General features: G+C 37.0%; 1 pseudogene; it reads left to right on the top strand.

Annotated features, from left to right (window-relative positions):
- Nucleotides 1–49,339: 49,339 nt before the first annotated feature.
- Nucleotides 49,340–50,521, top strand: LOC140524037 (PCI domain-containing protein 2 pseudogene; annotated as a pseudogene).
- The last annotated feature ends 93,658 nt before the right edge of the window (nt 50,522–144,179 follow it).

Genomic DNA, 144,179 nt, shown 5'->3' with positions numbered 1-144,179 from the left:
TTATACAGGAATATATAACCATTAGTGAGTGGATTTACTTAGTTGCATAGGTATGGAATTGACAACAAATTCAGACTGAAATAATAAGATTTCTCATACTTGTATCTTATAGTAACTCAGAGATGTTTTAGTATTGCAATGAGAAAAATTCCACTGTTGACTTGCCCTGATTATAAAAAAAAATTGCTATGGAAGGAAAAGGAGGGATGTGGTTATAATGATATCAAGAATGTCCCCTCGATGCCCATCAGTTGGAGAATGGTTGAACAAGCTGTGATATATGAATATAATAGAGTACTATTGTGCAGTAAGAAATGATAAACAGGCAGATTTCAGAAGAACCTGGAAAGACTTGTGTGGACTGATTCAGAGTGAAATGAGCAAAACCAGGGGAACATTTTACATAGTATCAGCAACACTGTGTGATGATTACCTATGGAATGACTCAGCTCTTCTCAGCAACATAATGACAAGTATAAAGGACTCATGAAGGAAAATGCTATCCATATCCAGATAAAGAACTGATGGATTCTGAAGGCACATCAAAGCATATTGTTTCCCTTACTTTATTTTTTCTTGTGTTTTTTTCATCTTTCTTCTCTCATAACTGTGACTAATGCAGGAATATTTTTGTACAGTAGCATATGTGTAAACTGTATCAAACTGCCTACCATTTTCAAAAGAAGGAAGGGGAGGGAGAAAACTTTGGAATTCAAAACCTTGTAAAAATGAATCTAAAATTTTTCTTGACATGTAACTGGAGGAAAAATAAAATACTGTTAAAAAAATGTCCCCTTAAGGTCACAGATTGACCTGATATTAGCCATCCAAGGGAAAACTCCCTTAAGTCTATTTGGTTCTAGGTAAGAGTCATGGTTAACAGTTAATCATGTGGCAAAGATCCATATTACTCATAGGGCATCATAGCCAGCTCAGAATTAACTAGGTGGGACAATTTCTTGTTCATAAAGGAAATACCACAATGGGGAAACTGGGTCATCAACTTTTTCAAGGGACAGATATCCACCTGTAGCAGTTTTCATGCTGCACTTTCTTTGGCAACACATGGGCATTTTCCTTGAATGGTGAACTATTGGCTTCATGGCAATTCAGACAATCACACTTGAAATCAAAGTCAGAATAGTATCAAATTACAGTGCCAAGAAATGTTTACATCATATAGCAAAATTTCACAAATCACAGCTTAGGGCTAAGATGATATTATTTTTTCTCATGTTTCAACAACAGATAGTGGTGAACAATATGAGTGTATTTCATTTATCCTTCATTTATAAATTAAGAATAGCTACATTCTGGAATTTTTACACATGCAGTTCATAGTTGACTCAAAACTTCCAGAAAAATTGCTAGCTACTGTAAATCTTCAATATGTATTTCCTATTCACCCTTAAAGCAAGACTGGAATCTTTGAATCTAAAGTCTGTTATTCTAAGTTGACTTAAAAGATATACTTCAGAAATTTACCACATGTAGTTAATAGAAGTGATAAGATCTTATGACCTTGTCCAAGTAGAGTTAAAAGTCCCAAGGAAACTCTCAGATAAGGCTAACTTAAGAAATCTGTGCTACTTTTCTTCCAACAATAAGTTATTATTTTTATCTATTTTAAAGCAAAACATATACCATCAAATGTTTATCAGTTTTCAAACTTTTTTTACCACATTCTTTTAGCAGCTTAATTCATAATCTAACAGTATCTGAATTGAAAGAGAAGTTACTTTTATAACAGCATTTGTGATAAAATGGTTTCCCAAATTTCACAACATGAAAAATTAATTCACAAATACAATAATAGTATGTGTGATATCATGTGCTTAAAACATGAAACACAATTGTTTACTAGTCAATTGACATCAGTTCAGTTAAATGCATTTCCAAATTATCTTACATAGAAAATCATTCATTTCTGTTATTTTTGGCTTTTTATATTCATTGCATTCAAGATCAATGTAGAGGATTTACATCTATTAACATTAATATAGTGCTTTCTATGTGTCAGGCACTGTGCTGAACACTTCACAATCAAGTGCCCCTCATAGCAAACCTGGTTGGTGGTAGCTATTACCTATCCCTTTTATACATTAAGAAACTGATGTAAGGAGAGGTGGAGTAATTTTCTTAAAGTCACACAGCTCATTAATTTCTGAGACTAGATTTTAACTTTGGTTTTCCCAATCCATATAGTTTCCTGAGCATATCTCTTTTCTGCTAATATCAAATGCCTCTTCCATTAAGTCCTAAATTACTACAATTATCCTGGTAGGAAAACATTGTAAATGAGACTACATGATTTAGTTTTAGGACAAAATTTCAATTAGAAAAAAACCCTTGGATTTGAAATCTCAAATGAAAGTATTTTGAACCTCAATTTTCCCAAAGGCTATTTATTTCTAGCGCTTCAAATTACAGGGCCAGCTACTTTGGGTTAGTCTACTGCCAAAGATTTAAAGTGACAGTCTTGTATTATCACCCCTTTTTTAGGATTTATGAAGATTTTCTGAAACATAGAAATTGCATAAATAACCTCTGTTACATAGTAATGAAATTATAAATGTGTATTATTTATATAAGGACTAAAATATGTCTTTCAAGAACAGAATTTTGTTATGCTATCCCCAAATAATTCAATGCTGCAAAGATATTTCTGTTTCTCATATTATAGAAAATAACTAAAGTTTCTCATATCCTTTTTGTCTTCTTAAGATCAGAATCCTTCCTCAAACCTCTTGTTTCAATATCTCCAAATCCTTTACTTTTAAACCATCCATTTAGTATCAGTGTAAAGAGACTACAACTTTCTTAGATTTCTACCCATTTCCTTTTATCACTACTTGCTTAAAATTTCTTTTCTTTTATATTCTTCCAATGGATTTTGATTAAAGTGTTTCAAAACTGCATTTTTCTTTTTTCTTTCATATTCTGATCTGACACTTCCCTTGTTTTCTTCTACTTGCTTAATTCCTTTATTCTTTATTTCCTACCCATATCCCAGACTATCCATAGAACTAATATTCATGGCATTGAAATTTTACTTTATAGTTGTACCGCCAAGGCAATATTCACAGCACTGAGGGTGACTCTGCATATGCTGGTGTAATTCTTAATTGCAAAGTATAACACACTCTCCAAGACAGAAGAAAAACATTTATTCAGTCACCATAAAGCCAAATCCCAACACCAGAAAGCCAAATCTGTCATAGTAACTAAGAAATCAATATACATTAACACTGCAGGGGACAAAGCTGTTCCCAAGCCTTCTGCCTACCCCCCTTGGGCCTTCCCACAAACAAACACTTGTGAGAACCTGTGTTCTCTTTTCCCTCCACTCTAATTGCTCTCAGTGCCTTCCTCCCAGTTCTGCTCCACTCTTCCTGTTCCATCTGTTTAGCAAGCGCCTCCCACCACATGTGACTTAAGCTTCCATGTGATTTAAGCAGGTCACATGGGCCTACTAATGAATGGAAAAGATTTTCCCATTTAAATTATCATTACAGCAATTTAGCACAAGCTTTTGTTACATAAAACCAATTAATTGAAATACTGTTGCCTTTGGTGTTCTTAAAAGCTTTCAAATGCATGGTTTTTTTTTTTCCAATAACTTTTGGTGACCTTGCTTCTAGTTTACCTAAAATATTAATTTCTGTTTCACAGAAGAAATATGCTGGTAACACAAAACATTCTTCCAAATTAAACTTTACCTTTAAGTTGCTCCTTGATTTAAAATAATGTTTCTCTTTTCATGGTCAAGAAAGAAATTATAATAATAAAAATTTTCAATTTAAACTATAAACTGAAACCCCATCTTTTTTTTCCTTATCAGTGAAATTACTTTTCTTCCTTGTCAAGACAAAATCTGTCACTTTCCAGGGAAACAATGATAGGAGGTCTAAACACTATTTTCATGTAACTTTCACAGAAATTTACTATTTTTTTCCCCTTAAAACAAATTTTATAGAGTAGTACCCCCAAACTCACTAAAACATTTCAGCATTTATAGAAACATTCAAACTGCAATTTGAAAATTTGCACTAGAGAATTTCTATCTCAGTCACAAATTTACACTGCTATAAATTCCTGTAGACTTGGGGGAAAAGATTAACTTCCCCCTTATTTCTGTTGTCTCTTATTTGCCTTCTCTACTTGGCCAGAATTAAAAAGCAGAGAAAGGAAGAGATTTTCTTTCTGAAAACTCTGAAAAGTTTTTACTTTCATTGTTTTTCCTTTGGTTTATGAAAACACAGGAAAAAGTTAGTTTGATTTACCTAGATACCAAACACAGACAATATGACAAAATAGACACATAAAAGTACTCATTGACAGAGTTTTCCTTCTTATCTCCCACTGAAAGTTTTAATTAAAAAGTCCATGAGAGCAAGTTCTGAATTGATATTATCCATATCTAGGATAGCTCTTTTGAAAGTTCACCTTTTTAAAAAGTGCTTCTTATACTATGCCTATATTGAAGCATTCTTAGAGCTCTACACTTAGTCATCCCCTTCTGAATAGGAAACTTCCCTTGTTCTCAGGCTAATAAAAAGCTTCCCTAAGAGGCTATATGTCTCTTATCAGTGACCACTCACCTCTACAGAGGTACCATCTGGATATGGTTCCAGAGGACATGGAAGACTGGGAATGGGCAGACCTTTGCTGAGGAAGTTCGTTGGTGAACTGCCAGAAAGCCCTGGGATTTTCCTTCAGTGAAGGTCCAACCATCACTTGGAGATGCCTATTCTTAGACCCAAGGTCTCAGTCCTTTCATTGGTCACCATAAATGTCATGATGGAATAAAGATATTGATTAGTTACATCCAAATAGTGATTTATTTAGCAATACATGCAGTTACAAAACAAATCGAGTCCAACATTCTTGGTAGCGGACCAGAACCTTGACTTCTTCAAAATTAATATACAATTTGGATGGAGGAAAAACAGGACTATAGGGAATGAGACACCTGGTTTCTTAGGTGAGGAGAGAGGTAGTTTTTTAATATTCCATAAGTCAGGTGATCCTTGTGAGGGAGAATAATCTTGTGACTTCTCCAAAATCAAGTGATATATACAAACAGCTAAAACTTAGCTTCACAAAATGATGTATAAAGGCAAAACGGAGCCACTGGCGTTATTTTTAATGTAACGGTGTTTGTGTACAACTTCCTCAGCAAATTGTAAACACTCTGAAGCAAAAGTGCTGAATTCTATTGCTTTTCTATACTCCATCCTCCCCCTGCCACCACCAACATGACACTCTATATGTAGTGCTTTATAAGCACACACTTTTGAGTGTCTAGGAACTTTCTCATGCCCACATTTTGGCAACTTTGCTCTACCACTAAGCAGATAGAATCCTCCTGGCTCCCATTCAAAGCTGACACACAAAACACATGAGGACACTAAGGGAGCCATTTGAGTGCTTTGTGGAAGATTAGCACAGCAACTCCCATCACAGTTAATAAGATTTATAGAAGTAATCTGCCATGCATGGCATAGAGATTGTGCCATTAAAATAAAAAGGCCAACACCTTCAGAACTGAACAAAGTCAACTGTTTTTACTTTCCCAAGAATTACTGTGATAATATCTCTGCTCCTCTAAGATGTCTGATGTTATCCAAGAAGAAAAATTGACTTAATGTTAGCAAAGGAGTATTTAATTCTGTTGCATGAGGCAAATACAATTTTGTTCGTTCAGGCCTCTTCCCTTCTCTAACATACTGAGGTGAGGTGGAGAGAAGGTTGGATCTGGAGTCAGGAAAATGATTCAGAATCTTGAATCTGACTAGTTGGATGACCCTGGATAAGTACTTTACTTCTTTGAGCCTCAGTTTTTTCACCTGTGCTGTGTGGTTAATGAGACTTGCACTATTGATTTTGTAAGGATAGGAGAATTTTGTAAACTGTAAAGTTCTATAAAAATAGGTTTGTTTTTAGCCCTCTATCATGAACATAAGGATTGGGGTATAGTTTAGAATATCCCATTCCTCCACTGGATTTTTTATCAGGTAGCTTATTATCACATCCTCTACTCTCTGGAGTAATTAATCTGACAATCAATCAGCATCCATTTATTAAGTATTACACATTCTATGAGATAGACACTATGGTAGAATTGGGAAATTCAAAAGCAAAAAGTTTCCAATCTCAACATTCTAGTGGGGAGAGGGGTGTGTGTGTGTGTGTGTGTGTGTGTGTGTGTGTGTGTGTGTGTAGAAGGAAGAGAACTAGTGTGGCAGAATGCAAAAAGAGTGAAACAGCTGAGTAGTACAGTGGTTAGAGCAATGATCCTCGAGTAAATTAGATCTGTGTTCAAATTTGGCCTCAATTTTGTGTGATCGTGGGCAAGTCACTTAACCTCTTCTAGTCTCAGTTTTGTAATCTATAAAATGGGAATAAAAATAACACCTATATCACAAATAGATCACCTTAGGTTTGGCTTTCTGTACTTAACAATTGATCTGATCTGCCATACAAGTTTGGTCAGTATCGCTAAGATATCTTTTTTCAAAGTTAGGCACCAATATCCTTACATGCTGCCTGCCTCCTCTGGAAAATGGGGAGATCATTCTCCTCCAAATGCTAATGATTTTCTTAACAATTTTACAACTGCATTCCTGCTGAATCCTCTTGTGACAGCTATGAAGCTATTTTTTCAAGAATCAACTTGTCTCTCAGCCACATCCTCAGAGGTTTTTGGAGTTTCCCCGGAGAGAAAAGTTCTGTGACAACCAAGAGGCTCATGCTTTCAGATTTCCCATTTACTACCTTGCATTGTGAACTTAGATAGGATCTAGGTTCCCTTCCCTTGCTCTGGGGAGCACTCATACTCTTAAGGATGCCATATCAAGGTTTTGTGGAGTTCACTGCCCCTTACCATTCTGGAGGGAAGTATCCAAACTCAGATACCTAAAGGACTTGGTAGCAAGTCCCAGATTCCTTTATATATCCTATAGGGAACAGGATATTTAGGGATGCCAAGTTCCCAAAATAATCATGGGTATTTCCCCATGGTAAATATGGAATCCACCTTTAGGAATACATGTTCCTATAGTGCTTTAATAGTTATGAGGACCTTTTCTCACAGTTGTCCTTTACAATGGGTGATGAACATGCTGTTATCCCATTTACCCATTTTACAGATGGGGAAATTGAAGTTTAGGAACTTAATTGACTTGCCCATAATCATACAGTAAAACTAGCTGCTAAATCATTATTTGTCATTTTCAGAACCCTCTGAAAATGTAGATGTTGCTGTTGTCCATCTCTTTGAACTATGATAGAATTCAGCTTTATTTTTTCTATATAGAACTAAATTGGAAATTTCAGTTAAGATTTAGAATTCAGTTATACAAAATCTAATTATAACAATGTCAAAACAGTGGTACTTTGATTTTGGAGTCCTGATCAATATAATGTGCATTTAATTAATATTTCATAGAATCATAAAAGATAAACTCAATAAATTTATCTTGTATTGGAATGAAGCATCTTGTCTTACTCCCTTTTCTTATTTACAGAAAAGCAACCTAAATTAAGAGAGGGGAACTTACTTCCTGAAGGTCATACACTAATCAATACCAGATCAAAACAAGAACCTAGGAATCCTAATGACATCCAGCTATCTTTTCAGTTCTTTAAAGACTATCAGGACTTAAAAAAAAAAAAAAACTAGGAAAGTTCTATAGAAAATGTCAGAGGATGAATACCATTAAAAGAGACATATTTCAAACATTTCTTATATTTCTAGAGTACAGGTATAACTATCCTGGCAGTGGAGAACTTTTCAAAATGGAGGGGGGAGAGAGACAGACAGAGACAGGGGGAAGACAAGAGGAAGAAGAAAGAAGAAAAGAACCCTAGAGACACTGAAGTAATAAATATACTAACTCTACAAGAGAGAAATGATATAAAGTCAGTGGATCTCTGGGCACCAAAGATTGCAGCATATTGTAAATTGCACTTATATTTTGCTGCTTCTAAAATGACTGATCCAATGGGAGAAAATCTGTATCAAGTTCAGTACAAAGAGAAAGAATCAGTTCTCTATTCCATTTCTGAGTTCATAAATACTGGACTACACAAAGCACTTAAGAATTTATTGGGCAGCACAAGGTGGGGAGCAGGAATGAACTTCATAATTCTCTTTCAGCAATTCCTATTATTTATCACCAATTAAATTTATCAGAGATAGCTAAGATAAAAGTAGCCTTGCTAAAGAAAAAAATGTTATGTAGATTTTTGTTCAGAATATGATTAGGACACAATAAGACATCTAGGCAAAGATTTCATTTCAAAGAAGACATTATACCTTTCTTATTATCCACAATAACATTAATCAGTTGTCAAGAGTTGAGGATTATACAATGTCACTGAAATAAGGCATTGCTGCAGCAACTAATGACAAATTTTTAGTGTGACACATGTTCAAGGTCCTTGTGCACTTCGCACAGGGCATCCTAGGTGAAATTTAGGACAGTGTAGCAGGAATAGCAACTTGTAGCAATTCATGTCCTGCCTGCTACAAGCCTGAAGGGGAAGGAGGGATGGAGCCAACATGGTGGAGTAAAAGTAGGGACTTCCCTGAGCTCTCCCCCAAAGCCTTCCAAATACCTGTAAAAAATGATTTTAAACAAATTCTAGAGCTACAGAACCCACAAAACAACAGAGTAAAACAAATTCCAAGCCTCAGACAACCTGGAAAATTGATGGGAAGGGTCTTTTGCACTGGACAGGGAGATGAGCTCAGTCTGGTGTGGACAGCACTGGCACAGACAGGCGGGAAGAAGGCTCAGGGGACTGAATCATTGGCAGCTGTGGCAGATTTCAGCTTATTAAACCACACCTGCCAAAAGGTCAGTGGAAAAACTCTGTGGGATCAGGGTGAAAGAGCAGTGCAAAGTCTGGCTGGATCAGCCCAAGCCTCATGGTGGTGGGGGTGGTGGTGGTGGCAACCAGCACTGGCAGCAGCAGCAGCAGCTGCAGAGGCTCCTTATGGAGATCTGGGGCCACAGACAGTGGGGGATTGAGAGGCTGATATGAAATCCCTGAAGCCTGGAACAGTATACCCACCCCAAACCCTACTTCCACTGGGAACAGAGTCCTGCCTTAACAAAGAACTAGAAAGTCAAGTCTTTGGCTGGGAAGATGAGTAAACATTGTAAAAGAACTCAGACTATAGAATCTTAGTTTGACTACAAGGAAGATCAGGGCATAATGAATTGGTTGCAGGCCATGGAGGAGCTCAAAAAGAATTTTGACAATAAAGTAAGAGACATACAGCAAAAATTGGAAAAAGAAATGAGAGTGATGCAAGAAAATCATGAAAAATGAGTCAACAGCTTGCTAAAGGAGACCCCAAAATATACTGAAGAAAATAACACCTTAAAGAATAGACTAACCCCAATGGCAAAAAGAAGTCCAAAAAACTAATGAGGAGAAGAATACCTTAAAATGCAGAATTGGCCAAGTGGAAAAGAAGGTTCAAAAGCTCACTGAAGAAAATAATTCCTTTAAAATTGGAATAGAGCAAATGAAAGCTAATGGCTTTACGAGATATCAAGCAATTATAAAGCATAACCAAAAGAATGTAGAAGTAGAAGACAATGTAAAATGTCTCATTGGAAAAACCACTGACCAAGAAATAGATCCGGGAGACAGAATTTAAAAATTATTGGACTACTTGAAAGACATGATCAAAAAAAGAACCCAAACATCATCTTTCAAGAAATTATCAAGGAAGACTGCCCTCATATTGTAGAAACAGAGGATAAAATAGAAATTGAAAGAATCCACCAAATGCATCTGAAAAGAGATCCCCAAAGGAAAACTCCTTGGAATATTGTAGCCAAATTTCAAAGGATAACACAAGATCTAGCAAGTTTCTATATTAAGGGATTGAAGGATTTGGAATATGATATTCCAGAGGTCAGAGAAGCTAGGATTAAAACCAAGAATCATATACCCAGCAAAACTGAGTATAATCCTTCAGGGAAAAAAAATGAACATTCAGTGAAATGGAGGACTTTCAAGTATTTTTGATGAAAAGACCATAGCTGAGTAGAAAATTTGACTTTCAAATACAAGAATCAAGAGAAGCATGAAAAGGTAAACAGGATGGAGAAGTCATAAGAGACTTATTAAAGTTGAACTGCTTACAATCCTACATCAAAAGTTGATATTTGTAACTCATGAGACCTTTCTTAGTATTAGGGCAGTTGGGGGAAATGATAGACAGACAGACAGACAGACAAAGAAAGAAAGAAAAAGAAAAAGAAAGAAAGAAAGAAAGAAAGAAAGAAAGAAAGAAAGAAAGAAAGAAAGAAAGAAAGAAAGATAAAGGGCACAGGGTGAGTTGAATATGAAGGGATGATATCTAAAAACAAAATTAAGGGGTGAAAGAGGAATATATTGGGAGAAGGAAAAGGGAGAGATAGAATGAGTTAAATTATCTCACATAAAGAAGCAAGAAAAAGGTTTCACAAGGGAGGGGAAGAAAGAGGAGGTGAGAAGGAATGAGTGAACCTTACTCCCATAGAATTTGGCTTAAGGGGGGAATAATGTATACATTTAGTTGAGTATCTTACCTTATAGGAAAGTAGAGAGGAATTGGATGAGGGAGATGACAGAGGGGAGGGAAGACTGAGGGAGGGGATAGTCAGAAGCAAACACTTTAGGAAAGGGACAGGGTCAAAGGCAAAATAGAAGGGAGGGGTGGGATGGTATGGAGGAAAATATAGTTAGTCTTTTACAACATGACTATTATGGAGATATTTTACATAACCACACATATATAACCTATATTGAATTGCTTGCCTTTTCAATGGGAGTGCGTGGGGAGGGAAGAAGGGAGAGAATTTGGAACTCAAAGTTTCAAAAACAAATGTTAAAAAATTGTTTATACATGAAGCTGGAAAATAAGATATACTGACAATGGGGCATAAAAATCTATCTTGCCCTTCAAAAAAGTAAAGGAGAATGGGATAAGATAGGGGGATGATAAAAGGGAGGGCAGACTGGGGGAAGGGATAATTAGAATGCATGCCATCTGAAAATGGAGAGATGGGGAGAAAATTTGGAACTCAAAATCTTGTGGAAATGAATGTTGAACTAAAAATTAATAAATCAATTTAAATCTTAAAAAAAAGGAAGACTGCAGAGAGTGGGTGTCACTTTAACATTAAAACAAGACAAATGACCTTGTCTCTGTGCTCATTTTGTTTTTGAACTGACAACTTCAGAAATGTCTTTGACACCATTGATCACTTTCTAGTCCGTGATGCTCTCTTCTCTCTAGGTTTTTATGACAGTACTTTGTCCTGTTTTTCTTCCTATTGATCTCACTGCTCTTTCTCAGATTCCTTTGCTCAGTCTTCATTCAGGTTGTTCTCACTAATTGTGGATGTCCTCCAAAGTTTTCTTCTGGGCCCTCTTCTCTTCTTCTTCTGTAATATTTCACTTCATGATCTGGTATTGATTAGTGTATGACCTTCAGGAAGTCAGTTCCCGTCTCTTAATTTAGGTTGCCTTTCTATAAATAAGAAAAGGGAATAAGACAAAATGTTTCATTCCAATACAAGATAAATTTATTGAGTTTATCTTTTATGATTCTATGAAATATTAATTAAATGCGCATTATATTGAGCAAGATTCCAAAATCAAAGTCCTACTGTTTTGACATTGTTATAATTAGATTTTGTATAATTGAATCCTAAATCTTAACTAAAATTTCCAATTTAGTTCTATATAGAAAAAATAAAGCTGGATTCTATCATAGTTCAAAGAGATGGACAACAGCAACATCTACATGACAGAGGGCTTTGAAAATGACAAATGATGATTGAGCATGTCCCCATCTCCACAAGTTCTCCCCTCCTATATTTGAAGGAGTTAGGACTGTGCAAGGTCACCAACCTCACTTTCTTCTCCTGAGCCATCTGGGTCCAGTAGCCTGATATTTGTCTCACATTGTATCAATTTAGTAGTTGTTTGGAGGATATATTGGAGAATGGGAAGATCTGAGTAAGGGAGATCTATCAGAAGGTTATTGCATTTATCTAGGTGAGACATGATGATGACCTAATGCCTTCCCATTGAGTTGATTTTGTCAAAAGTGAAGAAATGGGGTGTATTTTATTTAATTTTTTTTCCTATAACTATAGCCTTTATTTTTTAAAAAATTTATTTATTTAACTTTTAACATTCATTTTCACAAAATTTTGGGTTCCAAATTTTCTCCCCATTTGTCCCCTCCCCCCACCCCAAAACACCAAGCATTCTAATTTCCCCTATCACCAATCTGCCCTCTCTTCTATCATCCCTCCCTTCCCTTGTCCCCATCTTTTCTTTTGACCTGTAGGGCCAGATAACTTTCTGTACCCCATTACCTGTATTTCTTATTTCCTAGTAGCAAGAACAGTACTGGACAGTTGTTCCTATAACTTTGAGTTCCAACTTCTCTTCATCCCTCCCTCCCTGCCCATTCTCTTTGGGAAGGCAAGCAATTCAATGTAGGCCATATCTGTGCAGTTTTGCAAATGACTTCCATAATAGTTGTGTTGTGTAAGACTAAGTATATTTCCCTCCATCCTATCCTGCCCCCCATTGCTTCTATTCCCTTTGATCCTGTCCCTCCCCAAGAGTGTTGACTTCGAATTGCCCCCTCCTCCCATTGCCCTCCCTTCCATCATCCCCCCCACCCTGCTTATCCCCTTCTCCCCCACTTTCCTGTATTGTAAGATAGGTTTTCATACCAAAATGAGTGTGCATTTTGTTCCTTCCTTGAGTCAGGTGTGATAAGAGTAAACTTCATATTTTTCTCTCACCTTCCCTCTTTTTCCCTCCACTAAAAAGTCTTTTGCCTGCCTCTTTTATGAGAGATAATTTGCCCCATTCCATTTCTACCTTTCTCCTCCCAATATATTTCTCTCTCACCGCTTAATTTCATTTTTTTAAAGATATGATCCCATCCTATTCCATTCACTCTGTGCTCTCTGTCTCTGTGTGTGCATGCACGCGCACATGTATGTGTGTGTGTGTGTGTGTGTGTGTGTGTGTGTGTGTGAATGTAATCCCAACCACCAGATACTGAAAAGTTTCAAGAGTTACAAATGGAATGTAGGAATGTAAGCAGTTCAACTTTAGTAAAGTCCCTTATGACTTCTCTTTGCTGTTTACCTTTTCATGCTTCTCTTCATTCTTGTGTTTGAAAGTCAGATTTTCTTTTCAGCTTTGGTCTTTTCATCAAGAATGCTTGAAAGTCCCCAATTCCATTGAAAGACCATTTTTTCCCCTGAAGTATTATACTCAGTTTTGCTGGGTAGGTGATTCTTGGTTTTAGTCCTAGTTCCTTTGACTTCTGGAATATCACATTCCATGCCCTTTGATCCCTTAATGTAGAAGCTGCTAGATCTTGTGTTATCCTGATTGTACTTCCACAATACTTGAATTGTTTTTTTCTAGCTGCCTGTAATATTTTCTCCTTGACCTGGGAACTCTGGAATTTGGCCACAATATTCCTAGGAGTTTCTCTTTTTGGATCTCTTTCAGGCGGTGATCAGTGGATTCCTTGGATACTTATTTTGCCCTCTGGTTCTAGAATCTCAGGGCAGTTTTCCTTGATAATTTCATGAAAGATGATGTCTAGGCTCTTTTTTTGATCATGGCTTTCAGGCAGTCCCATAATTTTTAAATTGTCTGGCCTGGATCTATTTTCCAGGTCAGTTGTTTTTCCAATGAGATATTTCACATTATCTTCCATTTTTTCATTCTTTTGGTTTTGTTTTGTGATTTCTTAGTTTCTCATAAAGTCATTAGCCTCCATCTGCTCCATTCTAATTTTGAAAGAACTATTTCCTTCAGTGAGCTTTTGAATCTCCTTTTCCATTTGGCTAATTCTGCTTTTGAAAGCATTCTTCTCCTCATTGGCTTTTTGACCCTCTTTTGCCAATTGAGTTAGCCTATTTTTCAAGGTGTTATTTTCTTCAGCATTTTTTTGGGTCTCCTTTAGCAAGGTGTTGACTTGCTTTTCATGCTTTTCTTGCATCTCTCTCATTTCTCTTCCCAGTTTTTCCTCCACCTCTCTAACTTGGTTTTCAAAATCTTTTTTGAGCTCTTCCATGGCCTGAGTCCATGGAATATTTATTCTGGATGTTTGAGATACAGAAGCCTTGACTTCTGTGTCTTTTCCTGAGGGTAAGCCTTGTTCTTCCTCATCAGAAAGGGAGGGAGGAGATACCTGTTCACCAAGAAAGTAGCCTTCTATGGTCTTATTTTTTTTCCCTTTCCTGGGCATTTTCCCAGCAAGTGACTTGACTTCTGAGTGTCCTGTCCACCCCTACTCCACCTCCAGATCCACCCAGCCCGTGCTTGGGGTCTGAGATTCAAATGCTACTTCCCAGCCTCAGGGCTTTGGGCAGGGGCAGGGCTGCTATTCTGTATGAGATTAAGTTCAGGTGCTCAGGTGGGGTCAGGGCTGCCTCATGGGGCTCAGTTCCCTCTAGGGGTTTATGCAGAGACCTTCAATAATGGATCCAAGCTCCTGCCTGCTTTGGGAGCCCCAGTCTACTACCACCTCCTCTGCTGCCTCCCAAGTGAGCCTGAGTTATGGGGTCACCCTACTCGCCTCTCGACCAGCCAAAGAGACCCTCTCACCAACCTTCGGCACCTGTGGGTGGAGGGACCTGCGCGGCCGCTGGAGATTCTGATTCCAAAGCCTGCTTGGATCTGCTCCTCTCGGTGCCGCATGGCCAAGGCAGGCCTGGGCTCCGCTCTTGGTCCAGTGCGCGATAGACCTTTGGTGTCTGTTTTCAGGCCTCTCTGGAACAGAAATCTCCTCCACTCTGTTGTTCTGTGGCTTCTGCTGCTCCAGAATTTGTTGGGAGTTCTTCTTTACAGATATTTTATGGGCTGTGGGTTCGGAGCTAGCATATGTGTGTCTTTTTATTCCGCCATCTTGGCTCCCCCCCCCCCCCTATGGGGTGTATTTTTAACAAGACCTTACATTTGATTGGACATGTGGAGTAAAGTAGAATGAGCAATTCAGCATGAATCTGAGCTTATGAGTCTGGATGACTATGAGGATGCTGACAACCTAGATATAAATAAAGATATTTTGCAGAGGGGTAGCTATTTGAGATTAAGTATAATGAGTATTGATTTCAACATGTTGAATTTGAGGTACTTATAGGACATGAATTTTGACATGTTCCATAAACAATTGATGATACATGGCAGCAGCTCAGAGAAGAGACTTGGGCTAGATATATAGATCTGACAGTCACCCCATAGAGATGGTAATTAAACACACAGAAGTTAAAAAAAAATTGAATGCAAAGGCAGAAAAGGATCAAGGATAGAGCCTTGGGGTATGCCTGTGAGAAGCAAATATTTTTCTTTTGTATTCAATAACTAATTATTTAATCAGAGCCAAAGATGTTACCCTTCTCTATATCCTCAACCAGAAACCAAAACTAGCTAGGTACAATGAATGGCCCTAGAGTCAAGGGGACCTGCATTCAAATTCAGCTTCAGGCACTTTACACTTACTAGCTGTGTGACCTTTGGTAAGTCACTTAACCTTATTGCCTCACCTGCCCCCTCAAAAAAAATCTAATCAGATAGTGAAAGAAATTTTGAATTTGGGCTAATGGGTGTATTCCTGCTCATTGTGTTTGCTTAGATAGGCCCTGGGAAGTATTGATTATCCCTTTTCTCAAGACAGTTCATATGGAAATTGATGTCTCTTTGACCAAGATTTGAGTGACCAGAGTCATATGCACCAAGTCTCTCATTTTAATATAGCCCATCTCCTATTGTGTTAAACAAAGTTGATTGGTACCTTTAAAGAATACCTACTCTTTGAAGGGCATATCCTGTGAGGATTTGAGGGTCCTTTGGTCAAAGAGACAGCCAAATGACCATCCTTTTATTAATAAACATGCTGACCTTATTAATAAAATTGTTAAATTACCCAGAAACTATGTCTCTTGGAATTTTTTAATTGTCACAATGCCAGTTAGGTGGTGAGATATGGATACAGGAAAGGAGGCCAAACAGGGACAGTAAAGCATGTAAAAAAGAGAAACAAGAAAAGAGTGTCTTGAAAGCCAAGAAAGGAGAGATTATCCAAGAGGAATGGTGCTTAAATGTCAGATATTGCAGAGAGGCTGAGTAGCATGAAGAATGATAAAGGGCCATCGATTTTGACAATTAAGAGATCATTCATAACTTTGGAGAACACAATTTCAGTCAAATTATGAGATTAAAAGACAAAAGGAAAGGGAATGATGATAAGTGAGTGAGAAAGAAGTGGAGTCAATGAGTGGAGGGATGTTTTTCGATGAATTTGACTGTGAAAGGGAAGAGAAATATAAGATGAAAGATTCAGGTAATTGTTGGGTCAAGGGAGAGTTTTTCAAGTAAACAGACCTCAGTGTGTTTCTTCTTCAGCAGACTGGGAAGGGACTAGTAGGTATTGATATTACTCAGAAAAACAACTTTTCTATGGCCGTATGAGTCTTGCTACAAGGCAAAATTGCAAAGACATATCTCCCTACTGGTGGGGCGCTTCACTTAGTCGTTCCCCAACCTCCTCCCATATCTCTGGGTTTAAAGTGAATCAGTGGAGAAAGGCCGGGGAAGGGATGTTGTCATTTAAGTCCCATATCCTTGTCCATCAAGAATGGAGAAAGCCAAGAAATTATTGCCTGGGTTCAGAAATGTCTTCTGGGAAAAAAAAAAGAGATAAGGAAAGAGAAACATGTCCTTCAGAACTCTGTTTATTTCTGCAGTTTCCCTATAGAGTTGCCATGTGCTCCCCTAGAAATCAGTGAAGTGGAGAGGCATTCATAATTGTCCTGATGATGGAAGAGGAGGTGAAATGTCAATCATTAGAAGCAATCCATTTCCAAACACTCAGGGGCAGACAATATTCCAAAAAAAGATGAGGATTGTCTGACTTGGTCATTCCTGTTTGCATTAGTAAGTCTTGTGAAGATTCAAATCATATATTTCTTCAGAGTAAATTGAAGTTATTTAGGCATCCAACTATCCTTGCCTTGAGCAAAACAGTATTATTTCTAGACTGCTTTATCTCCCTCATCTCTTCTTCTCTCCTTTATCTCTTCAATGCCTCAGAACTGACTTCTTGACTCTCTGCAAACCTATGTACACTTTCCACAACTAAACATGAGGTTTTGGCACTTGGGAAAGTACTTCAGAATAAATAAACCATTGCTTGCCTCTCCCCAATCCACAGTCTTTCCATAACTAAGCCTGAGATTTTGATGTTTAGAGAAGTCCTTCAGGAAAAATCCTTCTAGCCATTTAAAAACCAATTTCAAAGGCTTATTTAAATTGAGGCAATCTTAGAAAATGCCTTAATGATTGTAAGAAAACTTTTAAACCTGAACTTGACCTAAAGATGCATTTCTTCTCTGGAACCTATCAGATGGTCTAGATTCGTGGCACAGTACTAGTAAATGCTAGTCCAACTTTTTAGATTCTGAAGTGGTAGCCTCAGTGAAGAATTTAAAGATATATGTACCTTTAAAAAGTAAATGCAGGAGATAATCTCTTCTGAGAAAATTGGATCCTCAGCAAGGCTGCTATAATGCTGTCCTTTCTGTGATAATTTCAAAGAGCAGCATGAGTTCAATATGTGATAAAGTTTTTCCATTTTGCATCAATAAATATTTGAAAAGAAGAACAGTGGCCAAAATTACTCTAAGTGATCTATTTAGTAAGATGTAAGCTCCATAGAGGCATAACTCTGGGTATGCATGTGTGTGTGTGTGTGTGTGTGTGTGTGTGTGTGTGTGTGAATTTATCCTTCTTGATAATTCCCCATCATAGCAATTAATTAGTAAATGCTTTTTGGAGTAGATTAAATAGTATTGACTAGGCTAATATTACTTTCTGTCTATGGAATGAAGAAAAATCCTTCAGAGAGTAGACATCCTGGTACTCACTCTTCTCTCTCCTGTCTTTGAACCCATACCTAGACTGTATTATTTCTCTCTTTTCTTATAGCACGTTTCTTATTTTTGAAGCTTAGTTACAAGGTTTGTCTCATTTAGGAATCTTTCCTTGACTAACAAAAGAAGGCTTTGAACTCAAACTCTGATGAAGATTGGCCAGGATTCCCACAAACTTACATATAAAGCTCAAAACTGATGAGATGTTTAATGTAGTGGCAGATGGGAATGGTGGATGAGAAGCATTATATTGCAGGGGAAGATCAATGGATTTGGAGTCAGTATATCAGAGGTCAAATCCTGGCTCTCTTAGTTACTCCCTCTGTGTCCTTGCAAAAGTAAATTAAATTTTCTGGGACTAAGTTTCATCTTACATAGAATGTGATAGATCATCTCTAAGGTGCTTTCTGGGTCTAAATTTTGTGATCCTATGAGTCTTTCCAAGGTCATAACATCTTTTTGCTGAAGGGGAGTCTTGTTGTGAACTCAAATAACAAAGATTTAATGATTAATAAAGATGACAATACTTACCATGAGAATTGGACAAGGAAGATCATCGAGAGACAGTAGAGCACCACTCTCTTCCTTCTTGTTCCATTCTACAGAAAAGAATATTTTAGTTGTAAAATTTTGCCAAAGAATTTTGCTGACACTTCTTATCCACATAATCTACAACATAGCACACTTTTCCATTTTTTCTCTTTTTATTTACTACTCTAGGCTTTATCAAAAAAAAAAAATAAGAAAGAAAGTCAGTGATAGGCCAGGAGAGGTGGGCATATACCCATAATCCCTACTTTGAGTATTTGGGTAATATGGGTATTTACTAGCTGAGGCTAGTAAATCTCTTGAGCTTAGGAGTTCTGAGCTATGGTGGTCTAGGATGATAAGGCATCCGCAATAAATCTAGCAACAAAATGGTGAGCTCCCCGAAGAAAGTGAGGCACTAGGTTGCTTGGGGAGAGGTGAACCAGGATGGGTCAGAAGTAGCAAGTCAGAGGCTGTGATGGTGAGATAAGGCTGTGAGTTGCCCCTGAACTTTCAAATGGGGTGAGACAAGGAAATCTAACTCTAATTCCTCCCCACTCTACCTCAAAAAGCCAATATCAGAAACTGTCCATGTTCCTGTTCCCATACTCTTCTGTCGTATTTGTTTCCTCATTTGAATAACCTTTCAAAATATTAGCTTGTCTTTCCTGTCCAATTACAACTCAAGTCCTGGCCCTGACATATTAAACCAAGGAGTTCTGGATAGAAGACACTTGTATATATTTTATTCAGTGCTAGAATTGAGTTCAGATAGTAGGTAACACTAGACTAAAAGGTTGGGAGAGTGAGTACATGTGTTCAGAGCAGAAGAGTGGTAAATGTGGGTGATGTGAGCATAGAGCCATGTAGTTTCTAAAAGCAGTAAAGATGAGAAAGGAAACCAAGAAGAGAAAACAAGAGCAAGAAAAGAGAATGGTAAGGTGGAATGGGTGGGCTGGAATAATTTGCACTGTCATATAAGGAAGAAAAAGGAATTAAAAGAACTCCAGGAAGGGGAAGATTATTCTTCATTCCTTTATCTTTTTTTTTCCCACTCACAAATGATTTTTGTTGGCCAACAAATTTAATTCTTGCATCTAGATATATTCTTGAAAAATTTCCTTTTTTAAACATACTTCTAAATAGAGTGAACTCTGAATGAACCATCATTCTATCTCAGATGCATCTTCTTTCCTATATGGTAACTTCTCTCTCATTGTCTTATTTTTGACTAGACCTTTGATGGCATAATGGTAGACAGCTATCTTCAAAGCCTAAGAGCTCCAGTCCTCTGATACATACAGGCTGCATGATCGATCCTGTGTAAATAATCTCACCACTCAGCGTCCCACACACAAATGTGTGACTAGAAGTTGCTTGATGCTCATTTGCATTAATTGAAGGAATTTCTTCACTGGCAGTTTCCTACACCAATAAAAGAACAGGTTCACTTTTAAATATTTAAAAAAAATTAAACAGTGTCAAGTTGGAAATTTTGTATAGAAATGTGATGTGGGGGCACAGAGTGGAAGAAGATGTAGGTGGCAGTCTTGAACAGTGTGTGAATAGATTTCCCTGCAAATTCCCTCAGTGTAGGGGTTTTAGGTAATAGTTGAATGAAATGAAGGTATTTTTATTAGAGTATTTATGGGAGTCAAACAGTGGAGACAGGTAAAACATCAGTGATCCGATCTAGCTATAGCAAAATAGGGTAAGGAAATGTGTACAAGGGAAAAAAATCAATTGAGGCTATATGGAATGGGGCAGCAGTAATACCCATAGTGCCAGAGCCTAAATATTTCTTTTCTTTTGTTTATATTATGATGAATTACTGGATAGGTGCTAATACATGGTTATAGATTTCTCCTTTTATCCCAGGATAGTGCCTTATGCTGTTAGAAATCTTATACATGGCATGCACCAGAAGTTGAAGAGAAAATGACAATGAAATTATGGTCATATCCAGCCCAGAACTAGCTAACAAACTGAATTATCCTTCCTGGGTATATTTTCTATACACCATCCTTGGACACCCTTTCCTAGGGACCTTTGTGTGTCAAGACAGACATTGGGACATGTCATTTATGGCAGAATTTAGAATATTGTGGGGATCAAATTATCACTTTCCTCTCACTCCTCCTAGTAATTTTTTATACTTGACCTTTTTATAATTTTATAATTGACCAGACCGTTTTATAATTGACCAGATAAAATTATGTAGTGATTGATGTATATATGTATGCATGTATATGTATAAATATATACACATATGTGTATATACATACATTATATATACACTATATCTAGTTATAGTTATATGTGTATAATTATATATGTGTATATATATGTGTGTGTATGTATGTATATATATTATATGTTCTATAAGTTTCTATCCCTAATCATCAGAATAATGAAAGGATTCCTCTGTATTAACTGATAACAACAGAGATGATTGACGATGGTGACATCTAAAGCAAAGTTTTGAAAGTTCATCCAAATGAAATCTGCTTAGTTTATGCAAAGCAGGTGGGTTAATGTTTTCTGGAAAGAGTCATGTTGTTTCTGAGTTGTAGGTGAATCTTCCAGCTTGCTCATTTTATACCTCATGTTATTAAACAATTAAATAAACGTTGCCCATCTGTGCTACAGTCATTTAAATGACTTACTGTACAGTTAATCAGTAGTGCCTAATCAGCATGTCAGTGGTTATTCACTTGGCTTATGGCCCTGGCATTTTTTTGTGCTAGGTCTGCAGAAACAAAGTTGGCTAAAACTGTGGGAGAAAAGGAAGCTAGGATGACAAAGAGAAGGACTGAGGCACGTTGTTTGCTGCCGTTGAGCACATGGAGCAGGCTATCACCTTCAGTTTTACCTAAGATTCACCTCAACCTCTCCTGGGACATCAGAGGTGTGTAGTGCTACCAAGAACAGCAGCTGGCTTTTCACAAGGGTTTTATTAGATTCTGTTAGCCTCTTCTTCTCTATCTGCAAATATTTCTTATTTACATTACACCTTTCACCTAATGATTTCAAGAAAATAAAACTCATACTAATTATATCAACATAGCAAAGAATCTAAATTCTTAGGCACGTTTGCAATATTAAAAGGAACACTTCATTAATTTTGGCTAGGTGTCTGCAATTCATTTTTCATTGCCCTAATAACTTAAGGGATTTACTGACAGTAATAACATCTAGTAGCTGTGATCTTCTCAAAGATGCTGCTATATTGATGTTTAAGTAAGTGCTTTGATGGAGGATAGGGAGGTGAGCTATTCACCTCCTGACAACTCCAAGGTTGCCCAGAGAAATAACCTGCTAGGTATTTCTTTAATGTATGGTACACTATTCTGATTCTCAAAGATCTAAAGAACAAGATAGTACTCTTCACCACACATCAGACATTTTCTCCAAGAATGCATTTCTATTTTTGTGAAGCTTGACTTGGAAACTTTAACCACAGGATCTCAACCTTAGGAGAAATCAAAGCTTATCTAGTCCAAATTATGTCCAAACTAAAGTCTTCTCTGCTACTCAATTCCCTAAGAGGATGGGTTAAGAAAATACTTTAAAAAATTCATTTTAAATTTATCAACAACGAACAACAGTTATTAAGAAAGTATTATATGTCAACCATTGTGACAGGTGCCAAGGCTACAAAAACAAAAAGAAAATAGTGTCTAACCTCAGGAAACTTCATTCTAAAGGATCTTACATTGTACAACAATCAATAGATCACAGAATCATTTAATTTAGGATAAAGATGGGAACTAGACCTCTTATTTTGTTGGTGATAGTAGCTCCTAGTAAGAAACTTGCTCTAGTTATATAGGTGAAAATCTTCTCTGCAACTTCTCTTGTGTCTAGAGAGTTTAAATGACTTGTTCGGAGATATATAGGCATTATGTGGCAGCTAGATGGTTCAGTGGATAGAGTGCCAATCTAAGATTCATCTTCACGAGTTCAAATGTAATCATAGACCCTTACTATGTGACCCTGTTTGCCTTAGTTTCCTCAACTATAAAATGAGCTGGAGAAAGAAATGGTGAATCACTCCAGTGTCTTTTTCAAGAAAACCCATTTGGACATCACTAAAAATGAATGAACAACAACAAAACTAGAATGTGTCAGAATTAGAATTTGAACCCAGGTCTTCAGGCTTCTGAGACCTGTTTTATCTTGACTCTTCCATGCTGTCTCCCTATCATTTCTATTAACATGTCAAATGATGCATAGATGTGATACAAGAGAAGTGAAAGATGATCAACTGTAGAATCATAGATACAGATTTGATTAAATATGTTCGAGTTTCTTTTGCCCCCTGTCAGGATGATTGCCTTTGCATAATCCATGTTTCTAATTATCCCTTGGTATGCTTTGCATATAAATAGCTAATTAGATAGTGTCCCTGTCAGCTGTGAAGTATGTAATATCTGAAGACACACTCCTTTGGAAATTTAATTTAGGGTAACAGATTGTGCTACCCAATTGAAAAACTCAAGATTCAAGTTTAGTAAGTTGTCTGATCATTTAATTTCAAGTCAGATACGTGTTGCTTGTGAACGAAAATATCAGACCAGCTATTTTACTTATTATTCATCTAAATTCTCCTTTCCATGGAAACTACTTTTCTCTTAATGTCTTTTATGTAGTGGTGGTGGTGAGAATGAGAATCAGATTTGACTTGCCTTCTTAAGATAAAGAAATAGCAAGAGGAGGAAAAAGACAAAGAAGAAAAAAAAACATCCCTTCCATGTACACACAACAGTCCTATGCGGGAATAGTATTTAATGAATTCTATTATGTATGGAACCTTGCCACAGGTGTTAGTTGTCCACATACAAGATATCATCAAGGATTGATAGATTAGGTGGTGCCATGGATGATATTGGATTGGAGTCATGGGGATCTGAGATTAAATCCTGTTTCAGAATTTTGTGACCCTGGCAAGTCACTACCCTCTCTCTCAACCTTAGTTTCCTCATCCATAAAAATGGGCATAGAAAGAGCATCTACTTCCTGGGATTGTTATAAGGATCAAATAAGGCAAAACACTTTGCAAACCTTAACGGGTAATTTAAATGCTGGATACTATTGGCTGTCATTTTATGTATGGAAACAGCTTTGCAAGGACGTTGCACTTGACAAGGAGACTAAGGGACAAAGATTCTTTGCAAAAAGGAAAGTGTGAGAAGTAGCTTGGGACAGTGGGAAGAGCATTGGATTTGGAGTTGAATGTCTTTGGTCCAAGCTCAATTTTACCAGTTACTCTTTGTGTAACTTGGGCCCAGGCACTTAACTCCCCTTTGCTTCTGAAATGACTTTTATCTTGAAGTCTAGTGCCTTTTGACAGGAGATGCCAGTGAGGACTGCTTTGGTCACACCTTCTGCTCTGAGAACATAGTTAAATCTTTGAATTATTGTACTTGGCATAGGTGTAGTTTCTATTATCTATTTCTCAATTTTAGTTCTCAATCACTTATTCAAATAATTCAGTGAGCGCTAAGATATTTTATTTGCATGTCATATGTTTTCTCATTATTATCTTTCTTTTTCTATTTTCCTAACAATAAAACAAAATTAAAAGAATGAAAAATAGAAGAAAATGTGAAATATTTCATTGGAAAAGCAACTGACATGGAAAATAGATCAAAGAGAGATAATTTAAGAATTATTGGACTACCTGAAAGCCAAGATAAAAAAAAAAAAAGAGCCTGGATAGCATATTTCAAGAAATTATCAAGGAAAAATGCTCTGATCATCTTAGATACAAAGGGTAATATAGAATTTCATAGAATCCACTGATCACTCCCTCAAAGTGATCCCAAAATGAAAACTCTAAGGAATATTATAGCCCAATTCCAGAGCTCCCAGTCAAGAAGAAAATACTGTAAACAGCTTGCAAGAAAAAATTCAGTTATAGTGGAGATACAGTTGAGGTCACACAATATTTAGTATCTTTCATTTTAAAAGAGATAGGATTACACATACCCAGCAAAACTGAGTATTATTCTTCAGGGGAAAAATTTATATTTAATGTAATAGAGAACTTCCAAGCATTCCTGATGAAAAGACCAGAGCTGAATGGAAATTTTGATATTCAAACAGAAGACTCAAGAGAAACATAAAAAAGGTAAACATGAAAGAGTAATCATAGGATATTTAGAGGAGTTGAACTGTTTACATAATTAGATGAGAATATGATGCATGTAACTCCTAAGAATTTTATCTTTATTAGGGCATTTAAAAAGAGTCTGCATAGACAGAGAACATGGATATGAGTTGATTATATTGGGATGATCTCTAAGAAAGGAATATAGGAATGAGAAGTAGGGATACATAGAGAGAAGAAGAGGTAGATTAGGGTACATTTTTCTCACATAAAGGAAGCATACAAGGAAGAGCTTTTATAGTGGAGGGGGAAATGATGGGGAGATGGGCAATGTTTGAACCTCATTCTCATTAGAATTGATTCAAAGAGAGAAGAATATGTATACATACTCAGCTGATTATAGAAATCTATCTTACTCATTTGGGAGATGGAAGAGGAAAGGTATGAAAAACTTGAGAGTGGGAATAATAAGGGGTATGCTGGATTGGGGAAGAAATTGGTCAGAAGAAAGATAGACTTTAGAGGAGGGACAGGATAAAAAGAGGGAGAAAAGATAAACAGAAGATAGTGGTATGAAGGGAAATGCAGTTAGTGACCAGGTCATCATAGAGTTTCTTTAATGATTCTAAACTTCCACCAGAAACAGAGGGCTACTTTTAAAAAATGTATTAATAGTCAACCAAGGCACATACTCCAATAGGCTGATCACAGGTGGTGAAATTTTTCTCTATTGTAACTCATGAAACAAAAAAAGGCCTATACTGCTGCATAACCTCTTCTAGTTCTGCAGTAATAGTAGTAGAGTTATGGAAAAGGAATGAGAGAAAGCTAAGAATTACAAACTTCAATTCCACTTGCTAATATAAATATGAGATCTTTGTTTAATACCTAATAGTGAATGTATTGTCAGAGGAGTTGACTAATATCACTTTTTAACAAAACAACAACCAATCAACAAGAATGTGTTAAATATTTACTATATGCCAGGCACTATGCTAAATACTTCTTATACAAAGAAAAGCAAAAAAAAAAAAAAACAAAACTCCAACAAAACAATGCTCCTGACTTCAGGGAACTGACATATGAATGAGGGAGAAAACATGCAAACATGTATGTACATACATGATATATAAGGGTACATGGAAGGTAATCTCAGAGGGAAGGTAGCAGCAGTGGGGATCAGGAAAGGATTCCTGTAGAAGTTGGAATTTGAGCTAGATCTTGAAGGAAAGAAGGGATTCTAAGAGACAAAGAAGGAGGGAAAGAGTTGTAGACATAGGATACTGTCATTGAAAAGGTGTAAAGCTGAGAGATGGAATATGCATTTGAAGAAGAACAAGTAGCGTAGCTGGAGTGTAGAATGCATAGAAGTGGGGAATAAAGTATAATAAGACTAGAAAGGCTTTGAATGCCAAAAATAGGACTATGTATTTGATCTTGGAGGTAATAGGGAGCCCTTGGATTTTACTGGGTTGGGACAGAGGGCACTGATACAGCCACACCTTTGCTTTAGGAAAATCACCTAGGAAGCTAAATAAGATAGAGTGGGGAGAGACTTGTGGCAGGAAGACAAATTAGAAGACCATTGCAATAGACTAGGTAAGAGATAATGTGAGCCTCTTACTAGACTGGTGGTTGATGCATGAATGAATATTTTTGCTATAAATTAAACTAGAAAGAAGAAGATTTAGCAACTAAATGAAAAGATGCTACTCCTTAAACAAAGAAAGGAGTTTGTTGAGTGAGTTTTATTGTATTCCCAATGACAACACAGAACATTATTTCATGGAATATTTAGTCATCATGTATTGTAATGCTAATGGTAAGAATCTGCAGAAAAGACCATCATGAAAATAATTTCAGGTTATGTACCAATGCTGGTTGCCAAGGATAATTCAGTAGACAAATTCTGAGAAAAACTTAACAAAAACCTACAGATTATAACGATATACACTGTGATACTTGCCAAGATAGGGAAAGGTGATGATGAGGAAAAATGTGTGTCAAGGCAGGGTTCAGGAGGAAGGAATGAGAAAGGGTAAAGAGTAACAGATCACACAGAAGGTTCACCTCTCTATTTCATTAATACTTTCTGCAAGCAAAAAATTGATAGGTACTGGATATGGAGAATATCGAATTAAAACATAAAAATGAAATTGACTATATTCTAACAGATAGAAAAATACTTATTAATGTGAAAGATAATATCTGAATCTACTTTCTGTACAGTTAAACCAATGACTTATCAGAGTTAAAATCAGAATTTACAAAATAGAAAAAGAAAGAATAATAAAAAGACATGACATACAAATGAAACATCATAATGCTGAATTATTTAAATAAGTGATTAAGAACACAAATTGGGAAATAGATAATAGAAATTACATTGATATCAAGCACAATAATTTAATCCAAAGATTTAACCAATGTAAATTAATTATCATTAAAGGAAACCAAAAAAGGCCAGAAAACACCTTAGTAAACATCTAACATACAGACACATGCATACACACATACATATACGTGTATATACATGTATCTGTATGTGTGTGTATATATAATATGTGTATTTTTGTGTATATAGTATATGTATGTATATTTTAGGGAAAGCTAGGCAAGACCATCCCAAGATCATTCAAGGATGAAAATGGAAGGACAACTACAAATAGAAGAAAAATGAACAAGATTTGCAAAAATATCATTTTAACAAATTTCTTTGCCACGGGAATAGTGGAACCAAAACACTTGGACTCTAACATCATAGACCAAGATGTGCTTATAGAAAGGGTAAAAATAACACTTAAAGATAATTTAAAACAGGATAGATCTGTTTTAATATGCATGCATATAATTAGCATACAAAATATATATGCATATATGATATCTGTGATAATGTGATAATTTGGGGACTAATGTAAATCAGCATAAAAATAAATATAAATAATCAGTAGGAGAGGAGTATACTATGAGAATGGGGAAGAAACAAAATAAAATTCAGACTTTAGTACTTAAAAATAGTGACTGAGTGAACATCAGTAACTACTGACCTATACAACATATGTATGAACAATCTATTAAAGAACTGAAGGCATTCTCAGTGAAGGTTATAGTAGACAACACCTGGATTTTTCAAGCAGAATCCAACAATAGAAAAAATATTTGCAAGTTTACCATTTTTCTTACTATTTGTTGAACAAGAAAAAGCTTTTGACTCAGTAGAACAAAACTCCGCCTTATAGACTTTGAATTTAAAATATGTCTCCCATCCATGCATCAAGGTCATCTAAAATTTTAAAAAATATAACAGAAATAACCATGTTCCACTGTCCTCAGATGAGACATGAAGCAGGGAGACATATACATGTAGAGGTATTTATCATTGTGATGGATAAGATTCACAGAATAATCCAGTTTAAAGAGGAATTCCTTATGGATGGTGAGATCTTCCAGATATTCCTGTATGTGGACATATTGCCATTTGTATCAATATCCAACACAATGCAAAATCTCCTAGAAGAGATCTTTAGAAATTCAAAGAAATTTGGCCCATCTATTCACACAAGAGAGACTTAGTGAATGAAAAGTGTCTTTTGATCAAAGTTATGCATCCATTTGGATGTATAACTTATATACCTTATCCTTAAGAATGCATATCTGTGGCAGACTACAGATAGACAATGATCTGTGTCTAGGATTAAGCAAGAGGAGAAAAGCAGGCTGGATTTTCTGCTTTCAGGAAGTTGAAAAGCTCTTATTGATCCTAAGATTCCCATGATTTCAAAAATCTAATCTTTTATTTTCTTAATCATTATATTTCTATTTATTTTGTTGAATATTTCCCAATTACATGCTAAAAAATGTTCATTTTTTAAAAGTTTGAATTCCAATTTCTCACCCTCCTTACTGCTCCTCCCCCACCTTTTGGGAAGGCAAGAAATATAGTAGCAATCATACATATCAAATCTTGCAAAATGTATTTCCATATTAGCTGTGTTGCATAAGAAAACACATACACAGAAAAATAAATTTAAAAAGAAAGCATGTTTCCATAGGCACTTAGAGTTCATCAGTTCTCTCTGGAAGTGGATAGAATTATTGATCATAAGTCCTTTGGAATTGTCTTGAATCTATGTCTTGATCAGAGTAGAAAAGTCCATCTTTTCAGTAATAATATTTTACTACTATTGTTGCATGACAGTAAGATGTGCAACACCATTGTCTCTTTATGTGATAACTTTATTATATATTTAAAAGTTGTACATAACAGATTTGAAGTTTCATGTGCAGTCATCTTTTTGTTATGCTGTGTTATGGAAATGCTTGTTGTAGTCCATAAATTAAAAATAAAATAAATAAATGTGAAAAAAAGGATGAGTATCACACAAAAGGCAATGGTGTTGCTCACAGTGGGTGTGAGGAGGCTATAGCATATAACCAGTGAAGAAGATAAAAGAAGAAAGAAAAGAAAGGGCACCATCAAAGAATTATATGATTAGAAGAAAAGATGGCAAGAATGAGGGATAGCAAGCTGGCCAGCCTGTGTACTCCACTGATGCCTTGGTGGATATTAGGAGAAAGAATAAAAGGCCTCTATCATGTTGGATGTACCTTCTGTGGTAAACTTTTGGGAAACAGATAAGAGTCTCACAAGATGGGCTGCTATTAATGAGTTGTGATCTCCATTTGGGGAGAAATTCTTGAGTCGGTGAGAGTCATTTGAATAGGTGAGATTATCTATTAGTGTCATTGTTTAGTTACATGTCATGGAACTCATTCCATACAGGACAATGATGAGGTTTGAGGAGGGTATGAGTAGGTTGCAGCACATAACAAATAAGGACTCAAAATAAAAAGCAGAGTAACAGATAAAATCAGGCAAATATGCTTGAAATGAAGAGGGTTTGGTCACATGGCAGAAACCAAGTATCATAGGGAGATTACATAGCTGCACTCTTAAAATTCTTGTGATATGATAGCAGGAGGAAGTGAGGAAAAGCTCCAACTCATTAGGTAGACTCCTTGTGGTAAACTTATAGGATAACATGGATCAGTCTCAGAGGATGGGCAAGCCTGGATGGATTGAGTTCTGCATCTTTGGAGTGAAGACCTAAATCTGTGAGATCACAGATGCACTGGAGTATTTGAGTAAGTAAAAGATTGTAATGCGTTCCTCCCTAGGAATTCATCTGTCCCTTGGTAAATAGATTTTCCTGCTCACAATTCAGAACTCAGAGCAAACAACCTAAAAAAAAAATACAAGTGACAAGGTCTAAAGATATGCTTTACATGCTGTACTGATTCTATCAGTTTATGCATTTTCTGTCAAAACAGCTGAACTTAGCACAGACATAAAACATGCAGGTGTGAAGGCACCTGCTTAGGGACTCCTTAAGAGGCAGGTGAGGTCTTGATGTTTATCCCTCATTGGCTTTCAAGAATTTAATAGTATATTTTGATTGAAATTACCCACATGCTGCAGTGGCAATATTAAAATTCTTCCAGGACTATAGACAGAGACCAGAGGATATTCTAGCTTCAATTTTCTTGCCAATTTATCTGTTGTCAAATGTGTATCTTGTTGTGATAGATCCAATAAAACAAAGCAAAATCTACTAAGACTTTTCCCCTTGTGTATTGTCGCTTCTCATTTTAATACAGATGCCTCACCAAGTTGTTTTCATCTATTTCAAAAACAGAAAAATGTGTTCTATGTATTTGGAAACCAATTGGCATTTCTACCGAGCTTTGACAAAAAATAGGGTTTTATTCATATGGAAATCATATGTAGTACTTAGCACTGTCTTTATTTTGATTATAACTAGATTGTAATTAGTACAAATAATGAATGCTGTGATGGGATCACATGTGTTTGAATTTGCATGATTTGAAGTAATAATCATGTTAAAGATGACAATTGGATCAACTTCAATGAAAATATTTCGTGCAAATTTGAAAAACGGGACCATTTCATGGGATTCATTTTATTTACTCTATTTGAGACTTACCTATGCTTTTAGAGTCCTAATGGTAAAATGTAGAAAAATTGCTACATTTTTGCTTATGCAGGTTGAAGACAAGTTGTTTACCCCCTATATGAACAGAGGAAGGAGGGGTGATGGTGAGGATGTCTTGGAAGAGTAATGGCATCATTGAAAATGCCTTAGATCATTGGGGTAGGAGTCAACAGAATTCATTTCTAGTCTCCATATTCAATACACTTCCTATATGTGACCCAGGGTAAGTTTTATTTCTCTCCTGGGCCTCACTTTTTTCCTTGGTACAATTAGCGCATTGGACTAGAAAATCAGCAAGGTCCTTTTCATCTTGGCCATTTTATGATTCTGTGATGTTTGCCTACTCTTTATCTTACAGAAGCAAAGGATCTAAGTTGGAAGGGAATTCAGCTACTTCAGCCATTTCCACAAAAGGAATAACATGATAACAACCTAAAAAGTCATCTTCCAGGCTTTGCTTGAAGATTATTTCCCACTCTTGCTTATGACTGGTGTCCAAAGTGATTATTAGATTTTCTTATATCTTAATCTGTCTTCACAGAAGGAACCTAGAGAATTAGATTACTGAACCCTAATCAAATTCTTGTCTTTCTTTATAGGTAGCATGTTTGAATGTAAATTAAATAAAGAAAATAAATGAAATGATATTTTAAAAACATTTAGCATATCAAGTATTTAGCATATATGGCAAATCAAAGTAGGCATTTAATAAAGGCTTGCTCCCTTTCCCCTCAACATTCTCATCTTGGTTTGTATGAAACTTAATAGGCTACCTCTAATTTGGAGCTTCATTCTGGGCAATTAGGGAGAATGAATTCATGATAGGACAATAAGAGAGTCATAGAATCATGGAATATTAGGGCTAGAAAGAATTTTGAATATGGTCAAGTTTGTCTCCTTTCATTTTACAGAACATGAAATGGAAGCCCAGAGGAGGGCATTGTCTTATGTTTAAAGGTTGCATTTCAGACTTCGAAGAGGTGACCAATGAATGTCATGCCTTACTCCCCTACCATCCCCCACTCAAAAAGTTCCAGTGTTTCCCTAATACCTCCAGAATCAAATATAAAGTTTTCTGTCATTTGAAGTCTTTTACAACCTGGATCCTTGCAATGGCAAGCAAAGTAGGATCTTTTGCTGTTTTTGTTTTAGTATAATCAAGTGCCTCTGATTGAATCTTGCCTTTATCAAGAGTCTTTACTAGGAGTAAAGTACAGAAAGAAGAGTTTCTTTAACTAGAAACAGTATATGTATTTGTATTGTTAATTATTTTAATATGATCAAAGATCTTCCCCACCCATTAATGGGCCTGCCCATCTAAGGGAGTTTGATTAGGTAACATTTGTAGGAATGCCCACCCCTTTTGTTAAGTTTCTAATGAGGCAGTGGTTCTCAAGGGTTGTGATGCCCTCTGGCTCTAAAAGAAGTATAAATACTCTAAGGGTGAAGTTTTACTTTGGGACTTACCAACTGGAAGTGTTTTGTTTGGCCAGATGAGACTCTGGGAAGCTGCTAAGGACCTCCCCTGCCCCAGCTGGTGCTTCTGTCTCTGGTAACTATGTCAGACAGTTATCTGTTGTTCTGTGATATATGTCAGACAATTGGAAGCCTGTCTGTTGATCTTTGATTTCTCTGTATTTTCCCTGAAGTTCAGGGTGCTGACTTTTTCCCCTGAACTAAGTGAATGATACATGTGCTCAATTAAAGTGATTGTTGACCCCTCAAAAGTTGCCTTTCCTTTTAGAAAAGCACATCAAAGAACCTGTGATAGCAGGCCCACCTGTGTATGCTGGGGTACTTTCTGATATAATTCTCAACATTTAGCAGCAAATGCTCTCCAAAAGCATGATTATATGGTAAATATTTCCACCATTAGAGTGTGATATTAGAGTCCAACACAAATGTCCAGCTAGGATTTATTGATGATATAGTATGCATAGTCATGTCCCAAGCTGATAGAGAAAAGTGCTGGAACCTGACTGCCTTTGATATTCGTCCTTAGCTTTTGGGGAGCTTCATGTTTCTAAAGATCCAGCAAGCTTCCACATCTGTGAAGGACGGCCAGTACAATTGGAGGCTGGATTGTTCTTTTTTATGTTGAGAAAAAATAGTTTCACTTCTGCCATAGTTTGTCAGCAAAGAATTAGTTTTTTTCTGGCCAGGAAGCTTTTGGAAGCACTGATCTGCCAAGGTGCATACAAATGAGCCCATGTAAAGTCTTTCTGAACTCACAATTGTGGTCTTTGGGGCAGCTTAGCCTCAGCACGTAATCAACAAACTTGGGTTGTCTTTTATCACTAGATGGATATCTGAGTTAGTATAGATTGTCATAATTCTCCTGAAGACAACTTTGAAGAACCTATTATTATCTTAGAATGTAGGTGGATGTGAAGAGGGCTTATGCAAAGCCTGTGCAGTAAGGTTTCTCACAGCAGTTTCAAAGGGAGGAAAATTATTGTACTTTTAAGAGATAGGATCAGATTGATTTTAGAATTGACTTTACACTTCCAAGTACATTGTTAGCACTTTACATGAAAGCAGAAATAATAATAATAATAATATATTACATTTGTTACAAATATTTCTTATCTTTTGGAAGGGATTTTTTACAAGATGAGGGTCATATGAGAATTTTAGTATACAACAATTAATAAATGAATATTATTGCATGCTGGGTCTTGATCCATAACTCAACTTTGCTCCTTCATGTAGGAATTCATATATTGGTCATAATTTAATGCATATTAAATATGCCATTTTTATTAATAGCTATATTAATATTAAATATTATATATATGTATATATATACTATAAGATGGAGCACACCCTTGGGGATATATGATGGAGAGACACTTTCTCTCCCCACCCCAGCAAATTCATATTATCTGAATACTTTTTATAGGCACTTTATCTGGCTGCAAAACTTGAATTCAGTGGCGATACTAAGGGGGTAAGCTCTACCTCTGAGGTCTCTTCTGTCTGCTGTCTTGGAAATGCAAAGACAACTCTGAGCTCTTGAGATTTGTGAGGGGGTTGCCCTTCTAACCATCAGGCAGCAAACTCAGGGTTCACAATCTCCAAGGACATTGGGCTGTTTTTTGTTTCTATCTTTGTTCTTTTGGTCCAGGGCATTTTGAGATCCCCCAAAACAGCTGGTATTTTTGCCATTTCATGGACCTGAGCAGTAAGGTATTGGCTATCAGAGAAACTAAAATGGAAATGGTGGTTGAAGCAGACTAGCAAGAGACAGTCATCCCAGCACAAAGAATATGAGAAAGAAAAAGGTCATTTTAATCAGGCTGTACTCAGTAGAGGTGAAATATGTTGTTGTAGGTGGGGTTTTGTAGCAATTGTTATGTGTCCACAGATATTCAAGGGGTAGTCCTGCTTATTTAAAATACAACTTTTAGTACCACTAATAGTTCAATACTTAGGATTAACTTTTTCATTGTTGCTCTGGAAGCTGAAATCTAGCACCTAAATATTAGATAGATCACTGATCAGCTTTTTCTGAGGTTTTCCCAAGAAAAGTTGATGCAACTTTTTTACAGAATTCTTGCTTTTTCATTTTCCGTATTTCCCATAGTTTTGGGCAGCTTCTCTGTAGGGCTAATTTAAGCTCCTAAGTCATGAATAATTTTGCCATCTCTTCTCTATCCTACATATGTCATAACTAAAAAGAATCTTGTGGCAGAGAGCCTGGAGAATGACAGTACAAGGAGAATCCATGTATTGGATTTGAAACTTGAAGTTACACTCTTTTCTCTTATTACTTTTTTCTTACTGAAGCTTTATCACCAGAAGGACTGGTTGGAGGCTGTTTGGAGGAGAGATAAAGAAGTGGAAGGAAAGATAGATTTTATACCTTCTATACCCTGCAAGATACAAATGAAAAGAGAAACTTTGCTTTAAAGACATAGTAATGGGATTTGGTAAACATTTCCACTTTGACTTTAATTGCATTTCAGATATCTTACATATGTATTCATTTTTTTCTGATAAAATGCCACTGCTTTTCAGAAGACTAAACATTAATTTAGAAGATAATTAAATATTTATATTGGTCATCCACAAGAAAGTTCAGGGTTAGTAAGCAATGAAAGAAGCTGTTTCCACAGTATAATTTCAGGGTCATCAGGAAAGCTGCATGACCTCCATTATTCTTTTGTTTTCACACTATCCTGGAGTTGGAAGGGCCCTCAGAGGTGATCTAGTCTAAACCAGGGCTTAAACTCTTTGTACTTGCAGCACCTTCAGTGCCTTTTAAACTGTGGGTCACACAGTTTAAGAAGCACTCATCTAAACCATACCTGACCTGGAAATCTCTACAGTAAATGGTTTTTAAGATATCATTTGAAGACCTCTATTGTTGGGGAACTCACTACCCTATGGGGCAACCCATTCTATTTGTGGATAGGTTCAATGGAATAGGAAGTTTTCTGAAATCTGTACCTAATTCTGTCCTCTGGGGCCAAACAGAACAAATTAAATTGTTCTTCCAAATGATAACCCTTCTGGCACTTGAATGAAGCTATTACATCCCCTGTAAGTCTTCTCTTCTTTAGGTTCTTTCAAATGATCCTCCTATGCCACAGTCTAGAGGCCCATTTTCATCCTGGTCATCCTTCCTTGGGTGCTATCTAGTTTGTCAATATCCTTCCTAAAGCAAGGCAACCATAATGTAATATATTACCCCACAATGGGGGATGTGAACAGGATAGAGAAAACCTGTGTTTTCTATAAAATGCATCTCATTGCAGCTTGAGACAACATTATTTTTCATTTTTTTTTGCTATCATGTCACATTATTGGCTCTCATTGGCCTTGCACTCCACTTAAACTCTGAGATCTTTTCACAGATGAAATTCCATGCATTCATACTCCTCCAATTTTTACTTGTAAGGTTGATTTCTTTGAATCTGAATATGACCTTTCATGGATAGCTTAGTGGCACAGTGGATAGAGTGCAGGACCTGGGGTCAGAAAAATTAATGTTCCTGAATTCAAATCTGACCTTAGTTACTTACTAACTCTGTGACGTTAGGCAAGTCACTTAATCTTCTTTGCGTCAGTTTCCTCATCTGTAAAATGAGCTGGAAAAGGAAATGGAAAAACATAGTATCTTGCCAAGAAAATTCTAAATGGGGTCACAAAGTCAAACACAACAGCAAAAATACAACATTTATATTAGTCTCTCTTTTTTTAATGTTTATTTATTTATTTTTAGTTTTCAACATTTATTTCCACAAAATTTTGAGGTCCAAATTTTTTCCCCATCTCTCCCCTTCCCCCACCCCAAAATGCTGTGCATTCTAATTACCCTTTCCCCAATTCTGCCCTCCCTTCTATCACACCGCTCCCTTCCCTTATCCCCATCTTCTCTCTTTTCTTGTAGGGCAAGATAGATTTTTATACCCCATTACCTGTATTTCTTATCTCCCATTTGCATGCAAAAACAATTCTCAACATTTTTTCCCAAATCTTTGAGTTCCAACTTCTCTCCCTTCTTCCCTCCACACCTATCCCCTCTGAGAAGGCAGGCAATTCAATATAGGTTATATATGTATAGTTTTGCAAAAGACTTCCATAATAGTCATGTTGTGTAAGACTAACTATATTTCCCTACATTCCATCCTGACCCCCATTTATTCTATTCTCTCTTTTGACCTTGTTCATTCCTGAAAGTGTTTACTTCTAATTACTCCCTCATCCCATTGGCCCTCCCTTCCATCATCCCCCTACCCTACTTATTCTCTTCTCTCCTACTTTCCTGTAGTGTAAAATAGATTTTCATACCAAACTGAGTGTGCATGTTATTCCCTTTTTAAGACAAATGTGATGAGAGTAAGCTTCACTTTTGCCCTCTCACCTCCCCCCTTTTTCCCCTCCATTGAAAAAGCTTTTTCTTGCCTCTTTTATGAGATATCATTTGCCCCATTCCATTTCTCCCTTTCTCCTCCCAATATATTCCTCTCACACCCCTAAATTTTATTTTTTTAGATCTCATCCTTTTCTATTCAACTCACCTTGTCCTCTCTGTATGTATATGTGTATATATATATATATATATATATGTGTGTGTGTGTGTGTGTGTGTGTGTGTGTGTGTGTGTGTATGTGTATATATGTATATATATATACATACATATGCATGTATACGTGTATGTATATGATCCCTCCAACTGCCCAAATACTGAGAAAAGATTCAAGAGTTACAAAATACTATCTTTTAATGTAGGAATGTAAATAGTTCAACTCTAGTAAGTCTCTTATAATTTCTATTTCCTGTTTACCTTTTCATACTTCTCTGGATTCTTGTGTTTGAAAGTCAAATATTCTATTCAGTTCTGATCTTTTCATCAACAATGCTTGAAAGTCCTCTATTCCATTGAAAGACCATTTTTTCCCCTGAAATATTATACTCAGTTTTGCTGGGTAAGTGATTCTTGGTTTTAATCCTAGTTCCTTTGACTTCTGGAATATCATATGCCAAGCCCTTTGATCCCTTAATGTAGAAGCTGCTAGGTCTTGTGTTATCCTGATTGAACTTCCACAATACTTGAATTGTTTCATTCTAGTTTCTTGCAATATTTTCTCTTTGACCTGGGAACTCTGGAATTTGGCTACAATATTCCTAGGAGCTGTTCTTTTCTGATCTCTTTCAGGAGATGATTGGTGGATTCTTTTAATATTTATTTTACCCTCTGGTTCTAGTATATCAGGGCAGTTTTTCTTGTTAATTTCATGAAAGATAATGTCTAGGCTCTTTTTTTCATCATGGCTTTCAGGTAGTCCCATAATTTTAAAATGGTCTCCCCTGTATGTATTTTCCAGATCAGTGGTTTTTCCAATGACATAGTTCACATCGTCTTCTATTTTTTCTTTCTTTTGGTTTTGTTTTGTAATTTCTTGGTTTCTCATAAAGTCATTAGCTTCCATCTGCTCCATTCTAATTTTGAAAGAACTATTTTCTTCAATGAGCTTTTGAACCTCCTTTTCCATTTGGCTAATTGTTTTTTTATTCACCAAGAAAGTAACCTTCTGTGGTCTTATTTTTTTTCCCTTTTCTGGGCATTTTCCCAGTCAGTGACTTGACTTCTGAGTGTCCTCTCCACTCCCACATCGCTTCCAGATCCTCCCAGCCAGTGCTTGGGAGCTGAGATTCAAATGCTGCTTCCCAGCCTCAGGGTTTTCAGTGGGGACGGGGCTGCTATTCAGTGTGAAATTAAGTTCAGCTGCTCAGGTTGGGGCAGGGTCGCCACAGGGGGCTCAGTTCCCTCAGGGGGTTTATGCAGAGACCTTCAACAATGGATCCAAGCTTCTGCCTGCTTTGGGAGCCCCTATCTGCTGCTGCCTCCCAAGGGGGCCTGAGTTATGGAGACACCCCACTCCCCTCCCAGCGAGCCAAAAAGACCCTCTCACTGACCTTTGGTGCCTGTGGGTGGAGGGACCTGGGAGGGTGCTGGAAATTTTGTCCCTGAAGCCTGCTCAGATCTGCTCCTCTCGGTGCCTTGTGGCCAAGGCAGGGCTGGGCTCCACTCTGGGTCCAGTGCTCAACAGACCTTTCGGGTCAGTTTTTCAGGGCTCTCTGGAACAGAAATCTCCTCCACTCTGTTGTTCTGTGGCTTCTGCTACTCCAGAATTTGTTGGGAGTTCTTCTTTACAGATATTTTATAGGCTGTGGGTTCAGAGCTAGCATATGTGTATCTTTCTACTCCGCCATCTTGGCTCCTCCCCCGCTGGCTAATTGTTTTTTTAAAGCATTCTTCTCATTGACTCTTTGGACCTCTTTTTCCAGTTGAGTTAGCCTGTTTTTAAAGGTGTTATTTTCTTCATTATTTTTTTGGGTCTCCTTTAGCAAGCTGTTGACTCCCTTTTCATGATTTTCTTGCATTGCTCTCATTTCTCTTCCCAATTTTTCCTCCCTCTCTCTTACTTCTTTTTCAAAATCCTTTTTGAGCTCTTCCATGGTCTGAGACCATTGAATATTTATTTTGGAGGTTTTGGATGCAGAAATCTTGACTTTTAGGTGTTCCTTTGATGGTATGCAGTGTTCTTCCTCATCTGAAAGGGTGGAAGAAAATACTCGTTCACCAAAAAAGTAGCCTTCTATAGTCTTATTTATTTTCCCTTTTTTTGTGCATTTTCCTAGTAAGTTACTTGACTTTTGAGTCCTTTGTGGAGAGGAGGTTATACTCTGGGGACCTGAAAGTTCTCAGTCCTTCCAAGGTGGCACAATCAAGGGAGAAGAGTTCACTCCTCTCTTGGTCTATGCTCTGGTCTGGGAGCAACTGCAAGCACTCTTTTCTGCCCATTATCTGTGAGTAGAATTCCCTCCCAGAGCCTCTACCAGCTCCACCAGGCCAGCCAGCACTACTCCTCACCCCAGGGCTGCTGCTGAAGGCTGAGATCCGGATCAGCTGGGTGATTCCCCCAGGGGCTTTAGCCTGAGTATTCCTAAAATGGATGCTGTGCTGCAGCAGCAGCTGCCGCCCTGGGGTCACCAAGGTCAGACCCATTCCCTTCTCATTCAGGTGAAAGCACTTTCTCACTGACCTTTGAAGCTGACTTTGGCATTTGTGGGTCGAGGGATCTGGGAACTGCAGCTGCTGCTGGGGATTCTGCCCCCTGAGGCCTGCTCTAGTCCTGTCCCTGCTGTGCTCCACTCTGGGCCTGGTGTGATAGACCTTTCCTATTGGCCTTCCAGGCTGCCTTGGGTTGGAAATCTCTTTTACTCTGTCATTTTGTGGCTTCTCCTGCTCTAGAATTTGTTGAGTGTCATTTTTTACAGGTATTTTATAGGCTATGGAGGGGAACTTTTGTAGGTCTGTCCTTCTACTCTGCCATCTTGACTCCACCTCGCCTCCCCCACATATTAGTCTCCTTGAAATGGTATCATGATAGATTTGACTCAGCATTCTAGCCTATGAATATTTTTTTTTTTTTGGAGTGTTCACTCTTGACTAGTTTGTTAGTTGATGTCTGCTAGTGTTGTGCCATTGTTGTGCCTTTCTTAATCCCTTCTAATTCTAGTGCCTAGCTGTTAGTTATTTCCTATTTATCTTATGTATAACTTATGTGTAGATATGTGTTTGCTTGTTGCTCTACCCTATTAGATCCTGAGCTTCTTAGAGGAAGGGATTGTCCATTGCTTTTCTTTGTATACCTACCACTTAGCACAGTGCCTGGAACATAAGAAGTGCTAAATAAATGCTTATTGACTTGACTGTAAATTTGACAAAGATGCCATCAAAATATTTATTCAAAGCATTTTTTAATATGCCAAATGGCAAAGGGCCAAGGGCAGACCACTGCAGTTTCATCCTACTCCCATACCACTCCAGGTTATCAGAGAACTATCAGTTATTACTCTTTGAATCTGTTATTCAAACGGAAGAATAACAACACCTACAAAAGCAACAGCTACAATAATTGCTGACATTTATTTAGTGGTAGGCCCACTGTATGTCAAATACCTTGTAAAGATTTTCTCATTTGAGCTTAAAAAAAACCCTAGGAAGTAGGTGCTATTTTGATCCCTTTGATTTACCATTAAAGAAACTAAGACAGAGTTTAAGAGACCTACCCAGAGTCACAAAGGTAGTAAATATCTGAGGTCACATTTGAACTCAAGGCCTCCTCACTACAGTCCCAGTGGTCTCTCAACTGTGTCATTAGTTGTTTAACACATAACTGTGCTATCATTTAGACCACATCTTTTATTCCTGTCCATGAAGATTGCACAAGACATATTGCCCAGTGCTTTACCTAAATCCAATATTAGCTGATTTAATAACTATTAATTCTTTTAGAAAAGCAAAAAGGGAGGTGCATCCAAGATGGTGGAAAAAAAGGCAGGAATTTTCCTGAAATCTACCAGATCCCTCCCCCAAAAACTTTAAAGGATGTCTGAAAATGAATTCTAGAGTTGTGGAACCCATGGAAGGTTGGGGCAAAACAATTTTCTAGTCCTGAAGGAAAGGTCTATCTCACTCAAGTAAAAGGGCAGTGCAGACCAGCACAGGCAGTGTCATGGCAAGCCAGCAGAAGGTTCTTAACCCCAGCACTGTTCAATAATCTAGGTTCCATAGCGCCAGTGCTACTGACTGTTGTCCCAATGGGCAAGTGGTAAGGCCTACAGCCCTTGTCACAACTGGTGAATGGCCAGATCTGGTGGCTCCAGTGATGTAGATGAGTGAATAGGCCTGGATGCCTCAGCACTGTGGGACAAAGGTCAGGTCCAGGTTCAGGAGCAGAAATCAACTTTAAAGTCAAGAAATAGGTTGTAAAATGATCAAAAGTCCACACACACACAAAATAAAATAAAAAGAAAAAAACCTTGACCATAGAAGTTTCTATGGCAACAGGGGAGATCAAAACACAAACTCAGAAGAGGACATCAGTGTCAAAATGCTTGCATAGAAAGCTTCAAACAGAAATGTGAACTGGTTTCAGGCCCCAAAAGAACTCCTGAAAGAGCTCAAAAAGAATTTTAAAAATCAAAAAAGAGAGGTAGAAGAAGCATTGGGAAAATATGAGTTATATAAGAGAAACATGAAAAAAAGGTCAACACCTTGGGAGAGGAAGCAAAAAAAAATGGAAAAGATATACAAAAAATTCACTGAAGATAATTCTTTAAAAATTAGAATTTTGGATGGGCAGAGCCAAGATGGCGGAGTAGAAAGACGCACATACACATAGCTCTGAACCCACAACCCATAGAACATCTACAAAAAAGTAACTCATGGCGAATTCTGCACCCAGAGGCCACAGAACATTGGAGCAAGGGAGATTTGTGTTCCAGAGAGACCTGCAAACCTCTCGCAAAAAGTCCTTCACGCCACGGACTGGGCGCCAGGACTGGGAGCTGAGTACAGCCCTGTCATGGCCGCGGCACCGAGAGGAAAAGATCCGAGCGGGCTTCAGGGACGGGATCTCCAGCGGCCACGCGGGTCCCTCCACCCACAGGTGACGGGGGTTGGTGAGAAGGTCTCTTTGGCGGGTCGAGAGGGGAGTGGGGTGCCCCCATAACTCAGGCCCCCTCAGGAGGCAACAGCGGAGGCGGGAGCAGACCAGGGCTCCCCAAGCAGGCAGGAGCCCAGATCCATTGTTGAAGGTCTCTGCATAAACCCCCTGAGGGAACTGAGCCCTGTGAGGCGGCCCTGCCCTGACCTGAGCAACTGAACTTAATCACACACTGAGTAGCAGCCCTGCCCCTGCCCAAAGCACTGAGGCTGGGAAGCAGCATTTGATTCTGAGACCCCCAAGCGCCGGCTGGGAGGATCCGGAGGCGAGGAGATTCAACAATGAATCCAAGCTCCTGCCTGCTTTGGGAGCTCTTGTCCACTGCTGCCTCCACTGCTGCCTCCTGAGGGGGCCTGAGTTATGGGGACACCCCACTCCCCTCTCAGAGAGCCAAAAAGACCCTCTCACTGACCTTTGGTGCCTGCTCAGATCTGCTCCTCTCAGTGCTGCGTGGCTAAGGCCTGGCTGAGCTCTGCTCTGGGTTGGATGCCCGAGGGACCTTTGGTGTTGGTTTTTCAGGTCTCTCTGGAGCAGAAATCTCCTCCCCTCCATTGTGTGGCTTCTGCTGCTCCAGAATTTGTTGGGAGTTCTTCTTTACAGGTAATTTATGGGCTGTGGGTTCAGAGCTAGCATATGTGTATCTTTCTACTCTACCATCTTCTATCTCAGTTTTTTACATAATAAATTCTATTCTTGGTCTTTATTTTATGTTTGTGTATATCTCCTATTTTTATAGCATTTCCTGACAGCAATGTCTTATTGAATTCAAAACTTTAATCTGCTATCAGTTTCCATTTTATTAGTGAATTCATCCCATTCACATTATACACTATAATTACTTTGTGCATATTTCCCCCTTCCTAGTTTCCTCATTCTCCTTCTTACCTCATTCCTGTCCCTTCTCACTCCCCTACTTTACTTCTACATACTAACTTGCCTTCCTATTCCTTAACCTATCCTCCCCTCCAAGAATCCCTTCCTCGTCTTCTCCCTCCACCCTATTCCCTTACCCTCTTATTTCTTTCTGAATTTAAGAGATTTTTATACATATATATATATATTATTCCTTCTTTATCACATTCCATTGATCTACATACCTTTCTATAGCCCCCCCTTATCCTATTTCCTATCCCTCCTTTATCCTTTCCTAAATCCCTTTACTCTCTTTTACACACACACACACACACACACACACACACACACGCACACATGCACACCCCTTCTTTAACCCATTCTCAATTGGAGTAGGCTTCTAGAACTACCCCCTTTCTCCCCCATCTGTGTCAGTTCTTCTCACACCTCATTTGTAGGAAATCATACTGGGAGGGGAAGACCCTCAGGGTTGCTGGAGAAAAGGGAAACAGTTACTATTTACATTGACTCTGAGCCAGGAGGGTCCAAAAATTACCATTAAGTGGTGCTTGGGCAGAGACCTGTTGTCCAATATATGAGCTCCAAAGTGATTTAAGTTTAAGGCTTGGTCTTTGAGAAATAAATTTAACCAGTAAACCACAAGATAGCTAGGCAGCTTTCTGCCATCAAAATTTACTTTCCTCAGAAGAGGCAAAACACCCTCAGGTAAGGGAAGAAGAGATGAGAGGAGAGATAAGCTGAGTTACCCAACTGGAACTGGCCAGCTGGGTACCCATTCAGCTTGGACTACTCACAGGTTGTTTGTCCTTTATTCTGGAAGAGGACCAAGACATCAGGGAGATTATGATATGACTTGTAGTTGACTTTGAATTGAGTGAGGGAGGACTGCCACCTGCCTCACTTTCCATTGCAAGTCATGTCATCATCTCCCTGATATCATGGTCCTCTTTGAGAATGAAGGACAAACACAACCTGTATGAGATAATTACCCTTTTTATCTTTTCCTAACATCATTTTCCTTTTTAAAATCACATCCTAATCAACTCTGCCCTACTCTTTCAAACTACTCAATTACTAATGACAATCTTAGACATATTATTTACATTTCTACATATAAAAATAAATATTTCATTCTTATTGAGTCCATTGTAATTAGTCTCTGGTGTTTACCTTATATTTCTCTTGGATTTTTTATGTCAAATTTTCTATTAAGTTCTGGTCTTTTTGCAATAAAATCCTGAAAGTCTGTCAGTTCATTGAATGCCCATTTTGTTTTTTTGTTCAGGATTGTACTTAACTTTGCTGGGTATTTTCAGCCACAACCCCAGTTCTTTTGCTCTTCAATATGTAATGTTCCAAGACATATAGTCTTTGTGTATAGCTGTTGGTAGGTCTTGTGTAATTCCAGTGATGGCTCCACAATATTTGAATTGTTTTTTCCTTGTTGCTCACAATATTTTCTCCTTAGTCTTGGGTTTTCAGAATTTGGCTGTAATAATTCCTGTTGTTTTTCCTCCAAGGATCTCTTTCAGGTGATGATCAGTGGATTTTTTTTTTTATTTCTTCTTTCCCCTGTTGTTCTAACACTTAAGGACAATTTTCTTTGATTATTTCTTATAATATAAAGATTCTTTTTTTTTTAATCATAGCTTTCTGATAGTCTGAATACTTTTATGTTTCCTCTTCTTCATTTGTTCTCCAGATCAGTTGTTTTCCTTATGTTTCACATTGTCTTCTATTGTTTTCATTCTTTGTATTTTGTTTTATTATTTCTTACTCTCTTGTGTATTCATCCTTCATTGCCAAATAAGACCATGCCATCAGAGAAATGATGACATGACTTGCACTTGACTTTGTTTTGAGTGAGGGAGGACTGGGCAGGTCACCAGCCTCACTTCTCCTCCAGAGCCATCTGGATCCAGAGACCTGATATTCCTCAGGATGACTGGAGGTAACCCTAGACGCACTGGGAGACCTTGGGCCCTTTAGGCCAAGGTCTTTGTAGGCATTCCCTTAGGGTGAAGCAATGCCCATTCATTGAATAGGCCTGTTTAAGAAGTAGCCAGAGCATGGCTCCTTTAATGAGGTCAAGAAAAAAAGACATCAGGCTGGGTGGGAAACAGCAACAGTTACTATTGATAAACACTCTCAAGCTAGGAGTGTCTAGAGGAGCCCTCAGGTAGGCCCCCAATGGAGTCCAAGTTTCAGAGTACAGTAGGTTTAAGGTTTTGGGAAAGAACAGTACAGGGGAGAGGAAAGGAGAGGAGGGGAGGGGAGGGAAGGTGAGAAGAGGAAGAGGATGCTAGTTCACCTCATCACAATACATACTAATTTCACTAATCCAGCATCACCCCAGTAAATGTCTATACTAATCCTGGGGTATACGGGATGGTGCCTCTGAACCCAGGTCCTTCTGGCTATTATTTTTTGAGCTTTGTCTTGGGTGCAACCTCTGTGTCCCTTTCCCCCTCCAAGCCACAGACCAAGTCCTCTGGAACACTATACTGGGAATGCTCTAGTTTCCTGAGAACCTTCTGGTGGCTACAAACTTCAGTTCTCCCTTTGGGCCTAGAAATAAGACCAAGAACTCAAGTCTTTTGTAAATGCCCCCAGCAGCAGCATCTCCTCCCTACTGCTTCTGCACTCATTGAGCATGTGCTAGCTCCTTCTTGCTCAGGACCTCATCTTGGCAGCACAGATGGGCCTAGCATCCTTTATCAGTAGAGGCTTTCTCAATCTTCCCCCACTCAGATGCCTTACTCCCAACACTTTGGGAGGAGAAAATTCCTATGATTGATATCTAGGCTATCTCACAATCTAGCTGCCCCCAGGGCTCATTCTTTACTATTTAAGCAGAAATAACCTGGAAGTATTTACACTTCACTAGGGCTCAAACCTCTATCCTGAGATTTTTCTTTGGATTTTCTCCAGTTATCCAAGGAGGGCCACTGTTCTTCCCTGTTGTTTATTTTTGTCACCCTAAATTCTTGAAGTGCTATTCTGTCTTGTCTGTGGAATAAACCTAGAGAGCTTGAAATTTTTTTACTTAATCCACTGTCTTCCCAGAATCCTTTCTCCTATGCTTTTTAGCATAATATTTTCAACTATGTTGTCAATCACCTATCACATTAATGGTAAATTCTTCAATTTGAAAAGCTTGCAAACTAAGACCATAACGGAGGAAGTGTTGGTGCATGATTTTTTGTTTGTTGCTTGTGCACTCAATGCAGTCTCTGAAGCTGAGATGCAGCAAAGTATGGATTGGTTCTCTGCCGCTTGTGCTAATTTTGGCCTAATAATTATACCAAGAAAATACAAGTGCTGTATCAGCCAGCATCACATCATCCTTATGTGGAATCATCAGTTACAGCAAGGTTTTGAATAGTGTGGATAAGTTCATTTACCTTGGAAGTATACTTTCCAGGGATGTGTATATTGATAATGAAGTTGACATGTGCATTGCTAGAACTAGCTCAGTGTTTGGGAAACTTTGATGGGAGAGAAGAGGTATTAGACTGATTACCAGACTGAAAGTCCACAGAGTCATTGTGCTAACTACACTGTTGTATGCCTATGAAACTTGGACAGTATACCACAGCCATGCTGGGAAACTGAATCACTTTCATTTGAATTGTCTTAGGAAGATTCTGAAAATTACCTGACAGGATAAGATATGAGACTCTGAAATCCTTTCTCGAACTAAATTGCCAAGCATTCAAACTCTACTGCGCAGAATGCAGCTCCCATGGGCTAATCACATTGTTCAAATGTCAAATATACATTTGCATAAAAGACTATTTTTTTGAGAACTCACACAGGGCAAGTACTCACATGGTGGTCAGAAGAAGCGATACAAGGTCACTCTCAAGGTCTCTCTTAAGAACTTTGGAGTTGATTGCATGACATGGGAGACACTGACATAGGACTGTGCTCTCTGAGCAAAATAGAATTGAAGTAGGTCAAAAGAAATGTGAGATTTTAGAAATTTAGAAATCCAAATTTATAAAATCCACCCTAAATGTTCACATGGATTATTTGTGCTTAACCTGTGATATGAGCATCCCAAGCTTGTATTGGTCTGATCAGCCATAGTCGGATACACCGTACCTCGACTATGACATACTGATGTCATTTTGATCCTCTTTGAGAATGGAGGACAACAACCATCTCATACCATGGATCTGGCTTTGTTAGTGTGAAAAGTGTTTTATAATTGTGTTCATATAGTTCTTGTCTTTGTCTTGACAGGTGTCTCTTGCTGCTGTACTTGGATGGTAATATATAGAAATGCTGATGATTTATATAGGCTTCTTTTATATCCTGTTATTGTAGCTAAAATTGTTAATTACCTCAACTAGTTTTTTAACTGATTCTCTAGGATTCTCTAAGTATACCATCATATCATCTGCAAAGATTGATAGTTTTGTTTCCTTGTGGCCTGTTCCAATTCCTTCAATTTCCTTTTCTTCTCTTACTGCTATGGCTAACATTTCCAGGACAATATTGAACAAGATAGTAATGGGCACCCTTGCTTCACCTCTGATCTTATTGGGAAGGCTTCTGGCTTATCCCCATTACATTTAATGGTTGCTGATTTTAAATAGATACTACTTATCATTTAAAGGAAAGCTCTATTTATTACTGTGCTCTCCAGTGTTTTTAATAAGAATGGATATTTTGTTTGGTCAAAAGCTTTTTCTGCATCTACTGGGATAATCATAAAATTTCTGTTGGTTTTGTTATTTATATGGTCAGTTATGCAGATAGATTTCCTAAAATTCAACTAGTCCTGCATTCCTGGTATAAATCCCTCCTGGTCTTAGGGTATGATCTTTGTGATATACTGTTGTAATCTCATTGCTAATCTTTTACCTAAAAATTTTAGGTCAATATACATTAGGGAAATTGGTCTATAAATTTCTTTATTTTGGTTCTTCTTTATTTAGGTATCAACACCATATTTGGTGCAAAAGAAATTTAATTGGACTCTTTCTTTGCCTATTTTTCTAAATAGTTTATATAGTATTGGAATTAAATTTTCTTAAAATGTTTGGTAACATTTATTTCTGACTCCACCTGGCCCAAAGGAATTTTTTTCTTAGGGAATTCATTGATGGACTGTTAAATTTCATTTTCTAAGATGAAGTATTTAAATATTCCATTTCCTCTTCTGCTAATCTATTCAGTTTGTATTTTTGTGCATATTTATCCAAAATGCTTAGATTTTCAGGTTTATTGACATATAATTGAGCAAAGTAACTCCTAATAATTGCTTCAAATTCCTTTTCATTGTTGTTGAATTGATCCTTTTCATTTTTGATACAGTAATTTGGTTTTCTTTTTTCTTTTTAAATCAGATTAACCAATGGTTTATCTATTTATTCTTCCCCGCTTAAAACCAGCTTCCATGTTTTTTTTTTTTTAATTATTACATTAATGCTTTTGTTACTTTCAATTTTATTAGTATCTCCCTTGATTTTCAGGATTTCCAATTTGGTGTTTAATTGGTAATTTAAAATGTGTTATTTTCTACTTTTTTTCAATTCCACGTGCAATTCATTGATCTGCTTTTTTTCTCTATTTTATTGATGTAAACATTTAGAGACAACATTTCTTCTAAGGACTGCTATGACTACATTCCATAAATTTTGGTATATTGTCTCATTGTTGTCATTCCCTTTAATGAAATTATTGATTGTTTTTGTGATTTGTTCTTTGACCCACTCATTCTTTAGGAATAGATAGATTCCTAATAGATAGAATAAATAGATTATTTGGTTTCCAATTAATTTTTAATCTATCTTTCCACAGACCTTTAATGAATGTAGTTTGTATTGTATTATGATCTGAAAAGAATGCATTTAACATTTTTGTTTTTCTGAATTTTATTGTGAGACTTTTCTGATCTAACAAATGGTCAATTTTTGCAGAAAAAAAGGTAAATTTTTTCTCCAGATGTTAATCATATCTAATGTTTCTAAATTTCTATTCACCTGCTTAACTTCTTTCTTGTTTATTTATTTATTTTTTGGTTAAAGGTTATTATTTTTTCCTGCAATTCATTTAACATCTTTAAAAATTTGGATACCATACTATTTGGTGCATGTATGCTTAGTACTGATATTCCTTAATAGTCTATGGTACCATTTAGCAAGATATAGTTTCTCGCCTTATTCTTTTTATTAGATTTTTTTTTTTTGCTTTTACTTTGTCTGAGATCATGATTGATACCCCTGCTTTTTGTTTAAACTTTCTCTGAAGTGTTATAGATTTTACCTTTACTTGTGTATGTTTGTCTACATCAAATGTGTTTCTTATAAACAACATATTGTAGGATTCTGGTTTTTAACTCACCCTAATATCAGGTTCTATTTTATGGGTTAGTTTAACCATTTACATTTAGAGTGATGATTACTATTTCCCCCTTCCTACTCTCTCTCTCCCTGTTTCTCTCTCTCTCTCTCTCTCTCTCTCTCTCTCTCTCTCTCTCTCTCTCTCCCTCTCTTTTTCTCTCTCCCCCCCTTTCTGTCTTTCTCTTTCTCTGTCTCTCTCTCCTCACAAGTGTTTTCCTTCTGATATCACCTCCCCCATCCATCCTCTCTTCTATCAGTCTTTTCCCCTGTCTTATCTCCTTCCCTTCCTACTTTCCTATACCTTAAGATATATTTCTATACTCAAATGAGGGTATTTGTCTACTAACCAGTGATTTGGGCTGCAGATGTTTCCCTCTCTCTATTCCTTGCCCACTTCCCTTCCTCATTTGGGCCTAGAAATCTTTCCTGTGTCCCCTGAGACATCTCCTTTATGGCACACATCACCATTAACCAATATTTGCCTTAAGTGTATGAAGCAATTGATATCAGAGATGGGTTATCTTGTGCAGAGTTGGCATCTTTTAAGCATCCTCATGTTGTTAATCCCCACCTTCAGCTACCCTCTCCAGAAGGTAAGTGCCAACAACTTTCAGAACTTCCAAATGATGAAATGTTTGCGGCTCTTTTAAGGTGTACCTGTGCAGTGGGAAGCCATGATTTCACTGAAACATACAAATGCCAGACTCTGATAGTTTAATCTCTCATGCAAGCATTTTAAGCCCGCAAAGAAGAAGACGAGCTTTGTTCATTATTCACTGTATAGCATTTGACCTTCAAAGTTTAGCAAATACTGCTGACCAACATTTGGTGAAAAAAGGAAGTAAAGTTGGGGATATGTTGGAAAAAGCAGCTCAGTTGCTGATGAGCTGTTTCCAAGACTGTGTTAGAGATACTAGTGCTGGTGAAGATGGGGGGGAATGCTTTCTGGTCAATGAAATACTTGAAATTTATTTTAAGATCAATACATTTCATTTTTGTAAGCTTTTAATTAAAGCAATCGATAACTCAAATCTAAATGATGAGTACAGCACAGCACAGAGAGTTACATACAAGTGCTAAGTTGGTTTCAAGGAGATATTTGACAGTAATTTTAAACAAACTAAAGAATATCTATCATTTACCTTTGAGCCTTGTCACTATACAAATCAGAAAAATGAAAGAGTGATACTGATATATCTACTGCCAGTAAAAATGCTGTTGGATCATATGCCAACAGTTGAACCTTTGAAAAAGTATAATCTTCTGCAATGTGTGGGAGTAACCAAAGTTTTGAATGAAGAAAATCTGCTCTTGAATGGAGCTCTGACAAAACATGAAACCCTCTTTATTCTCTGTGGTATTTTCCTTATTCTTGAGAGGCTGGAGATCATCACCTATAGAAATCTCTTTAAGAAAGTATATTTATTACTCAAAATACACCAGCTTTCTCTTGAAGCTTTTATAGTTACCTTAAAATTCATGCAAATTGAAGATATTGCTATTGATGAAGTTCAGTGCATTTTAGTCAATCTCATATATATGGGTCACATTAAAGGATATGTACCTCATCAGCATCAAGCTGGTGATTAGCAAGAGAGTGATTAGCAAGCAAAAGCCCTTTCCTCCGCTTTGAACTCTGTGTTGATTCTGCAACTTTAAATATAGATTCTATAACACTAAGTCTAAATAATTTTTGTAGAAGATTAAACTTTTAAAACTTTAAAAATAAATTTCATACAGTTGAAATTCAAAAGTAATCCTGTTATGTTTGGAACTGGAATCTTGGGAACTTCTCATGGCTCCTTTACCAGGGACATAGAAGCTCTGAACTTGACAGAGTATCTAGAGGACATGAATAGTTCCTTTATAAAATATAGCTTCTGTTAACCAGTATGATTTGAAGTTTCTGTATGGGAAAAAGGAAAACATTCCTAGTTTCCCATGAAGCTTTTATAAAACTGCTGAGAAGATGGTGTTTTGAATATTTTTTAAGGCAGCTACACATTTTACTTTTCATAGTGTTATTCATAAAATGACCCTTTTTCATAACTGTTTTGGAAAAAACCACAACAAACATTCAGGATGTATGAAAATGGTACATTCTCCATTATCTTTGAGAATATTAAGGTTTCAGTATTCCATTGTTTGGATATTGTTTTGTCCTTATCAGCTTGGGAACCTTAGATTCCTTTAAGAGGCAAATTACATTTGATATTGATTGCAAAAAAAAATGAAGGTGTATGTTATTCCCTCTTTGGATCAATTGCAATGATATTAAGGTTCAAGTGATACTCCCCCCCCCATCTTTTCCTCCATGGTAATAGGTCTTTTGTGCCTCTTCATGTGGGATAATTTATCCCATGCTACCTCTCCTCTCCTTCTTTTCCCAGTACAATACTCTCTCACACCCCTAATTTTGTTTGTTTTTTGGATATCATTACATCAAAACTAATTTAGACCCATGCCCTCTGTTTATGTATACTTGTAATTGCCCTTAACTGTGATAAATTCTTAAGTGTTTCAACCATCAGATTCCTGTATAAGGATCAAAACAACTTAATATTATTGGATACCATATCTTTTCTTGTTCCTATTCACATTTTATTCTTCTCCTGAGTCTTGTATTTGAAAATCTGATTTTCTATTCAGCTGTGGTCTTTTCATCAGGAATGCTCAAAAGTGTTCCATTTTAATGGATTCTCTGCACCCCCTCCCCCCGCAAAGGATTATGTTCAGCTTCAATGGTTAGGTGATTCTTGATGGTTATAATCTAAGCTGTTTTGCCTTCTGGAATATCATATTTCAAGCTAAATCCTGTATAATTCTGACTGTGACTCCATATCATTTGAATTATTTCTTTTTGGTTGCTTTTGCAATATTTTCACCTTGACCTGGGAGCTCTGAAATTTGGCTATAACATGCCTGGGAGTTTTCATTTTAGGATCGCTTTCAGGAGATGATCAGTAAATTCTTTCAATTTTACCCTCTGGTTCTAAGACATAAGGACAGTTTTCCTTTATAATTTCTTGAAATAAATATTATGTCCAGAGTCTTTTTTTGATCCTGACTTTCAGGTGATCCAATAATTCTTAAATGATCTCTCCTGGATCTGTTTTCTAGTTCAATTGCTTTTCCACTGAGATATTTTACATTTTCTTCATTTTTTCACTATTTTTATTTTCATTTATTGTTTCTTGATGTTTTCTGGAGTCATTAACTTCTTTCAGTTTCAATTTTACCCTCTAGTTTTATGATATAATGGCAGTTTTCATTCATAATATCTTGAAATGAAAATCTAATTTTCACTTGCCCAATTCTGTTTTTCAAAGAAGTATATTTTTCATTGAGCCTTATAATATTTCAATATAATTTTAAATTTTATTTTGCTATATGTATATTAAAAAAAATTATACTGAGAAGGTCCATAGGCTTCACTAGTCTGCCCAAGGATTCATGCAACAAAAACAAGAAAGGTTAAAATATCTTTTATTTGACCAACCAGAAGACAAATTGGTTAATTAAACAGAATGGAAAAAGATGAGAAGGTAGTTTCTTTTTATTTATATAGGGATACATTCTCCCACAGATTCCCACAGAAAACCAGACAACTTCCTTATCACTAATCCAATTCCAATTCTCTCCTATTGACCCTTTGGACCTTGGGAGAGGAACCTAGGCAATTTACAGGGAATTGCAGACTCACAAATAGTATCAAATGACCCTTCTGTTTTCCCAACACAGTGAGAGGATATAGTTCTCAGTGACTCAAAAAAAAATTCTGACTCCAGCTTTTGGAGTGTGCTAGGAATCTTAGCACCAGAATTTGGAAGCATTAAAGACAGCAATGTAGTTTTTCTGAGCAATAACAAATAAAGGGAAAAAAGGAAGCAGATAAACCAAAACACTGATTTCCAGTTCTATCTGTGACCATACTGGCAAGGTCCATAATACAGTTAAATGGAATGCATCCCAAAGGGGAAACCAACATCAGATTTCAATACCCAGTTATTGTTTTTTGCTTCTGTACCATCCCCTCTCCCTACTTCCTGCGTGGTACTTTCAGTAAAGCTTAGGTAAGGCAGTCAAAATAGTCTTCCTACTTCTTTTCTGAGCTTTTTTTTCCATGAGTGGAAAATCCCTGAGTGTTGGAGGTTTTGTTTCTAAAACCTCCAACACTCAGGGATTTTCCACTCATGGCTCCTCTAGTACCCTGGGATCCTCTCCCAATGAGTGCAGATTTATGGGCCCCAAATTGTTATAGGGGATGTAGTCTAGAAAAATAAAGCAAGCAAAATTAAAAGAAAAAAAAAACTCAAGACACAAGGTCTTTGCCTCATGAGTCCTGCTCTATATACCTGCTTTTTGTTTTTTTTTGTTTTTCTCCTCCATCACTGTTTGCTTTCCTCTGTTCATCATTTATACTTGACATCCCATTCTTCTTTATGGGTATGAACCACCCAGAATAGCAGTTCCTCTTATAACTTCCTGAATTGTTTGAAAAATAAAATTATAAGGCATCTGATATGGCACATAGAGTACCTGGAAAACTATGGACTGAGATTTGCAGCACTGTACTGGAGGCAGCAACAAAGAATATTCCAAAGAAAGAGAAGAACAAGAAAGCAAAATTACTGTTTGATGAGGCTCTACAAATAGCTGAGGAAAAAAAGGAGAAATTGAAAGATAAGTTCAACTGAATGCAGAATTCCAGAGAATAGGAAATTTTTCTTATATAATTAATGTAAAGAAATAGGACAACAGAATGGGAAAGACAAGAGATCTCAAGAAAATTAGAGACACCAAAGAAACATTTCCTGCAAAAATGGGCGTACTTGAAGATAAATATGGTAGGGACTTTACAGAAATAGAAGAAACTAAAAAGTGGTGGCAATAATACACAGAACTATACAAGGAAAATCTTAACATCACCAATAACCATAATGGTGTGGTTACTGATCTAAAGCCAGACAACCTGGAGAATGAAATCTGGTAACCCTTAGAAAGCATTACTAACCTTAAGGCTAGTGGAAATGATAGAATTCCAGTTGAGCTATTTAAAATCCTGAAAAACAAATGGTGCTGCTTAAGTTCTGCACTCAATATGAAAGCAAATTTGAAAAACTCAGCAGTAGCCACTGGATAGAAAAGATCAGTTTATGTCTCAGCCCTAAAGAAGGGCAATACCAAGCAATGTTTAAATTACCAAACAATTGCTCTTATTTAATACATCAGCAATATTATGATTTTAAGCTTTTATGGTTGCCAAGAGAAATATCAGCAATCTCAGATATACAGGCAATACCACTCTGATGGCAAGAAATGAAGAAAAATAAGGAAGTCTTTTGATAGGGATCAAATAAGAGTGTAGAAACTGATTTAAAGCTTAACATAAAACAAAAAAACAAAAAATCTAAAAAAAACAAAACAACCTAAAACCTAAGATCTTGGCAATGGGTCCATCACTTCCTGGCAAATAGAGGGAAAAGAAATGAAAGCACTGTCAGATTTTATATTCTTGGGCTTAACAATCATTGTAGACAGCAACCTCAGCCATGAAATTAAAAGATGCTTTCTCCTTGGAAGAAAAGCAATGGTAAATCTGGACAGCATATTAAAAAGCAGAGACATCACCTGGCTAACAAAGGTCCATACAGTCAAAGCTATTATCTTTCCAGCATCAATGTGTGGGTTTTTACTTGGATTAGAAGGAAAACAGAGTGCTGAGAATTGATGTTCTTGAGTTATGCTGTAGAAGACTTTTGAAATTCCCTTGGACAACAAGGAGATCAAATTAGTCAATACTTACAGAAATTAATTCAAACTATTCATTGGAAGGTCAAATACTGCAGATAAAACTTAAATTCTTTGCCACATAATGAGAAGATGGAACACTTTAGAAAAATCCATGTTGTTGGAAAGATTGAAGACAAAAGTAAAAGGAAATGGCAGAGGATGAGACGGATAGTGTCATGGAAGTAATGATCATGAGTTTGGACAGATTTCAAGAGACTATGAAAGATAGATGAGTCTGACATGCTATGAACCATATGGTCCACTATGAACCACAGCATGCCAGACTCATCTATCTTTCATTGTCTCTTGAAATCTGTCCAAACTCATAATCATTACTTCCTATATCACTACTTACTATATATATCTTATTTGACCCCAATAGCAACCCTGAGAAGTAAGTTCTATTTAACCCCCATTTTATAGTTGAGGAAACTGAGGCAAACAGGTTAAGCGACTTGCCCAAGTTCACATAGCTAGCAGATGTGGGAAGCTGGATTTGAGCTTAACTCTTCTTGAATCCAGGTCTACTGCTCTGTGTGAGGATGTACATAAACATAGTGGATGACAACCACGACCTAAATGATCTTGACAGGCTAGAACACACTGAAATGATGTGATGGAATTCAATAGAGGTAAATGAAAATTGTTGCACTTAGGTGTAAAAAATCAGTGTCACAAGTATAACATCCTACAGAATATTTTATTTGGAAAACATTCTGGGGTTTTTAATTGGATTGCAAGTTTACTAGGAGTCAGATGTTGTTAAGTTTTAGAGCATCATTCTTTAAAGACATTGTTAAGCTGAAACATCCAGGGGAGCACAACGTTCACTGTGAGTCCTTTGCATATGACAGTTGGTCGAAGACAACGAAGAAGAGAAGACTTGGGGGAAAGTGATTGATATTTTCAAGTATTTGAAGGGATGTCATGTGCAAGAGGATTTGATTTATTCTATGTAGCCATAGAAGGCAGAGTGAGGAGTAGTAGCTTCAAACCCTAGTTTAACCACATGCTACATCTGTTAACTTATGCAAATCACTTAAATAACTCAACATCTATGGGCCTCAGTTCCTCATCTGTAAATGGAGTTGTACTACAGTGCATATGAGGTTCCTTTTCTCTCTAAATCTAATTTATATTTATCTCTAATCTACATTGTAAAGAGGCTACTTTAAACTTAATAAGGTCAGGAAAAAACTTATAATTAGAACTCATTAAAAGTGGAATGGGACACCTCTGGAGGTGGTATTTTCCTCCTCTTCTGACCTCTTAAGCAATGGCCTGGTGACCATTTGCCTGATAATGTTATAGCAGAAATTCCTTTGTTATGTAGTTGCTGAGGTCCCTTCTTACTTTTAAATTTTGTGATATGTACAGATAATTGAAGTCATCTACCTCTACTACAGCAGGCAGCTAGATGGTTCAATGGATAGAGAATGGGACCTGAAGTCAAGAAGCCCTGAGCTTAAATGTGGCCTCATAAACTTACTATGTGACCCTGGGCAAGTCACTTAACCTCTGTCATAATCTACAGGTGAAGGAAATGGCAAACCACTCCGATATCTTCGCCCAGAAAACCCTATGGCAGTATTGGTGTTCCATGGTCCATGGGGTCATGAACAGTTGGACACAACTGAGCAGCACAGCACCATCAACCACTATTTTTATCATGACTTCATAATGCACTGATCATCTGTTTTCTTAACTCTTTGTCTATTTCATGCTTCTGTCCAGATGATTTGTAGTACATACTCTCATGACAATATTACCTATATTAGAAAACATATATAGGATATTAAAGCTGGCAGTCAGAGAGAAAGGACCCTATAGTCCTTAGGGTTCAAAGACAAAGCAAATGATAACTCATCTTCTTTAATGTTATTTCCACTGATTAAACCAACTGTATCCATTTCTCATGTTGAATCATTTAATGGTGTCAAGGCGTTCATGGTGTAAGCTTTCTTTTTTGTGTCTTCAGTAGCTATAGCTACTGAGGAGACAAGGACTTAGCCCACCTTAGGAAACTGTTACCATGTTGCAAATGAACAAGGATTGCTTCCTTTGATGGCTATAGGGACTAGACTAGAAGCAGAGCTGGTTGTCTGGGGAGCAGGGGAATGTCTATCATTGCCACTTGTCTTGGGCTCAGTGACCCATGTTGTTTGTCTTATAAACCCTAAGGGAGGTAGTAGCTGAGGTAGTAGTAGTGGTTTAACTCACTTGGCACTTGCTGAACCATGTCTCTTAGGTTACCTTGCTGCTTTAGCTGGGCTCATTTCTGTCCCTGTTGGAGGATATGGGTAATGGATAGTTGGTGGAGGTCTCTTTATGGGCTTTTTCTCCACTAGACAGTTGCAGGAGATAGTCTCGAAACAAGGCCAGTAGTCTGGAGGATAACACTATTCCCAGGGCTCTCGAGTGGTTCCTATCTGTATTCAAGGGGAAGTGTTGATTTCATTTACCTTATACATGCTATCTCCTGCCTTTCATTATTAGATCATTAGGAACTTTGTCTTGTTTATTAGGATTTCTACATTTGCATATAGATATTTAAGGTCATGAATTTTAATGGTGCTTCCTTTCTTTGATTTTATCACTATTAAATTATGGTACATCTCTAATGTTCTCCTTCCATTATAGCTACTGTTCTTTATGGTACCCAGCTTTGAAGATACTGTATGTATAGGCATAATCAGTTCAAGAACTGATTGACATCTTGGGTTCACAGAGACAAGTGTTCACCTCTCCAATCTGAAAAGCTCTATGATACTATCAGAATCTTTGAGCCAGAAGGGGTAGTTGAGTCATGCTGTGGCGCTCTTAAATAGAACACACATTCTAACAAAGATAGACTGAGTACAAGTGCTGGAGAACTCAATAGCTGAGCAGTTGCAGCACCAATGAGCCTAGTCCCTGGCCCTGCTGAAGTCTTAATGAGCTGAAACAAAAAGAATAATATTGCACAGAGGCAACAGTAGAAAGGAAAAAGGAAAAGTAAGGCTAAACTACAGAACAAGGAGAGGTCAAGGAAAGCCACTAGTGCTAAAGGTAGTTTAGAGTGAAAAATCAGGTGGAAACCACAAATTATGCTCACCTCTTCAAGAACTGGGGAAAATTCCAGCAAGAAGTCTGTTCTTTCCCTAAGAGCAGACACTCCCCTTACCTGTTCTTTAACAGATGTTTCCAGTAATCTGAATTTAGTCTCAACCATAAAGTGGTCAGGAGTTAGCTAGAGATACACATAAATTTAAATTAAGGTAGAAAGCCAAACCTCTGCCTAAATGTTACCACTTTTCCTAATAGGCTACTCTGAGAGATTATGATTTTATTTGTAACGTTTATTTAATATAAACTTCATAAAGTAACAGAGAAGGGGATCATGTGGGAGAGAACGTTCATTATCATGCTTCTATGCTAAAAATAAATATAAGTGTTGTTGTAGGTGGTTGCCAAATCTCCAGAGATAAGATGGGGGAAGAGGTAGAGAAAGCAAGTTGGCGATTATTTACTACAATCACTGAATCCTCCTTAGTGACAATCACATTCAGAATCCACTCAAGTTATATAGGTAGGTTTTATTTTTCCTTCTCCTATTTCAATTTTTTACTTTAAAGTTTTGCCAGATGGCATGTTAGAATAAGAAAGGTAATAGTTTAAGCTGTGATCAGTAATCTTTTGTTAACTTGAAATCATTCCTTGTAGGCCAACAAATATTTATTGTTTCTGTTCTATACAGAGCACTGTGATAGACAATGATGGAGAAAACAGTTTAGACAAGTCACTTGCCCTGTTGGAATATACAATTTAGTTGGGGGAATAAGACACAACACAATTCACTAAAATATGCAACATAACATAAGTACATTAAAGAGTTATAGGATAAAATGAAGTATATGGTCTGAGGGAGCTGCTAATTATTGACTGGGGTTATCAGGAAAGGTTTCAGTGGAAGAGGCGGGATTGTATTAGATGTTTAAGAGTGAATAGGAGGAACTTTGGAGTTTGAATGCAAAGGGAAGCATACTATTTGTTCTCTTTTGTTTGTTGTTTTGTTTCTTCTCTCAGTTCCTCCCGTTTGTTCTAGTTCTTCTTTACATCATGACTAGTGTGAAAATATGTTTAATATGAATGTATATGTGAAGCCTAAATCAGATTGCATGCTGTCTTGGGGAAGAGGGAGAAAATTTAAAATTCAAAATTTTGTGGAAGTAAATACTGAAAACTGAAACTAAATTAATTAAAAAAAGGATTGAATAGGGAGCAGTTAGGTGGCCCACTGGATAGAGCACAGGTCCTGAACTCAGGAGGACCTGAATTCAAATGTGGCCTCAGACACTTGACACTTACTAGCTATGTGACCCTGGGCAAATCACTCAACCCCAATTGCTTTAAAAAACCAAAACCAAAACAAAACATAGCGAATAGGGAGTCTTCAGATTATGTTGAGGGGGTATGGTTGAATTGAGTTCAAAATCTTCCTGAGAGTAGTTTTTAGGTTTTTTTAATTTCTAGGGGCAGACATAACTTAAATAATTTAGTGATGGAGTAGAGAAAGGTGACCTTGAAATGGGAAAGGGACCCAGAAAAAGGAAGCTAGGGACATTGGAGAAAAACATGGAATTTCAGAATTTCCTCTTGAGCTAGCTCTTTGAGTACTAGCATACTATCACATCATGTTCTGGTTCTATTTTCTAACAAGAATACAATACTCCAGGAAATGCATTTTGGAGACTAGTGCTAAACTCCTTTGTTGAAGCTAAGTCATCTGAGGAAGATAGACAGGGAAAGGTTATGGAAAAATTTGATTTTGAACCTGCTGTCAAGATATCACAGACACAATGTGAGCTATAATGGCCAAGAAATATCATGTCTTATTGGTCAAAAACTAATTATTTTCTGGTATCACACTGTCCCTGATCATTTTTTTCTCATCTCTCCTGCAGTTATATCTTTGCTCTAGGATAATTATCTTCTACCCCAGTTCTTTCAGAACTACTTCACTGAATCTCTTTCCAGGACAGGAAAATTATATTTCTCTTACGAATTCACTATTTTCAATCTATACCGGAAGACGTTGGCAAAAATGTGCAAATTTTGTTAAATGTCAAATAGATGATTGTCTCATCTTTAACAAGTGTCTAAATGTTTAGACCCACCAACATTCATTTTTAAAACTCTCTATCATATTCTGCTTTGCAGGGGCTCATTCCATTTTTCAACGATCACAAGGACTATTTCACCTAAGGCAAAAAAAAGTGAGAATGGGTAGAGTGGGTGGTGAGAGGTTATATAGCACAGGAAAGCATCTTGAAGTTGTGGGGGAAGATGGACTGGCAGTATCTTGAGAGGCCCTCAGATGGAGCCTCCTGGAGGTAACCAACCATCAGGATGGTGGAAGATGACAAAGGATGTCAGACAACATGGGGAAGAAGCCTGATCCCACGCTACTACCTCCAGCTCCAGTGTCAAAATCCTAGGACAAATCCAGTTCATCCAATGCTCACTACAGGTATGTCTCTTTGGACTTAGTTTTAAACAAAGGCAATATTGTGTGCTGCTAGCACCTCTCATAATAGAGATCCTATGAGGGATCATTCATTTATTTAGGGAATTCATGTACTGCTGAGGAAAGATGATGTCTGTTTAGTTTTTGGATTTTTTTTTTTTGCCTTAGTAAGTCAATAAATTCCTTATTTATTCCAATACAAAAGCATTTCTTGTGCCTACATTTAAAGTGATTTAGGGAAGTAGTCAATTTGATAATTTTACAGGGAAGTCAGCTCTTGGAGGCATCTAAAGGTTATCTTCCAATGAAATGTGAGTATGTCCACTGGCACCTTATAATAGTATATTGGCTAACTCAATCTCAAGGGGTCTGACTGTCATCTGAAAAGTGATCTCTCCCTGTGTTATACAAAAAGGAATTCTTCCTTTTCCCTTTTTCTGCCCTTTAGAACTCCATCTTCACCATTTTCCTTTTGCTTTCTCCTGGAGGGCAGCAAAAAAAGTGAGATTGAGGGATTTATCTTTCTTTATACACCTCCTTAGAAAAACTAACAAAGGACAGCAATTTTTTTGCCTTTCTTTGCATCACCAGAGCTCATCAGAATTTTTGACACATGATAAGTGGAAAATAAATTCTTGTTGACTGATCATTTGATTGATTGGTATAATCATCCAATAAAGGTATACCTTATGCATGTATTTGACCTGAGAAAAAATTTCTATGCATCCACAGTTTCTTCCTCCCAAGTGCATGGTCAATTGCATATGATGGCTCAAGTAACCTTAGAAGGAACTTCCTGAATCTCAAGTTCCTTGTCATATGTTGCTTTTCTGTTTCCCTTTCTGACACAAGTTCAAGGCAAGAGATCTGAGTGAGAAGACACTGAGAGATTTTCTTAGCGGAAATATACATAAGAAGCAGATACATATGTCCACTCATTCTGAAAGCAGAGTCCCAGCTTTGATAGTTCCTTGGTGGTCAATCCCAAATTTAAGATTCCTGAACTTGAAGTTTTGCACAATGGACATTTTTGAGAGATAAAAAGATTTGTTAATTCTCCATCATCCTTGAATGGACATCTTCTATTAGTAGAGTAAAGACAGTGAGTGACTCAGACAGGGCAGGTCTATAGGGAAGGGGATTTAGTCTTCTAAAATCAGATCCAGCACATGTAAGCCTGGATCTTGGGCTGGGGTAGAGGAAAAAGGGCTCTGGTCTATGATTTTAGGCAAATATACTTTAAAAAATAAATTTCTGAGATAGTTTTGTCTTTCAAAAAACTCTAAACCACAGAGTACAGGTTTTAGAGGGTATGTGTATGAATGTGTGCCTGTGAAATAGAAGCTTACTAGAATGTTAAAGGCCACTAGATGGTGCTTGGAGTCAGGAAGACCTGAGTTCAAATATAACCTCAGATCCTTATCTGTGTGATGCTGGGCAAGTCTCTAAGTCCTATTTGCTTCAGTTTCCTCATCTGTAAAATGATCTGGAGAAGAAAATGGCAAACCACTCTAGTATCTGCCGAGAAAATGAGGTCACAAAAAGTCAGACATGACTGAAACAGCTGAACAGTTTCATGACTGAAACAACTGAAGCATTTCCCCAGTGTCAGTTACAAGTTCAGAACCCTTCTGGGGATAACTGACATCTTAATGTCAGTTATGGTCACCTTTGCTTATGGTCACCTTTTATTCCTTTACACCTTATGCAGTTCAGGGCAGGAGAGTAACATAAGGATTTGTCCTATACTGATATGTCTTTATTACCTTTAGTGTTTCTATAAGAGCAGGGAATCTGGTTGTACAAATTTAGGGAGACCTAGGCATGAAAAAACAAACAAACAAAAGCATGTTATAAAATTATCTTGGAGAAACTCCACTTATGGGAGGTAAGTCAAAAGTAGACAAACAAAAAAATAAAAACAGACAAAAAGACAAACCACCACTACCATCACCACCATCAACAACACCACCAAAAACTTGTCCTTCCTTGGATCAGACCCAGTTTAAGAGAAACTAAGAGTTGGGGAGGGAGGCAATAGACTGTGAGTTATAAACTCATATACATTTTTCTTTTCTCTACCTCCCGTATGAAATGTGCTTACATCTTTCATTTTATATTTTTTTTTCCAGGATCCACTTACGTTATCCTAAGAACTCAGTGAGTCAGGGTATTCCTGAGAGCAGCAGCAGCTCCTATCTAAAAGATTACAAATGAGAACCCAAATTAAAACTGTAATATTTATATCTGTCAGCCTCCATATGCACACCCCCAGCATCACACATGCACACACACACAGACAGACACACACATACACATATTTCAAGCAATGATGCAGCAATTAGTTTGCAGTTTTAAAAACAGCTATTCCTTTGAAATGCAAGGCTTTACCAGGCTTGTCCATGTTTTTGTGATGTGAGGCTTCAGCTAGTTTTACAATGAAAAGCAAAGTCAAAGTGTAGCATACCATATCTGGAGCCATATGGCCAAACAGAACAGCTTCCCTTAAAGCTTGCAATGCTGTGATTCATGTTATTATCATTTGGAACTGCATTCATTTTTTTTTCTTTTTTTTTCCCCCAGACCTTTCAGGTATATATCCACTTGGTCTACATGCAAACCTTCTCTCATAATGAAGGATGATGTTGTGATTAGTATACAAAATGCAGTCACAGAAAAGCTAGAGGGAAACTGTTTCATATGCATAACTGAGTGTCCTAGACATAATTTCAATTGTGTTGAGTGTTGAAAAGTGGAAAGATCTTGTTAACATATCCTTCAGGAAGCTGTATAGAGAGAGAGACAAAGACCTTTAAGGAGACAGCCTGTATTTATCATAGAATTTGCTCACAGAAACTTAGAGGTAAACACCTTTCCATTTTCCAATTACCTAAGCCTTGGGGGAAGTTGGAGGGACTTGCTTATTTTTTTTCTTTTTAATCATGTGAACATAACAAAGAGACAGTTTATTTAAGAAAAGTTTTTCTAATGCATTAATATTTGGGCAAAGTTATTGAAATGGATATGAAAGGTAGATAAACTGTTACAGACTATAGAAAAACAAAAAGGGTTTTATATAATTAAAATATTAAACAAGCCTCTGGGATTTAGGTGAATGACTAACATCCATAACAAATTAAATCTGGATGATTACATCCAGTATTAGCACATATAATATCACTGAAAGTAGAATTTTAATTTTGTCTTTCTTTTCCAGTAAATCCCTTAGCTCTTTCCAAAGAAAAATGCTTTATTTCAAGGTCTTGGAAAATACTGTCATGAAGAATGTAGGTAGAATAAAAACAAATAACTTAGATTTTGGGGAGTTTTACTCAGGAAACATTTGTATTATTTTATCTGAACTAATTACAAGATCTATGTTTGTCCTGAATACTGAATTCAAGAGATTTATGATCCATAAGTTTTGCCAGTGGAAACAGTTAAAAATGAACACATACTGTATTATTCCTACCAAATCATTTTTTCCATAAGTTACATTTATAATAAAAATATTCATTATACTTATTTATCACACATTAAAGGATTGAGCAAAGATATCTATAGGTCTGATAGTTTAACATCTTCTTTACTGTGTTTACATAGTTTTAATAAAAGAAGCTAAACATATTACATTCTTCCAATATTCATGGCAATGTGGTAATGACATAAAATTCTCCAAGGAGAATCATGGTAACTGGAAATTACATTAAATACTGGTCCACTTTAGTAATAAATAAATACATTATCTTCCCAATGAGCTTAGGTATGAGATACTAAAAGAAGAAACAAAACTTCTGGCAGTCCTGTGAGTTCTTGGAGGTCTAGGAAATGAGTCAGCAGGCCATGGGCATAACTGACCCCTCATGAAAAGCTTTGCCTGGAAGAAAACATACTCTTTGATTCAGGGGAAATGAAATCAAACCTGGATATGACTTGCTGAAATGAAAACAAACAAACAAAAATACACCTGGTAGAGATGACAGCATAAATATTGAGCAGAACCAGTAGCCATATAGATAAGAAATGGATTTTGGATTGGGTTTATTTATGTAGCTTATTTTATTAAATTGTTTTGAATTTGAAAAATGAAATGCTTCATTATATTTTCCCAGAAATAACCACAAAGATTACTAAGTTCTATACAGTTTAACAACACAAAGTGGATGCTAAATGACTAGGAGTAGAATTTTACAAAGTCAGTCCTTGGAGTAGAATGGCACCGAGGCTCTAGCAACAGATACAAAGGAATGATTCTTGGAGAGATCAGATGTGGGACACTGTGCTGTTGTTGGCTGGGGGACAGAAGAGAGTCCCATTCTGAGACAGAGACTCCATGGCTTATCTTCCACTGCTTATGCCTCTGCCTTCATAAATGGTCATTTCAATAACACAAAATTCTTTCTCAGTTGGGCCTGTCATGTGGAGAGTAAATCTTCTCATTCTGTTCCTGGATATATTTAGTGAGTTTCTTCACAACCTTCTCGTAATGTATTTCCATGCACAAAAAGAGAGGATATGGCATCAAACAAGCTAAACAGCTTTCAAGGTAAGATTGGTGTTTCTGCTTCTGCATAAAAATTATTTAGAGTACAAACTGTTCAGAATACTGCTGGTCAATTCATTTCTCCAACTCCGCAGGGGAAATTGGTCAGGATCTGACACTGGTTCCTGCTGCTGTACCTTGCCAGAAACAAGAGCCTGCTGCAGCAACAGGGTCAAGGGGACACAACAACATGGTTCTCTTCAAGGTGCCAGCTGCACCTAGAGAGGTCGGGCTGGGGAGCCAGCAGTGACAGCAGCCCCAGAATCCCTGCTCATCCCCTGCCACTCAGGCTGGCTGTCCCCCCCTGCTGCCTCTTGTTCTTCCAACCAACCCACTCCCCCAACCACCTTCCTTATTCTTTATGTTTCTCTAGAAATTAAAGAATCAGGGAGGCAATACTTATCCTCCACTTACTTTGGAGTCTCCATAGTTACCATATTAAGGACTATTCCTTAGATACAAATCACTGGCTCTCATTGATTGGCTATCAATAAGTTCTAGTCCAAGACTCATTTGGTAATTGGGCCCTGATGGCTCAGTGAAAATAGCAATTGCTTCTGTTTTTACCAGAAACCCTGAGAGCCTTCCCCTCCCAGATTGACTTTTTTTTACATTAGGTAAAAGAGATCATTCTTTCCCACGTTTTTTACCTAGCCTTAATCACTGTCTTCTTTTTCCCCCCAAAATTGGTTTTCAGTTTTAGTAATCACTTCCATAAGTTCCAGATTTTCTCCCCCTCCCTCCACAAGATGGCATGCAATCTTATCTGGGCCCTACGTATACATTCCCATTAAACACCTTTTCACATTAGTCATGTTGTGTAGAAGAATTACAGCAAATTGGAGAAACCATGAGAAAAACAAAACATAACAAAAGAGAAAATACTCTGCTTCATTCTACATTTGGACTCCATATTTCTTTCTCTAGATGTGTATGGGATTTTGCATCATGAGTCCTATGGAAATGTTTTAGGTCTTTGCATTGCTGAGAAGGGCTAAGTCCATCAAAATCAGTCCTCAAATATATTGGCTATTACTGTGTATAATGTTCTCCTAGTTCTACTCATTTCACTCAGTATCAGTTCATATAAATCTTTCCAGGTTTTCTGAAGTCCACCTGTTTGTCATTTCTTATAGCACAATAGTATTCTATTACAGTCATATACCACAACTTGTTCAGCCATTCCCAAATTGATGGGAATCCCTTTATTTTTCAGTTCTTGGTCACCACAAAAAGAACTACTAAAAATATTTTTATACATTTGGGTCCTTTTCTCATTTTTATGATCTCTTTGGGATATATCCCTAGAAGAATTTCTGGGTGAAAAGGTATGCATATTTTTATAGCCCTTTGGGCATAGGTCCAAACTGCTCTCCAGAATGGTTGCATCAGCTCACAGCTCCACCAACAATAAATTAGTGTTCCGAGTCTCCCACATCTTCTCCAACATTTATCATTTTCCAGGTTTGTCATGTTAATCAATCTGACAGGTGTGATGTGATACCTCAGAATTGTTTTGATTTGCATCTCTCTAATCAATAATGATTCAGAGCATTTTTTCAAATAACTAAAGAAAGCTTTGATTTCTTCCTCCGAAAACTGCCTGTTCATATCCTTTGACCATTTATCAGTTGGGGAATAACTTGTAATCTTATAAATTTGACTCAGCTCTCTACATATTTTAGAAATGAAGCCTTTATTACAGACATTAGTTGTAAAAAATTTTTCCTATTTTTCTGCTTCCCTCTTAATTTTGATTGCATTGACTTTGTGCAAAAACTTTTCAATTTGATGTAATCAAAGTGATCCGTTTTGCGTTTCATAATGTTCTATATCTCTTGTCATAAATTCCTCCATTCTCCATAAATCTGACAAATGAACTATTGCTCCCCTAATTTGTTTATAGTATCAGCCTTAATATCTAGATTTGGATTTTCTTCTGGTGTATGGCATCAGGCATTGGCTTAGGCCTAGTTTCCACCACACTCTTTTCCAATTTTCCCAGCAGTTTTGTCAAACAGTAAGTTCTTATCCCAGAAGCTGGGGTTGTTGGGTTTATCAAACAGTAGGCTGCTATAGTCATTGACTATTATGCTTTTGCTTTGTCTGAAATTAGGGTCACTACCCCTGCTTTATTTTTTACTCCAGCTTAAGCATAGTACATTCTGCTCCAGCTTTTTACCTTTATGCTGTGTGTATGCCCCTGTTTCTAATGTGTTATACACAACATCTTGAAAGACTGTGGTTTTTAATCCATTCTGCTATCTGCCTCTGTTTTATGGGAGAGTTCATCCCATTCACATTCACAGTTATGATTACTACCTGTGTCTTTCTCTCCATCCTGTCCCCCCCATTTATGCTTTCATTTCTCCCTTCTCCTTCTCAAAAGAGTTTTAATTTTGCCCATCACCCCCCTCAATCTTTCCTCCATTCTGACAGCACCTTTCCCTTTTTTCCCTTTTCCCTTACTACTTCTTCCCTCTGTTCTAACCATATGCTCCCTTTTCTTTCACCTTTCCCCTCCTACTGCCTGTAGGACAAGTTAGATTTCTATACTTGGCTAAGTTTGCTTTTTCCTCCTTGAACCAAACTCTATGAAAGTAAAGCTCAAACAATGCTTCTCTCCTTCCCTTCTTTCCCTGACCTATAGGTACATTGTTATGCCTCTTTATGTGTTGTAATTTACCCTTTCCTGCCTCCTCCTTTCCCCTTCTCACTTAGTTAGGTTTTTTATCATCACATCAGTTAATTTATACCCACACCCTTTATCTATGAATATCCCTTTTAAATGTCATAATGAATATACAATTCTCAATATTAATAAGTATCATCCTTTCATATAGGGATGTAATCAGTTTACCCATATTAAATAAGAAGGTTTTTTCTTCCACCCCCCCACCCCGTTTACCTTTGTATGCCCCTCTTGAGTCTTATATTTGAAGATCAAATTTGCTATTGAACTCTGATCTTTTCATCAGGAGGGTCTGGAAATCCCTTATTTCAATGAATGTCTATCCCCTTGCCTGAAAGGTTATGCCCGATTTTGCTGGATACTTGATCTTTTGCTGCAGTCCAGGCTCCTTTGCCTTACGGAATATTGTATGCCAATCCCTCTGATCTTTTAATGTAGAAGGTGCAAGGTCATGTGTGATCCTAACTGTAGTTTCTCGATATTTGAATTGTTTCTTTCTGGCTGCTTGCAGAATTTTCTCCTTGACCTGATAATTCTGGAATTGGGCAACAATATTCCTTGACATTTTCAATTTGAGATCTCTTTCAGGAGGTGATGGGTGGATTCTTTTGATGACTATTTTGCCCTCTGGATCTAGGACCTCAGGGCAATTTTCCTTGATGATTTCTTGGAAGGGGTTTTTTTTTTCATTGTGACTTTCCAGTAGACCAATACTTCTTAGGATTTCTCTACTGGATCTGTTTCTAGGTCAGTTGTTTTACCAATGAGATATTTTACATTTTCTTCTATGTTTTCGTTCATCAGATTTTGTTTGACTGATTCTTAATGCCTCATAGAATCATCAGCTTCTACTTTCCCAGTTCTGATTTTTAATGAATTGTTTTCTACAGTTAGTTTTTGTACCTCCTTTTCCATTTGTCCAATTTTTCCTTTTAAAGAGTTATTTTCTCCAGTTAGATTTTATGGTTCTTTATCCTTTTGGCTAATTTTACTTTGAAAGGACCTTATTGTGTTTTTATAAGCACTGGTCAATTTTTCTTCTCCCTCTCTAATTTGGCTTTTAAAATCCTTCTTGAACTCTTCCATGAATGCCCTTTGGGTGTTCATATTCCCTTTTGAAATTTCAGGTGTGGGTATAGTGTCAATGATGGCTTCTTCTGAATTCATATTTTGATCTTCCCTGTCCCTATAATAAGATTCTATGCTCTTTGCTTTTCTAATTTGCTTCTTGCTCGTGGAGATTGGCTTTTTCCTGGCTTTTGAAGAAGTAGATCTCTGCTTCTGGGGCACAGGAGGCTCTGTCTCATGTTTACTGTGCTGGGAGCTGGAGGCCTTGTTGCTGACTGAGTGCTATGGCCTCTTGTTCTTTCACCTAGAAGCTATATAATGCTGCAGCTTACCTGGTCCTGAGCTTGCTGGTGTGTGCCAAGGCTGAGGCCAGGTGAAGTCTATCTGAGTTTCCTAGAGGTTAGACTGAAGCTTGTGGGGGAGGTATAGGGGAGGTGTGGTCTGGCCCTTCCCTCCCTAGGCATGTACTCTAGCTTGGGCAGACTCAGGAGCTGGGAATCCCCATCTTCACTGGTGTCTGTCCAATTCCCCTGACTGTGCTAACACACACATGGGGTCCTGGTGTTGGCACTTACCGTCTCCATCCCACTGGGACTTCAGATCCCCTGATATTCTGCTGAGGTGGGGCTTTCTAGGATGCCTCCAGTCCTTTGTTGGTCCCCTTCAGCCACAGTAAGAGGGACCCTTTCCAACAATCTCCGTAGCCTCCCAAGTTAAAGATTGCTGTACCCTTTCTGCTGGCTCCTCTTATCCCTGATTTTTCCTGGGGCAATGTTCTCTGGGTTTTTCAAGGTCAACAAGGGAGGGTGAGAGCACTTTACTCCACCATCTTGGTTCCCTGAAGTTCAAGTAGGTGACTCTCAAACATTTGCTTTGTGGACTGATAACCCCAGGAGTAGCTGCTGTTGCTGTTGCCAGCACTGTACTTCTCCCCCATCCAGTTACTCCAAAATCCCTTCCTGTGCTGAGAGGTTTGAGAGTTGACATTACCACTGGTGACTCAATCCTCCTGGTGCCAGCTCTGCCATGGTCTATTCTGTGCTGGTGCAGCCTGCATGCTAGGCATTCCCCCAGCCCAATGTAACAGATTGTTCCCATCGCTGTCAAACTTTTGGGCTATTCTGGGTTGGAAATCTGCCACATTCTGTCTCCAGGTGGATTCTGCCACTCTATAAAATTTGTTCAAATTCACTTTTTAGAGGTATCTGGAGAAATTTATGGGAGAATTCAGGTGAGTCCCTGCTTTTACTCTACAACTTGGCTCCACCTTAATCACTGTCTTTTAAAAAAACACACAAGGTCCATGTCCTTTTTGAATGCCCTTATTGGAGAGTAAACATTGATAGTCTTAGGTGTGCTATCACAACTTAGCTTTTGGATTTAAATTCCTTTTTAAAAAAAAAAAATTATTGGGGGGTGGAGCCAAGATGGCAGAGTAGAAAGACACACATACGCTACCTCCAAACCCACAGCCCATAAAATATCTGTAAAAAAGAACTCCCAACAAATTCTGGAGCAGCAGAAGCCACAGAACAATGGAGTGGATGAGATTTCTGTTCCAGAGAGCCTGAAAACCTCTCGCAAAAGGTCCTTCGCGCTGTGGACGTGGAGCCCAGCCCAGCCCTGAGTTGCCCACCCGGCACCGAGAGGAAAAGATCCAAGCGGGCTTCAGGGACAGAATCTCCAGCAGCCAAGTGGGTCCCTCCACCCATGGGCCCCAAAGGTTGGTGAGAGGGTCTTCTAGGCTTGCTGAGAGGGGAGTGGGGTGACCCCATAACTCAAGCCCCCTTGGGAGGCAGCAGAGGAGGCGGGAGCAGACTGGGCCTCCCAAAGCAGGCAGGAGCTTGGATCCATTGTTGAAGGTCTCTGCATAAACCCCCTGAGGGAACTGAGCCCATGAGGGCCCTGCCCCCACCTGAGCACCTGAACTTAATCTCACACTGAATAGCAGCCCCGCCCCTGCAGAAGCCCTGAGGCTGGGAAGCAGCATTTGAATCTCAGACCCCAAGCACTGGCTGGGCAGATCTGGAGGCGAGATGGGTGTGGAGAAGAAACTCAGAAGTCAAGTAACTGGCTGGGAAAATGCCCAGAAAAGGGGGGGAAAAATAAGACTATAGAAGGCTACTTTCTTGGTGAACAGGTATTTCCTCCCTTCCTTTCTGATGAGGAAGAACAATGCTTACCATCAGGGAAAGACACAGAAGTCAAGGCTTCTGTATCCCAGCCCACTCAATGGGCTCAGGCCATGGAAGAGCTCAAAAAGGATTTTGAAAATCAAGTTAGAGAGGTGGAGGAAAAACTGGGAAGAGAAATGAGAGACATGCAAGTAAAAAAAAATTATTTTAATTTTCAACATTCATCTCCAAAAGATCTTGACTTCCAAATTTTCGCCCCATCTCTCCACTACCCCCCACCCAAGACACCATGCATTCTTCCCCCAATCTGGCCTCACTTGTATCATACCCCTCCCTTCCATCATACCCCTCCCTTCCATCATACCCCTCCCTTCCCTTATCCTCATTTTCTCTCTGATTTTGAAGGGCAAGGTAGATTCCTGTACCCTATTACTTGTATTTCTTATTTTCCAGTTGCATGCAAAAACAGTTCTCAAATTTGTTCCTAAATCTTTGAGTTCCAACTTCTCTCCCTTCCTGCCTCCCCACACATCCCCACTTTGAAAGTAAACAATTCAATATATACTATACATGTATAGTTATACAAAAGACTTCCATAATAGTCATGTTTTGAAAGACTAACTATATTTCCCTCCATCCTATCCTGTCCCCCATTTATTCTATTCTTTCTTTTGACCTTGTCCCTCCCAAAAAATATTTGCTTCTAATTATTTCTCCCTCCCGTTTTCCCTCCCTTCTGTCATCCCCCTATATCCTACTTATCTCCTTCTCCTTTACTTTCCTGTTGTGTAAGGTAGATTTTCATACCAAATTGAGTGTGCATGATATTCCCTCCTTAAGCCAAATGTGATGAGAGTAAGCTACACTTTTTCCCTCTTACCTCTACCCTTTCCCCCTCCATTGAAAAAACTTTTTCTTGCCTCTTTTATGAGAGATAATTTGCCCCATTCCATTTCTCCCTTTCTCCTATCAATATATTCCTCTTTCATCCCTTATTTTATTTTTTTATATCATCCTTTCCTATTCAACTCACACTGTGCCTTCTAATAATATCTACATAATCCTTCCAACTACCCAAATACTGAGAAAAGTTCCAAGGATTACAAATATTATATTTCCATGTAGGAATGTAAACAGTTCAACTTCAGTAAACCCCTTATGATTTTTCTTTCCTGTTTACCTTTTCATAGTTCTTTTTATTCTTGTGTTTGAAAGTCAGATTTTGTATTCAACTCTGGTCTTTTCATCAAAAATACTTGAAAGTCCTCTATTTCGTTAAATGACTGTTTTTTTTCCCCTGAAGCATTATACTCAGTTTTTCTGAGTAGGTAATTCTTGGTTTTAATCCTAGTTCTTTCACTTCTGGAATATCATTTTCCAAGCCCTTCAATCCCTTAATTTAGAAGCTGCTGGATCCTGTGTTATCCTGATTGTATTTCCATAATACTTGAATTGTTTCTTTCTGGTTGCTTGCAATATTTTCTCCTTGACCTGAGAATTCTGGAATCTGACTACAATATTCATAGGAATTTTTTTTTCAAATCTCTTTCCAGAGGTGACCAGTGGATTCTTTCAATATTTATTTTACCCTCTGATACTAGAGTATCAGGACAGTTTTCCTTGATAATTTCATGAAAGATGATGTCTAGACTCTTTTTTTGCTCATGGCTTTCAGATAGTCCCATAATTTTTAAATTGTCTCTCCTGGGTCTGTTTTCCAAGTCAGTTGTTTTTCCAATGAGATATTTCACTTTGTCTTCTATTTTTTCATTCTTTTGATTTTGTTTTTTAATTTCTTGGTTTCTTATAAAGTTGTTAGCTACCGTCTGTTCCATTCTAATTTTTAAAGAACTATTTTCTTCAGTGAGCTTTTGAGCCTCCTTTTCTTTTCACTAATTCTGCTTTTTAAAGCATTTTTATCCTCATTGACTTTTTGGACCTCTTTTGCTATTTGAGTGAGTTTCTTTTTAAAGGTATTATTTCCTTCAGCATTTTTTTGGGTGCCCTTTAGCAAGCTGTTGACTTGCTTTTCATGATTTGCTTGCATCATTCTCATTTCTCTTCCCAATTTTTCGTCCACCTCTCTTACTTGATTTTCAAAATCATTTTTGAGCTCTTCCATGGTCTGAGACCATTGCATATTTATTTTGGAGGTTTTGGATTCAGAAGCTTTGACTTCCTCTGACAATAATCATGGTTCTTCTTCATCAGAAAGGATGGAAGAAAATACCTGTTCACCAAGAAAGTAACCTTTTATAGTCTTACTTTTTCTCCCTCTTTTGGGCATTTTCCCAGTCAGTTACTTGACTTTTAAGTCCTTTGTCAAGAGGAGGGTATAGTCTGGGAACCTATAAGCTCTTACTTCCTCTAAGGTGGCACAATCAAGGGAGAGTTTACTTCTCTCCTGGCCAGTACACTGGTCTGGGAGCAACCAAAAACTTTTCTGCCCAGAATCTACAGTTAGGATTTCTTCACCACAACTGCCTCTAGATCCACTACACCAGTGCTCCTCTTCACTCCAGGGCTGAGCTCAGGGCTGAAATTCAGGTCAGCAGCTCAGTTCCCCCAGGGTCTTTAGGGGGAGGTCTCCCAGGGCTGCCACTCAAGGCTGAGATTCAGGCCAGCTGCTCAATTCCCCCAGGAGCTCTAGGTGGAGCACTCCAAAAATGGAAGCTGCTGCTGCAGTGATTGCTGCTGCTGCTTCCGACTGCACTCCCCTCTCCTGGGTTAAGCAGCCCTCCCACTGCCCTTTGAAGCTGTCTGTGGTGTTTGTGGGTTGAGCAATCTGGGAACTGCTGCTGCTAGTATTTCCCTGAAGCCTATTCTGGTTTCTGTTGCTGTCACGCTGCATGACCCATGCTGTGCTGCAGTCCACACTGGGCTGGCTCAAAAGAGTTTTAATGGATGCTAGCATGAAATGATTCCAGTAGGTAGGCTCTGAAAAATAGTTCTGATCAGATTTTGCCTTTCTGCATTGATCCTAGTCTTCATTTCTGAGCTACTTATGTAGTCTTTGAAAGGAATCAGGGGAAATATAAGGAAAACACAAGAAACCATCATGGGATCTAATGTTTTAGAATGCTTATGATTGCAGTGAGAGAGTGCCTGAGTCTCTAATGTCTTTTATAATGATCAGAAAGTCAACAATAATTTCTATTGGACTAAATAAAGAATTTTCTGTGTGATAGACTGGAAATGCATCAAATAAATGAAAGAGTTTGATAATTTGTAAGAAAGGAATGAAAGAAAAGAAAACAAGACAAAGGAAGGAAAGAAGAGAGAAAGAAGAGAAAGGAAAAAATGAAAATTTATTAAGCACTTACTAGGTGCCAGACACTGTGCTAAGTGCTTGGAATAAAAATACAAGCATGGAGAAAGACTCCCTACTTTCAAGAATTTGTCATAATTGGCAAAACAACACATAAAAGGCAGCTGAAAAGTCAAGGCACAGTGCAGTCCAGAAAGCCATGGGCTGGGCCAGATTTGAAGAGACTGTGGTTGAAATTCATACTTCTTCAAATTGAAATTCTGGAATATACCTCACCAATTGGAAGAAGAGACTATAAGGGATAGAGGTGGAGAAATAGTTCAAACACTCATGAAATGATGTGTTTGAAGTAAGAGCTCTATCATAGGGTTAGCTAAGTGTTTAAACTCTAAAATACATTTGGGAAATCATTGACATGAAAAGAGAAAGTACAAGGCATTCATCTGGATTAAAAGTCTGTGTAAGGATAGCACCCTTCTAAAAGGAGTGTGCCATGGACTTAGTTTTTTCAATCTGACACATTAGAAGAAGTGAGAGTGGAAGGGAAAATGTGAGACTGTTTTCCACCTGCCAGTCCTATATTAGGGTTTTCTTGGAGTAATAGAGGGGCACAAAATGAACACCGACTACAGATTTTCATAGCTTGGGTGTCAGCAACTGATGACTCTCGACAGTGTGGTTGCATGTGACTGTGACTAGCTAATCTCTGAGGTTGATAACCACTCTCACTTGCAGTGGATAATGGTGGAATAGCAGCAGCAACTGACCTTAGTGCCAAAGAACCCTGATTCATGCCAACATTTGTTCAGTGGAGAGAGCACTGGACTCAAAGTTAGAAGTGCATTTAAATACTTGCCCTACCACTGACTCCATGTGTGACCTGGGGCCCTTCACTTAACTTTTCTTGGACTCAACTTCCTTACATGTGAACTGAAGGTTTTTAACTACATCACCTCTGGGGTCCCTTCCTCTTAACATCTATAACATATGTAATATTTTTGATATGTAGAATGATAAACTACTAAATTCTGGAGAGACCCAAGAGTAGGGGCTACTTACTCCTGATCCTCTATTTTTTTCTTATTTTTGATGTCTTTTGAGTCAGAGGATCTTACTCTTTTTTGTTTCATGAAGCCCTTTGGCAACAGTATGATGTTTGGATACCTTCTCAAAATAATGCTTTTAAATGTAATAGGATGGCAAAAGAAACCAATTACAATGAAATATAGCTGGTCTTTGTGTTTTTTTTCTTTCTTTTCTTCACTTTTTATTTTTTCTCTTTTACTTTCTCTCTTTCTCTATCATTTATCAATTGATCACTTGCTCTTTCATCTATACATTTGTAGATATATGTATATAAACTTACATATACACATTATCTATATGCATATATACATACACACATGTGGCATATGTGTGTGCATATATTTACATGTGTGTTTAACAGACCCTGGATTAAGAACTCTGTACTAGAATCTAGGAGGTTGTTGACCCTGCTGTAGACCAATGCAAAAGGAACAAGAAGAGCTCTTCTGAGAAACAAGAAGAGCCGCAGGTATCGTTAATGCCTGCAGTGACAGCTAACAAAACTAACTCTGGCATAAGACAAGCGTTTTTAGGGCTTGAATGCTGGGCTGGAAGAAAATAGACTCATAAATAGGAATCAGATCAGATTAGCCCTGGAGGTCCCTTACAGCCCTGAGATTCCAGGATTTAATGAGTTTCCCCAGGATGGTCTCACACATGAATATTAACCAGACTTAATCATGCAGTTGTTCCATGCCAGGTACCATGAAGATAATGGGAATTTGGCAGCAGCTGGAACATGAGGCTGAACTTGAAGCCCAAGTCCCCGAGAATCAATCATTTGGAAGCCTTAATGATGCCAACTTGTCTTCATTTGAAGCATCAATCTGTGATCCTTTAAATAGACAATTCAAAATGCTCAAATAACGGGAAAGGAAGAAAAATGTTTTTAAATTCTTATAGATTTTAATCTATTGAAACTTAATTTGGAAAGAGTCCATGTCATGATCTAATTAACATGATCTAATTATCACAGGCCTGGTCTCGTTGGATGTGTTTTAGGAATGATCTACTCACGTTGACATTCTGATTTTTGTTACATAATATAAATTTTTAAGTGGAAAGATTTTTGCAAGTAAATTTTATAACTAGAAAGTGGTATCATGATGCTGATCCTAGTTTGATAAGTTCATGTCTAACCCTTAGCCACCTTGGGAACATGTGGGACAAGTTATCCTTTTCAAGAGGCTTCAGTATAGTTTCCCATTGCTTTATAACTTCATCTCTTTGTCATTTAAAAGCCTAGCTGTGGTCTCTCTGGTTTAATTCACATTACTCTTTCTCATTTATTCTTGGTTCCATACAAACTGGTCTATTTGTTGCTCTCCAGACACAACCTTCCTTATTTCGTCTCTGTACCTTGAACAGACTGTACCCAATTCCTTTAATACACTCTGCCCTCCTCTTTGTCTCAGAATTGTTAGTTCCTTTCAGTGTCCAGCTCAATGGCTAGAATGGCCTTTTCTGACATACTCAGGAAATGCATCCTCACTTTGCACTTGTCCCAATAAATATGTGTGTATGTGTGAATATATGTATACATACTCACATATACACATCTAAATACATGTATATATACATATACACAAATATACATACACATGCATGTGTATGTATATACGTGTGTGTGTATGTATATAATGTCATTATCATTGAGTCATTTCAGTCATGTCTGACTCTCCATGACCCCATTTGGGGTTTTCTTGGTAAAGATACTAAAGTGATTTGCCATTATTCTCCAACTCCTTTTACAGATAAGGAACTGAGGGAAACAGAGTTAAGTGACTTGCCCAAGGTCACACACCAAGTAAATATCTGAGGACAGATTTGAATTCAAGTAGATGAGTCTTCCTGACTGCAGACCCAGTACCCTATCTACTGCACCACCTAGCTATCCCCATGTATATGTATATGAATATATATGTGTATAGGTATGTATGCATATACACACAATTTGTGTTTACAGACTATATATATGCAAATATATGAAAAGAATACACACACATATGTGTTTAGATAGATAAATAGATAAAATGAACCAGTTGATAGAGTACTAGACTTGGAGTCTAGAACATGAGTTCAAATATGACCTCAGATATTTACTAGCTGTTTGGCCTAAGAAATTTACTTAACCGCTGTTTGCCTCAGTTTCCTCATCTGTAGCATGTTGATGATCATACTAGCTACCCACCTCCCAAACTTATTGTGAAGATCAAATGAGATTATATTTCTAAAGCACCTTGCAAACTTTAAAGTATTATACTAGTTATTGTTATTATTGCCATTTTGGTCATTATTTTTATGTTTATGCTCCTTCTAGAATATAAGTTCCTTTAGGACAGCTATGGTTTTGTCTTCATGCCTCCAGTGCTTGGAAAAATGCCAAGTACATAGCAAGCGCTTAATAAATGCTTGTTTAATAAAACTGTGGTTTTGTCTTGTGATTTTTTTGTTTTAATTTTATTTATTGAATTTTTTAATATTTTATTTTGCCCTAGTTACATGTAAACACAATTTTTAATATTTGATTTAAAAACTTTAAGTTCTAAGATCTTTTCCTTCTTCCCTCCCTCTACCACTTATTGATAAGGCAAGCAATTCGATATAGGCTGTATATGTATAGTCATGAAAGATATTTCCATGTTAGTCATCTTGTGAAAGAAAACATAGGCCAAAAATATCCTCAAGAAAAATAAAGTTGAAAAAGTATGCTTCAATCTGCATTGAAACTGAAGAACATCACTTCCTTCTTCAGTGATGGATAACATTTTTCATGCTAGTCCTTCAGAGTTGTCTTGGATAATTGTATTGCTAAGAGTTGCTAAGTCATACACAACTGGTCATCTTATAATATTGCTGTTACTTTGTAAACTGTGTATTTCACTTTGCATCAGCTCATGTACATCTTTCTAGGTTTTTCTGAGGGCATCTTACTCATTACTTCCTATAGCACAATAGTATTCCATTAGAGTCACATACCACAATTTGTTCAGCCATTCCCCAATTGATGGGCATCCCCTTATTTTCTGATTCTTTACCTCAAGAAAAGAACTGCAAAAAATATTTATGTATATGTAGGTCCTTTTCTTTTTTTTAAAATCTCTCTTGTGATACAGACCTAATTTTAAGTCAAAGGGTATGCATGATTTTATAGCCCTTTGGGCATAGTTCTAAATTGCTCTACAGAATGCTTGAATCAGTTTGTAACTCCAACAGTGCATTAATGTCTTGTTTTTCCCACATCCCCTCCCCCTACCATTTGTCATATTCCTTTTCTGTCCTATTAACCAATCAAATAGATAGGAGGTAGTACCTCAGAACTGCTTTAATTAGCATTCTCCAATCAATAGTGAGTTAGAACATTTTCTCATATGGCTATAGATAGCTTTGATTACTTCATCTGAAAACTTCATATCTTTTGATCATTTATCAATTGAGGAATAACTCTTGTTTTTATAAATTTGACTCAATTCTCTATAGGTTTGAGAATGAGGACATTATCAGAGAAACTTAATTCAAAATTTTTTTCACAAATACTATTACTAAATGTATTTCCTTCCATCCAGTTTCCCCTACCTGCTTATTATTTCTCTTGCTTTTCACCCTATTTCTTCCCAAGTGTTTTGCTTCTGACTACCTCCTCCTCCAGTCTGCCCTCTTTTCTATCACACCCTTGCCTTGTCTTATCCCCTTCCCCCTAGTTTCCTGGAGGATGAGATAGATTTCTATACTCAACTAAGTGCTTATTTTATTCCCTCTTTGAACTGATTCTGATGAGAATAAGGATCACTCAATCCCTGTCATGTCTCCCCTCTTCTCTTCCACTGTAAAAGCTTTTTCTTGTCTCTTTTATGTGAAATAATTTACCCCATTCTAAATCTCCCTTTCTCCCAGTACATTCATCTCTCATCCCATTATTTTATATTTTAGATATTATCCCTTCTTATTCAACTTACACCTATGCCCTCAGTCTATATACACTCCTTCTAATTGCCCTAATAATGAAACAGGTCTTATGAGTGGCAAGTATTATCTTCCCATGTAGAATGTAAACAGTTTAACATTTTCAAGTCTTTCATGATATCCCTTTCCTGTTTACCCTTTTATGCTTCTCTGTGTTTATTTTTTTCTTTTATTCTCTAAGTTTTCTATCCAGCTTTGGTCTTTTCATCAAGAATGCTTGAAAGTCCTCCATCTCTTTGAATACCCATTTTCCCTCCTCATAGATTATACTCAGTTTTGCTAGATTCTTGATTGTAATCTTAGCTCTTGTGCCTTTGGAATATTAGAGCCCTCCAATCCTTTAATATAGAAGCTGCTAAATCTTGTGTTAGAAATTCTGACTGTGGCTCCACAAAACTTGAATTGTTTCTTTCTGGTTGCTTCCAATATTTTCTCCTTGACCTATGAGTTCTGTATTTTGGCTGTACTATTCCTGGGAGATTTCATTTTTGGATCTCTTTAAAGAAATGATTGGTGGATTCTTCCAATTTCTCTTTTCCCCTCTGGTTCCAGAATATTGGTGCAGTTTTCCCTAATAATTTCTTGAAAAATGATGTCTAGGTCCTTTTTTTGATCATGGCTTTGGATGTAAGAGCTTTGACTTTGTTCTCTTCTTCTGAGTGTGTAGTTTAATCTTCCTTGTCACCATGGTAATTTTCTATGGTTAGAATTTTTTTCTGTTGTTTGCTCATCTTTCCAACCTATTTTTTGATTTTTAGTTCTTGTTGAAGTAGGGCTCTGCTTCCAGGATGGAGGAGGCACTGTCCCAAGTTTTAAGGGTTTTGTTCAGCTGTTTTCAGAGATACTTCTAGTGACCTGTAAGTTTTCAGTTCTCTAAGGTGGTATGATCTAAGGAAAGGAGTGTGTACTACTATCCTTGTCTGTTCTCTGATCTAGGAGTGACCATAAGTACTCTTTTGTGCCCTGGAACTGTGATAAGGATTACCCTATCTCCTGTTGCTGCAAGCTCTGATGTTCTAGTGCTCCTCCTCAGCCTGGCTCTGCTACTGAGGACTGTGACCTGATCTGAGGATAATCAAAGGAACAGAGTCCTGACTTAGTGCTAGTAAAGAGAGCCCTGCAATATCCTTCTGACCAGTTGTACAGCCCCTTTTACTGTCTGTGGGCTGATACCCCTAGAAGTAGCTGCTGTCGCTGCTCATTCAGTGGTTCCCAAGGCCTTCTTCAGGTATCCTGTGACTGAGGCTGTGCTGGTGTTGCTTGCACTGAACTCCTCCCTCACTCAGGTGCAACAGACCTTTCCTGCTAACCTTTGGCTAGAAAATTATTTTATCCTGTCCTTTTGTGAGTTCTGGGCTCCAGGAATTGTTTTAAGGCAATCTTTCGAAGTATTTAAAAAGCTTTGGGAGAGAGCTCAGGTGAGTCACTGCCTTTCTCCCTTGTCTTGTATTTTAAGAAGTGTTTGTTTGGGGGGGTGGTGGTGTATATGATTATAGAGGTAAGGAGACAGCAGGATCTTAAATTACTAGGTCATTAATGCACCCTTCTTGGTTAAAGTCAGTTTGGTTTCATCATGGTGACTTATTACTCGCTAAAGGCATGCATTAATGACGCATGAATAGCCCATACATACCCAAACTCATTTTATCATTTAATTATTTATAACTCATTATGTGTTATGCCAAAGCAGTCTTAATAAAATTTAATAGAGATTTAGCACATTTTTTTTACTTAAAATTGTCTTTCACAGATTAGATTTCACAACCTAACTCTTTTCCTATTTTGTAGTTAGTATCTTTATAGTCAATTCCATATCCAAGAAGTAATGCCAGAATTTTGTATGAATAAAGTCTCACTCAGGGCCTCAAAGCAATTTACAAACATTATTTAATTAACATCCCCATGAGGTAGACAACTGTTGATTTTTCCTTCTGTCAAACACAATGTTTACTTGTTTATATCCCCCTTTTCACTCTAGATTTTGTCCTTTGATACTTTGAGTTTGGATGCCTGTAGACATTCAGGGTCAACAACAATTATATCATATCTTCTCAGGTAGTAAAAAAAAATATCCCACTGAGCTGACATCTTTAATTCTGTCTACTAGCAAGTTAGGACAACTTCTCTTAAGGAGGACATCCTTATGGTACTAGACCCCTTAGAAGAGATTCTAAAAGCTCTGATCAATACTGCTTTGGTACATTAGAAAAAATACTCGTTCTGGAGCCAGTGGTTGTGGGTTCGAATGTCTCTGATACTTCCTTCTCATTTGACATAGCAGAAGTATCTAACCTTTCCTCAGACTCAGTTTCCTCATGTGAAAAATGATAACCTTGTATTAGATGACTTCTGAAATTTATTCTAGATATTTATCTAGGATGGGATGCCGTGATACTTTGCAACACTGGTGAAGTGAAAACAAGTTGAGCTCCACTTCCTCATTGTAGCCTAGGGACATCATATTCTATAAAATGGAGTTTATAGTTTCTGTCTTACCAACTTCATAAGATTTAGATGAGGACCAAAGGAGATAATGACTGTAAAAGTGCTTTAAAAGTGTCACTAATGACATATACAGGGTGTCCCAAAAGTCTGAATGAAATTTCAAGCTATTAAAGCTTGTATTTTATTAAAATTGTATTGTTCTTAGCATCTCATCTGCCAGAGACTTGCCTGAGCATTCTAGAGTAGAGGTTTCAAATATGTGACTCAAGTGCTGCATGTAACCCATGATGCTTGGGAGGGTGGCCTGGACAAGATAAACTATCATTGGAAAATATTTAGCAAGATAAATAAAAATACAATAAAACATAGATAGTATTATATTTTATAATTAAGTAAATATATAACCTGTGAGAAATCTTTATATATTACTTAATGTCACCCCCTCCCCCATATCCATTTTGAGTTTGACACCACTGTTTTAGAGTAAAGGATGGAACATCAGTGAATCTATACTTGTCTTCCAGTAGAATCTGTTTTAGGTAACAGATTTCCACACATAATGAAATAAGAATGTGAATACAGGTGGGGTCAGGGTACAGTGGTTTTATCTGCCTAACCTATCCAGGATGTAAGACAGAAGACAATGGTGTTTCTCATCCAAGCTAGTCCAAGAGAAGATGCTAAGATGATACTGTAATTTGGCATTTATTTTCTACCTTTAAAAGTAGATTTCCTATAGCCAGAATGTTCTGCCAAGCCCATACAAGACATCCAGTCATCAAGGTGTGGAGCCAAGATGACAAAATAAAAACAGGGACTTGCTTGAGTTCTTCCCCCAAACTCCTCAAAATACCTGTAAAAATGACTCTAGCCAAATTCTAGAGCTACAGAATCCCCTACAATGACAGTGAAACAAATCTTCAGCTCAAGACAACCTAGAAAAGGGTATACCATATCAGACTGGGAGCAGAGCACAGTTTGGCATGGGCCATGCCAGCATAGATGCAGTAGGAGCAGGCCTCAGGGGACTGAATCAATGGCAGCTGTGGCTGCCAAGTTTCTAGACTTCTCAACCCACAAACGCCAAAGACAGCAAAGAAGATCAGTGGGAAAACTCTGTGGGGCCTCAGTAAAAGAGGCACCTGGTCCAACTGGGGTCCAGCCCCAGCCCCAGAGTGAGGGAAGTGGTGGTGGTGATAGATGCAAAACCCTGAAGCCTGAAACAGCACATCCAACCCCAATGGAAGCAGAGTCCTACCTTGACAAAGAATTAAAAGTCAGATATTTGTCTGGGAAAGTGAGCAGATGGTGTAAAAAAATCTCAAGACTATAGAACCTTACTTTGGTGAGAAAGAAAATAAAAACATATAACCAGAAGAAGACAACAAAGTCAAGGCTCCTACATCAAAAGCCTCCAAGAAAAATATGAATTTTTCTCAGGTCATGGAATAGCTCAAAAAGGATTTTGAAACTCAAGTAAGAAAAGTAGAGCAAAAATTGGGAAGAGAAATGAGTGATGTAAGAAAATCATGAAAAAAGGGTCAACAGCTTGCTAAAGGAGACCCTCAAAATACTGAAGAAAATGATATCTTAATAATAGACTGACCCAAATGGCAAAAGAAGTCCAAAAAGCCAATAAGGAGAAGAATGTCTTATAAAGAAGAATTGACCAACTGGACCAAAAGCTCACTGAAGAAAATAATTCTTTCAAAAATTACAATGAGTAAATGGAAGCCAATGACATTAAGAGAAATCAAGAAATTACAAAACCGAATAAAACAGAACCAAAGTAATGAAAAAATAAAAGACGATGTGAAATATCTCATTGTAAAAACTGCTGACCTGGAAAATAGATCCAGGAGAGATAATTTAAAAATTATTGTACTATGTGAAAGTCATGATCAAACCAGAGGGTAAAAGAGAAATTGAAAGAATCCACCAATTGTCTCTGGAAAGAGATCCCAAAAGGAAAACTCCTAGGAATATTGGCAAAGTTCCCAGGTCAGGGAAAAAATATTGCAAGGAACCAGAAAGAAACAATTCGAGTATTGTGGAAATACAATCAGGATAACACAAGATATATCAGTTTCTGCATTAAGGGATTAAAGGGCTTGGAATATGATATTCTGGAGGTCAGAGGAGCTAGGATTAAAATCAAGTATCACCTACCCAGCACAACTCAGTATAATACTCCAACAAAAAAAAATGTATATTCAGTTAAATAGAGGACTTTCATACATTCTTGATGAAAAGACCAGAACTGAATGGAAAATTTGACTTTCAAAGACAAGAATCAAGAGAAGCATGAAAAGGTAAATGGGAAGTTGAACTGTTTACATTCCTACATGGAAATATGATGTTTGTAACTCATGAGACCTTTCTCAGCATTTAGGTAGATGGACAGAATATATATATATATGTATATATATGTGTGTATATGTATATATATGTATATATATATATGCACATACATACACACATGTGTGTGTATATACAGAGGGCACAGTGTGAATGAATATGAAGGGATGATATCTAAAAAATAAAATTAATGGATGAAAGAAGAATACATTGGGAGAAGGAGAAAGGAGAGATAAAATGAGGTAAATTATCTCACATAAAAGACAAGTAAAGCATTTACAAGGGAGGGGAAAAGGGAGGTGAGAGGGAAGGAGTGAACCTAATTCTCATCAGATTTGGCTTAAGGAGGAAATAACATATGTACTCAACTGGGTATCTTACCTAACAAGAAAGTAAGGAGGAAAGGGATAAGAGGGTGGGTTGGGGTGGGAAATGACAGAAAGGAGGGCAGATTGGGGAAGGTAGTAGTCAGAATCAATCACTTTTGAAGCTTTGAACAGGGTCAAAGGAGAAAATAGAATAATTGTGGGGTGGGATAAGATGGAGGGAAATGTAGTCTTTCACAACATAAATAATATGGAAGTGTTTTGCATAGCTACGCATGTATAACCTATGTTGACTTGCTTGCCTTCTTAATGAAAGTGGTTGGGGAGTGAAGAAAGGAGAAATTTTGAAACTAAAAGCTTTAAAAACAAATGTTAAAAATTGTTTTTATATGCAACTGGGAAATAAGATATATAGACAATGGGGTATAGAAATATATCTTGCCCTAAAAGAAAGTAAGGGGGAAGGGCATAGCAGGTGGTAGTGACTGAAGGGAAGGCAGACTGGGGGACGGGGTAATGAGAATGCATGCCATCTTAGAGTGGAGGTAGGGGAGAGATGGGGAGAAAATTTGGAACTCAAAATCTTGTGTAAATGAATGAAAAAAAACTAAAAATAAGTAAATTATTTAAGAAAAGCCATCTAGTCATCTAATACGACTGTGATTTCTAAATCACAGGAAGGCAATGTGGATATTGCATGATTTAAAGTGTATTCATTGATGGGAACAAAGAATTGGGAATAAAGTAGATGACCATCAATTGGAGGATAGCTAAATGATTTGTGATAAATGGGTACAATGATTCTTATTAGATTGTAAGAAATTGTAAAAATGAAGAGTAAAGTGAAGTATAGGAAGATGTGAGATGATGCAAAGTGAGGTAAGAAGACTCAGAAAATATGCAATGACCCTAATAATGCTAATTAGAAGAAGACACACACACACAATCCAAAGCTTAATACTGTGAAAATACAACTAAATTTGTTTCAAAGTAAAAATTTAAAAAGTGCACCTCTTCCTTTGTAGAAGAAGGGAATGATGATTGTGGAGCATTCTGTATGTTATCAAACTCAGTTGATATGTTCATCAGTTTTATTGATATGATTTTCTCTCTTTTTAAAATAAAAACTGTGCTTTACGGAGAAAGGGGGCAGAAGAATGTCTATGGAAACAAAAGTGATGTAAAAATAAAAGATATCCATGAAAAATTAAAATAAGATGCATTCATTGTCATGGTTAAATGTTAGGTTGTTTTCTATTGCATGTTTTCTTTTTTTTCTTCAACCTTGGTTTTGAAGAAGTTATTTACAACTCAGGAAAGCTAGTCACCCTGTGCCATGACAGAAAATCAAGTGATTTGGAGAGGCAATTGCTTCTAAGGGAAATTTTAAATGTCCGTTTCATATTATAGTCTGGTCATTTAGCGGTCTACCCTTCCTCCTCCTGGGAAGTTACGTATTTAAATATTTTGGAAGAAGTTGACAAAACTGACACTTGAAATCTTCTTTCCATTCCAAGGATCTAGGTTTTTTGAAAATGCTAGGCCTTTCTCTTGAACTCCTAATCCTTAAAGAAAGAGTAGAATATGAGCTCCCAAAAGAACCACCACTGTAAATCTTTGTGCAAAGAAACAATTTAAAGGATGGAGGTGATGGTGAAGTGGAGACAGGACATCCAATGATCCAGAACCATCCCCCCATTTTATTTATTGTCATGACTTTTTAAAATGTTATTTTATTTTTCCCAGTTACATCAAGAAAATTTTTAGCAGTCATTTTTACAAGATTTTGGGTTCCAAATTTTTCTCCCTTCTTCCTTTCCTCTTTCCCATCCCCTCCCCTCTTTTGAAAATAGTAAGCAGTTTGATATAGTCTATGTATGTGCTATCATGTAGAAATATTTCCATATTAGTCACAGTTGTGAAAGAAGAAACAGATCAAAAGAAAAAAAATGAGAAAGAATAAAGTAAATGGGGGAAAAAAGCTTTGATTTGTATTCAGGGTCCAGTTCTTTATCTGTTTGAATAGCATTTTCCTCAGTGGGTCCTTTGTACTTGTCTTTGATCATTGTGTTGCTGAGAAGAGCTGAGTCTTTCATAGTTGATCATCATACAATGTTGTTGAAAACTGTGTACAATGTTTTCCTGGTTCTGCTCATTTCCCTTTGCATAAGTTCATACATTTCTTTCCAGGTTTTTCTGAAATCTGCCTGTTCATGATTTCCATTACATTATGTATTCCATTACATTAATAAACCACAGCTTGTTCAATCATTTCCCAATTGATGGGCATCTTCTTAATTTCCAATATTTTGCCACCATAAAAAGGGCTGCTATAAATATTTTTGCAATGTAGGTCCTTTTCCCTTTTTTAGGATCTCTTTGGGATATAGCTGTAGTAATGATATTGCTGTATCAAATTATATTCACTGTTTGGTTATCCTTTGGGCATAGTGACAAATCACTTTCCAGAATGGTTGGATCAGTTCACAATTCCACCAACAGTGCATGAGTGTCCCAATTTTCCCACATCTTCTGCACCATTTATCATTTTCATTTTTCTTTTTTTTTTTTAATCATATTAGCCATTCTGATAGGTGTGAGGTGGTACCTCGGAGTTGTTTTAATTTCCATTTCTCTAATTAAAAGTGATTTAGAGCACTTCTTCGTATGCCCATAGATAGCTTTGATTTCTTCATCTGAAAACTACTTGTTCATATCCTTTAACCATTTATCCATTGGGGGTGCCTTGTATTCTTATAAATTTGACTCAGATCTCTATGTATTTGAGAAATGAAGCCTTTATCAGAGACATTTGCTGCAAAGATTGTTCCCCAACTTTTTGTTTTCTTCTGTTCTTGGTTACTTTTATTTGTACAAACTTTTTAAAAAAATATAATATTATTATCAAAATTATCTATTTTTAATTTTGTAATGCTCTTTATCTCTTATTTTGTCATGAATTCTTTCCCTTTCCATAGATTTGACAGGTAGACTATTCTAACCCTTTATATCTACATCATTTCAAAGGTCTATTATATCTAACTTCTCTAATATTCTATTTACCTCCTTAGTTTCTTTCTTGTTTATTTTTTGATTGGATTTATTGAGTTCTGAGGTGGACAGTCAAGGTCCCCCACTAGGATTGTTTTGCTATTTCTTCCTATAACTCATTTAACTTCTCCTTTAAAATGTGGATGCTATACCACTTGGCGCGTGTATGTTTAGTATTGATATTGCTTCATTGTCTATGGTACCTTTTAGCAAGATGTAGTTTCCTTCCTTATCTCTTTTAATTGGGTCCATTTTTGCTTTTACTTTGTCTGGGATAAGAATTGCTACCCTTGTGGTTTTTACTTCATCTGAAGTATAAGAGATTCTTCTCCAGCTCCTTATCTTTACTCTGTGTGTATCTCTCAACTTTATGTGTTTCTTATAAACATCATATTGTAGGATTCTGGTTTTTGATCCCCTCTGTTATCCACTTTTGTTTTATAGGAGAGTTCATCCCATTCACATTCAAAGTTATGATTCTTATTTGTATATTTCCCTCCATCCTCTTGTTCCTTCTGCTGTTCTTCTTTCTGCTCTCACCCTTTCCCTCTTCACTAGTGTTTTGTTCTGTCTGCTCCTTCCCTTAATCTGCCCTCCTTTTTGTCAGTTCTTACCCCATCCTTTACTTACTTTCCTCCCTCCCCTTCCCTGTTATGTAAGATATATTTCTATATTCAACTGATTATGTATGTGATTCCCTCTTTGAGTCAATAGTGATGAGAATAAGGTTCAAGCAATGAGTGTCACCCACCCTCCCACCTTCCCCTCCAATGTAATATGTCTTTTGTGCCTTTTCACATGACATAATTTACCCCATTCTACCTCTCCCTTCCTTCTTCACAATGAAAATGTCTGCTTAAAGACATAAACTGTTTCTTTTTTGTCATTGTGTCCTTAGTATTTCACTTGGTGTTTGATGCATAGTAAGTATTTAAAAATACTTGCTGAATTGTTGATTATAGGAGCATGCTCAAATATATCACCCTCTCCTCTGCCCCAAATACAATGAGAGGAAATATTCACCATTAGTATTCTTACAGGTTTAAGGCATGAAATTTTTTTCTGCTTAAACTTTCTCCCTTAATCATGCAGGAAGATGGTGTGCTACTGTGTTAATTATCCAGCAAGGGAGTTCAAGTAACTCAGTTAAATATGAGATTTAGCCACTGGAGGTGTTGCACTTTGGTCCATTAGCCTAGTTCTTGACATTTATTCGCTGGTGGTTGTGAAGGAAGAAACATTTCTAAATGGGTCACAGGATTCTTGCTGATCACTAGCAAGCAATCTGCTTGAAAATACTTATATTATGTCTGCAAATTTAACAAAAGTTAACCTCTTACTGGACAGGTTCCAGTTTAGTCTAGGGGGTGTATTGCTCAACATCTGAAACAAAATATGAATATGAAATAAATAAATTATGAAATTTGTTGTCTGTATTAAACTCTGACCCATTGCACTACCATCCTTTTTCATGGATTATTTCCTCCTGAATTCTCACATTTAGAGACTTGATATGGATTATTTTACATAGAACAAAGAGAGATGTAAATGAGACAACTTCTATATAAAACCAGTCACCACTAACCTATTTCCATCTCTGAGTCTTTCTTACACTCCTCTTCCAGATGGTGAGGAAAGAGGAGAGAATGGTGATTTTACATACTTGAAGCTTACAGAAAGAAAGAAATGTGTTGAAGTGTCATAGAATCCACATTCAAGGCTTATGGTTCAAAAAATAAAATAAAATCAGTTTCCCTGCATTCATTAACCAAAAGAGGCTCTAGCAGACTTGGTTCTCACTAGTTTTGGTAGTGTTCCATAGCATGTCCTCTGCTCCTCAGTCTGAAATATTTCTCCTTACGTACCATGGTCTCTCAGCATTATGTCTACCCATAGTACAGTGGAGTCTATATCTCTGTTTTTGGTGCCACCATTTCAGAAGAAGTCTTTACAAGTTCAGAATTGAATGGATAAAGAAGGGGGAAACAATGGAAAAATCCAAAAGGGAAAAATCCAAAAGGACTACATTGAGGATGCTAAAACATATTATCAACCCCGCCTTTGCATAAGTGAATGAATAAGGGACATTTATTAAGCATTCACTATGTGCCAAGCACCATTCTTGGCACTAGGTACATGAACACAAAATAGAGTCACTTCTTTTCTCCAGATTTTTATGGAAGATATAATGTATATAAATGGTAGCCATAGAAGAGACTTATGGTTTTAGTTTATAAAGGTGGGGAGATTTTGTCCAATAGAAATATTATTACTTTTGTTCTAAATATCATTTAGCAGGTCAGAGACAAGGTGGAGACAGTGAAATGCAGTCAAAATGATTCTGGATTTGTAGTTTAGAGGACCTAGCCTTCAAATTCTGCCTCGACTTATTATGTGCATAAACTTTGGTAATCCATTTAATATGTTTAGGCACCATTGGGACCCCTCAGTGGCCTGTGGATAAAATGCTAGCATGTGGAAGTATGAATTCAAATCTGGGCTCAGACACTTGCTAGCTCCATGACTTTGGTAAAGTCATTTACCCCCTGTTTGCCTCAGCTTCTTCCTCTACAAAATGAGAATAGTAATAGCACCTACCTCCCAAGGTTGTTGTGAGGATCAAATGAGATAATAAAGTGTTTAGCACAGTACCTGGGACATAGTACATGCTATATATTATTTTATCACTATTATTATCATGAAGAACTCTTAAGTCTTTCATAACTTTGAGTTGATAATCATCTTAAAGAATTCTGACTCCTGACCCCAGGCTTAATCATGATATCAAGTCCTTCTGGTCATCATTCCCTATTTACCTTCCACTGGTTTTCATAGCAAAGTTGCTAAACACAATGAGATTCTAAAACAATATGGCAGTATTTACATGACGACTAGATTTACAGCTTTCCTTGATATTGTCACACTAATAAGTACAACATTTGACAGTTGTGGCTTTCCTAGTGACATCTTTATATCACTTGACTAGCTCTTCCAGCAAGATTTATGTCCCCTTGAACAGGCTCCCTCAACCACAATCACAGTTTCCATAAATCTTGAGAATATTTTGCATGACATCAATGCATCTCTCTCTCTCTCTCTCTCTCTCTCTCTCTCTCTCTCTCTCTCTCTCTCTCTCTCTCTCTCTCTCTCTCTCTCCCTCTCCCTCTCCCTCTCCCTCTCCCTCTCCCTCTCCTTCTCCCTCCCTCTCCCTCTCCCTCTCCCTCTCTCTCTCCCTCCTCTCACAGAATCACAGGCTCCTTAAGAGATTGCCAAATGATGACTCATATGATGCATTTTCTCAGATGGCACAGCTAGTGTAGAGGTCTGCTGCCTTTGGAATGAGAACTGAGGACAAGAATGATTGAATTAAAGAAAATTAAGGTCAATTCCAATGCCAATGTGGATGAAAGCAAAATCATCTGTCCCTGAGATGTCTTATTATTTTAAGAAGGACAGGAAGATTCAGAAGGCAAAAACAAAACAAAACAAACACATACACATAATATAAATACAAAAAAAAATCATTACTGTAAAACATGGGGCTCAAAAGGTAATGAAGTAAGCCAGCTTTCTTGAGGGAAGGTAACTCACAAAGTAAAGCAGTCAGGTGCAATGACAAAAACAGATCTGATCTGGTAAGCTCTGGGTAGATTTGAGTATGTCACTGGGGCCTTGGAGGAATGGGGACAACCTGTGCCTAAGCAGTAAAATATGATGGATTTTTATAAGACTCTTCTCTGGGCATTGAAGTAAGAGAGTGAAGAATCTCCACCTGGAGACAGCTGCTGGTTCATGCAAGTGGTGGGAGGTGGGGGAAGGAACACTCCTAGGGAACTGTATAATATTTGGTATTCAAACTTCACCAGGAGAAAAAGGGACTTTGGGTGATTCATTACTACTGATTTTGTTTTGACCATAATATATTGACTTTTCACCTTACCCTCTACCTTCTCTTACTAAATCCTACTCTGGCCACACCAGGACTTCCAGTCCTTTGATTTTCTCCCAGGTCATCTCTCCATGCACTAGCTACTACCTTTTCTCTTTTGATCTAACTCAACTATGTGGTGCCCCCTAATTTTAAGTCCCTAGCCCCTTCCCTTATCATTTCACTGATTATGCCCTGCCAAGTTTCAGCCTTGAAAGACTCCCACCATCTTCCACTTTTACCCCTATCCATGTTTTACTGAATGAAGGCATAAATAGTTACACAACCATTCTAACTAGGCTCACTACAAATTTATGTTATACACGATCACCTGGGCCCTCACTGCTACTAGACAATTCTTCTTTAAGGGAGCTATAGCTCCCTTGTAAACTTACTATTCTCTTCTCCACAGTGGTTCTTCCAAACCTGTTCATCCCTCCTCAAACCTCCCATGGCTCTCCTTACCCCCACTCTCTCAGCTGAGAACTTTGCCTCATATTTTACAGAAAAAGAAATTGAAATTATTAGTTATGAGCTCTCTGTTTTCCTTCATCCTCATATTCTATCACTCAGAGCCTTCTGTCACTATCATCTCTTCTACTCCTGTCTCACATGATGAAGTGACCTTACTTTTTGCCAAAGTGAACCCTGCTACCTGTTCAAACAATTGCATTCTATCTTATCTCCTTCAACAGACTGATTCCTTTGTCATCCCCACTCCATTACTTATTTTCTGTCTTTTCTTGTTTGCTGGCTCTTTTCCTATTGTTTACAAACATACTCATGTTTTCTCAATACTTAAAAAAAAAAACGAAACTCTCACTTGATCTCACTCTCATTAAACCCTTATAATCCAGCTTCTGACATAATTTTACCAAAACTACTCTTTCCAAAATTAGTGGTTATCTAGTAATCTCTTAATTGACCAATCCAATGACTTTTCCTCAATCCTCATTCTTCTCAGTCTCTCTGCCACCTTTCATCACCCTCTCTTTGATATCCTTCTCTCCAGGCTTTTGAGATATCACTCCCTCCTTGTTCTCCACCTACCTATCTGCCCTTGCCTTCTCAGTCTTTTCTGCTGGATCCCTACTCAGATCATATCTCTATCTCTAACCATAAATATTAACAGAGTTCTATGTATACATGAGTCCTCTTGTCTTCTCCCTCTATACTGCTAAAGTTGTTCTCATCAACTCGCGTGGATTTAATTATCTCTACGCTGACTATTCTCAGATCTACCTATTCTGCCCTAACTTCTCTGATGACCTTTAACCTCACATCTCCACCTGCTTTTCAGACATCTCAAACTTGATGTCCAATAGACATCTTAAAGTCAGCATATCCTAAACTGAATTTATTATCTTTCCCCCTTAACTCTACTCTACTCTAGGAGGCAACACCTTATCCCCAGTTCTCAGGCTCACAATCTAGGCGTCCTACTCAACTCCTCACTATCTTTTACTCCCCTTCCCCATATCTAATCTGTTGACAAGGTCTGTTGACTTCACCTTTGTGACATCTCCCCAATACACCCCACCTTTTCTCTGATATTGCCATTACTCTGGTTCAGGCTTCCTATCACCTTTTGCTTGGACTACTTCAATAACTTGCTTATGGGTCTGCCTGTCCAAGTCTTTTTCCACTCCAGTCCATTGCCCCCCTATCCCCACTCAGTAAACTCCAGCGGCTCCCTATTGCCTCCAGGATCAAATGCAAAGACCTCTGTTTGGCATTCAAGTATTTTACAACCTAGCCCTCTCCTACCTTTCCAGTCTTATTCCTATCCACATGCTTTTTGCTACAGTGTCACTAGCTTCCTGGTTGTTCTAGGAATAAGACATTCTATTTCTCAGCTGGAGGCATTTTCTCTGTCTACCTCCATTCCTGGAATGCTTTCCCACCCCATCTCCAACTACTGGCTTTTCTAATTTTTTTTTAAGTTTCAGTTAAGATCCCATCTTCTACAGGAAGCCTTTGCCAAATCCCTCTTAATTCTAGTGCCTTTCATTTCTGTTATTTCCTAATTATCATGCATATAGCTTGTTTGCATTTATGTGTTTGTTGTCTTCCCTACTAGATTGTGAGCTCCTTGAAAGCAGGGATGATCTTGTGACTCTTTTTGTATGCCCAGCTCTTAGGACAGTGCCTAGCACATAGTAGGTACTCAAGAAATGCTTATTAACTGACTATTAAGGGCACTTTAAATAAGTGCCAAAAATTAACTCTAAAAATACAAAATGAAGGAGGCATGGCTATACCTAGATTAGAAGCTTGAGGGACTAGGAGGAAGGTGTTACTCTCTACAGTAGTAAGGAACATAAGAGTTGGGGAGGGCATAACGGGAAAAATAATGAATTCCATTTTGGACATGAATTTAAAATGTATATCTAGTTCAAAATGTATAAAAAGTAGTTGGAGATGTGAAATTGAACCTTATTAGCTTTGGCCCAGAATTTTAGTTTGTTAAAGAAAAAAATTAGACCTGTCTCTGGTATTTTTTTTTCTTTATCTATGGCAGCTATCAAAATGAAGTATAAAATAAGCTGAAGCTAGAACCAGACATTCCAATCACTGCATCACAAAGGGTTAAATCAAAATTGTCAGAGATACTCAAATGCATCCAATCACATTGGTCTCATTAAAAAACATGATTATTAAAATTAATTTTTATTGAAAGTCCAAAGATTTTTATACCACTAATACACACTATTTTTAAAATATTAAAATTTTACCTCATTCTTTTAAAGTTATGTTTTATACAAGTTATATAATAACCATAATTATTAATACAAAAGTATATATCATTTATACAGAAGTAAATATATACCTACCATATTTGAATTCAAAAGTGTTTGTTTACAAAAATGAGTATATGATCAAAAAAGTTTGGAGACTGCTTGTCTAGACAAGAATGTAGTTAGATTAAATGGGAGGGCATATCTATCTAAAAGATTAAGTCTAATCTCACATCTCCAACTACAAAATAGATACATAAATTCAAATGGAAGAAATATATTATTAGCTATGCTTACTAAATCATGCTATCCATTTTTCAGTCTCACCCATCAATTATGTCAAAATTTTGTTGTTGTTGTTGATACCTGTCTCATAAATTTCCATCTTCCTCAAATATTAACCAGTTGTTCTTGCAAACTAATCAGAAGGTGGTACATATATATATATATATATATATATATATATATATATATATATATATATATATATATATATATATATATTAGCAAATGGCTTCAAAACCCATAGAAACTTGTCATCTGGAAGATTTTAAAAAACGTTAGAATGTCCTATTTCCAAGGCTGTTATTTTTTTCAATGTGACAATATGAATTTTTATGGGTGACATACTCAAAATTACTTTCAGGAGAAGAATATCTAAGAGGAGAAAGTCCTCAAAAGTACCAAATGCTACAGAGAGCTCAAGAAGACTAAGGATTGACTTTTTTTTTTAAATGTCATCAGAATTGGCAATTTAAAGATTAGTGCATAAAAGAACATATTTTAATTGAGTGAATACTCCAGGGATAGTGAGGAATCTGAGAACCTGGGAACTTGAAGGATAATAGTGTCCTTGACAAAAAATGGGAAATCCAGAAGAGGGATAGGTTTGGGAAAAATCAATGAGATAATGTGATTTATCACGTGAATTTCAATCCTTCCGTGTCTGTTTATACAATACAGCTCACTCTGCCCCACTAAAAGTAATAAGAAGGAGAGGGGAGGGGTATTAACTGCTAGCTACTGATCAATACTTTAAAATTCCTGAAAAGACCTGCCTCAGTCAGGAAGTGATTTTGGGGAAAGGATGTGGGTTTCATTGAAATCTGTAAGTGTATCAAATGAGACTGGATAGAATCTTTTTATTTTACTCTATTTTTATGCCTCTCCCTCCCCACCCCCCCAAATCTTTAGGTGAATAATTTTAAAAAAACCAAAGCTTCCTTTATGGTTTTACTCCTTCCTCTAGGTGCAAGTTTCTGACTGTAAGCAGATTCACTTGTAAGATGAATATTTAGCTGTATACTTCATGTCAGAATTCATAAACTATCATATTCACTAGTTTTTTTTGAGCCAATGGGAAATGCAGCTTAAAATGGGACTGCTTTTCCTGGCAATTTAGAGCAAATTAACAGTGACAGCAATGTCATTTTGCTTGGCACACCTCTTTTTCATTCTCTTCAGCAGGAGCTTTCCAGTGTCTTTGGAGAACTTTAAACTGATCTTGAGATAGTTTTTTTTTTTTTAAAGGAGTGGAGTGGGGGAAAACCGGAAGAAAGACAGGATAAACACATTTCATTGTCTTGTAGTTTTCCAACTTCAGACAAAAGATAAATTTACATTCCATTCCAATGCCCAACTTATCCAAAGCATCACTGAAAACTGACAGGATATCTTTTTTAAGACTGGAAATATTTACCTTTGATAAAACACAGAACCTAATTTACAATGGAAATCTGATTCTAATTCCTTTGGAAGCAGAAAAAAGTCTCTATTATGATTTCTTAACAGGATAAGAAGTTGCTAAAGATCAAGTTGAAGACCATACTAATTAATCAAATGTAGAGAGTGCTAAATTATAATGCTGATTTACAGTAGCTGGAACAATTTAAAAGTAACATACTATTTAATTCAGGCATTAGAAGAAGAGCCTCTTGTATTTTTGTCTTAGTCTGAGATTTGAGCAGTTATTAAGTTAATAAATGTATGCTTCATTCTAATTTCTAATATGGAAATGTGTGGCATGTTTTTCCAAGTAAAAAGTATTAGAAAATTAATCTGTCCTACTACTGTGCTTCCACCTATCCCATGAGCAAATTAAAAACAAAAACAAACACAAATCCTTTAATACATATTAACATAGTCTGACAAAACACATTACCACATTAGCCTTGTCTGAAAATATATTTCTTGCTGAAGTTCAAGGTCATTACCTGTCTGTCAGGAGGTGAGATTTTTTTTAATGTTATCCTTTTGAACTCATGCTTTATTAGTGCATTGATCAAAGATCTAAAATTTTTCAGACTTGTTTTTGCTATAATGTTATACGAATCAGCCTCCTGGTTCTGCTCACTTTGCTCTGCATCTCTTCGTAAAGGTCTTTCAATTTCCACTGAAATTGTCCATTTTATCATTTCTTATGGCACAATAACATTTTGTTACTTTCATATGCTGCAATTTATTTAGCCATTCCTCTATACAAAGATACCTCTTTAGTTTCCAGTTTGGGGCTACCCTGAAAAGAGTTGCTAAACATATTTTTGTGTATATACATATGTATGTATATATCTTTATCTATATATATCTATGTCTATATCTATATATATATATATAAAATTTTCTAGCCTGTCAAAGTATATTTGCACATTTGGTAGCTTTCTGGGCATGTCTCCAAATTACTTTCCAGAATGGCTTAACCAATTCTAAGCTCCATTCAAACAGTACCTGTTTTCCCATAGCCTTTCCAACATTTATTTTTTTTCCCCTCTTTTGTCATCTTTACCTTTGCTGTTATATGTTCAGGATGTAAAACAATTCCTGCCACAGAGTATAGATATTTAATAAATGGTTATTGGATTGAATGGTGAATATATTACCAAAAAGAGGAAATATAAATTACTAGAACTAGCTCTCTTGAGTTTTAATTTTGTCCTTTCTCTCCAGGGTATATTGGATTTCCTGTCCCTATTTACTTGCTTATAAAATGGATTTGTATTTTGGTCTTCACCTGTCTCGTTAAACATTTCTAGAATTTTGGTAATTAGAGCTTGTTCAACATTATAAGGTTCTCAGATGAATTAAAGTGTGAAATCTTATTACAAGAGGCATATCAGCAAAAATAACAGGCATGGCAAATTAGCCCATTTCCTATTCACTGAAGCTTTTAGAAAACAGAAATGTAGCTTACAATTACCCCAAAACACTGACTCCTATGCCCTCCCTTTTCTTCACGGCTTCAAGATCCAAAATCCTCTGCACATGGTTATATTGTTAGTGCATTTTTAATGGAATTAATGTATTTTTAATGGAATGGGAACATCTTTTTCATCCATTAATAGGCCTAGATGACCTGCTTAAGTTACACGAGTTTGAGTTATGTGAAACCTGTGATGGAAGGAGCCTGATGAACAGGTAGAACAGGAAGGGTGGAAGAGGAAGAGGTGGAGCTGGGGCAGAGCTGAGAAGAAGTTGGTGAGACCAGTCAAAACTGGGAAAGACAGAGAAAGCCGGCAGCTAGAATTGTGAGTGTTTTTTTATAGAAAGGCCTAATAATGTGTATAAACTTCTTGGTTACTGTGATGGATTTTTTTGTTGCTGTGATGGATTTGGCTTTCTGATGTTTGAATAAATGTTTTGGTTCCATCTACCATGTGGAGAGTCATGTTGTATTTTGTGATTCAGAACTGTGCTGGCATATTCATGGCCACAGTAGGTGCTGTGAATATCACATTGGCACACAATGGTGTGCTTGAGGGTATGAGTGACTGATCCTTTGTCCTACTGTTTTTTACTTTTTTTTTGCTTCTGGTTATGTTGTTTTTGATTTTGTTTGCATCTCCAGAAATCCCTGCCTCTAAAAAATGTTTTTTCTTTGTAATGAAGTACAGCTTAATTGGAAAATCCCCAAATAGCATGCCTTCCAAGAGGCAAAAGAGCCAGAAATTATATAGAATCTCTCTAATTAGATGGATTTGTTAGGCAAGTAAATTGTATTGAGTTACATACATAATGGCTATAGGGATTTCAGGTAGCTTCTTCATTACCAAATAGAAGGGAAGGAGGGAATGGGGTTTAGTAAAAGCTTAGCAAATGTTTCCTTATAAATTCCCACTTCCATGAAGGTATCTGCTATATTCAATGACTGGCTATGAGATGGACTGCAACTAATAGTTCTGCTCTAGGTGTATGCGCATGTGGAGGGATGGGGGTAGGGGTTGCAAACAGTGCAAATAGCCTGGCTGTTCCATGCCATCTCACTACCTGGGAGGGCTACCAAAGATATATTGCAAATATCTTTCATGCTGGAGAGAAGGGAGGAGAAAGGGAGAAAAATATATTCCACCCAAATTCAACAATAATGGGCAAATTAATTTAGCAATAACTACAGAGTACATCAAGCTGGGGATGATGAATAGCTACAAACACTTATGTTTTCCTTCATGCAAATCACCACCTATGTCAACAAAAGAGGAGGGAGGGGAAGCAGCTATTTTTTCAGAGTGAAGTTTCTTGTATTCCTTCCATCTTTTCCCCCTTCCCAGTAGTCTTCATTAATATAATAAAAGTCTCATTATAAAATCATTAGCGTAAATGCAAATAAAGTCTTACATTGTTAATGCCCCCACCAGGCCCTTAATCACTTCAAGTGTCATGCTGCATTAAATAAGACATCAATTACATATGATATTAAGAAAAAAAAAGCAAGCAATGGAAAAAGATATTAAGAGGCCTTTTCAAGCTGTACCCAGACAGAATTTTACAAAAAATAAAAAAACCATCTAACAACCTCAAAACATGCCTTCCTTTCTGAAGCTTTGATCATTATGGAGGCTAAGGGGCTCATTAATTTATTGATGAAAGCACTGAAAAATCCTTAGGTCCAACAAAGACTTCTTGATCTTTTCTCATTTTCCTTTTATTATCTCCTTTATTCTTCCCACTTTTCCTTTTGATTAAGAGCTTATCTCCCTGGTTCCTGAATGGCAAATGTTTGCAAGGCCTTTTCCTACCTTCTTAACTTATTGAATTAACTTAATCCTGACAGTTTATTCCAAATGCATAATTTTAAATTTTGAAGACTGGGTGAAGGCTTGAGTTACTTAAAGTAGTAACGATGATAATAGTAATAATAGGAATTCATATTTATATAGCAAGAATATATTCTTCTATTTCAAGCCCAGGAGATGCAGTTAATACTATCCTCATTCTGCAGAGAACTGAGATTCAGAAAGGTCCAGATACTTGCCTAGGGTTGCAGAATCAGAGTGAGAATCTTTAGACTCAGAGAGAAGTACAACAGCCTTGGTTCCCTAGTGGTCAGCTTTGTGACTCTGGGCACCAAGACAAGAAGAATATATAAGGATAATTTGAAGATGCAATAAACTTCACCTTTCATAAAAAAAAAAAAAAGTCTTCAGACTCCTAACAAAGTCTTAAGAATCTAAAACCAATGGGCTTTCCGTTATGCTATGGTGGCTATCAAGCACATCAATAATGAGAACTTTTTCCCTCTGTGCAGATGTTTCTTAATTGTACTGTACTTCAACAGTATGGTTTCTGTTAGATGTGTTTGAAGTAGTGGTTACACATGCACACATAAGATATATAATTTCTTACTTGCGAAAATACATACATAGACATAAACTATAAAAGTGAAAAGTGATGTACTTTTAGAAGGATTTGCTTCTTTATAGGAGTATAGTATGCTTTATGTATTGTTCAGTTTCAGTCTACTCTTTGTGACCCCATCTGGAATTTTCTTGACAAAGATACTGGAGTGGTTTGACATTTCCTTCTCCAACTCATTTTACAGATGAGGAACTAAGACAAACAAGAATAAATGACTTTCCTAGGGTCACTAGATATATGACTGTGGCTGGACTTGAACTCATGAAGATGAGTCTTTCTGACTCCTTGCCTGATGTTCTATCCACCATGCCATGTAGGTGCCCATTCTTTGTGTGTATGTGAATGTTTATATACATATATGCACATATATGTTTGTACATATATATGTACAAACATATGCATGTATATATTTATTTAACAATGCAGACACATCTCAACAAGCAAACTACACTCTCATTAAAAACCTGTGTGCATGCACACATGAGTATATATGCACATATATGCATGCACATACACTTAAAATATACTTCAGAAATCAATTTAACAAAATCTGATAGCATAAAAATGATAGCAGATTACTTTCAACTTTTGCAGGATGACCTTGTGAATTTTAGCTGTAATTTTTTTTGGCACAAACATTTTCTGTTGTATTGGATCTAAAATTACTGTTGTATTCCTTTTTTAAAAAATAATATTTTACTTTATTATTTTCCAATTAAAAAAGCTTTTTTATTCTTCTCTTGCCCAAACTGGAGGAAAATAAAGAAAAACAAAACTTCTAATATATGCATAATCAAATAAAGGAAAGGCACAACTGGTAACATCCTAAAATTTGTTTCTCATTTTGCATATGCAATTCAAACTTTCCCTGTAATCATGACTGGTCATTTTATTTATTAGTATTCTTAAGTCTTTAAGGCTTTTTATAGTGTTTTTCTTTTTTTAAATTATTATTTATTTTAAACATTCTTTTAAAATTTTTAGTTCCAAATTCTCTCCCTTCTTTCCAATCCTCCCCCTCCTCCTCTGAGAAGGCAAGCAATATAATATCAATTATACATGTGAAATCATGCAAAATGCATTTCCATATTAGCCATATTTCAAAATAGCAAGAAAAATAAAGAGAGAAAATGATACTACAGTTTGCACTCAGAGTGAACTCTCTTTAATTCTCTTTCTGGAGGTAAATAGCATTTTTCATCCTGACTGCTTTGGAATTGTCTTGGATCATTATGATCAGAGTAGCCAACTCTTTCACAGTTGATCATTTAAACATTGCTGATACTGTGCACAATGACCTCCAGGTTGCTCTCATTTTACTTTGCATCAGTTCATATAGGTCTTGACATGTTTTTTTTTTTTTCCTGAAACCATCACATTCATCACTCCTTATACCACAATAGTTCCACATCACAATCATCTGCCCAAACTTGTTCAGTCATTCCCAAATTGAGTTAACGAGCATTCCTCAAATTTCCATTATTTTGCACCACAAAAGAACTTCTGCAACTATTTTTGTACATGTAAGTCCTTTTCCTTTTCCTTTGATCTCTGTGGGTATAGACCTAGTCGTGGTATTGCTAGATCAAAGAGCATACGTTACTTTATAGACATTTGGGCATAGTTTCACATTGTTCTGCAGAACATTTGGATCAGTTCACTACTACATCAACAATTCATTAGTGTATCTACTTTTCCCTCATCCCATTTAGCATTTCTGATATGTGTGAAGGTATCTCAGAGATGTTTTAATCTGCACTTCTCTAATCAATAGTGCATTCAAGCATTTCTGTATGACTCTAGATTGCTTAGATTTCTTCTGAAAAGTGCCTGTTCATATCCTTTAACCATTTATCAATTGGGGCATTCCCCAAATATAAATTAGATTCAGTTCTATATCCAACATATATTTTAGAAATGAAGTTTTTATTAGAGAATCTTGCTGTAACATTTTTTGATAGTATGTTATTATCGGTACCTCTTAGCAAAATGAAGTTTCCTTTATTTTCTCTTTTATTTTGGTTTACTTTTGTTTTTATTTTGTCTGAGATCGATTGCTACCCCTGCCTTTTTTACTTCAGCTAAAGCATATTAGATTCTGCTCTCACTCTTTATTTTATCTCTGTGTGTGTTTCTGTTTCAAATGTGTCTCTTGTAAACAACATATTGTTGGATTAGTTTCTAAACTATTCTGTTATTTGCTTCTACCCCAGTTATGATTACTATGTTTTTCCCTTTGTCCCATTTTCTTCTGATTTTTCTTTTTTCTATATTGTCTATCCTCTAAAGCATTTTGCTTCTAACCACTGCTTCTCTTAATCTTCCTCTCTTTCATCACCCTACCACCTTTTCTGTTATGCTGTTCCCTTCTTATTTCCATATTGGGTAAGTTAGATTTTTATACACACACACATATACATATATATCTATCTATTCCTTCTTTGACACCATTCCATTGAAGGTTGCAGTTAAGCACTGCTTACCACCTCCCTTCTCTGCCCTCATCCTACCTTTTTGCTTTCTACTCCAAAAGCTCTTCCCTGTGTGCCTCTTTTATGTGATAGAATTTTCTCATTCTACCTGATTTTCTTTCTTCAACCAGTGCATCACTCTTCCTTACCCCCTTAATGGTTTTGGAGATTATTCCAGTAGTATTGACTCATATTCATGCCCTCTGTCTATGTTAACTCTTCTTAATTGCCCTAATAATGATAAAGTTCTTAGGACTTACATGTATGATCTCTGTCTGTCTATCTATGTATCTATCTATGTATCTTTGTATCTATCTATGTATCTTTGTATCTATCTATCTATCAATCTGTCATCTACCTACCAACAATATAAACAATTTAACCTTATTGAGTCTCTCATGATTACTCCTCCATGTTTACCGTTTTGTACTTTTCTTGGAGTCTTTTGTTTTAATGTCAAAGCTTTTATTCAGCTCTGGACTTTTAATCAGAAACACTTGGAAGTCCTCTATTTCATTAAATATTCATTTCCTTTTCTTTTTTGTTTGTTTAGTAAATGTTTATTGATTGATTGAACCCACTCTTTTGTGGAGGTGCAAGGTCCACAGGTGCTATATATTTCTTTTTTAAAAAAAATATTTATTTTCAGTTCTCAACATTGACTTCCACAAAATTTTGAATTTAAAATTTCCTCGCAGTCTCCCCTCTCCTCCCACTCCAGTACAGTGTATATTCTGATTACCCTTTCCTACAATCTGCCCTCCCTTTTATTACCTCACTTATCCCTTATTCCTGTCCATTCTATTTTCCTGTAGGGCAAGATAGATTTCTATATACCATTGCTTATATATCTTTTTAACTAATTGCATGTAAAAACAATTTTGACATTCATTTTTAAAAATTTGAGTTGCACATTCTTATTGCGAAGGGAGGTAATTTGATATAGGTTATACATGTGTGGTGGTGCAAAACACTTCTGTAACAGTCCTGGAAACTCTGAAATACAGCTATAATACCTAGGAGTTTTCATTTTGGGATCACTTTCAGGAGGTGATCAGTTGATTCTTTCAATGTTTATTTTACCCTCCAGTTCTAGAATGTTAGGGTCATTTTCCTTAATAATTTCTTGAAAGATGTTTTATAGGTTCTTTCTTTCATCATGGCTTTCAGTTAGTCCAATAATTTTTAAATTATCTCTTCTGGATCTGTTTTCCAGGTCAGTTGTTTTTCCAGTGAGATACTTCACATTGTCTTCTCTTTATTCATTCTATTTATTTTGTTTTATAATTTCTTGATTTCTCATAGAGTCAGTACTTTCATTTGCTCCATTCTAATTTTTAAAAAATTTATTTGTTTTTAGTTTTCAACATTCATTTCCACAAAATTTTGAGTTCCAAAGTTTCTCCCCATATCTCCCCTTCCCCACCTCAAAACACCATGCATTCTGATTACCCCTTTCTCCAATGTGCCCTTCTATCTATCACCCCTCCCTTCCCATCACACCCCTCCCTTCCCTTATCCCCATATTCTCTCTTTTATTGTGGGGCAAGATAGATATCTATACCCTATTACCTGTATTTCTTATTTCCCAGTTGCATGCAAAAACAATTCTCAACATTCATTCCTTGAATTTTGAGTTTCAATTTCTTTTCCTTCCTCCCTACCCAGCCATCCCCACTGAGAAGGCAAGTAATTCAGTATAGGCTATATATTTGTAGTTTTGCTAAAGACTTCCATAATAGACATATTCGGAAAGACTAACTGTATTTCCCACCATCCTATCCTGCCCCCTGTTTATTCTATTCTGTCCTTAGACCTTGTCCCTCCCCTAAAGTGTTTACTTCTAATTATTCCCTCCTCCCATTTACACTCCTTTCTGTCATCCCCTTCCCCACTTATCCCCTTCTCCCCTAATTTTCTGTACTGTAAGATACATTTTCATACCAAATTGAGTGTGCGTGTTATTCCCTCCTTAAGCCAAATGTGAGAGTAAGCTTCATTTTTTCCCTCTTACCTCCCCCCTTTCCCAATTCATTGAAAAAGCTTTCTCTTGCCTCTTTTATGAGAGATAATTTAACCCATTCTATTTCTCCCTTTCTCCTCCCAATATATTCCTCTCTCACCCCTTAATTTAATTTTTTTTAGGTATCATCCCTTCCTATTCAACTCACCTGGTCGCTGTCTATATATATATGTGTGTGTGTGTGTGTGTGTGTGTGTGTGTGTGTGTGTGTGTATGTGTGTATGTGTATGTGTGTGTGCAATCCTTCTAAGTACCCAAATACTTAGAAAAGTTTCAAGGGTTACAAATATTATCTTTCCATGTAGGAATGTAAACAGTTCAACTTCAATAAGTCCCTTATGATAGCTCTTTCCTATTTACCTTTTCATGCTTCTCTTGATTCTTGTGCTTGAAGGTCAGATTCTCTATTCAGCTCTGATCTTTTCATCAGGAATGTTTGAAGGTCCTCTATTTCACTGAATGACCATTTTACCCCCAAAGTATTTTACTCAGTTTTGCTGGGCAGGTGATTCTTGGTTTTAATCCTAGCTCCTTTGACTTCTGGAATATCCTATACCAAACCCTTTTATCCCTTAATGTAGAAGCTGCTAGATCTTGTGTTGTCCTGATTGTATTTCCACAACATTCAAATTATTTCTTTCTTGCTGCCTGCAATACTTTCTCCTTGACCTGGGAATTCTGGTGTTTGGCTAAAATATTCCTAGGAGTTATTCTTGTCAGCCCTCTTTCAGGAGGTGATCAGTGGATTCTTTCAATATTTTTTTTATCCTCTGGTTCTAGAATATCATGGCAGTTTTCCTTGATAATTTCGTGAATGATGTCTAGGCTCTTCTTCTGATCATGACTTTCAGGGAGACACATAATTTTTAAACTATTGCTCCTGGATCTATTTTCCAGGTCAGTTGTTTTTCCAGTGAGATATTTGACGTTGTCTTCTATTTTTTCATTCTTTTGGTTTTGTTTTGTAATTTCTTGGTTTCGGGGGTTGGAGCCAAGATGGCGGAGTAGAAAGACGTACATACACAACCTCCAAACCCACTGCCCATAAAATATCTGTAAATAAAGAACCACTGGTGAATTCTGGAGCAGCAGAAGCCACAAAACAACGGAGCAAAGGAGATTTCTGCTCCAGAGAGCCTGAAAACCTCTCACAAAAGGTCCCTCACGCCCCGGACCCGGAGCAGAGCCCAACCCTGCCTTGGCGGCGTGGCGTGGAAAGGAGCGGATCTGAGCAGGCTTCAGGGATGGAATCTCTAGAGGCCACGTGGGTCCCCCACCCACAAGTGACAAGGGTCAGTGAGAGGGTCTCTTTGGCGGGTCAAGAGGGGTGTGGGGTGCCCCCATAACTCAGGCCCCCTCAGAAGGCAGCAGTGGAGGTGGGAGCAGACCAGGGCTCCCCAAGCAGGCAGGAGCCCAGATCCATTGTTGAAGGTCTCTGCATAACCCCCCTGAGGGAACTGAGCCCGTGAGGTGGCCCTGCCCCCACCTGAGCACCTGAACTTGATCTCACACTGAACAGCAGCCCCACCCCCACATAAAGCCCTGAGGTTGGGAAGCAGCATTTGAATCTCAGACCCCAAGCACTGGCTGGGAGGATCTGGAGGCGAAGTGGGTGTAGAGAGAATATTCAGAAGTCAAGTCACTGGTTGGGAAAATGCCCAGAAAAGGGAAAAGAAATAAGACTATAGAAGGTTACTTTCTTGGCGAACATGTATTTCCTCCCTTCCTTTTTGATGAGGAAGAACAATACTTACCATCAGGGAAAGACACAGAAGTCAAGGCTTCTGTATCCCAGCCCACTCAATGGGATCAGGCCATGGAAGAGCTCAAAAAGGATTTTGAAAATCAAGTTAGAGAGGTGAAGGAAAAACTGGGAAGAGAATTGAGTGACATGCAAGCAAAGCATGAAAAACAAGTAAACACCCTGCTAAAGGAGACCCAAAAAAATGCTGAAGAAAATAACACCTTGAAAAATAGGCTAACTCAATTGGCAAAAGAGGTTCAAAAAGCCAATGAGGAGAAGAATGCTTTAAAAAGCAGAATTAGCCAAATGGAAAAGGAGATTAATGACATTATGAGAAATGAAGAAATCACAAAACAAAACCAAAAGAATGAAAAAATGGAAGATAATGTGAAATATCTCATTGAAAAAACAACTGACCTGGAGAATAGATCCAGGAGAGACAATTTAAAAATTATGGGCCTACCTGAAAGCCATGATCAAAAAAAGAGCCTAGACATCATCTTTCATGAAATTATCAAGGAAAACTGCCCTGAGATTCTAGAACCAGAGGGCAAAATAAGTATTCAAGGAATCCACAGATCACCACCCGAAAGAGATCCAAAAAGAGAAACTCCTAGGAACATTGTGGCCAAATTTCAGAGTTCCCAGGTCAAAGAGAAAATATTGCGAGCAGTAATTTCTTGGTTTCTCATAAAGTCATTAGCTTCCATGTGTTCCATTCTAATTTTTAAAGAACTATTTTCTTCAGTCAGGTTTGAACCTCCTTTTCCATTTGGCTAATTCTACTTTATAAAACCTTCTCCTTGTTTACTTTTTGGGTCTCTTTTGCCATTTGAATTAATCCGTTTTTAAAGATGTTATCTTCTTCAGCATTTTTTTGGGTCTCCTTTAGCAAGCTGTTGACTTGCTTCTCATGATTTTCTTGCATTGCTCTCATTTCTCTTCCCAATTTTTTCTGCACCTCTCTTGCTTGCTTTTCACAATACTTTTTGAGCTCTTCCATGGCCTGAGACCACTGCATATTTATTTTGGAAGTTTTGAGTGCAGAAGCCTTGACTTTTATGTCTTCCTCTAATGGTATGCATTGTTCTTCCTCATCTGAAAGGATGGAAGAAAATACATGTTCATCAAGAAAATAACTTTCTATAGTCTTATTTTTTTACTTTTTTGGGCATTTTCCTACTCGTTACTTGATTTTTGAGTCCTTTATCAAGAGAAGAGTATACTTTGGTGACCTGTAAGTTCTCAGTTTCTCCAAGGTGGCACAATCAAGGGAGAGGAATTTACTCCTCTCCTCGCCTTCACTCTGGTCTGGGAGCTACCACAAGCTTTTCTGACCAGGATCTGTGAGTAGAATTCCCTCTCCAGAGCTTCCACCAGCTCTACCAGGCCAACACTCCTCCTCATCCCCGGGCCACCACTTGGAACTGAGACCCACATCAGTAGCTTAATTCCCCCAGGGGCTTTAGGCTAAACTCTCCAGAAATGGATGCTGCCAGTGACTGGGGCTGCCTGAGTCTGGGACTAGGGCAAGAGGACCCTGCTCCCTTCTCATCCAGGTGAAAGAGCTTTATCACTGACTTTTGAATCTGTGTCTGCATTTATGACTTAAGGGATCTGGTAACTGCAGCTGCAGGTGGCTCCATGAAGCCTGCTCTTTTCCTGTCCTTGCAGTGTTGCATGGCTAAGGCTGGGGTGTGCTCTGCTCTGAGCCTGGTGTCATAGACCTTTCCTGTCAGCCTTCCAGGCTTCTTGGACTGGAAATCTCTTTCGCTCTGTTATTTCATGGCTTCTGTTGCTCTAGAATTTGTTTGGAGTCATTTTCTACAGGTATTTTATGGGCTATTGGGGGGAGCTCCTACAAGTCAGTCCTTCTACTCTGCCATTTTGTCTCTTCCCTCATATATTTTAGATATGAGACCTGTATCTGATAAGTTTTCTATACCCCTCCCAATTTTCTGCTTTCCTTCTGATCTTGGTTATATTTGTTTTATTCATCTAAAACCTTTTAAATTTAATGTAATCAGAACTATCCATTTTATACCTAATGTTGCTCTCTATCTCTTCTTTATTCATGAATTGTTCTCCTGTCCATAAATGTGATAAGTAACATGTTCCTTGCTCGTTTGATTTTCTTGTAAAATCTCTTTTTATATCTAGGTCATGTTTCCATTTTGATCTTAGCTTGCTAAATAATGTGTGGTATTGTTCCATGCTTAGTTTCTTCCATAATGCTTTCTAGTTTTCCCAATAATTTTAACAAATAATGAATTATTATCCTCAAATCTTAAGTCTTTACACTTGTAAAACACAAGGTTATTATGTTTATTGTTGCTATAAATTATCTACTCTACTCTATTGACCTATCTTTGTATTTCTTAGCCAATACCAGATAATACTGATAATTACTGCTTTGTTATGCTACTTAAGATCTGATGTTGTTAAACTTTCTTTGTTTACACTTTTTTCATTATTTCCTTTGATATTCTTGACTTTTTGTTTTTCAAATTAATTTTGTTATTTTTCAATTCAGTAATATAATTTTAATTAATTTCAAAATTGATTTTTTTGTCTTTTAAAATTTAATGCATAGTTCTGAAATATATAATCTTGATTGTCTTATAGTTTTAATATTTTGATTGATTTTATTTAGATCTTATATCAGTTTGTATTTTACTGTGGTATAAGGTTTAAGAAGGTGCTCTTACCACATCTTTTGATAAATTGTCAACCATTTCTCCCAGTAATCAAACCAATAAAAAGTCACTTCACTTGTGTATGTATAGTAAGTTCACATAATTCTTATAAAGTGTTTATGTTCTAATCTTTATTGAGCATTAGACAACTATATATAATTATATCTAGGACTTATGTACTTGATTCCACTGATCTACTTTTTAAAAATCTGCATGTTCATTAAGATAATTGTTTCTTTGTAACTTGAAATTTAGTAATTTCACTTTATCTTGATAACATTTAAATTTTTTTCTTTTAGTATTCTTGGTCCTTTTATCCTTGATATTTATTTTTCGATCATTTTTTTTTTCTATGAATAAACTTGGCTTGTTTGCATGGAAAATTTAGTTGTTTTTTGGGTTCTTGTCCCAAATTGCTATGCAATTAATAAAATACTATTATTTTTTTGGTCCAGCTTACCATATTATTTTCCCCCGTGAAGATGAGGCAGTCTTCTAATAGTGCCTCTTTAGCTTGTTGAATTTTACCTAAGTTTTGTCCCTGAGGGGTTTTGATATTTGTACCAATACCGTTGGATGTCTAAAGTCATTCATTCCATTGAGTGTTGCTTTGGACCAAGAATATGAAGACCACATACTAGTACTATTACCTGTTGGCACCTATTCTTTTTTTTTTTTCTTTTGGAGGGGGAAAGGCAAGGCAATTGGAGTTAAGTGACTTAGCCAAGGTCACACAACTAGTAAGTGTGAAGTGTTTGAGGCCAGATTTGACCTCAGGTCTTCCTGACTCCATGGCTGGTGCTCTATTCACTGCACCATCAAGCTGCCCCCACCTATTCTTTTGATACCCTTTTGAATAGTAATCAAGTTTTCTTACCTACTATCCTGTGTGATGTTGATGCTCTTCATTCTAACATTCCCTTCCACTTTGTACTGCGAGCTAATATATTTAAGTGCAACACTTACTTTGTTGAGATAAAACCTGGGTAGTTAATTAATTTTGTTATTTCAAATAGTGCTTTTTCTCTCTCTTCATCATGCCCTTTGATTAGTGATAAACTGACATGTTGATGAGTTTTAAAGGTTTATTTTTTTTAAAAAACTTCCTACTTTGTTGAAGTTACCATTTTTGTTGTTATTGTTGACTTTCTAGAATTCCAAAATAAACCATCATATAACTACACTACTTCTGTGTCACTTTTTAAACAATGCTTATTATTTTAATTTATTTTCCTTGTTATGTTACTATAGTCTTCATTCCTAATACTAGGTCTAATAATACTTAGGGACTGTAAGAATTCTTACGTCACTATTGATTTTATTGTGAAAGATTTAGTGTTTCTGTTGTGTTGTTTTTTTTTTAACTTTAAAATATTTAACTGATCTTTTGGGGAAAAATTTGGTACTTCTGACATTTTTATGTTGGGTTGTGCTTTGAAATATTCAATGGAGTTTAACAAAATGGCAATAATTTTCCTTTACTTTAACAAATAGTTTATTTTTATATCTATCATATACTGCTGAGAAATATGCACATTCTTTAATGGTTCCATTAAAAAAATGACACATGGCTTTCAGTTCTAAATTCTCCAGCACTTTTCTTCAATTCAATATATAACTTTTAAAACTTTCTGCTAGAAATATCATATTCTGAGAAAGGATCATTAATACCTATCTTTTAATCTCTTTCAGCCTTAATTTCTCTGTTTTATTCTTTGTAAAATAAGGGTAATAAGAGAAAAGGCCACCCTTGCATTCAGGAAGACCTGGGTTTAAGTCTGTACTCTGATGCAAACTAAATTAGCTCAGGCAATTCACTTAACCTCTCAGTGTTCCAAGCAATTCTCTCAAACAATTATTTTCAAAATGAGTGGGGCTCTGAATTAGTAGAAGGAACCCACTGGCTTCTCCTTCTTCCCTCCTCTGCTCCCACTGGTCTGCCCTATCCTAAGATCTTATAGAATTAATTTTTAACTTGTTTTAATTAATTAATCACTTTGTTTTAATTAATTAATGACTTTGATTAATTAATTAGTCTGTTTCTCTTCCTACTCCCTGCTTTGTCTTTCTCTTTCTTTGCTCAGGCAAGTTCAAAATCATTTATCCTTTCCTAGTCTCCAAACTCCCTCATACCTATTGTTTCCAAATCTTGTTTGGCACAGATGGAGAGGTAAATCAGGATTATGAATTAGGGTAACTAGTAGGATAATGGTTCCCTAGACAGAGGGTTGTGTGAATGTGTGTTTGTATGTCTGTATGTGTATATATACTCCCCCTGAACACACATATATACACACAGAGAGACTACATACTTGTACACAGACACAGTGTTACATATAAATGCATGCACTTATATGAATACATATATTCAGACAGCAATGCACAGCAGGTAGGTGGTATAGTAGATAGAGTGCTGGGCCTAAAGTCAAGAAGACTTATCTTCTTTAGTTTAAATATGATCTTGGACATTCACTAGCTTTATGACTCTGGGCAAGTCACAGTTTCCTCATCTGTAAAAGGAGCTGGGGAAAGAAATGGCAAACCATTTCAGTATCTTTGCCGAGAAAATCCCAAATTGAATCATGGAGAGTCAGACACAACTGAAAAATGACTAAAAAACAAAATCAATGCACATATAGAAGTATATGTGTATAAATATGTATATCGCAATGTATATGTATGTGTTTATGTACATGTACATGCAAATACAAAGTACATGCACATGTATGTGCATATGTATATGTATTGTCTATGTATATGTGTGTCTGTGTGTCTATCTATCTATCTATATCTGTCTTCTATCTATCACATCTGTTCCCTTCTCTCCACTTCCAAGGCTACCTCTCTAATTTAGATCTTTGTTATACCTGAGATAAATTAATATTATACTATTATACTAATAGTATTATGTTATATATAGAATTATATAATATTATTATGTTATGCTATTATATTAATAACTAAGTATTAATTTGTGGCTCATTATTTTCTTCCCATTTTTGTTAAGACCCCACTCCTGAAAAGGTCAGTCACTCTCTGAAGGATATAACTGAGTAAGGTAATCTCCCAGCCTCAAGACATCTATCTAAGAAGGGATCCTTACTTTCTGTTTACTTTGTAAATAAAAATTATCTCAACTAGATTTTTTTCCTAGGACATGTCTCCTTGTTTTTGATCCCCTTAATTAGAGTTTAGGGTAACCACGCTCATGAAGGAAAAAACTAGTCAGAGGGGTCCTGATGGAAATAGCTTCCATTACCAAGATGCCTTAAAGCTGCTGATCTAGCCATGTTCTCAGAAGATTTTTAACCCACTTCCTCTTTAAATGTCTACTCATCTGGGTTGAGTTTCATTTGTTAGGGGAGTTCTTTATTAGAAGGTACAAACCCCACTTCTGATGTTTCAGAGTCACTCTTGGTATGTTTCATTACTGAGATAAACCACTGATTATCAATTTATTGATTATTGGTTAGCCTTAATTAATTATTAACTACTTGGAAATTGTCTCTCAGAATTTTCATTTGTTACAACCTCTGACCAGAACGTTAATATGGTAATATTTTAACTCTTCTTCCTCTTATCTAATCCACTTTCTATTAAGCAACTACATTGGTATTGCAAGAATAGAACTCACCTCATTTTTGTCTAAATCACCATGAGTGTCCTTTCAGTAGTTCCATTCTCTCTCCCAGGGATCTAGTTGCTATAATCACAGTGTGCCTTCCTTCTGGAGATCTTACTTTTACACAATAGTATATATTCATTGTTTTAGATTTTTGTTTTTTTTAACTAACACATTTCTTTAGTCTTTTATTTTGGGGGGGGGGGTGTGGACCTAGGGTAAAGTTTTCCCTTTTGCAATTTCATCCCTTCTCTCCTCTCCTATTTGTAAAAATCTTATTTCAACATTTTAATTGTAATTTTGAACTATTGAATGGATATTGAAATTAGGCATGCCCATTATCTCAGCTATTTTTGTGAAAGTCCTTGGTGTTTCCATTAGTTGTTTGCTACCTCATTTTCCATGGCAGAGGTTAATGGAACCAATATAGAGAAGACCATTAAAAGGTTTCAAGCTGCCCCTGACTCAGTTCAGTTTCCCCCCTTATTACAATATAGATATTGATGGCTCAGCAAAGAGACTTTTTTTCTCTTCCCCTTTTTATATTCCTAACTCAATTAGAATCAAAACATAGCTGTTATCTAATTAGAAAACTTCAGAATAATATTCTGAGATGAGGGTATTAGGATGGCATGAAGAGTTTTCAGTGAGCTCACTCTTTGGTGAGAATATCATTCTCCGTTTTCCAAAAGGCCCTTCACTTGCTTCAAGACCTCTTAAATAGTCAACTTTGTATGTGCTATTTCCCATGACTCAGTGGCTTTGACAATAGAATATCAAACTGCAGATTGGGATGACCTCCTGCTTGACACCCTTTTCTTTATTTCCTTGGCTTCACAAAATTCACGGCATCCATTTGACCTGGTATTATCTAAAATTGTGGCTGCCTTCTCTACTGAAAGAACAAAGAAAGGAACACAGAGCAACTAAAAACTTCCCACACAAATGGGGAGAGAAACTTTATGTTATTCCAGTGAAATCAGTAAGGAAAAGACTTTCAAATTACACTTTACTAGGCAAGCATCTCTGGCAGACAGACAGTACTCCACTGACAGTGAATCTTTGGTTTAAGGGACAGATAAGAAAACAAGCACTTAATCCTAATTACTTTGTATTACATACATTTATGTGTGAGCACCCCTAGCATATGACCATCATCCCTTAAAGTAATCTTTGGCATAAGAATATCATTCCTGACACAAGGCTCGTAGGATCTTAAATTAGGAGATAGAAGGGCCTTTAGATGTTATATAGTCCAACACCCTTAATTTAGAAATAAAGAAACTGAAGCACAGGGAGAATGAGTAATTTGACCAAGATCACACAGGTAATAAATATGTGATGAAGTTGTGACTTGAATTTAGATTTCCAACACACTGTTTTTTTCCTATCATAAAATTCTTTCTCTGACATTTGGCCACTATTGGAGAGGGAAGGAATCCAAAAATTTTCACTTCATTCTATTTTGTTCCTGTCCATTAAAAGCTTGAAAGTTTCTTATATGATTTATTTTGATTCCTACAAAATAACCCTTAGCTTCCTGAAAGCATTAAGGTTCATAAGAGCAAATACAGAACAGATATTATTTAGATGAACACAACAACAACCTAATACAAATTATAGAAAAAGAAGACATTCCTAAGCCCATAGTCAAAAAACTCATCCGTCTCTTTGTCACTTTGTCTTTCTTTTTGTCTGTTTCTTTCTCTGTCTCTTTTTCTCTCTGTCATACACACACACACACACACACACACACACACACACACTGATCAGGGGCTTGTGAATATCTCTTAATTTACCCTTCTCAACTCAAAACCTCCTGCTTCTCAGTCCTAATAGACCTGGGGCATCCAGGTCATATGTAGGATCATCAATTTAGCATTAGAAGGAAACAAATAAGCCATTAAATCCAACCCACTCATTTTACAGATGAGAAAACTAAGGTTCAGAAAGACTAAGTGACTTGACTTGGGCCCCAGAGCTAGTTAATTTCTGAGGTAGTATCTGAACCTGTATCTACCTGATTCTAAATCCTATGTTCCATCCATTATATTATGCTGCCTTTACCTCTTTTTTGCCTCAAGGGATAGTGTGCCTACCCATACCAGCAGTACCTTCTGTCAAGTCTTTTGGGGAGTGAACAAATAGTAGTATTTCTTTCATTTACTTCCTTTTTCCCCATTGTTGTTGACCCCTTTAACTAGGGCCATACCAGGCCTTCTGGCCTTAAATCTGAAAAAGGCTTAAGGAAGCTTTGGAAATTAAATTGAAAGGGCAAAATCAATGACTACAGGGATAAATCTACCACAGCAGTAAAAAATCATGTCATCATTACCTATGTCTAGTCTCCTCTACTAAACTATAAATGTCTAAGATACCCAAAGGATTATATCTTATTCATCTAATCTTATGAGACTTCCTGTCTCTCTAGGGCTAGAATTGCAGTGACTGTTCATAGGATCAAGCCAAAGACTGATCAACCTGGAAGTTTTAACCACTCTCTTTTTCTAACTAGAATACTTCTTAGACAGCTTTGTATTCCTCATCTTCCAGGGACTCACCATATTGATAATGGATTTTAGGCCAACATCTGAACAATTTCAACCCCAGAACTCTTGAATTCAAGAAATTCATGAGCATCAGACTCCCCAGCAGAATGAACTGTAGGCTTGTGCCAGCAAGAGCAGCCCAATTTGTAGCTCACATGGTACCTAGCATAGAACCTTACACATAATAGGCACTTAATTATTTGATAAAAACTTGAGTCAATATGGCATAATCATTACAGTGCTCAAAGTCAAGAAGATATGGATTCAAATTGAGACTCTGGCATTACCTCTGTGAACATGAGGAAGTCAAAAAAATCTCTCTGAAACTTCAATTTCCTCATTTGTCTAATTAGAATAATAATATCCTTAGTAACTACACTATGGAATTTTTATAAGGTACAAGTAGGATAATGAATGTCAATTGCTTTGCAAATTTGAAAAAGCACTGTATCAACCAATGAGTGAATCAACAAATATTTATTAACTGATTATTATGTGCCAAGCACTATACTTAACTCTCAAGCACTAGCAGAAAGGATGAAACAATCCCTACTCAAAATATACTTGTATTATAATTGAAGAGTCAACAAGTATATGCAAAAGTATTTACATTGCAATGTAAAACGCATAAATGCAAAGATATACAAAGTAGTTAGATATAGGTAGTTTGGGAAGGAAGATACTATCATTTGGGGAGATCAGAAAAGGATCATGTAGAGTATGGTGCTTGAAAAACGGTGGAGTAAAGGGAGCAGTCTAGCAGAATTCTCCCAACATTCCTCTACGAACAACTTTAAAATGACAGATCAAATCAAATTCTAAAGCAGAATAACCAACTAAAGGTCAGAGTGAGACTTTTTTCTGGCCCAGGATAACTTAAGAGGTCAGAAGGAGAACTTTTCAGCACGGGGTCAGGGTTGGTGGGGAGCTTAGTGTTTCAGTGATGTCAATTGTGTGCCTTGCAGGTGGCAGTAGTGGAAGACACAAAAACAATACCAAGAGCTCTCACTCCCCAGAGATGTTGAGGGGATTGAATACTTGGTCAGAAAGAGATTCCAGAGGATCCTTGTGTTAGCGGGGGAGCAGGACGAGGCACCATTTGGCAACTCCATTGACTGCTATCCAATCCCAGGTTGTAGTGCCAGGATGGAGAGGAACAGATTCTAACCCTAAATGTCTCTGATTCTATCAGGTTCAAGGTCACAATTCTATGGAGGAAAATAATTGTGATTGTGAGAGAGTAGAGGCCCTACTTAAGAACCAGAGAGCAGACCTAGAAAGCAGTGATGACAACTCTCCCTAGATCACATCACCTTCAAAGTGTTGAAAACGTATTGGCCTCTCAGACTAACTATGAAAATAGAAGATTGGAAAAGTCTGAAGCTTGAGACACTAACACTATCCTCCCAAAGAAGTGAACAGAGTCTAAATTTAAAATAAAGTTCAAAGGTCACAAAGAAGCTAAAGACACAAACTCAGAGGAGGACAGCAATGTGAAAACACAAGTAAAACCTCAAAGAACATAGAACACCTCCCTCAGTCAGGGGACCCCACAGTGTTTGTGGAGGTAATTGAGTATTTTACTCAGCAGCAGGTCACAGATATTTTGAGTCAATTCACTCAAAGGATGGGAGAATCATTGATACCTTGGATGGTGAGAATTAGTGAGAAAGATAAATTTCATTGAGAAAGAAGAATGGATAGCCAGTAGATTCATCATCAGAATAGACAATAAAATAATTGCTTACTGCTCTGTTGAGAGCAAGGGTAAATTTTGGAAGAATAGATGGCATTCCAACTAATGAACTGTATAAAATTTATCAAGGAAAGAGGATTGATTTTACACTGAGCAGGGAGGTAGAAGCTGCCCCTGCAGAACATTCTGAAACATTGTATCCAGGTTCATCATACCTGCAGGGAGAATGGGGAGTTGGCCAGGCCTCAGTTCATGTTAAAGAGGGTGTACCTCTAGCCAGAATGATGACCCTAGGACTGCAAATTGGAAAACAGTAAACAACAGTGAATGAGGCTATGATAGCGGGTTCATGGACTCCAGAAGCATGGCTGACCCTATATCTACCCTGCTTCTGGTTATTGTCTCCTTTCTTCTTTTTTGGCTTTTTTTCTTTTTACCTTGTTTGTCAGATATGTTTTCTGCACCCCTAGTACCCTCCTCCTGTAGATGCCTGATTGCTTAAGCTGGATATCACCCCCTTTCCAATGTGCTGTCACACTTGGACCTGGTGTGGACCAACTCCAGATGCCAGGTGAAGAAATGACCTGTCTTGGGGCAGGGACAACTCCATGTCCAATCTCAGCAAGAAGTAGCTATGGAAGAAGAGACCTTCAGCCCCTTACCCCAAGATTTTGGGCCCCATTCTGTTGAGGAGGGGGCGATGCGGTGCTTGTGTTCAAGTTCTACACTAAGATATTGTTATATATGTATATTTTGTGTAAGGCCTGTTATATTGTAAAATTCTGTTGACATCAGTTGCTTAAGATATTGTTTTATATGCTTATTTTCTGTTATCTCCGTTATAGTACTGTTGATACTAGTTGCCCCATCTAACCTGACCTATGTAATGACTAAGAAAGATCTTGGGGCCGCATGTAATGGTAATTTAAATGGAAAATCTTTCATATTCATTAATAGGTCTGCCTGGGTCACATGGAAGCCTAAATAGCCTGTGGTGGGAGGAGTTTGCTGAATAAGGAAGAGGCAGAGCTAGAGCAGACCTGAGAGGAAATTAGTTATGAGAGCAGTCAGAGCTAGGAAGGATGAAGGCTGCTAGCTAGTGTGAGTGAAAGGGCTTGTTTGTGATTTTGTTTAAGGGAGTATGACTGTGATTTGTTTAATGGACCTGGTGTATGGGAAGCCTAGCAGGGGGAAGGCTTGGAGATGGTGTTGTTTTCTGCATTGTCATTATGTGTAGATTTTTGCTGCTGTAATGTTTTGGTTCTGCCTTCCATGTGGAGAGTCTATGGTATTTCATGAATCAAAATTGTGCAGGGATATTCATGGCCACTGTGAGCACTGTGAATATTGCATTGGTGCTACAGTGGGCAACATTTGAACCTCATTCTAAGATGTTCAGAGTTCTCAAATACTGGTTCAAAGAGGAAAATATATAAATATATACTCAATTGGATATAAAAATTTTTTTATCCAATAGTGAATAAGGAGGATAAGAGGTTAAGAAAAATGGGAAGGATGAAAAGACAGGTAAATTAAGGGTGGCAGTGGTCTTTGCTTCTAGTAAAACAGATTTTGATGAGGAATAGGGAAAGAGAGAGAGAGAGAGAGAGAGAGAGAGAGAGAGAGAGAGAGAGAGAGAGAGAGAGGAATACTTGAAAGTCTTCTGTCATTAAATACTCGTTTTTCACTGAGTAGATGGTTCTTGATAGTAATCCTACTTCCTTTGTCTTCCAGAATATCCTATTTCAAGCCCTTCAATCCTTTAATGTCAAAGCTACTCGATCTATGTAATCTTGACCTTAGCTCAACTATATTTGAGTTGTTTCTGGCTGCCTGCAATATTTTCTACCTGCCCTGGGAGCTATGGAATTTCGCTATAATATTCAGGAAGTTTTTATTTTGAGATCTCTTTCCATAGGTGATGGGTGGAGATTTTCAATCTCAATTTTTTTTCTGGTCTTAGAAAATCAGGACTATTTTCATTGATGATGCCTTGAAATATGGGGTCTCTGCCCTTTTATTTCTAATCACAGATTTTAGGCAGTCCAATAATTTTTAAATGATCTTTCCTTGATCTATTTTCCAGGCCATTTGTTTTTCCAATGAAATAACATTTTTTTCTATTTTTTATTCTTTTGATTTTGCTTAATTGTTTCTTGATGTCTCATGAAGTCATTTACTTCCACTTGCCTAATTCCAATTTTTAAGGAATTATTTTCTTCAGTGAGCTTCTTACCTGCTTTTCCATTTGGACAATTCTACTCTTTAAAGATTTCTTTCAAGTGAATTTTTGTGCATATTTTCCTGGTTTTGTGCTTCATTTACCAAGCTGTTGACTTATTTTTAATGATTCACGTTTTAATCCTATACTAATTAATTTATTTTTAGTTTTCAACATTCACCTGCACAAGATCTTGAGTTCCAAATTTTTTCACCATTTCTGCACTCTCCCCACCCCAAGATGGTGGGCATTGATTACCCCTTTCCCCAATCTGCCCTCAGTTCTATCACGCCTCACCTTCCCTTATCCCCTTCCGCTCTATTTTTATGTGTAGTCATGTAAAATACTTCCAGAACAGTCATGTAGTGAAAGACTAATTTTACTTTCCTCCACCCTTTCCCAACTCCCCCATTGATTTTATTTTCTCCTTTGACCCTGTCCCTCCTCAAAAGTGGGTGCTTCTGATGACCCCCTACTCCTATTTGCCTTCTCTTCTATCATCCCACTCTTATCTCTTTCATACAACTTTCATGTAGGGTAACACAGATTTTCATACTTAGTTGAGTATGTTTGTTATTCCTGCCTTAAGCCAAATCCAGTGAAAGTAAGGTTCATTCATTCCCTCTCATCTCCCCTCTCTTCCCCTGCAATGTAAAAAACTTTTTCTTGCTTCGTTTATGTGAGATAATTTCCCCCATTCTCCTTCTCCCATTCTCCTTCTCCCAATATATTCCTTTTTCATCCCTTAATTTTATTTTTAGTTATCCCTTCATATTCAACTCACCCTGTGCCTTCTATGTATATGTGTATAATCCCTCCAACCACCCTAATACTGAAAAAAGTCTCAAGAGTTACAAGTATTATCTTTCCAGGTAGGAATGTAACAGTTCAATTTTAGTAAGTCCCTTATGGTTTCTGTTTCCTGTTTACCTTTTCATGTTTCTTTTGATTCTTGTCTTTGAAAGTCAAATTGTCTATTAAGCTCTGGTCTTTTCAACAAGAATGCTTGGAACTCCTCTAATTCATTGAAATTCCATTTTTGCCCTGAAGTATTACACAGTTTTGTGGGATAGGTGATTCTTGGTTTTAATCCTATCTCCTTTGACCTGTGGAATATCAAATTCCAAGTCCTCTGATCCCATAGTGTAGAAGCTGCTAAATCCTGTGTTATCCTGATTGTGTTTTCACAGTCCTTGAATTGTTTCTTTCTGGTTGCTTGCAATATTTTGTCCTTGACTTGGGAACCCTGGAATTTGGTTACAATATTCCTAGAAGTTTTCCTTTTGGGATCTTTTCCAGGAGATGATTGGTAGATTCTTTCCATTTCTATTTTATCCTCTAATTCTAGAATATCGGGGCAGTTTTCATTGATAATTGCTTGAAAAACAATGCCTAGGGCCTTTTTAATCATAGTTTTCAGGTACACCAATAATTTTTAAATTATCTCTCCTGGATCTGTTTTTTTGGTTCATTTGTTTTTCCAATAAGATATTTCACATTGTCTTCTATTTTTTTCATTCCTTTGGTTTTGTTTTATAATTTCTTGATTTCTTATAAGGTCATTAGCTTCCATTTACTCCATTCTAATTTTAAAGGAATTATTTTCTTCAGTGAGCTTTTAGACCTCCTTTACCATGTGACCAATTCTGCTTTTTAAGGCATTGTTCTCCTCATTGGTTTTTTTGGACCTCTTTTGTCATTTGGGTGAGTCTATTTTTAAAGTTGGTATTTCAGCATTTTGGGGGGGGGGGTCTCCTTTAGCAAATAGTTGACTCATTTTTCATGATTATCTTGCATTGCTCTCATTTCTCTTCCCATTTTTTTTCTCTACTTCTCTTACCTGATTTTCAAAATCCTTTTTGAACTCTTCCATGACCTGAGACCATTCCATATTTTTCTAGTAGGCTATGCATGTAGGACCCTTGACCTTGCTTTCTTTCTCTGGTTTTATGCTTTGATCTTCCTGTGGTTGTATTATTTGATCTTCCTTGTCACAAGAAAATACCTTTTCAACAAGAAACTAACCTTCTGTAGTCTTATTTTCCCCTCTTTTGGGGCATTTTCCCAGCCAATTGTTGACTTTTGAGCTCTTTGTTAAGGGGAGGGTTTACTGTCCCAAATTTCAGGGGTTTTGTGAAGCTGTTTTCAGAGATATCTCTAGGAACCTGTAAATTCTCAGTTCCTCCAAAGTGGTATGATTCAAGGAGAAGTGTTACTCCTGTCCTGCCCTGCACTCTTGTCTATGAGCAAACACTAGCACTCTTTTCTAACCTGGAACTGTGAGTTTGATTCCCAGCTGCCACTAGCTCTGCCATGCCAGGGCTCTTCCTTACCCCAGGAACCCCACCCAGGATTGCAACTCAGATCAGCTACTTGATTACCCCACTCTCTGTAGACCAAGAACTCTAGAAACAGCTACCACAGATGCTGCTGCTGTGGTGGCTGAGTACTTTCCTGCCCTTCCACTGCCCCACAGCTAGTGCCAGACAATACTCCTCTCTCACATAGGTCCAACAGGTTTTTACTACTGACCTGCCAAGTTGTCCTTGGCATTTTTGCTGTTGAGAAGTATGATTCAGTGCCCTGATGCCTGCTCAGGCCAAGTCCATGCCAGGGTGGCCCACACTGAACTGTGCTCCTCTCTCACCTCACTGCTCTCTTTTCTTTTCTGTCACCCCTCCAGGTGGTCTTAGGCTGAAAATTTTTTTCACTCCTTCATTTTGTTGGTTATGCTACTCTACAATTTAGTTAGAATAATTTTTACAGATATTTGGAGAGATTTGGGGGAAAGCTCAAGCAGTTCCTGCTTTTACTCTGCCATCTTGGCTCTGCCCCCTCCTCACATGACTCTTTCCCATCACTCTTTCTTTTCTCTATTTTTCTTCTCCCTCTGTTATTTAATTTTTAAAAAACAAATGAGCTGTTCCAGGAATTCTTTTTGGCCTGACACCTCACATTTTTCTTTGAGGATTCACATATATTTGCTTTATCATTGTTTGTCCTCTTTGAATTTTGTGTTTTGATCTTCCCTGTCACCATAGTAGACTTCTGCAGTCAGCATCTTTTGTTTTTGGTTTTGTTTTTGTTTATTTTCCAGCATGTTTCTTGTCTTTTAATTTTATGTTAAGGTTGGACTCTGCACATGAGGTGAAGGTGGCACTGTCTGAATTTTACTGTTTTCAGATTTAATTAGGGGGACTGCTAAGTTTTTGGATCTTCCAAGGTGACATGATTGAAGAGAAGTGTGGTCACTGTTCTCCTGACCTCTGTTCTCGTATGAGTGACCACAGTCTTTTCCACCCTTGACCTAAGATCAGGATACCTGGTCCTCTATATCTGCATGTTAGAGCACCACCACCTGGGACTATGATCTGTTCTGTGAATTGGTTCCCTCTTTGGGAAATGCAGCAGAGTCTTACACTCTGTGCTAGGTAAGTGTCCCCTGTAATCTGTTTGTGGCCATGTGTTTGGCCTCCTTACCATCTGTACATTGAGAGCTCTGAGAGTTACTCCTGCTGATTCAGTTTTCACCAAGGCCTATATTGGTTTGCTGAAGCTGGGTCTTGGTGTTGGTTTTCTGGGGTGTGCAGTCTCACTGCTGCCTTCCTGGTCTTCTTGCACTGGCCTATTGTCTATTCTCAGTGAGATAAGCTTTTCCTGTCAACCTTCTAAGTTGTCTTGGGCTGTAAAATCATTATACCCCCTACTTTTTATTGCTTCTGCCATTCTAGGATTCTTTTTAAAGCATTTAAAAAAGTTGTTTGAAGGGGAATTTAGAGGAATTCATGTGAGTTCCTGCCTTACTCTGCTATCTTGGTTCTAGAAGTCAAGAAATTGAAAAAGAAAGGAAAAGAAAAAAAGTCATATGCTCTAAATCACTATTTTAAGTAATATTTATTTTCCCCCAACTACATGTAAAAACAATTTTTAACCTTTTTTTTGTAAGTTTTGATGTCCACATTCTATCCTTACCTCCCTCCTCCCTAAGATGATAAGCAATCTAATATGGCTTATACATGTGTAATCATGTTAAACCTTTCCAAATTAGTCATTTTGTGAAAGAAGAAAGAAAAATAGGAAGGAAGGGAACAAAGAAAAATATACTTCAGTCTGCATACAGACAATATCAATTCTTTCCCTGGAGGTGGACAGCACTTTTCATCATGAGTCCTTTGGGATTGTCTTGGATCATTGTATTGCTGAGAATAGCTAAGTCATTCACAGTTCTTCATCATGCCATATTTTACTGTGTATAATGTTCTCCTGGCTCTGCTCACTTAATTTTGTATCAGTTTGTGTATGTATTTCTAGATTTTTTCCAAAATCATCCTGCTTGTTTAAACTACTGTTGGAGCTGTAAACTTGACTAACAATTCTGGATAATGATTTCAAACTATGTCCAAAGTGCTATAAAACTGTGACTATCCTTTGACATAATAATGCTGCTACCAGGTCATGTTAACTTTGGTTTTACTTGCTAGAATTCTTTCCCAAAGATGAATCCTTAAACTTCACTCTAGATTCTTGTGGATTGGACAATAATAGGTGTCTGCCCAAGTACCACATAATGGTTATTTGGGGGGCCCTCCTGGCTCACAGGGAATATAAGTAGTAACTGGTTTTTTTTTGGCCAGCAGTCTTGAGGTTTTTCCCCTGACAGTTTGATTTTTTTTTAAGGATCATCCTTTGACTCACTTATTTTTTTTCTTTTATATATTTACTTTTTATGTTGAATTAATTTATTTGTTTTCAGTTTTCTACAATCACTTCCATAAATCTTAGATTTTCTCCCTCCCTTCCCCTCGCCTGTCCCTCCCTAAGATGGCATGCAATCTTATATGTTCTACACATGCATTCTTATTAAATACATTTTCACCTTAGTCATGTTGCATAGGATTTTAGAACTGACTTTACCATTGACTAATTTAAGTATCATTTTGGGCAATTTTCTTTGGACCTCACTTTCCTAATAAGTAAAATAAGAGGGTTAGCCTAGATGATTTCTAAAATTTTTTTCTGATTCTGACATTTCATGCTATAATGGGATTTTTGTTTGTGAACTGGATGACCATTTCAGTAAGAGGAAGCGCTTTTTTCCTTGCAGTTTTGTGAGTTAACAGAAGTTGTATAAAGAATGCCAAAACAACTTTTAAATAAGTCTTGGCAGTGATTATTAAGCCTACAGAAGTGAGATGAAAAGACTGCCTACTCTGTGTGATAGAATTCTTCTTTACACCTGGCAGTTACTATTTCCAAAGGGACTTCCTAGTCTTAAAGAAAGGAAAGAATCTAGTATATATGAGTGTCAGATTAACTGAAGTATGAAAAAGAATTATCTCAACATCTGGTACACCATTGTAGAGGCAGGTGGGAGGGGGAAAATTCCTGTGCATTTCCTCTCAGTTTGGTTTGAGGCTGTGTCACTTATATTAAAGGTATCCTCAAATGAATTTCTTGACTTTTCAGCTCATACTTACTCACCTGAGTAAAATATGATATGATAAGGGATACAAAGGAATTCACAAATTTCTTGGAAATACAGTCCAAGAACTTGTAATGTTAATTATGCTAATGGGAGTTAAAGATCTTCCCCACCCATTAAGGGGCCTGCCCATTAAGGGGAGTTTGATTAGGGGAGATTTCTTTTGTAGGAAGACCCAGCCTTTTGTTAATTTCTAATGAAGCACTGGTTCTCTAGGGTTGTGATGCCCTCTGGTTCTGAAAAGTGGATATGTACTCTGAGGGGAGGTTTTGTTTTGGGGCTTACTCATTATGTTTGTTTAGCCAGATGAGACTCTGAATAGCCTCTAAGGAGCCCCTTGGCTTTGAATATTCACATGTTGGTGCTTCTCTCTCTGGTAATTATGTATGTATGTTATGGTCAGATGGATCTGTCTGTTGATCTGTGATGCATGTATGTATGATGCTTATGGTCAGACAGTTGGAAACTCTGTTTGTTGGTCTTTATTTTTCTGTTCGTATTTTCTCTGATGTGCAGGGTGCTAAACTAAGTGGATGATATATGTGCTTGCTTAAAGTAGATTGATGATCCCTCAAAAGTTGCTTTCTTTTTAGAAAAGAATCTATACAGCAGGCCCTCCTATATATGTCAGGGTCTTTGCTGTTACAGAACTTCCTCTTAAGGCCAGTTGTATTTCAAAGTTTGCCAAGTTATTTTCTCTTTATCTTTACTCTCCTGGTCCTGGGGCTTGATCTGTACTGGTAATTCATCTGTGGATTCTACCACTGTGTAAGATTTTCAGGAAAACAAATGAGCTGTGACTCATTACCATGATTCATGACCAACATGATTGGAAAATTAATTCATGTACTTAATAAGGAAAAGTAACCTAATGCTATAGATAGAATACTGGACTTATTGTTAGGGATGACTAGATTCAAATTATCTTTGACATTTATTCTGTTTGTGATCATTGCTGAATCATTTAATGATTCAGTCTCAGTTTCTCAATTTCAATAAAATGGAGATAAAAATGCCTCTAACATCTCAGTATTGTTTTGAAGATCGCATGAAATGTTGCATATAAAATGCTTTGAAAAATGTTATAGAACTATACAAATGGGAGTTATTTTCATTTATTCTATAAAATTACTGTATAGTTACTATTCACAAGGTGTTGTGCAATAGTATAAGCCAGGGTTCTTTAGCTAGGGTACACACACACACACACACACACACACACACACACACACACACACACACACACTCAAATGTAGATAGATAACTACATTTAATTTATTTTGTAAACCTACTTTTTTTGTATTTATAAGCATTATTCTGAGAATGGGTTCATTGGCTTCATAAGACTGCTCTACAGGTCTATGAAGGAAGAAAGAAACAAATATTTATTAACTGTTTACTATGTTCTCAACATCATGCTAGGTAGTTCAGAAATATATCATTTTATCTGTAAAACCATATCATGATGTAGCTGTTATTATTGATCCCATTTTTACACTTGAGGAAAGTGAGGCAGGTAAAGGTTAAGTGACTTGCCTTGGGCCACATAGCTTGGAAGTATCCAAGGCTAATATGGGAACCTGAACTCAGGTTTTCCTGACCCAAGGTCCAGCATCCTACTTGGTATAACACTTAGCTGCCTCTTAAGATACACAAAAGTTTAACAATCCCTGCTGGAGAGGAAGAAAAATGTAAAGATAAATAACAAGAGTAAAAAAAATAATGTGCATTCATTCTCCTGCTGGTAATCATATTTTCCTTTTTGAAGTACTATAGAAACCTCAGAGAGCACCTCCCACTCTACACACACCCACCATCAATGGAGGGAACTGACTGAACTCATGAGGTTTCTTGCAAAGCTGGAAACATCAATTTTGTGATTTCTGTTCAGGAAATCATTCTCACAAAGAAGTACCAGTGGGATATGTAGTCAGGAGCTCAAGGACTAAATCAAATTTTGTCTACATAATCAACATGCTCTAATTGCCATATGTAAGCAGCACTATAGGTTCTGGGAGGAGTGGAGTGAAAGGTGTTTTCTTCCTGCCTTTACTCACCAAAAAATCAGAAAAAAGGTTTCATATAACACATCATTTTTTTAAAAAAAATATATTTATTTTCAATTTTCAACATTCACTTCTACAAAATTTTGCATTTCAAAATTTTCCCCCACCTCTCCCCACCCCACATTCCAGGAAATCTTGTATTCTGATTATCATTTCCTTCAATTTGCCCTCTTTTCTATCACCACTCCCCAATCCCCCTTCCTTGTGTTTTGCTGTAGGGCAAGATACATTTCTATACACCATTGTCTACATATGTTATTTCCCAGTTGCATGTAAAAACAATTTTTAACATTCATTTTTAAAGCTTAGAGTTCCATATTCTCTTCTTTCCCCCCTCTCCATACCCTCTCATTGAGAAGGCAAGCAATTTGATATAGGTTATACATGTATAGTCATTCCAAACACTTCCATAATAGTCATGTTATAAAAGACTAACTATATTTCCCTCCTTCCTGTCCTGCCCTCCATTTGTTCTATTTTCTCCTTTGACTTGTCCCTTTACCAAAGTGTTTGCTTCCAATTATTCCTTCCTCCAATCTGTCCTCCCTTCTATCACTCCCCTCCCCCCCTTCTTATTCTCTTCCCCTCTGCTTTCTTGTAAGGTAAGATAAACTTCTATAACCAATTGAGTGTATATGTTATTCCCTTCTGAAGCCAAATCTGATGAAAGGAAAGCTCACTTTTTCCCTCTCATCTTCCCCTTCTCCCCCTCCATTGTAAAAGCTCTTTCTTGTCTGTTTTATGTGAGATGATTTACTACATTCTACATCTCCTTTTCTCTTTCTCATAGTACATGCCTCTCAACACTAAAATTTTTTTAGCTATCCCTTCATATTCACACTGTGCCCTCATTCTCTCTCTCCCTCTCTCTCTCTCTGTATATATACATACACATATATGTATATATAGGTATGTGTATGTGTTTGTATATGTGTATATATATATATATATATATATATATATATATATATATATATATATATATATATATATATATATATATATATATATATATATATATATATATATATATATATATATAAACACACATATACATGCAGACACATACACACATATAGCCCCAATACTGAGAAAGGTCTCATGAATTGCAAATATCATCTTTCCATGTAGTAATGTAAACAGTTTATCTTTAATAAATCCCTTATGGTTTCTCTCTCCTTTTTACCTTTTCATGCTTCTCTTAATTATGTTTTTGAAAGTCAAATTTTCTGTTCAGCTCTAGTCTTTTCAGCAAGAATACTTGGAAGTCCTCTATTTCATTGAAATTCCATTTTTCCCCTGAAGTATTATACTCACTTTTGCTGGGTAGGTGATTCTTCGTTTTAATTCTATCTCCTTTGACCTGTGGAATATCATATTCCAAGCCCTCTGATCCCTTAGTGTAGAAGCTGTTGAATCTTGTGTTATCCTGATTATGTTTCCAAAGTACTTGAATTGCTTTTTTCTGGCTGCTTGTAATATTTTCTCCTTGACCTGGGAACTCTGGAATTGGGCTACAATATTCCCATAAGTTTTCCTTTTGGGATCTCTTTCAGGAGGTGATTGATAGATTCTTTCCATTTGTATTTTACCCTCTGGTTCTAGAATATCAGGGCATATTTTCTTTGATAATTTCTTGAAAGATTTTGTCTAGGCTTTTTTTTTTTCATCCTGGCCTTCAGGTACACCAATAGTTTTTAAAGTATCTCTCCTCTATCCATTTTCCAAGTCAATGGTTTTTTCAGTGTGATATTTCACATTGTCTTCTATTTTTTCATTATTTTGGTTTCATTTTATAACTTCTTGATTTCTCATAAAGTTGTTGGCATCCATTTGCTCCATTTTTATTTTTAAGGAATTATTTTCTTCAGTGGCCTTTTGGACTTCTTTTTCCATTTGGCCAATTCTGCCTTTTTAAGGCATTTTTATCTTCATTGACATTTTGGTCCTCTTTTGCTATTTGGGTTAATCTAATTTTAAAGGTGTCATTTTTTTTCTGCAATTTTTTTGGGTCTCCTTTAGCAAGCTCGTTTTTCATGATTTTCTTGTATCACTCTCATTTTTCTTCTCAACTTTTCCTCTACCTCTCTAACCTTGTTTTCAAAATCCTGTTTGAGTTGTTCCATGGCTTGAGACAAGTTCATATTTTCTTGGAAGCTTTGGATGCAGGAGCTTTGGCTTAGTTGTCTTCTTCTGGTTGTATGTTTTTAATCTTCTTTGTCACCAATGATGTAAGAAAATACCTCTTCTTTGAGAAAGTAAGAATCTATAGTCTATTTTTTACTACCCTCCCCCAACCATGTGTTCATTTTTCTAGGTAGTTACTTGACTTTTGAGCTCTCTGTTAAGTGCAGGGCTCCAGAGGCAGTCACTTAGCCAATTCCTTGACTTTTGAGTTCTCTGTTAAGTGGAAGGCTCCAGAAGCAGCCTGTGCTTCAACATTGGCTGCCATGCCTTGGGGCTGGGTCCTTGGGCCTGACCATTCTCCCCTCTTAGTCAAGTGAGAGACCTTTCCCACTGACCTTCTTTGGTGTTTGTGGGTTGAGAAGTCTGGAATCCACAGTATATGCTACACATTCTTAAAAAAAAAAAGTGAGAGCAGAAGTTATTTATCCTTTCATATTCAGTAGGTGACTCCTGGCTCAGTACCCAATATGAAGGTTTCTTAATCATTTCAAAATCCTTTAGTGCAGAACCCACATACGGACCACCAGAAGTAGCCCAGCATCCCTCAGATGGATAGGAGAAGCTCATCTATCTACTCTCATTAAATATGATTTTGTGATTCTTGTTTAATTTTTACTTCCAAAATATAATTAAAAAACAAGAAGGTAGGTAGCTAGATGGTGCTATGGACTTGGAGTCAAGGAGATGAGTTCAAACCTAACCTCAGACACTGGCTGTATGACCCTGAGCAAGTGCCTTGTTGGGATGTTATAGGAAATATTTGATTGGTTCCCACTGACTAGCACTCTGTTGAAGATGATTGGTGGTTGAGAGACACAAAGGAGGGCAAAGTCACCCCTTCTGTATTCTATAGGAAGAATTAGGATGATTGACTCTGACTTCATTTCTTGAAACCTCTGATTCCATTATTTTTGGGACCCTTCTCCCTTTCCACAGCACTATATCTTCTTTGGAATGCCATTAAAAGAGAAAAATCCAAAAGATGGTGGAACTTTTTCTCCTTATTCTTCCCATATGTTATCAAGTGAGCGAATCCTTACAACAAGAATCTAGTCTTCTGACTGTCAATGACTCCTTCTTTAGCACAGCCATTGTCAATGCATCCAATTAGGATTTCTCTGTGTCATTCCAGCAAGATGTATGTCCCCCAACAACGAGTGCAGGTCCAGATCTTTGACATGTTCCAAAGTCCAGAAAACTAGAGGTTTCCAAATTACTTCTTCTACACTGGGAAATTCATATAAAACAAGGAAGTAATGCTAGAAGAAGCTCCTCATTCTTCCCAAACCTTTCTTCAAGTTATTTGAAGGAAGAAAATAAACATATTTCCAGGAATTTCCTATTAATATCAATAAATGAATTCTCATAAAGTCATTAGCTCCCATCTGCTCCATTCTAAGTTTTAAAGAACTATTTTCTTCAGTGAGCTTTTGGGCCTCCTTTTCCATTTGACCAACTCTGTTTTTTAAGGCATTCTTCTCCTTATTGGCTTTTTGGACCTCTTTTGCCATTTGAGTTAGTCTGTTTTGAAAGGTGTTATTTTCTTCAGCATTTCTTTGGGTTTCCTTTAGCAAGCTGTTGACTTGTTTTTCATGGTTTTCTTACATCACTCTCATTTTCTTCCATTTTTTCTTCCACTTCTCTTACTTGATTTTCAAAATCCTTTTTGAACTCTTCTATGGCCTGAGACCATTTCATATTTTTTGGGGGGGGCTTTGGATTTAGGAATGTAGACTTGCTGTTTTCCTCTGGTTGTATGCTTTGGTCTTTCTCTGATTGTATGCTTTGATCTTCCTCATTTAAAAGGATGGAAGAAAGCATCTTTTCACCAAGAAAGTAACCTTCTATAGCCTTATTTTTTCCCCTTTTGAGCATTTTCCCAGCCACTGTCTTGACTTTTGAGCCATTTGTCAAATGGAGGGTATAGTACCCCAGACTTCAGAGGTTTTATTTGCAGTTGTTCTCCAAGCTATCTCTAGGGACCTGTAAATCTTCAACTCCTCCAAAGTGGCACTCTAGTCTGTGGGCAACCAAAAGCACTCTTTACTTCTCTGGAACTGTGAGTAGGATTCCCTCTCCACAGTGACCAACAACTCCATAATGCCAGCAAGCTCCTCCTCACCCCAGGACCACCACTCAAGACTGGGACTCAGATCAACCTCTTGATTCCCCCATTGTCTGTAATCTGAGAGCTCCAGAAGCAGCTGCTGCTGAGGCTGTGGTTGCAGCTTCCCTGGGGCTGGGGCCAGACCACATTCCCCTCTTACCCAAGTAAGAGAGCTTTCTCACTGACCTTTGAAGCTGTCTTTGGCATTTGTGGGTTGAGAAATCTGTAAATCACAGCAGCTACCCATGATTCAGTGCCCTGAAGCCTGCTCTCATCCCATTTGTGCTAGCATGGCCCACGATGTGCTGTGTTCTGCTCTGAGTCCAGTGTAATAAATTCTTCTTGTCAGCCTTCCAGGTTATTTTGGGTTGGAAATCTGTCATTTTGTGGCTTCTGCTGCTCTGAAATTTGTTTAGAGTCATTTTTCCAGGTATTTTAAGGATTTTTTTGGGGGGGAAACTCGAACAGGTCCATGCTTCTGCTTTGCCATCTTGGTTCTGCTCCATGAGAAAGTATTTATTAAACACTTGCTATGTGGGCAGCCAACATAGTAATAATAATTTTTTAAAAATAGCTAGCATTTATAAGATACTTAAAGATTTATAAACATTATACATATATGTATTATCTTCATAATATATATAAGTTTTATATACATTATCTCATTTAATCCTCAAAATAACTCTGGGAAGCAGATGCTATTATCATTCCTATTTAACAGATGAGGAAGGAGAGGAAGAAAGTGGTTAAGTGACTTGTCACACAGCTTTCTTAAATGTATGAGGTAAAATGTGAACTTAGTTATTCCTGATTTTAAGTTCAGTACTCTATACACTGTGTCACCTAACTTCTCCTCTCCCCCAAAGTTAATAATATTCCCAATATGAACAAAATTCACTGAAACAGTCATAAGGTAAACTCTGTATACCTGAAATGAGAATAAGGGGTAGAAAGCTTGGACCTTCTTAGTGCAATTCATCTGAAAACATATTACTTTATCAGCAAAGTGACTTATGGGAATTGTGATTTTTCTTAGAAACAATGAAGGATCATGGGAAGTGGAAATGACTTGAGATGGGTGGATGAGTATGGAGCCCTGGAAGTTTGTAGCTCTTGGGTAAAGACATTCATGTAAGATCAGAATCAAGCTAATTGCCAAGTAAGTGCATTAGTATGCTGAATTGAATATGATCATTAGCAGTTTCTGGTTCACTGACCTATTTATGGGATAAAATTTTTATAACGAATTTGTTGCTGTTCTGGGACTTGGTGAATATATCCCTTCTCCACTTCTTCCTTCTATTTTCCCTTACCACTGCCTGGCTAATTGGCATTGCTTTGTCTAGGGAGTACCTGATCTGTTTAAGTCTTGCTCATTTCTTTTCTGTACTTTTATGATAAGTTTTATGATTTTATTTCCAGAAAAGGTAAACTGAGATTTATTCATTTTTGATTAACATTTGCCATAATTAAGTGGACCACAATGCAGGGAAGGACAAAGAATTCCCAGAAAAAGAGATCTAGATATAACCATCAACTAATATCAAAGTTCTCTCTTTTGTCTTTGTCTGGTCTGGTTTGTCTGTCTCCTTATAAAGTGGCTTTTTCAAAGAAAGAATGATGCAATTCATTTTGGTTTCTCTGGAAAGGATACTCATGGCCTGGCAAGGCATTACTTAATATATTAGTTATTAACATATTAGCAAAATTAATCTGGTGTTTGCACACAGAATATATGGGAAAGGGGAAGAGATGTGAGTTGGGAAACCAATAAGTATTGTAGATGTGAGGTGATAGGGGCCTAGATGAGCATAGCTCTAATCGGTATGGAGAGAAATGAAAATATTTCAAAGAAAGCAGAACCAGAAAATTGTGACTAATCAAATTTGGGAGACCAAAGGGAAGATGAAATCAAAGATATCTCTAAGGTTTTAAGCCTGAATGACTGAGAAAATGATGCCCTTATTAAAAAATGGGGGAACTGGACATTGAAGCTAGTTGTTGAAATCTTAAAGCACTATGGTTGCTAAATATTCTCACAATAAATTACATTCTCAATTAAAGAAAAAACAACAAACCTCTTTTGTCATTGCTAAGATTCAGAGAGGGTGGTATACAGGTATTTTTATTCTGACAGCCTCCTAAGGATCTGAAGGATATTTACATTCTAACCACTAAATGTTCAAATGATAGTCTTCTGATTATCTGATTGCTGTTAATATTTGTGGATGCACCTCCTGAGAATTGATTTTTTTTTCTTACCCAAGGGTAGAATCCTTGTACAGGCTGACATTTAGTTCAGAGGATGTGGTCCACTGAGCACTGAATTTGTCAACATATCTGCCATCTGTTCAGGTCCTCCCACCTCCATGCAAATCCACTGAAAATGGATCTATCAAATGTTTGTCATCTTCATCTCAATTTTAATGGGATTAAAATGAAAGCAAGTCCATTTTTGATTAATCATTCTCATTACTTTGATTATACCTCAATAGACTGTTTACTTCTCTTTTCTTTAATTTGGTCCCCAGAATCAGATGCATTCATGTCAAAATCTAGGATGTTCTGAATGTCTTATCTCATTGCTTGTCCTTAACCTTTTCAATAGTCTAACATCTAAGCATGATGTCATTTCATTTTCTCCACACAGTCATAAAGGAGTAAAAGTGCCAGGGGGCAAAAGTTTTGCTTATCAATACAATTATCCTTTTGCAATTAACCACATATGTAATTAAAATTTATGCTTTTAGACAATAGATGGAAGTTCTTTTTGTTTCTTTGATAAAGTAAGTAGGAGTCAAAGCCTCTTAATTTTATATTTTTAGAGTATATGACCTCAAGTAAATTTCTGTGCCTGTTAAACTCTGTAAAATCTGAATACCATCAGCAATTTCTGTATACTTTACAAGACTAATTACATTAAAAGAAAGAGAAGGAGGAAGGGAAAAAAGCATTTATACAGTGCCTATTATGTGTTAGGGGCTTTTTACAACTATTATCCCATTTGATTCTTATAACAACCCAATGAAGTGGATATATTATTATCCCCATCATTTAGATGAGGAAACTAAAGCATAAGGAGATTAAGTGACTTGTCCAGGGTCACACAGCTAGTAAGTGTCTAAGAATACATTTGGACTCAGGTCTTCCTGACTATAGACCCAGAACTTTAGTCACATAGCCACCAGCTACCTCTAAACATGTTCAGAAGAAAGATTTGAAATGATTTTAGAAAAATGTGATATGGCACCTCTTTCCGATAAACACACACACACACATATAGGTATATTTGCTCACTTGGTTTTGTATTTAACTTTAATTTCTCGTTATGTCAACATTCTTCTCCAAGAATTAAACTCTGTCTTATGAAAAAGAATAAAGATTAAGCAAAAGCAAATGATTGAGGGAATATCTAAAAGATTTGCTACATTCTGATCCCATAGAGGCCTGACTTTCTACTAAGAGAATGGCATTATATTAATCATTATCCTTTCTCCAGGATTTAAATTGGTTATTATAATTGTTCAGGATATTAGGATGTTTTAAGGGTCTTTTAGACTTTTGAGGTCTTGTTTATATTATTTAAATTATTCTGGCTTTGTTTTATTTCATGGTAGCTATATCATTTTATATAAATCTTCTCTCATCTTTTATGTCATCATAGTTGTCATTTCTTACTATATAATGATGTTTTATGATATTCTTGTGCTATAGTTTATTCAACTATTGTCTAATCAACAGTAACAAACTTGACTTCTAGTTCTTTGCTGCTACACACCCCCACACACATACACACATGTATATGTATAAGTGTATATATATATATATATGTATATATATATATATATTAATGATCTATCTATTTATCTGTCTGTCTGTCTATCTATAAGATCTAAAGTTCAATATTGCATTTTGTCAATGTGTATTCCTAAAAGTACAGTTGTTAGATTATATGTTATAAAGTTTAGTTGTTTCCATTTCATGATTTTCCATTTCCCTATAATATTAGGGTCAATTCACGGCTCTAATAACAGTGCTTAGGTATGCTTGACTTTCCAAATTTTCCCTTTAATGCTCTTTTAAAAAAATCACCTTTTCACCCAATTTTTATTCTCATGATCCATAATGCCATCTATATCCAGAGAAAGAACTATAGAGTCAGAACATAGAATGAAGCAGACTATTTTCTCTTTCGTTATGTTTTGTTTCATTTTGGTTTTTCTCACGACTTCTCCCATTCATTTTAATTTTTCTATGCAACATGACTAATGTGGAAATGTGTTTACTAAGAATGTATGTGTAGTACCCATATAAGATCATATGCCATCTTGGGGAGGAAGGGGAGAGGGAGGAGCAGAAAATTCAAAACTTATGGAAGTGACTGTTGAAAACTGAAAACAAATGAATTAATTAAAAATGAAGAATCACCTTTTCACTCACTTATTAATCTATTCTTTAACTTTTCTAAAACATTCTAATTGGGCTTGTGTCCTATCTGGATGTTGTTTTCTTTTCTTTTTTTTTTTTTTTGAGTCTTTGCTTCAAGATGTTTTTGTAGATCAAATTTTCCATTGAGCTCTGGTCTTTTCATCAGGAAGTTCTGGAAGTTCCTTATTTCGTTAAATGTCCATTTCCTTGCCCAAAATATTATGCTCAGTTTTGCTGGATAGTTGATCCCTGGTTATAACCCAAGCTCCTTTACCTTATGGAATATCATATTCCAATCCCTTTAATCTTTTAATGTAGACGTTACAAGGTCCTGTGTGATTCTGACTGTAGTTCTGTGATATTTGAGTTGTTTCTTTCTGACCGCTTGCAATATTTTCTCTTTGACCTGATAATTCTGAAATGTGGTTACAATATTTCTTGGCATTTTCAATTTGGGATCTCTTTCAGGAGGTGATCAGTGAATTCTTACAATTATTACTTTACCCTCTGGTTCTAGGACTTTGGGGCAATTTTCCTTGATGATTACTTGGAAGATATTCTCTAGGCTCTTTTTTCCATCATGGCTTTTTGGTAGACTAGTAATTCTTAGATTATCTCTCCTGGATCTATTCTCCATGTCAGTTGTTTTTCCAGTGAGACATTTCAGATTTTCTTTTTTTTAATTCTTTAAATTTTGTTTGACTGATTCTTGATACCTCATAGAGTTATTAGCTTTTACTTGTTCAATAGTAATTTTTAATAAATAGTTTTCCTCAGTTAGCTTTTATGTCTCCTTACCCATTTCACCAATTTTACCTCTCAAGGAGTTATTTTTTCCACTTAAGGTTTTGTACTTCCTTATCCATTTAACTAATTTTACTTTTTAAAGATTTGTTTTCTTCAGTGATTTTTTTCCCTTTTTTTCCATTTTATTTTTTAAAAAATTGTTGAATTTTTCTTCTGGCTTTTAAAATCCTCCTCCTTGAGTGATCTTAATAATGCTTTTTGGGCTTGAGACCAGTTCATATTACCTTTTGAAGTTTCAGATGTGGGTATAGTGTCAATGCTGTCCTCTTCTGAATTTGTATTTTGTTCTTCCCTTTCTCCATAGGAAGATTATATGGTCTTTGCTTTTCTAATTTTCTTCCTGTTCATTGTGATTGCATTTTTCCTGGTTTTTAAAGTGGATCTCTACTTCTGAGTACAGGGGGCTCTATCCCACCCTTCTTGTGCTTATGGCTGTGGGCTTGGTTACTAGTTTTGTGTGATTTGGCCTCTGGTTCTGTCAGCTAGAAGTTATATAATGTTTCAGCTTACCTGGTGCTGAGCTGGAGCTAGCTGGTGTGTGCCAGGGCTGAGGCCAAGTGAAGTCTTTCTTAGTTCCCCCAGAGTTTACATTGATGCTTGTGGAGTGAGGTATGGAGAAGTGAAGGTCTGGCCTCTGGAGGTCTCCTCCTCCCTTTGGGCTGTGCTAGGGCACACATAGGCTCGGTGACTGGTGAACCCCCATCTGCACTGAAATCTACCCAATTACCCTGGCTGTGCTAAGGCACTCTTGTGGTCCTGGTGTTGGTGCTTGCTGGCTCCACCCCATGCTTGGGCTCAGAATCTCCTACTGGTCTGCTGAGGTTGAGCTTGTTGGATACCTCCAGGCTTGCCCTGGTCCCCTTCACCTACAGCAGGAGGGAAATTTCCCTTCAATCTTCCTAGCCTCTTGAGCTAAAAGACTGCTGTTCCCTTTGTGATGATCCACTATTCCAGGATTTTCCCTGAAGTAACATTCTCTGGATGTTTCAAAGTCAACAAGGGAGGGTGAGAGCACTTGCAGCTCACTCTGCCATCTTGGTTCCTGGAAACGCAAGGAGGTGACTTTCAAACATTTAGGCTATGGGCTGATAGCCCCAGGATTAGCTGCTGCAGTTGCCCGGGCCCTCTCACCCAGCTCTGCCAGAATCTCATCCTATACTGAGAGGTTTGGGAATTGTCACTGCACTGGTGATTTAGGCTACCAAGGCCAGCTCCCTCTCTGCTATGGTGGGGTATAGGCCCACACACTCTGTGCTACCCTAGCCTGGTGTCACAGATCCTTCCCATCTATCTTCCAGAGTCTCTTGGGGTGAAAATCTGTAACACTCTGTTTGCAAGTTGATTCTGCCACTCTCAAATTTGTTTAGATTCACTTTTTGGAGGTATCTGAAGTAATTTGTGAGAGAGCTCAGGTGCATCCCTGCTTTCACTCCACCATCTTGGTTCCACCCTTTATATGCTTTTAAAGTAATTTTTGTTTTCCTTTGGAGTTTGTGTCTTGAACTTCTCTGTCATGGTAGCAACTTTTTATAGTCAGGTTCTTTTGTTGTTGTTTGCTCATTTTTCCAGTTCATTTCTTAATTTTGGAATTTATATTCTATTAGACTCCACTCACCTCTGAGGTAGATGACTGGTCTGATCTTCTGTAATTTTTTTTTTATCCTGCTTTCACAACTCATCCTGGGAGCCTGTAAGTTTACAGTACTTTCAAAGTGGTTTAATCCAGGGAGAGGTCTCCTCATACTGGTAAGTGCTATGGTCCTTAGTTATATGCTTCCTTGTGATTATTGTCACTTTTCCCTGCCCTAAAACTATAATCCAGAACTGAATAATGGGCAAAAAAATTGCTATATAGTACCCATTTATATTCCCAGTGCTAATATAGGAACCTGAGATCTCTTTCAGCCTACATGTTCAATAACCGTATAGTCCTTGGGTGAAGGGCTGCTGTTCACTTCTATTGCTTCTGCCAAAACTCAGGGTGCTTCCATCACTACACTCCCAAATAGTCTTCCCAATGTCAGCTGACCTCTATTTCTGGCTTCCTAAGCTGACCAGGAGTAGAAAAATGACACACTGTAACTTCTTGCCTATCCACTTAGAATTTGTTTTGGTGAATTTTTTATGTCATCGCTGAAGAAGTTTAACTGAAGCAAAGTTGCTGACTTCTCACTCCCCCCAAATTGGCTTTCCTTAATCACACTAAGACTGATTATTTTTGTTTTTCCTTTGGGGCAGACTATTCAGGAACCAGTTGAAGCCCCACAAAATTCACCTCCAAATACCTTTAAAATAATGACTCAAATCAAGTTTTAAAGTGTCAGAGTCAACAAAAACTTTAGGAAATCTCAGCCTACATGTAGTAAGGGGGTTGGGTAACTGGTCCGAAAGAGATTACAGAGTACCCTTTGCTGCTGCTAGGGACAGCTGGTGCTAATTTTTATCTTTATTGCCCATATACAGTTCTGGGTCACAGTTCTAGGGAAGAGAGGAGTGCTTGTGACTAATCACAAGGGAGACGGGGCTCTGATCACAGTAACAGGGCCAAGAGGAGCACTAATTCTTGTAGATACAAGGTAACAGGGACTCTTCCTGGGCAAGGACCAGAATTAAGACAAGAAGAATAGTGAACAAACCTCTCCTGAAATAACACTTGGAAACACCAAAAACTAGCAGACCTCCGGAGCTAGCTCTGGAAACAGTAGCATAAAACATCTTGAACTTGGCATAGTATCTCTGCACCACTGGAAGTGGAGAACCAAAATGTAACAAAGTTTAAAGTGATTGAAGTGAAGAAGCAGGCTGGGAAAATGAGCAAATGGCAACAATAAAACCAATTTGAACATAAAAAATTACTATGGTATTAGGGAAGAACAAGATATAAACTTATAAGAACATAGCCAAGTGAAAATAACTTCAAACACAGCCTAAGAGAAAAATTCTAATTAGATCCAAGACCAGAAGAATTCCTGGAAGAGTTCAAAGAACTGAAAACTATTAGAGAAAAAATTGGGAAAAGAAATGACACTGATGCATGAAAATTATGAAATAAGAATGAACAGTTTGGTAAAAGAGGCACAAAGATACCGAAGAAAATAAAGAACTCCTTTGAAAGTGGAAATGGGAAAGGAGGTACAAAAATTCATTGAAGAAAAGCACTCCTTAAAAGGAGAATTGGCCAAATGGAAAAAGGGAAACAAAAGCTCACTGAAGAAAATAATTCTTTAAAAAAATAGAGTTGGGAAAAGAAACAATAATGCAAAGTCAAAAGAATAAAAAAAATAGAAGAAAATGTGAAATATCTCATAAAAATTGACTTGGAAAAAGATAGAGAAGAGGTAACTTAAGAATTATTGGACTACCTGAAGCCATGACCAAATAAAAAGTTTAAATATCATATTTCAAGAAATTCAAGGAAAGTTTCCCCACTATCTTAGATCCAGAAGATAAAATACAAATTGAAATAATCCACCCACCACTTCCTGAAAAAAGACCCCCAAGTTAAAACCCCTTGGAATATTATAGCCAAATTCCAGAGCTCCCAGGTTAAGGAGAAAGTATTTTAAGCAACCAGATGGAAAGAATTCAACTATTGTGTAGACACACCCAGGATCACACAAGATTTAGCAGCTTTCACATTAAATGAGTTATATGATATTCCAGAGGGCAGAGGAACTAAGATTACAACTAAGAATAACTTACCTAGCAAAACTGAGTATAATTCTTTAAGAGAAAAATGCACATTTATGAAATTGTGGACTTCCAAACATTCCTGATAAAAATACCAGAGCTGAGTAGAAAATTTAATATTCAAATAGAAGACTCAAAAGAAGAATAAAAACAAAAACATGAAAGAGTAATCAATCATACAGGACTCAAAGGAGTTAAGCTGTTTATATTACTTCATGGGAAGAAGATATTTGTAACTTGTAAAAACTTCATCATTTTTAGGGCAGTTATAAGGATTTACATATTCAGAAGGCATGGGTGTGAGTCAATTATGTTGGAATGATCTAAAAAAAATTCAAGCTTGAGAAAGAGGGATGCAATGGGAGAAGGGGAAGGGACAGGTATAATGAATTTTTTTTTCACATAAAAGAAGAATACAAGGAAGAGCTTTTATAGCAGAGGGGAAAATGAAGGGTGGGCGATGTTTGAGCCTTTCCTTAGAATTGGTTCAAAGAGGGAAGAATACACACACACACACATATGTATGTATGTATGTATATGCATATATATACACATGTATATGTATATGTTTATGTGTACATACACAGAAACATATGTACACAGAGTCAGTTGGGTATAGGGATATAGGTATTTCCCAATAGGGAAATAGGACAAGAAGGGGATAAGAGATACAGGTTCGGAGGATGAAATAGGAGTATGAATAAAGGGAGACAGTGGTCAGGACTTTAAAGGAAGGATAGGATAAAAAGAAAGATCAACAGAAGAAAATGGGATGGAGGGAAATACAGTTAGTAATCATACCTGTGAATGTAAATGGAATGATCTCAGGCATAAAATGGAAGTGGATAGCAGAATAGATGAGAAACCAGAATGCAACGATATGTTGTATACAAGAGACACACTAAAAAAATGGAAAGACATACAGAATTAGGATAAAGGGCTGGAACAGAATCTATTATGCTTCAGCTGAAATAGAAACAGCAAAGGTAGCAATCATGGTTTCAGACCAAGCAAAAGCAAAAAATAGACCTAATTAAAGAGATAATAAGGGAAACTACATTCTACTAAAAATTACCATAGACGATGAAGTAATATAAAAAAAAAATTTACAGCAACATTTTTTGATAAAGACCTCATTTTATCAAATATATCAGGAACAAAGTCAGATTTATAAAAATAAGAGTCATTCCCCAATTGATATATGGCAAAAGGATATGAACAAGGCAATTTTCAGAAGAAGAAATCAAAGCTATCTATAATCATATGAAACAATGCTCTAAGTCACTATTAATTAGAGAAAAGCAAATTAAAATAACTCTGAGCTACCACTTCATACCTATCACAAATGACAAATGCTGGAGGGAAAAGGGAAACTAGATACAATAATCAATTATTGATGGAGTAGTGAACTGGTCCAACTATTCTGGAACACAGCCTAAAATGATGCCAAAAGAGTTATAAAACTGCATATCCTTTGTTCCAGCAATACCACTACTAGATCTATATTCAAATAAAAAAGGAAAAAAAGATTCGTACATTTGAAATATTTATATGAACTCTTTTTATGGTTGCAAAGAACTAGAGATTGAGAAGAGGATTATCAATTGGGAAATGGCTACACAAGCTGTGGCATATGATTGTGAAGAAGTTGTATTGTGCTATGAGAAAAGACGAAGAGAGATGTTTCAAAAACATGGCAATACCTATATGAACCAAGGCAAAGTGAAGTGAGAAGAATTGGGGCATCAGTGGTCACAGTCACAGACATATTGTACTGGTGATTAACTATGAAAGATTTGGCTACTCTCATTAATACAATGAGCCAAGGAATTCTAAGGGACTCATGCTGCAAAAATGATAGCCACGTCCAGAGAAAGAGTTGAGAATAAATTGAAATATAATTTTCTTGCTTTCTTATTTTTTACATTGTTTTGTAATGTGGCTAATATGAAATATGTTTTGCATGATTTCATATGAATAATTATTATCAGTAGGGGAGGAGTAGGAGGGAGTAAGTGAATCTGGAACTCAAAATTTAAAAAGAAAAGAATATTAAAAATAAATTTGAAAAAGTGGGATGGGGGCATTTCTACTTTCAAAGGTGTAAAATGAAACTCTTAATGTTCATTTATTTTGCATTTCCCTTATTATTCATAGCAACTGTTGATTTTGAAACACAGCTTTCAATTATATATACTCTTGGCTAGATTGATGGGGCACCAAAATACTTAGTATATATCACTGGATAATTTTCTTGTAGGTGCTGTGGAGGAATCTCATTAGGACCAGAAGAAAGATGTTGTCTTGGAGAAATCTTGGCATTGTAGCCTTTTTGCTCAGGAAATAGTTTAAAGAAGAAATACTTATACATCCTCAATGAATAAGGCATTTCTACTCCATGGTCTTGAACATTATACCACTGAGATGGCACAGTAATTTTAGGAGCATAAATGTGTTTCTTCAAGCTGATAAATGCTTCCTACTTAATTAAAATGCATTGATCTGAGTGCATATGTCTTTATCTGAGTGCTTATACACAAACCTTTTGAAGACCTATTATACATTTGTTTGAGAAAGAAATAGGCTGGCTTAACTGAATATGCAGGCTTTCAAAAAGATTTTCTGTCATCTAAGTAGCTATATATTCCTCTTTAGTTAAAATATGCTGCTTTGACTGGGTAAAGCTACTTGGAGATGATATATAGGTCTTAATTAGGCCACATGAAGATTCAAACAACTTCTTAGAAAGAATGCATTAATTTGCCCAAATATCAGCTCTCTAATGGAATGCTTGATGTGAAATGCTGATTTACATGCTGATTTACAATGGGTTTTAACTTAAACCTAAGCTATGTGGGGCCCTGAGATTAGTGAGCTATCACTGGGCAGCAGTTTAAAGGGGACCTGGCCTGAATTTAACTATCAGCAAATTGCATACTTATTGGGGTTTGCAATTGACCCCAAGAGGTATTGCTTCCTGATTTGGAGAAAATGGACTTATGATATAGAATTCACTAGCAACCATTTCTGTGATAGTGTGTAGAACTATTTCTGGGTCTGGGCCACTGAATTAATAACTTAGTCTCTGTACAAATTACCCTCCAGTCTATGCTGCAGTGGAATTAAATATTAAATGAGAAGTCTGCCATATAATGCAGTTAAGCCACCCACAGTATCTAGGTAGAAGATCAAATATTAGGACATAGTAATTTGTGTTCTGGAACTTTAAAAGCAGTGTACTGATTAAACCTTGACCTAATGCAGAGTGTCTGTCTCAAAGCTCTAATTAAAAAAATGTCTTGAGAGCTTAAGATGCTTCCACTTCCACAGAGCAAGAAACAGAGTTGAATAATAAAACAGAAGGCCATCTTAGAGTTAAATAGAGTAGGGCAAATGCTGCTACTATCCCCCTAGCTTGGGCCTGTATAAGAGGGAGAAGAGCTACTGCGTTGTCCTAATTCATGTGGTAGAGGAACAAAAGTGGATTAGAGTATACAGTCAAGTGACTGCCTTACACATATATCCTCATGCACTTGTCACCATTATCTGTGTGACTAGGATCCCAACTAGTCAATCAGTAACATCAGTGTTTTGCATGAATGGAATTGAAAATATCAGTGGGTAGATGATAATCATAGCTGACATTCATATGCCACTTTAAGGTTTACAAAGTATTATCAATCTACCTGTCTCTCCCTCCCATTGTCTTCTCTTTTTTCTCTCTTTTCTCTCTTTCTCCATCCATCTATCTATCCATCCATCCATCCATCTGTCCATCCGTCCATCCATATGTCTATCTATCTACCTGTCTGTCTATTTATCCATCCACACATCCACCCATCCATTCATTCACCCACACATCCATCCATCTACATATCTATTGAATCCCATTTGACCTTCATACCAACCTTGTGAAGTACATGCATTATTGACACAATTTCTTTTTTTTAAAAATTATTTATTTGTATTTTTATTTTTAGTTTTCAACATTCACTTTTATAAGATTTTGAGTTCTAAATTTCCCTCTCCCTTTTCTCCCCTCTCCCCAAGATGGCATGCAATCTGATATAGGCTATACATGTACAATCATATTTAACATATTTCAACCTTAGTCATGTTGTGAAAGAAGAATCAGAACAGAAGGGAAAAACTGTGAGAAAGAAAAAAACAAGAACAACAGCAAAAAAAAAAAAAAAAAGAAAGTAGGATGTTTTGATCTCTATTCAGACTCCATAGTTCTTTCTCTGGATATGGATAGCATTTTCCATCATGAGTCTTTGGAATTGTTGGAAATCATTGCATTGCTGAGAAGAGCTAAGTCTATCAAAGTTGGTCTTCATACAATGTTGCTATTACTGTGTGCAATGTTCTCCTGGTACTGCTCACTACACTCTGCATCAGTTCATGTAAGTTACCAGGTTTTTCTGAAATGTGCTCATCATTTCTTATAGCACAATAGTATTACATTGCATTCTTCTGCCACAACTTATTCAGTCATTCCCCAGTTGATAAGCATCCCCTCAATTTCCAATATTTTGCCACCATAAGAAGGATTGCTATAAATATTTTTTGTACATGTGGGTCCTTTTTCCATTTTTAGTATCTCTTTGGAATACAGTCCTAGAAATGGTCTTGCTGGAACAAAGAATATGCATAGTTTGATAACCCTTTAGGAATAGTTCCAAATTGTTCTCCAGAATAGTTGGATCAGTTCATAGATTGACACAATTTCAAACATTATAGGGACATTGGAATAGAACTAGAAAGTATCTTAAAAGTTGGAAACTGAGACAGAGGTTAAATTCCTTGCCTATGAGGAAAGCTTCAGAACCTTAAGTCTTTCCTGACTGTGTCAGTAAGCACCCCAACATATATTCGGGGAGCATGCTATCACAGGTTCTTAGATCTGCATTCATAAAAGGAAAGGCAACTTTTGAGGAGATAACCATCACTTTAATTAAGCACATATATCAT

Source organism: Notamacropus eugenii, chromosome 2, assembly GCF_028372415.1.
Source record: "Notamacropus eugenii isolate mMacEug1 chromosome 2, mMacEug1.pri_v2, whole genome shotgun sequence".
NCBI lineage: Eukaryota > Metazoa > Chordata > Mammalia > Diprotodontia > Macropodidae > Notamacropus > Notamacropus eugenii.
The sequence above is the reverse complement of the archived record's forward strand: the minus strand, read 5'-3'. Positions and strand labels throughout refer to the sequence as shown.